Raw genomic sequence first — 121,896 nt, 5'->3', positions numbered from 1 at the left:
TGGTCAGTTTGGAGTATCATTGTATTTAGCACAATATTTGATTATTTTACACCCTTCAAAGTATGTAACTGGTCGTATACAGGTGTTTTCTCTGAATACTGTCTGTGTGCCTCAGTTTCCCCAATGCATTTCTTAAGGCTCTAGATGGTGGGATAAGGGGGTGTGATTGTTGTAAAGCCCTAGAGGGCCAGTGTGATGCTGTCTGCACAGAGAATGGCTGACACCCTGTCTCCAGGCAACTGATGGCCTGGGCCACTCTCCTGCAAGGTGCCAACTGAAGGTGTTTGGAGTATCATTGTATTTAGCACAATATTTGATTACTTTACACCCTTCAAAGTATGTAACTGGTCGTATACAGGTGTTTTCTCTGAATACTGTCTGTGTGCCTCAGTTTCCCCAATGCATTTCTTAAGGCTCTAGATGGTGGGATAAGGGGGTGTGATTGTTGTAAAGCCCTAGAGGGCCAGTGTGATGCTGTCTGCACAGAGAATGGCTGACACCCTGTCTCCAGGCAACTGATGGCCTGGGCCACTCTCCTGCAAGGTGCCAACTGAAGGTGTTGGAGAACAAAGAGATCAGGTGGCCTCCTAATGCTTGGAAAAGAGACAAAGGCCAGAGGAGAGAGTGTCAGTGCCTGTGCAGACTTCCGGGAAGCGCATGGTGTGGAAGGGGATGCTGGGATGCTTTGGAACAACTCCATACAAAGCCAGTCAGGACTCTGGGGGAGCCTCCTCTCTGAGCATACTGTCTCCAGGGCAAGAAGCTTACACCTTCCTGGGTCTGACCTCGGAGCATTCAGCATGCCCTTCCACACTGTGCACTTTCCGCAGCGAGTCTGCCCAGGCAGGTCCTGGGGCAACCAGAGGTCCCTGCACCCCAACTCCGCAGTCAGATGTGACTCTCAGCCAGACAGTAAAACAGAAGGTTTATTAGATGACAGGGATACAGTCTAAAACAGAGCTTGTAAGTACAGAAAACAGGACCCCTCAGTCAGGTCCATCTTGGGGGGTGGGGAGCCCAGACCCAAGTTCTGGGCCTCTCCCGATTTCGCCAGCCAGCTCCAAACTGACACTCCCTCATCTGGCCTTTGTGTCTCTTCTGGACAAGGAGGCCACCTGATCTCTTTGTCCCCAACACCGTCAGTTGGCACTTTGCAGGGGAAACTGAGGCACCCACACAGTATTCAGAGAAAACATTAAGAACATTCCCACTTTGTCACAACAGGTGCAACAAAATTTAATACCGTATATTAGGTATTAATAGGCAAGTGCTGCTTCTGACTTTCCACTTTTAATTGACCGTTGTAATCTTGTGGTGCTGACGCATTGTAGCTTCATTTTATATCAGCTTACAGGGTGAGAGCGGGGGGAGGGGGAGCAACCACCATTTTGGGCCCCACCAAAAATTATATGAACCTGCCGCCTATGCCTGGGAGGTCCTATTCTTGCTGCACCTCCTGGAACCTTAGGTGCTCCCCACTACTGCTATTCATAAACCTATTATTATTGCAAATGCTCCTGTTGCGACTGTCCCTGCTGCTGCTCTGGGCCGCTCCACTTGCGGATGTGTTATTTGCCCCCTAAAGGCCGGAGTCGGGACCCCAGTGTATATTGTACAAACACAGCACAAACTCCCTGCGCTTGAAGAACTTTACAATGTAAGTAGACAAGAGAGACACCGGGTGGGGAAACTGAGGCACAGGGGGCGCCGTCACGCCCACGGTCACCCAGGAGCTCAGCTCAGTGTCAGAGCCGGGAATAGCATCCTGACCCCCAAGCCAGCGCCAGGCGCACGGGGCCCGGCTGCCCGTGTGGCGCGGCTCCTGGCGGGGCTGTTGCGGGACCTGCCCTGGCTGGCACCGCGGTCTCCGGCCGAGCTGTGGCGGCTGCTGCAGTTCCCGCGGCTGCCCCAGCAGGGGGCGCTGCTGCGGCGGCCGTTCCGGGCCGTGCCCAGGCTCCTCTGGCGGCTCCAACCCTGCGCCCGCCGCTGCCGCGCGCCCGCCCGCCCCGCCGCCGCACTCCATTTCCCGGCGTGCAGCGGGCCCGCGCGCGCTGCCGGAAGTCCCGTGTCGGAGGCCGGGCGCTGCTGCTGCCATGGCGCTGGAGACCCTCTCCCCGGACTGGGAGTTCGACCGCTTCGACGACGGCTCCCAGAGTAAGCGCGGGCGGGGGGAGGGGCGGGAGCCGGGCCCCTCCCGTCAGCAGCGGGGCGCGGGCAGGAGCCAACGGGCCAGCGCGCGGTGGGGGCCGGTCGCACCCGGGGCTCCAGCGGCTCCCTGGCTCGCGCGTGCCCTGCCCGGCCGGCGGGGCCGGGGAGCGAGCGAGCGACCGGCCGGCCCAGCCCCGGGCCTCCCCCCTGGGGGGCTCAGTGTCGCTGCTGTGTCCGGCCGCCTGGGCAGAGGGTGGGGTTGCGATCGTGGCAAGGTCCGGCCTGGAGAGGTCACCGCCTCCAGCCCCCTGCGCTGCGGCAGGGCCAGGTAACCTGTCCTCGCCCAGCCCTGGCTGGCGTCTGCCCCACCTGCTCCTACAACCCGCCCGCGAGGGGGATTCCCCCGCCTCCCTGGGAAGCCCGTTCCAGAGCTTCGCTTCTCTTACACTCCGAAAGTTGTTCCTGGTATGTAACCTGGATCTCCCCCGCTGCAGTGTAAGGCAATTTACTCCTTATCCTGGCTTCAGTGGCTATGGAGGGCAATTGATCAACTTCCTCTGAACAACCTCCCTTAACGTATTTTAAAATGATCAGTCCCCCCCCGCCCCCTCCGTGGTCTGTTTTTCAAGATTAAACATGACCTTTCCTCATGGGTCAGGTTTTTTAAACCTTTTATCATTTTTGTGGCTTTAGTCTGGACTCTCCAATTGTCTACATCTTTCCTAAACCGTGGCACCCAGAATTAGACACAGTCCTCCAGCTGAGGCATCACCAGTCCTAAGTAATGCAAGACAAGTAGCTCCTTTGTGTTACATACAACATTCCTGATAATACCCCTCAGAATATTAGCTTTCTTCACAATTGCATCACATTGACTCATATTCAATTTGTTGTTCAAAGGTTCATCTTCCTTTTGTTTCTCCTCCCTCCACATCCCCTACAGCTATTTGAGGTTTTAGCAAATATGCCAAACACTAAGGTGGGAATCAAACATGGGGAGACACTGATTTTTGTCTGGTGTACTTGCATGAATTGGGGATTTTTCCCTGCCGAAACAGTGAAGCCTCTTTCATTGCAGTTGCTGTCTTGATTAGCTGGATAAGTCATGCTGAAATAAATTAGTTCCGTGATGTGTTTTTGCTGTGGCTCAAAGGGAACTAAGTAGGGCATTCACTTGCAATTTCACTTCAACTTTTTTTAAAATGATGCTTAACTCTTTGTCAGCCTGCTTGTGTGCCTGTCAAAACTCCATTCTTTCTCGGTCCTTGTAGACAACTTACTTGCTAAACAGAGTGCATGTGTTGTAAAATGAACGGTCAAGCTGAATTAATTACACCAGTTATTACTGAGCAAATATGTCTGTCATGAGCTGCTGTTTCACATATACAGTATAAGTTTCCCAAGTGGTTGTCTATTCATGCCATATATATTTTATTTACTTTCAGTGAAAACTGACGACTTATTTATGATTTGTAACAATTGTATGCACTGAAAAAGGAAACTTTAAAGTATAGCTTTTCATAAAATGGTGCCTACTCATTGTTCGCCAAGCATTAGCAGGTGTGTGAAGCTGAGAAGCTCTGACATGAGGTACTTCTTTCACACCAGCTTGATAGAGGACAAGCAGCTTACTTGTCAATGAGCAAAATGATAGGAAAACAAAATGGGTATGCCTGTTTTTTAAAAGGAAGTTTCTTGTATTCCAAGCAAGCTGGATAAAAATCCACAATATGAAAGATTTTTTTTTAAAGTTAGTCTCATTTAACTTTACAACTAAATCTTATATCTAACTAATTATTAGATTTGCTTAAACAGAGGAAACGGGGAGGAGGGGGCAGGTCAGTCTGGTTTGGAATCATAGATTCATAGAAGTGTAGGACTGGAAAGGACCTCGAGAGGTCTTGTCCTGTCCTCTGCACTCAAGGCAGGACTAAATATTATCTAGACCACCCCTGAAAGGTGTTTGTCTAACCTGCTCTTAATGTTGCATTAATGTCACGTATATAACTAGGCTTGGCAGAATTCTGCTTTTATTTTCTTATAATTTTGACAGATAATATTGATGTTTATTTTTAAGCATTTTTTCTGTTTAAATTTTCACTGTTGCAGGAAATTGTGCGAGGGTCAGACAGTAATTATTTAATGACAGTAGATGTTGAGATTCAAAAGGTTAAGGCTGGATAACCATTAAAACAGAAATTGTCAACCTCACACATCAAATAAACAAAGTAAATATCCTTATATCAAATGCTAAGAAGTTCTCAAGAAGTTCTCAAATGCTAAGAAGTACTTGGCCTATCTGTGAATTTTGGTTATCGATGGAAATATTTTTTGTTGGTTTGTGTGTGTACGGTGAAATTCATGTTTACCAACATATTACCAATAAAATCTAATCTTTCCATGCCTATATATAACAATGCAGTTATCGTTCATGAATCCTCATGGGATGATGTATACCCAGTATAGAACTACTGCCTGTCTTATTAAAGAATAGAAATTTTATAATCTTCACTATTGAGTAAGGTTTTGCATTCCCCAAATCTTAGTGGTTTCATTTTTAATGGCTGAGAAGAAATTGAATCAATCAAATCTGAGTACAGTTTATAAAGTGTTGTCTCTGCACTGACTTCCTATCCTTCTGTATAATATCTATATCTTCTGAATTATGATTTTTGTTCATTGCGTGGAAATGACAAAATAAGATTTACTGCGTTCTCTGCTGTATTTCCAATTAGTTTCTCAAATGAGTGAACTTGTCCAAGTGAAGAAAATATTATCTTTGAACCTACATGAGCGGTTACAAACAAAAGCTGCCTTATTACTTCAAACTCTTTCTATAACTGGCTGGCAAACAGCTTCTACCAGTTCACTGGTTGAACATTTCTCTAAATTTGGCAGCCAACGACAGGTACTTCTAAATTGTTCTGGCCTGGATGTTGGCGTGATTGAGAGCTGATTAGTAGATACCATTGTAACACACCAGCTGCTTCAGGGGTAAGCATATAGCCTGGCATTTTAACTTTTGCCCTTTGGATGGTTACCTTCACAATCATAAGAGCTAGAAATGTTTATATTCAGTTAAAGCTTACATCCTATAGAAACCAATGGGTATCTGCCCCACTACCAGGAAGTGGTAAGCTTCCTACTTGCCTCTTTTGAATGATTTTTTTCAAATACTGAGGTAGCTACAGAATTCCTTCTGTATCCAATTGAAACTACTCTGGTCCTGATCCTGAAAACATCTATTTATGTGCTTAAATTTATTCTCATGAGTAGCCCCATTGAAATCAACGGGACTGCTTATATGCTTAATGCTTTTGTATGTGTGTTGGCTGCATCAAAGTGTATATTTTTGTCTACTTAATTGTTTTTTATGGGGACAAGATAGAACAGCTATTTTTCTGTTTTACAGGAGGTTGCACATCAGTGGTGGAACAGTATAAATGGTATTAACACCAGTTACAAAGTATTTTCTCTGCACTGGCTCCCGGGGGAAAAAAATTACTACACATTTTACCCACAGCAATGAATAACTAGAAAAAGTGATTCTTTCAGACATATCAGGTCCTCATATGTCACTGTGCATTTTGATGGATTTTTTAAAGCTTGCATAGTATTACACAACGTTGTTGCCATCTGTACATTAATCCGTTTGCTATGATTCGGTGTGCACATTTAATTGTAAGCATCAATCACAATTGCAGTTTTGCTTTTGCTGTTATTGCAATGGATCGTTGGCTCTCTTTGAATCGATGCCATACTGTTTTTAATAGTGAGAGTTGCATGTTGATTTTTTTTATTGGTATATGTATTTGTGTGGTGGGAGTCGGGGCATAAACTACTACAGACAGAAAAAAGGCGGGTACAGTCAAGTAAGTTCGAGAACCACTGATCTAGGCTGTAAACTCTTTGGGACACGCATTCCGTTTCTTTGGGGGCATTTTAACTATAGTAGAACCTTCAAGTTATGAACACCAGCGTTATGAACTGACCAGTCAACCATGCACTTTATTTGGAGCCAGAAGTACGCAATCAGGCAGCAGCACTTATAAAGATCAGTGACCTTCATACTTAATTTACCAACTAACACGAATATTCTTGATATTTGCCCAGTGGAATGTTGCTTGAATGTATCACCACTTTTGGCAGTGAGTGGGCTGCCATGCTTCATTTGGCCATCCAATTTCTGAGTGGTGGTAGAGCAGAATGCTCTGACAGAGGGAGAGTTAGCTTGAAGATGGTTAGAATTCTGGGTGGTGACTTAAGCCAACATAATCCTGCAATCAAAGTAGAAGGTAGTGGTGGGAACAGCTATTTTTAATACAGTTACCAGTGAGTTATAAGAAGTGATAAAACACTCATTCCCTCAAGGGTATAATATTACCATAGATGTTTGGTTAGGGATCGCTCTTTCAACTAATGTGCAATATTAAGTGACAGATGTCATAATTTGTGTTGTCTATATATGCTGTCTACTTAGTATTTTCATGTTGTAAAGTTGACATCTCTGGTAATTTAGCTTGTTTAAGATCAGTCTTGAAAATACGCATAAACTAAAAAATGACATAACTGTTTTGCTGCTCCTGGCAAATAACATAACTTCCCTTTAAATTGATACATTTGAGTTTAAAATCTCATTATAAGCCAAGGGGAAAACTTGCATCTTCTTGGTGTCAACCTTGTTAACTGAAAGTGATTTAAGGAGACAATGTTGTAAACTAAATAACGGATTAAACTAGATTTTACTTTAAATAATCTGTAGGATATTGCAGTTCAGTGAGTATCCTGTAAAATACTTTAACTTTATGATACTACATAAATATTACTATTTACTCTTAGAAATTCATGCTGAAGTACAGTTGAAGAATTATGGGAAATTTCTTGAGGAATACACGTCTCAGCTGAGGAGAATAGAAGATGCATTGGATGACTCAGTTGGAGATGTTTGGGACTTCAATCTTGATCCTATAGCATTAAAGGTCTGTATATATTTAATGCATATTGGAATTATCTATGTCTTCTACAAATTAGAATAATGCATTTCAGAGGAATTCAGTTGTGATTTCACTAATGAATCTCTGGAATGATTAGATTTATTGGGCAAATGTTTTCGTATTCAATCAATACAAAACTGTCAAATTAAATGGAGAAATTTAATTGTCTAGTGGCTTATAGCTCTGTTACCAAGCATCTGTGAAAAGCCTTCAGAGACTGAGCCCTCATTTCAGAATACAATACTTATTCTCTGCTGGACTGCATGAGAACCATAAGGCTGAACTGTTGGTATCATGGTGTGCCAATCTGGAAGCCAAAAAAACTCTCACTTGCAAATTAGTTGTATAGTTGGAAGAGAGTTTGAAGGCATTGCAAGGTCTCTACCACTGAACTCTACTAGTCAGATTTCTGAGCTGCATTTATGAGAGAGTAGAGTCACCCTGAGGATATGGTCTTGGCCTAATGGCCTCTTTATCTCTGATTAGTGGAATGCCGTTGTCAGCCAAGCTTTGCCTGCATATTTCAGGCTTTAGAGTATTCTTCCCCAAATGACCTAGGGCAGGTTGTTTTCTGATAATGTTAGAGTGTTGGGGTGCTATGAGTCCTGTCCCTCCATCATTGATAATTAGGCTTTTTGGAGCCTAGATAGCGATTGTGTTGGTCAGACACAAACTCTTGGGAAAAGGGTGCTTGCAGGGTGTCTAATTTGGCATTCTACAGCTGCTGGAAAAAGTGTACACCATCTCTTTCTTGTACCCTGTTCAAACCTTTTAGAAGAGTTAGTAACCACTGTCTGTAGAGTCTAGGATGTTCATGACACTTCTATGGGCCAGCAGCTATTGTGCCTTTTGTCTGGAGTGGACCTGAAGCCTTTTTTAGTTGTGATTTATTTAAAGTGATGCTTCTGTTGGTAGACCTAATAGAACTATACACTTTTTTGAATCTTACAAGTTACAGAAAACTGTTTCAAATATCTTTCTAGTAAAGTTACCTTCAGGTAAAATATTTAAAAGTACATTAGCATTAAGATATTTAAAAAAAGCGAAAACAAAAATATTTTTGAGGCTAAGCTTGCACTGTAATCAAACGGTCACTAATATATATTTTCCCTGTACCCTGGAAGGGTAAAGGTCCATGCAATTGTGCCCTTATATTCAGTTTTTTAGTTTTGCCAAAAAAAAATGTCCCTAACCCATTTTAACCATAAAATAGCAAATCATTGTTGATTGTCGGATAATATCATTTCACATTATTATTTTTTCTCTGTCCTTTGGAGCTTAGTGAAACTTAAAAGAATCCTACATTCTGAGCAGTTCAGGGAACCAAATTCTTGCATACAATTCTTGTTCCGTACAGCAGAACAGAATATTTGAGTACAGTGGTGTAAACTAAGCCATGCATAGGTATACTTGCAACTAAAGTACAAGTTAGGTTACGTTTTGGCTCACTAGCCTCAGTGATTGCATTTTAAAGGAGGGCAAAAAACCCACACAATAGTCCTCCTCTCTCTAAAGCCAGTTATTTCCCTGGTCACAAACTTCCTGTCCTTCATGAAGTACAAAATGTTAGTTCTTTTTTTATGTTGAATTTACAGGCATTATTTAAAAACAGAACTTAACTTTTATCCCCTTCTGGAACATGCCTGCTCAGAAGTCTTAGAGGGCTAAACTTTGAACTTGTGCATCCAGACTCAGTGTTAGTGTGCACAAATGGGGTAAAAAATCTCTTGGCTGATTTTCAAATCCAAAATAAGTGTTTATCTATGCAAATACATGTCCTGCCTGCGCAAATAGGTATGCACACATTTTTGTGATTACAAAATTGGAAGCCATTTAAAAATTGGGCCCAGTAGATGTGTCTTATAGCAGTCATAACCTTTTTGCTTTAATATTTCTATAATTGTTATAAATTTCACATAGTTCATTTTGTCTTTTATCCTTACATACCTTCACGAAACAGGACTTGATGAGTCCATGTAATATGAGAACTGGATATTTTCTCCACGGTAGCCTGCCAGTAGCATACACTTAGTGTCTTTTTGGTACTGAGTGCATTTGGAACTAGATTGAAAAAATTAAGTTGCTTAGCATAATCATATAAGTGGTGATTCCTTTTAGTAATTAAACATATGCTTTTTAAAAGAAAGTCTTCTAATATTTCTATTTTTAATTAATGTTTAGCTTTTGCCCTATGAACAGTCTTCCCTGCTGGAGCTCATAAATACAGAAAACAAGGTAAAATGCTTTAAATCTAGAATTTTTTAATTACAAGATCTCTGTAGAAAAATCTGTAAATGTTTTTTTTCTGTAGAGTGCTTTGAACATGAAAAATGTGCCAAATATGTTTATTACACTTTTATACTACACGTGTAATTCTGTGTGTTTTCCTTGATGAGTCTAGGTTCTGAACAAAGTAATAACTGTGTATGCTGCCCTTTGCTGTGAAATCAAGAAGTTAAAATATGAGGTAATTCCTACACCCTGTCTTTATTACTGTTATAAAAATGTTTACAGCTTGACAAACTGAAATATAGCTTTTACATCGTGGCTTTTTTTAGCTTTTAATCCTGCAAACATAAGCCATGTATTTTTGTAAATTGAGTATTTATATCTTTTTAATTTGGAAAAAAATCTCTCCTTTTGTTGGTAGGCGGAAACTAAATTTTACAATGGCCTCTTGTTTTATGGAGAAGGAGGTAAGTAGTTCCCTTTATAGTGTCAGTTAGTGTTTTCTTATGCTGTTGCTTCTTATATTAAAATAATTGCAATCTCATGTTCTAAGCTTAGAAATGTACTTTTACAACATTTTGTCTATTGATGAAAACCACAAACTCCTGGTCTCTATTACAATACAAGCCCTGCATATCAGTGTCTTGTAACGACTCTGAATTAACATCAAACATCATTAAGATTTTAGCTAGAAATAGCCATTATCTGCGGTGAAGCATTGGTATAATAGTGGGAACTTCCTTGATATTTTGTCTCTGCTTTATGTATGTGTTGACTGATTATGTGAGAGGCAGGAAATGGGGACTGGTGACAAGAGTGTTTGAACACTTTTGGCTTTTAAGGAAGGATTTGGAGAGAGGGCAAGGCACTAGGCATACAAAGACAGGGAGACTGTTTCTTTCAGAAAGTGCAGCATGAGACTTTTAAAAAAATATATTTCATCTTCCCTTTAAATGCTGACACCTTTAATGTAGGTTCACACTGTCTTGTATTTTAAAAAACTACTCTGTGAGCACACATACTAGTGCAGTTATTTTTCAAGGTTTATATATTGAATATAAGTAATTAGTCCTAAAACTCTTATCCAGCTCCTCCCTAGTGCATAGATTTTTTGCAAGGTGTCTTCAGACAACATGTAGCAATATATACCATGGACCAAATCCTGCTTGCCTTACTCATGAAGAGCAATATTGGCTTCAGTACTTCATGAGTAAAGTGAGCAGGGTTTGACACTGCTTGTGCTGTCAAAACACAGGCATATTAGTGTTGGTTAATCACTTGAGTCATCATCTTGGCATGAAAACCACTAGTGGCAATGGATTTAAGGCCATGATAATACTGAAGGATGGAGGCCTATACTTAATTCTCAGTTTCTGCATTTTAAGATAGTGTAAGCCAAATTGTAACACTTTAACACAGACACTTTTTTTAAAGTAGTAAGGAGTGGGTTACAGTGTCTCATGCCTGTGTGTATATTATATTGACATAACACAGGACTCTGCTTATATAAACATGATCATAGGCTTTTTTCCAATTGGTAGGTCATAAGATCTCACTCTGGGTGAAAGTTATTTATTTATTTATTTTCTAAACAGCATAAAACTGATAACTCATACATGAAGGGGTTACTAGTGACATCTTGCTTTTAAGCACGGTATTTGGGGTTAAAGCACAGGACTTAGGAGATCTGAACTCTCCTCCTGACTGTGCTATTGACTTCCTGTGTGACCTCAGGGCTACTCACTAAACTTCGGTTTTTCTCATCAGAAAGATGGGGAAGATAATGCCTCTTTTACAGTAGCCTTGAGAAGCTCAGTTCATTATAGTTTTGTAAAGCCTTTTGAAGTCCTTGGATAGATGGGGCTATAGAACTGTGTAAACTCTTTAAGGTTCAGACCGTGTCTAGCACATTCTAGGTGCTATGTAAAATATGACTGTCTTGGTTCTTTTGATGAATCATTTCTCTAACTGCAGATAACTTTTTAAAGCAGACTTCTATCAGACATGTGTTTAAAGCCTTTTGAATCATAGTGACATACTGCCAAACTGTAACAAAGGTCTCCCTCAAAAATGTTCTGCCTCATTGGTAGGGAGAAAAGAGGGCTGCAGCAGCTGTAAGCTTCTTATTCTGTGACAGCAGTTTAGTCCTGCTGTTTCTCCTCTTCCTCCTGGAGAAGCCAGCAACAGGGAATGGATGGAAATACAGTCCTCCAACCAACACCTCTAGATGCATGAGAGCCAGCTGTTCCTCTTGTAGCAGCTGCCATAGCAATTGTAGGCTTACCTAGGTGAGCAGCAGCTAGCTAAGTCCCTGTCTTGGTAGGGTCTGAAAATAGGAGGCAGAGCATTTTTGAGTTGGCCTCTCAGGGGGAAAAAGAATTCTGTCCTCCTCTCCTGATGTGACAAATTCCTGTCCTCCACCATCACATCACTATGCATGGGGCTGGCCAAGGGGTGGTGTCAGTAAGATGTTTATTTGGGGTACACATCAAATTTAAGAGTGACTTGTACATTAAAAAGTGTGTGGTGGGGAAAGATACAATCTTTAGGAATCTCAGAGCCTCCTACTACAGAAGAGTGGAGCCTAGCTGCCTGTGCCTTTCATCTCCATTGATTGGTTTATATTGACGTAGATTTTCAAGGCTATCTTCTTAAAGCAAAGGGGGTAGAACTTAAAAAGGCTGAGATTTTTCTTTCGCTGGACCTGAAGTCAGCTCTTTTAACAAAGGACTTGCACAAGCCCCCTCCAGACTGCCATTAGAAAAGCAATTATTGTGCATACTATAGTAAGGTTTCAGATTAAATCCACAATACCACAGGGGCTTAATCCCTATTGTGGATTAACTTCTTACCCAATTTAATTTTTAAAATTAAAGCTATTGTTATTCATAGTGGTCTGGTATAAAAGTCTTACACGTTAAGTTTTTAATAACTCCCAGGTTGATGCATTTTAAGACCCTGTATGCCAGATTTTGTCAGATGAAATTTTATGGCCAATTATAATTGCTAGAATGTGTTTACAAACATAAATGCTGATACAATGTTAAACTGGTGCTCCAGGAAGCTTGGTACTTTGTAACATCCTATTATTTATGTTGAGGCTAGTGCTCTGGAGCCCCAGTCATGGACCAGGACCCCATGGTACTAGGTCCTGTAGAAATACAGAAAGAGAAGATGTTCTCTGTTTAGCAAAGCACAGTCAAGTCTTTGTTAAGGATTCATTGGAAATACATTGCCTTATAGCAGTGTGCTTTAATTAAAGGTCAAACAAAATTGGCTTGTCATCCAGGCTTCAGTGTAATGAATAGGTTTGTCTGATATTCCTAAAGTCAGTGAAGCTTTTGTTTATCTTTCAAGCCACAGATTCCAGCATGGTGGAAGGTGATTCCCAAATACAGATGGGAAGATTTATTTCATTTTTACAGGTAAAGAGAGTAACTTGGCTTTGGAGCAGTTGTAATCTGTTTTTTTCCCTCTACTTGTCAAGTGGACTCATCAGTTACAGTATCGTATTTACATCCCATTCAAAGGTTTTGGGAGTCGCTTTTGTATGCAGATTACAACTTCTTGCCTGCACAGCTATCACAACCAACCTCCTTCACTCATCCTTTCAAATAGAGAGCTGTTAGGTGCAGTTTGTTCACTATTGTGTTTCTGCACTTGAAGCTGTTTCAAGCACTGTAAGCCCAGTGTGAGAAGTCTAAAAGATTTTCAGATTCAGTGCCCAAATAAACTAGTTTTCCTAAACAGACTTCAACAGGAAAAAAATTAGTGGGACTCTGTCATTTTATGTTAAAGGTCTAGCATTCTGTTGCATGTTTCTGATGGTAAATTTTAGTTTGCCATTGAATAATATAAAAAGTGGTAGTGCTAGCATGGAATAAACCATTTGTTTGTTCATCTTCCTTTACCTCATAGAGTGAGGTAAGATTAAAACAAGTGATTTTAAAAAAAATTGTTGATGCCTCAAAAAAAAAAATTCTGGGGAATAACATGCCTTTTAGGAACAATTGTGCTTATTACCAAGGACATTTGAATGAAAACAGGATGTTTGTTTCTGAGGATTTCCTTTGTTCTTGGTGTTCATTCTACACTAGAAGTTATAAATCTTTTTCTGGCATGATGTCCATAGCAAGTGATTGTGCAATCACAAACAGGATCTTGTTATGAAAAATGTACTTGTAGTAAAAAATGAAAAATATATACTGTTTAAGCAAAACCGTGTCTAGAAAATGTAATTTCAGTCTTCATTAAACAGGACTTTATTTACTGTCTTGTAAATAACGTGTAGCAGATTCTTAGTGGTCCCCTTTAGTAGACCAAATACCAGAGGAAAATACTTGCTAAGCTCTCCTGCATGCAGTTGCTAATATCTCTGCCTTTTCTTGTCCACTTTCTGTCTCTTGATCTTTCTCTCCAACCCAGCCATCAACTTTCTCTTTCACTTTTCACCTCCCAATTTCTCCTAATCGTCTGTTCAGAGGAGGAGATTTGTTGATGGCTCTGTGGGCCCATGCTACATGTGCTCCTGTGTCTCAGTTGAGAGTTCTGGGAGCCAGGAGGAGAGAGTGGCTGAGCAGGTGTTTGCTTACACTCCTGTATGTAAGATATCACCCCAGGACCATAGAGGGAAGGCTGAGGAGCTTTCAAATAACTGTATCTAATTCCTGCTTTATGAGAATCTCTCCTTACTGAGCCTGTCCTGTTTCCACTCTGTGCTCCACTTTCTATTCCCCAGTAGGAATGGGCTGGTGGCAGTGTCTGTCATCTGAGAAACACTGACATAGTCAATGATGTGCAGAGCTGGCAGAGGAATCAGAAAATGCTGTTTTCGTATAGCTGCTACATAAACATATTGGCTATTTGTTGTGGATTTGACAGTTCTTGGTATCCAGAGATTGTTTTCAACAGATGTAACAGCTAAATATTTACTGAGGTGATATTAAAGAGACAAACTATGATACTAATTTAGGAATACCTGCCAATGTTTCACTACCCTCTGCAGGATTAAACCACATAATGTTTAATATACTTAAAAGATTTTCAAAATCTGTCAGTTTGCAGCATAGTCTGTTGCTGACAGTTGGATATGTGCCATGAAATTGGACTTTCTGCATTAAGGGTTTAAAGGGGCAATGTTAACTGGTTCTAGGCCTGAAATTTAGGTTCTGTTTTTAAAAACCTAGAAACCTGAAAGCCAAATACAGAAAGAATGTTTAAATGAAAATGAAGTTAAAACCCAAGCAACGTTTTTAAGCAAAGGAAAAGCAGAAAGTGAAACTGACCAGGCTGTTTGCATGTCCAACTGTAAACCAACTGCATTTATGATAAAAATGTAAACCAACTGCATTTATGATAAAAAGCCAATTTAGATTTTTTTAACTCTTCCGTAGATTGATATAGTTTAAAGCCAGAAAGTACCAATAGGTCATCTAGTTTGACCTGAATACAATAGGCCATTACGTTTCACCCAGTTATCCATGTATTGAGCCCAGTAACTTGTGTTTTAGCCAAACACATCTTCCAAAATGGCATCTAGTCTTGAGCTGAAAACTATCCACCGCTTCCCTTGGTAATTTGTTCTAATTGTTAATTACCTGCATTTTGAATCCCCCTCCCCCCATATTTCTAACTTGAATTTGTCTGGCTTCAGCCTCCAGCCATTGGTTCTTGTTATACCTGTCTCCATTAGATTAAAGAGCACTTTAGTTCCTGGTATTTTCTCCACGTGAAGGTACTTATGCACTGTAATCAAGTCACCTCTCAATCTCCTTTTGACAAGCAAAACAGATTGAGCTGTTTAAATCTCACTGTAAAGCATTTTCTCCAGCCCTAGAGTCACTTTTGTGACTCTTTTCTGCCCGCTCTTCAGTTTTTCAACATCCTTTTAAAAATGTGGATATTTGAACTGGACACAGTATTCCAGTATTGGTCTCACCCATGCTGTATTAAAAAGGTAACAATCACCTCCTACTCCCAACTCCCCTGTTTATGCACCCAAGGATCACATTAGCCCTTTTTGCCACAGTATCACACTGTTCATTTGCTTGTGCACTAGGACCCCAGATCATTTCAAAGTCACTGCTTTCCAGGATACAGTCCTCATTTTATAGCCATGGCCTGCATTCCTTGTACCTAGATGTATTTACTTTTGGCTGTATTGAAATGAACTGTGTTTGTATGGGGCCAGCTTACCAAGTGATTCAGATCGCTCTGTATGACTGTTCTGTCCTGATTATTTACCACTCCACCATTGATTCCAGTGTGTATCATCACTAGTGGAGATGTGCCAGATGACTTCATAATCCTATCCAGTCTTGCTGTTGCATTTCAAATGTTCACTCCTGTTCTTGTGTCCCTTGCTGAATTCTCTGTCCTCTCCACTTTCAGTTTTAAATCCAGCATGTCTGTAACTGTAGCTGTTTATCTGTAATCTGTCTGATTGGTGGCTTAAGCTTGGCATGGCTTCAAAGAGAGCAGTGGTTTTCAAACTTTAGGCTGCGTACCTCTTTCCAAATAATGTAGTCTACTACACATCCCCATCTGAGATAGACAGAGGCGACGCATGGAGGGACATGCGGAGTCACGTGCCCCCCCCAGATTTCTGCTTTCCATTTAGCAACAGCTTCTAGAGGTTTTTAAACTGTGGGGGTGCGCCTCCCTAGGTGGACATGGAGGAATGTTTGGGGTGGGGGTAAGTGGCGACGCTAGGTGGCTCAGGCCAGCTCTGCATGGCGGGGCTCAGGGAGGGAGCACCACCTCCACCCTCTAACTCACCTCAGTGGGCCACCCAGCCTGTTACAACCAAAAATTCTAATTCAAAGGGTGGCCTCAGTGCTGAGTAACAATTTTGGGTCCCCCCCCGGCCAATCCAGACTGGCTGGGTGGCCCTGCTGAGGTGAGTAGGGAGTGGAGGTGACACTCTCTCCCCGAGTACCCCTAGGGGAGTGCACCCCAGAGTTTGAAAACCCCTGTACTAAATAAAATGCATTGTCTGCCATTACAGGATTTTTCTCGCGTACCCCTTGACAAGAGCTCGCGTACCTTTAGGGATACACGTAACTCAGTTTGAAAACCACTGGGCTAGAGCATGCTTTTGTCATGGAGTTCATAGAAAGCAGTGGTGCTTACACACACTGCCTGAGGGAGGGTTGTAGGGGGGCCTTGTGCCTTAGAATCATAATGCCTTCTAGGGCTCTTTGTTTGGGGTGGGGTGTAACTTATTACATCCCTTTTAAAGGTGTACTATACTCCCCCAAGCAACCAGCCAGCTCTTGGCCATTGCATGGGTGAGGTGGAGCAAAGCCGTGCCCAGTGTCTGCATATTTGTTCCGGGAGGAAGCATCTGAGTGAAGCTCCCCTGAGGGAGGACTGTGGTTCTAGCTAGCCCTATTGCTGGCCACTCAATAAGGAGAAGGATTCTTACTCCCTCTTATGCCTCTGTGTAGCTTCATTAACCCTAAATCCTAAAGAAACATGCTTCAGGAAATGTGCCTGACTTCCTGTCCAGGCTGCAGTTGTGAGCAGCCTCAGACTGGAATTAGGAAGTTAAACTTGGGGTTCTGGTTGCATGATTGTTGTTCACAGTCTTGGAAATAATACCAACGTATGCAAAATTTGTCATTTCAGGAGCTGTCTTGTTTTGTTACACGGTGCGATGAAGTGGTGATGAATGTAATTCATCAGCTGGCTGTTCTCTATACCAGCAACAAGTAATTATTGGCAGAAATGCTATATCCCCTTTTTATTATTAAACAAAGTGCAAGATGTTATGATCTCCCTAAAGCATGGTAAACATTGTAATACTCTGGTCAGAAAATGTGGAGAGTAGTTTTTAATGCAGCCTTATGTGCCCACATAAGCTACTTTTTAAAAGGATTTTATTTATTAAAAGAATCATCGTCTGCTTTAAGTGCTTTTTTGTGATGAGATGCAAGAATGTCTTTTAAACTAAAAGGCATATTTCAGGAGAGCTGTCTCTTTTCAGAAGGAACAAATCTTGGTGCTAATGTGGCTGACCTTTATATCCTCTAATTATTGGACTTAGTCCCTGCCCTACTGGCAGGAGGAATGGATGTCTTATGTTAGCTGAGAGATGCTGTGGAGATACCAGTCTAACATTTTGAAGAAATGGTAAAATCAAATAGCTTAAGAAGCTTAAAAATATTAGGTCACATTATTTAATTTTAATATTATAAATGTGTGATCATAATGTGTACTTGAGCAAACTTGATCAGATTTTTATTTAAACATTAGTATCATAGGTATTGTCTTGAGTATGGCTTTATTGCTTTGTATGCCAATTTGACAGTAATGATGTCTTGGTATATGGGAGGCAGTGTCTTACATCAGAGGGTCTTGGGTATTTACTTTGTCTTTGGTTTCATCTGTAGGATTTAGAACTTATGTTTTCAGGTGGAGATGCTATAATTGCTAATTAGTCTTAGTTATTCATTTTTATATTGTCAATTTTAGTGTACATCACTTGAGAGACTAAGGGCATGGTTTTCAGACATGAAACTCCAGTTGAAGTGAGTGGGAGCTGTGGATGCTTGACACCTCTGAAACTCAAGTCAATTTGTATATCTGGTCTCAACATACTAGCAACACTCCTAGGCTAAAGTCACATGGAAAGCATATTTAGACTGAATTTTTGCAGTTTATAAATTTTTGAAAAATCACACAGTTTATAAAATGGCTGAAAAAAGTATACATACAACACACGCTATTGAAGGGGACATGCACTCTTCATGATATGTGCATAACTTCTATTGTGAGTCAGTACTATAAATGAGTTGGTACTAAATCAGTGCAATGTTACTATGGTAGGGGCCACTGTACTACTGGAGCTGTTGTCTTACAAATCAGATATAAAATAAAAGAATGGGACTTGGTCGTTGAAAGACCTCATGATGTCTTAGAGTTAGGGATGTGAATGCTAGAGCTTTGGCCATATTCTAAATAGGTTAATTCATTCTGCCTAAGTTTCCTCTGCTGTTTTAATTGGTTATGGTATTCTTCTACCAAGGCTGCTATTTAACAGAACTTTGCATCTCTACACAGCTGCTCTGTTTCAGTGGTGAATGAAGTGAAGCTGGGTGTCTAGCTTGCTTATCAGTTGGTTAAGTTTGTAAAGTGTTTTGGGACCTTTGGGATGAGACATTATAAAAATGCTAATTATTAATGTCACTGGGACTTAATACACATGTGCAACAGACTAGACCTACAATTTAACAAACCGATGTTTCATTATGATTTGGAAAATGTTATCAACCTGATTTAGTTGGGGATTGGTCCTGCTTTGAGCAGGGACTAGATGGACCTCCTGAGGTCCCTTCCAACCCTGATATTCTATGATTCTATGATATTGTTACATTGGTTGTCAAAACCAATTTTTAATATGCATTTTTATTATGTGTTGGACTATATTTTTCATTACTGATAACAATTACCACAATGACTTTCTTGAAGTAAAATATGCAAGAAAAACTGTTAAGGGACTGATACCTCTAACAACAATTAAAATGTGCAAAATAAATAAGTTCTAGCTAATAATGAAAAAATAAGATATTGTTTTGTTTCCTTATCTATTGCAGGAATGCACCTAAAATTATAGAGACATCAGGAGTTCATTTTCAGGTGAGATGATTTAAAGCAACACTGGTTTAGAGGATTTTAATTTTTTTTTAGTTTTATAAACAAATCTGAAAGATTTCTAAGTTTTCTTGTGAGAGCGAGGAGAAAAATGAATTAAAGCATCATTTTCAATGTGTGTTGGAATCCTACTCTCAGGACAGAGTTGTCTAGTCACTGTTTCTTATTATATGGAAATGGTCATTACATCCAGATATATGCTAACTTTCTTAGATCAAAAGTGGATGGGACTTGTGTTTCTGTGTCACAAACACTTTTTGAGAATCCTACCTTCATTGTCAAGACAGGTCAGCTAGTTTGAGTGGCACCTCCATGTTAACTGTAACATTCCTTCTCTGTAGTGAAAGAACACTAAAAATAAATCTTTGTTTGCATTGCATGAAACCATTGAGTAACTACTAGAACTTCTTTACCAGACTATGTATGAGCATCTAGGGGAGCTGCTGACAGTCTTACTCACGCTGGATGAAATAGTTGACAATCATGCCACTCTGAAAGACCACTGGACCATGTACAAAAGGTATGCAAGTGGAGCCTTACACATATTCCCACAGTGTAAATATTAAAAACAGGTGGATAAATTTTGGTCTAAAGAAAATGAATTTGAAAGCCCTAGTATTTGCTAAAATTCTAGGGCTTGAGCCTGTGTCAATGAGAGTTGCCACTGACTTCAGTGGGAGCAGAGTTGGGTCTTCATTGTGTCATCTTACTGGCGCAAGAAAAAAAATGTACAGTGCCAGATTGAAATTCCTACAAACTTAGCCTGTTACTTGGGCTGCTGATACAACCTTGAGTAGAAGGGTAATGGCTGCTGATGTTTGAGAGAGAATGTATTTGATAAGAAATCTTATCTTAAAGGGAAGTGTGAACTGTGGCTAAAACTACAGTATCCTGTCACCCTTACAGGGCTACTCTCAAGTGGACTTGAATAGAAATATTTGCTTAAGTAAGGGTTGCAGGATCAAGTGCTGTGCGATATTACTGTAGTGCAAAATCAGTTGAGATCATAGAAATCTTCCAGTAGGGATGGATTATTCTTCTGCAATTTGCCTTTGCTGACACAGTGACCTTTAAATTATTAGTTTGTGAAGGGCAGACACGGATTCTGTTAGGGATATGTTAGTGCTGGGGCCTACATGACTCTGGGGCCTGCGACTCCAGACAGCAACAAGGCAACACAAGGAGTCCAAGGAATTTACACATTAAGTATGTTTTCTAATGCTCTCTACTGGATAACACAGTGTGACACAGCAGGCATTAAGGCCTTTCTTCACTCTTGACCAAAACACTGGTGAAGCCAAAATCAGAGACCCTCATTATATTTGCAAGCAGGTTTCTCAGACACTTCTTTTCCATTAATAACTGCATTACTAGACTTGTTGCTGGAGGTTGAAGCAGCTACTCTGTGTAAAAATGAATGCATTGTGCCTCTTATCACAAATAAGAAAGAGGAATTCACTGTTAAGCAAATGAGGCCACGACTTAGGAAGGCCCTCTGTGCTGATACTAGGGCAGCATGGAGACAGTGACTTACTATGATTCTTTATCCTTGAATGCCAACAGGGTACTCAAGGTGGCATAAAAGAAGATATGGGCGCTGCCTTAAGGAGCTTACAAGCCACTGCAGATTCGCATCTCAGAAAAGGCTACCACAGGCTCTTATCAGCTCGAGCAGAGAGGATGCTCTGTTGATGAGGCTGTTGATAAGGATCTTCTGCATTCAAGTCCCTCAGCTGGGTGCTTACGCAGCTGGATGGTGCAAATGGCCAAATTGGCATCTGCACAGCCACCTCCACATGGCCAATATCTCTGGACCTGCTCCACAAATGGTGCACCAGGAGGCAGCTGTTTTGATCTACAGAATGGCACCCTCTGCACATGCTGTACATGTGAGGTTGTGCTGTGCAGACGGTGCCATTCTGTAGATCAAAAGGGCGGCTTCCTGGTGCAGCATTTGTGGAGCAGGTCTGGACAGGTTTAGGGGCAGACAGCATCGTCTCGCAGGCTGAATCTGGCCTGTTGGACCCGGAACCCCATCCGCTGATGGCGCGACCCATTTGGGCTCACGACTCACAGTTTGCAACCTATGTGTTAGTGACTCTAGACTCTTAGGATACATCTATACTGCAGCTGGGAGTGTGCTTCCCAGTGCAGGTAGGCAGACATGCTAGCATGCTAGCTTTAATGGAGTTAACAATAGCAGTGCAGCCCGGGGTAGCATGGTTGGCGGCTCGGGGGTAGTCACCCAAGTATATACTCAGGGAGTCGGGGCAGGTTTGAACTCAGGTGGCTAGCCCAAGCTTCCCCGGGCTACACTGCAATTTGTAGCACGCCAGCTTGAGCAGAGCTAACTCGTGTCTGCCTACCTGTGCTGGGAAGCACTCTCTGCTGCAGTGTAGATATTCCCTTAGAATGGAGGACTCCTTGAAACAAGTATAAGATGCGATACAAACGGTGTTGTTTTGTTTTAATTGGATTGTGTATGTTCTTTCTCAAGACTACTGAAATCTGTCCATCACAACCCTTCAAAGTTTGGTATTCAGGAAGATAAACTGAAGCCATTTGAGAAGTTGTTATTGAAACTGGAAGGCCAGTTACTCGATGGGATGATATTCCAGGTAAATAAATTTAGATTAACACACATTCCATGGTACTGTGGGGAAACTGTTTCCTAGGAACTTAATTTTTAAAATGTTGTATAATAGGATATTGATCTTCTGTAAGTGCTTTGATTTTCTTTAAACTGGATATGATTTAACTTTAGATATTTTCCTTACAGCTACAACATTTCTGATTTTGAAAGTATTTGTTAAAACATGAATCATACCCCTTAATCATCACCAGGCTTGTACATATGACAAAATAACTTGTGGCTAAAAGGTAATTGCACCTTTCTTGTTCAGCCCAGAAATGTGCAAGTCCATAGCTTGCCATGGAGAAAAACCTGAAACATGTTTGAAAATACATATTGTTTACAAGCCTGCTGGTATCTGTCTTACTGAAAAGTGATTACATTTGTGACAATGATTTATGCTTTTAGCCATATTTATGGTATTGACAGAGCATAGGGAAAATTGTGTGTTGATCAAACTAGTTGGCGCACTGAACAGTAAATTATGAAGTCACAAAACAGTGCCAATAAAGAGCCCAGACCTGCACTTCTGTTGTAGTCACCGGGAGTTTTTTCTGAGTAAGAAATGCCATACTGCAATCAGGTTTGTAACAAGAATTTCATTGATGTGGACACAGTGGAAAAATGAAAACAGACACATGCATGGAATTAAGCGACAGGTCGCAACTTTTATTAAACTTTAACACAAGTTTGGGGTGCTACCTGCCCATCACCTACACTCTCCTATACCAGGCATTTAATTGGTTCCAGTGTGGGAGTTACAGGGCTTCTAATCATATAACCCATTATGCTGGGTAACACTCTTGAGTCTATCCCCCAGGATTCTGCTCTCAGTCCAAGCACCCTCCCCCTTTCAGGTGCACCAGGATGGGGACCATGAAGACCACAAGGTCTCCATTTATCACATGAGCCTAAGGCCCATCACCAAAATCCCAGGTCTGTTACCTCTGGGAACCATTCATTGTATTCTCTCAACTGTACTGGAAACCAGCTTCAAGTTGCAACAAGTAAACAGCACCACCCAGTACCTCAGTTAGGTATCATGCGCATTCCTACTTAACCCCCTGTGGCTTGCAGGTGCGGCGAGCCAGGCACAAAACACCCTGGTCCTCCACCAATTGGCCCCTGGGAGGAAAAGTTCCTTCCTTTCCTCCTAAACAGGCAGTTTGCTAAACCTACAGCATCAATCCGGCTGAGTTCCCATCCCTCGTTTGGGTGGGTAGGGTGGGCTGCTGGCATGGAGATCTTTGTTTTAAGTAAAATCTCTCGTAAACTTTAAATATGGAAATTAAAGGGGCTCAGATGGTGGGAATCAGTGTAGCTGCATTGTCTCAGTGGAACTATGCTGAAATACACTATACTGAGGCTCTGGCCCTTAATACTTAAATTTGAAATTTGAAATTGTAAACAAGCATTGAAACAAGACAGACATTTTACGTTATGTTACGTTTAGGTCTTTTCTAATTGTTATATCCTAATTAATGTCAGTCCTCTCCTCCTATGAATAACCTCCTAGATGCTAATTATGAGTACACTTTATTGTCAAACATAGTGCAGTTTATTCAGCAAGAAATGCTTCTTACTTCACGGAATCGTATTGCCAGCTATCTAAGAAGAATTTTCCATTATAATTCTCTCCGATGTCACATTTACACAAAGACTTTATTGTATGTTTAATTTAGATGGCTCAATGGGAATTTGTCTGGTATGCAAGCAAGACAGCTTTCTTCCTCCTTGATCAGAACAAAGAACGTGAAGAAAATATTAAAACAAAATTATAAAACTAGTAAATATTTTCCAATATATCCACCAACATACTTTTACTCTTTCCTTACTAAGGTTACATGTCTGTCTTGTTGTTGAACATTTCAGCTTCATGATTCACATCCTAAAAACAAATGAGGCAATACCCTTGATCAGCCAAGAGCTTTTTAGTAATGTATTTTATTCTGGAAATGCATATAGTCTCCCATAACTGAGTTGTCTGAGTGCCTTACATAAGCAAAACCAATCAATAACAAAACATAAAGCCCACATTCTTGCTAAAAAAAAAATTCTTATCCCCTAATACTAAAATTCATTCAGTGTAATGAACCAGACAAAACACATTTGAACATTGACTTCAGCTGTGTTTTAAATTGAAACTGTGACTTTACAGATTCATGCTATGAGACAACCTATTTCCAATAACAATATTCATTGGATGCCCAGACTTCATGGATTTAGCATTGTAAATGAGTCTTGTTTTCTTTCAGGCCTGTATAGAACAACAGTTTGACTCTCTCAATGGAGGAGTGGCTGTCTCGAAGAATAGCACTTTTGCCGAAGAGTTTGCACATAGTATTCGCACAATTTTTGCAAATGTTGAAGCTAAACTTGGTAATTCAAGATGTGCTTTTTTTCATGCAGACTTCATTGTTTGTAAACGTTTTTATATTGTTTGTCTAGAAACAGATTTCAAAAATATTTTCTTCTGTATGTATTTATACAAGGTGAACCGTCAGAAATTGACCAGAGAGATAAGTACGTAGGAATTTGTGGTCTCTTTGTACTGCATTTTCAGATTTTTCGGACAGTAGACAAGAAATTTTACAAATCGTTACTGGACATTGGCAAAAAGGTGAAGATTTTGCTGTTTCCTTTAATAATTTTAAAAATATATTAAAAGCAAAATGAAATTAAATATATTTTAGTTTTTATTAAAATGCAGTATGGTTAGGGTTTTCAAAAGTAAAACACAATTATTCTGAGTACAAAAGGAGGTTGTATTTATCTCATCTCTATTTCTTTGCTATCAGTATTTGATGTATCAACTTTAATTTTATTCTAACTTTTTAAAAGCGTAATTTTGGATAAGTTAATTTATTTACTCTCTATGGTTTTAGATTGGGTTACAAGCTTGGCTAAGTTAGAAAAGTGAAAAGTTTTGATTTTATTAAAGATAGTTAATGTTCTTGAGAGAAAATATTTTTTATTGTGGTTTCTGTATGTGTATTTTTTCTAGTACATTAGGGGATTGAGGAATGACTTTGTACCTTAACACTTTGGCCGTAAGATGTTACCATTTCCTGGCATTAGTGGAAAATGAAAAATCTTGACTACAGTAGCATTTATTGTAGCTCATTCAAAATACATGAACACATGAGCAGTGCGTGGCTTAATACACCTGAGAAACATTTACAATAATAATTCTGCATATTGATGTAAATATATGCTTTTCAGGGCAGGACCTTTTTTTTCCCCACATAGCACTTGTGCTGCATACAAGGAATATTTGATTAATACTTTTAAAGTTTTGCACGCTTTCTGACATATAACAAATAGTTCAAGTAAAAAGGTTCTGAGCTCGTGGGAGGTGGTATAATGTTGATTTTTAGATTTTTGTAACTGGAATTAATTTCATTTCAATCATAATTATTAGGAATTGCTACCCCGTTTGATTTTAATTTTTCTTCTCTTTTGATGCTCTAGGTGCCAGCCATCACATTAACTGCTAATATTATTTGGTTTGCTGATAACTTTCTGATCCAGAAAATGCCAGCTGCTGCCAAACTTCTGGATAGGAGAAGCCATCATGCGATTAAAACTCAAAGGGAGAATTTTCTACAGCAGAAGGCTCAGTTACTTACCAAGTAGGTTTTATAAAGGACTGCACCTTTTGAGATACTGCTTATTATCATTAACAAACTTAGAAGAACATAGATGAACATGATATATTGGGGAAAAGTCAACATGCCTTTTTCAAAGGGAAATCATGCCTCAATCTGTTAGAATTCTTTGAGGGTTTCAACAAGCAGGTGGGCAGGGAGATCCACTTGATAATAGTGTACTTGGACTTTCAGAAAGCCTTTTACAAGGTCCCACATCAAACACTCTTAAGCAAAGTAAGCAGTCATGGGATAGGAGGGAAGGTCCTCTCATGGATCCGTAACTAGTTAAAGGTTAGGAAACAAAGTATAGGAATAAACAGTCAATTTTCCCAATGGAGAGAGGTGAAATAGCAGGGTCCCCCAAGGATCTGTACTGGGACCAATGCTATACAACATATTCATAAAAGAGCTGGAAAAGGGGGTAAACAAGTGGCAAAGTTTTCAGACAATACAAAACGACTCAATAGTTAAGTCCAAAGCTGTCTGTGAAGAGTTGCAATGGGATCTCACAAAACTAGGTGACTGGGCAACAAAATGGCAGATGAAATTCAATGTTGATAAATGCAAAATGTAATGCACTTTGGAAAAATTAATTCCAGTGATACATACAAAATGATGGGCTCCAAATTAGCTGTTACTACGCAAGAAAGATCTTCGAGTCACTGTGGATACTTCTCTGAAAATATCTGCTCAATGGTCAGCACCAGTCAAAAAAAAAGTTAACAGAATTTTAGGAACTATTAGGAAAGGAATTAGATAATATCATAATGCCACTGTATAAATCCATTGTACGTTCGCACCTTGAATGCGGTGTCCAGTTCTGGTCACTCCATCTCAAAAAAGGTATATTAATATTGAGAATGGTACGGAGAAGGGCAACAAAACTGATTAGGGGTATGGAACAGCTTCTGTATGAGGAGAAGTGATTAAAAAGACTGGGACTGTTCAGTTTAGAAAAGAGATAATTAAGGGGGGAATATGATAGAGGTCTATAAAATTATGAATGGCATGGAGGAAGTGAATAGGGAAAGTAATATATATTTTTTTTTTATTGGACCCACTGCTGTTGGTGAGAGAGACAAGCTTTTGAGCCTACACAGAGCTCTTCTTCAGGTCTGGGAAACTTACTCAGTGTGTCCACTCAGTTGTGATGCACTGAGTACATTTCCCAGACCTGAAGAAGAGCTCTGTGTAAGCTCAAAAGCTTGAGTCTCTCCCCTACAGAAGTTGGTCCAATAAAATATATTACCTCACCCACCTTGTTTCTCTAATACCCTGGGACCAACATGGCTACACCACCACTGGATACATAGGGGAAGTGTTACTTAATCCTTCACATAATGCAAGAACCACGGTCACCCAGTGAAATTAATAGGCAGCAGGTTTAAAACAAACATAAGGATGTACTTCATACAATGCACAGTCAACCTGTGGAACTCCTTGCCTGTGGATGTTGTGAAGGCCAAAAGTGTAACTGGGTTCAAAAAAGAACTAAATCATGGAGGACATGTCCATCAATGACTATTAACCAAGATGGTCAGAGATGCAACCGCATACTCTGGGTGTTCTTAAACCTCTGACTGCCAGAAGCTGGGAGTGGATGAAAGGAGATGGGTCATTTGATAATTGTCCTGTTCTGATCATTCCCCCTTAAGCATCTGGCACTGGCTACTGTTGGAAGATAGGATGCTGGGCCAGTTGGACCATCGGTCTGACCCAGTGTAGCCATTCTTATGTTCTTAACTTTTAATGAATTTTTAATAATACCCAGTGTAATCAGTATATCCATCCTCTACAACTACAGTATTTAAAACAAATTGTACAATACTGAGTCAGACATTAATATGGTAACAGATGATATAGAGTCTTTGTTTTATGGTTTAAACTTGGTAAAGCTTTTTACCCTGAAATAACTTAATTTTTTTTTGCACAGTTTATTTTTGCAGATTTATTCACTACTTTAATTTAAAAAAAAAATGTAGTGCATCTGAGTGGGCTGTTCATTCAAGGTATTAACAATGAGATCTTATGCAACATGGCCTTCTGTTAAGAAAATTGGAGGACTGAAATACCAGGAGATCTAAGTTTTAATTCTGACTCTGACTTGGATTCATTGTTCGAGCTTGTGCAAGTCTCTTAACTTCTGTTTCTTAGTTACCCCACTTGTCACATGCCGGCTAATACTTACCTTACAGAGCATTTAAGGTTGTGTTTGAGGCACTCTAGTACCCATTGCAAAGGGAGCAAAGTATTGCATTTGGAGACTGAATATTCCTATGCATTTTCCTTGAGAGGGACTAGCCATCGATGCTTGGTATGGAAAAGGGGAAATGGCATTCAGCTGCTCTCTGGAGTGAGTAACGTATTTTTCTTTTTCCAGAGAGATGCAGTCATATTATGTCTTTGTGAGCTCATGGATGACAAAAATGGAATCTATCTTGTCTAAGGAACAGCGGATGGATAAGTTTTCTGAAGACCTTTCTAACAGATGTAATGTCTTTATACAGGTGGGTTATTTCTTACTATGCTGCTAGCTGAATTATATGTAGTGTATTTGTGCTGCTTTTTGCACTAGGGACTGGGTGATTAGAAGGAAGCAAGTGAGTATTGAAAACTAATCATAGAAGTTATGTGGTCGTCTCGGCATTCCCTTGCAAATGCAGGGTTTTTCCCTGCAATATGTTCTCAAATGTGTTGTCCAGTCTAGTTCTTAATAGAACTAGAATGGTATAGAATAGAATGGTAGAAATGGGGCTTTCTGGGAAGTGAAAAAGTAATGTCTGACTGGATCTTCATGGGCTGAAGCTGGAATCTTTCCAATGAAGCTTCAGTGATTTCCCAAGGTAGTTCCCATTTCCCATTCAAATAGTCTTTCTCAAGTATACTGTCAATGCTGAGATGCTTACATTGGGGCGGGGATTGGGGTCTAATTTAGTTGTATTTATCGTATTCTTATTTCTGGCAACAAGTTCCAGGCTATTGCCTAATTGTGTTGCACTCAACGACAGTGTTTTGGGATAATCTCTTTAGCATCTGATGCAGTTAATTTTCTTTTCTGGTGAGAGTGCATAGTTTTGCTGTATGTGTACATGATTTCTGCATTTATTTCTTGCACATTTTGTATGCAGCTTCCTGACAAAACATTGATTGAAAATAAATGCAAGTTTAATAGAGAATGTACAATAGACACACAACACTAGTGTCTTCCCCATTAATTTGTAGCAGCTCTGTCCTCACTTCTGCCTTTGTTGATGGATACTGCTAGTTCCAGGCTTCAGTATCAACTGAATTTTTTCCTTCTGAGCTCATAGTATACATGAAAAGTTTATTTTTTTATATTTAAACTCTCCTTAAAATGAGAATAAATAAAGAATTAAGAATCTGAAGGTATCCCAATGAGAGAATCTATTCTTCTAATTTTGAGTAGTTACTTTTAATATGCTGTGATATTTTTCTCTATACCAAATTGAAAATTTCACCTTTAACTTGCTATATTTCTCCAAGTTTTTGCTGTATTCCATTTGAAAGTTGTGTTTTGAATACTTGGATGCTGTTCTGGACTTTCTGGATATAGCCTAAATTGATGTAAAGAGTTTGGCACATTTTAATGTCTATGTTAGTGATATTCTTTGGGTTTTTTTCAGTTTTCCCTTTCTTTGTTTGTTATGAAATTGGATTTTTAAAGAAGTTGTAGAGCTTTACAATGACTTCATATCTTACTGATTTCACTTATCTCTTGGGGACTTTGCAACTGTTTTTGACTCATCCTAGTTCAGTTTCTCCATCTTGATGCCTCTCTTGGTTGGGTTTAGTGTGACCAGATAGCAAGTGTGAAAAATCGGTACACTTTTTGTGGGGGTGGGGGTGGCAGGGCGATATAGTTGCGTATATAAGACAAAGCCTCTAATATCGGGACATCTGGTGACCCTAGTTGGGTTACAGTGAACTTGAACTGTGATTAGTCTGTCTGAATGCTTAGTTCATTGGCTTGTGATTTAATTTGTTGATTGTTTCTGTAGCTGTCTTAATGACTTGCAGATTCCTTTGCAGCTTCATAATTACAAACTCACTGATAGATCTTCACTTCCACTTTCATGTTACTACAGAACTCATGTTCTGTCCATGAGAGAGCTGCATATGCTCTGGAGGGCTAGTGAAAAGGCAGGAATTTATGTTCTGTATGGTAATAAAAAAATAGAGAATATTTACTTGTCTGGAATTACTGTGGAGATTCTTTTTTTCCCCCCCAATTTGTTTCTAGGGTTTTCTTTATGCTTACAGCCTTAGCACCATCATTAAAACCACAATGAATCTCTACATGTCAATGCAAAAACCTATGACCAAAACCTCAGTGAAAGCATTATGCAGACTTGTGGAACTTCTCAAGGTAGGTTATAGGATTGGTTTTATGATTTCATCTAAGCATCATCATACAGCTGCTGAGAGACACCACATGCAAAGAACGTAGTGATAGAATGTGTCAGTGACTTCTAAAATATTGGATGGAATGGAGGAGAGAAAGGGAAAGTATATTTATGTAATTTCTAAACACCTCCACAGTTTGCTTTTTATCTCAATCCTATTTTTTTGCAGGGAAAGATGTTCACTGTTTTGAAGAGTATCTTTTGAAAGTTGAGCTGAAATAGCGAAAACACACAGGGCTAAGATTTTTAAAGAGAAATGGTTACCTCTAGTTAGAGTCTGAAAACCATATATGGACGCCTTAATAAGTGGCCTGATATTTTGCAAAAGTTTTGGGTGTTCAGCATCTCCAGTTAATATAAAATACAAGGGTGGTGAAGGGAAATCCTATATTGCCAGGTGGACAGTGTGGTTAGTATAGAAAGAAATTACTTAGATTGTCACTTCATAATTAATATGAACCACTGTGTTTTGGAACTGACTGCAGGCAATAGAACATACATTTTATAGAAGAAGTATGGTTGTGGCAGATTCTGTGACACACATAACTCAGCATCTCCAGCATCAGGCTCTTAACTCTATTTCTGTAGCCAAGGTATGTATTCCAAGTTTCAAGGTATGGAATCCTATGTCACCCTCAATAGTTTTATTTAATCTCTCATTCCAAGTCAAAATTATTCGCCTGATTTGAAACTGTCTGTGGTCTCGCTCCACCCTATCTATTATGATTTCTATTGCTGCTATTATTATTATAGCATTTAAGAACCCCAATCAAGAATCGGGACCCCATTGTTTTAGGCACTGTACTGACATGCAACAAAGATGATAATCTGGTTATGTCGCTCCTCTTTCTTCCTCCAGTGGCGCGCACACGCTCTACATTCTTCTATTCACTTGCTCCTCTTATTTTGGCCTTGTTCTGATCTTTTCCTGTGACTAGGGCTATCAAGCCATTAAAAAAATTAATCGCGATTAATTGCGCTGTTAAACAATAATAGAATACCATTTATTTAAAGATTTTTGGATGTTTCCTACATTTTCAAATATATTGATTTCAATTACAACACAAAATACAAAAATGTACAGTGCTCACTTTTTATTTATTCTTTATGACAAGTATTTGCACTATAAAAAAACAAAATAGTATTTTTCAATTCACCTAATACAAATACTGTAATAAAATCTCTTTATCATGAAAGTTGAACTTACAAATGTAGAATTATGTACAAAAAAACCTGCATTCAAAAACGAAACAATGTAACATTTTAGAGCCTGCAAGTCCACTCAGTCCTACTTCTTGTTCAGCCAGTCGCTTAGACAGACAAGTTTGTTTACATTTGCAGGAGATAATGCTGCCCACTTCTTGTAGGCTCTGAAGCCTTACATTATTTTGTTACATAACTGCATTCAAAAACAAAACAAAGAAATCTACTTTTGTAAGTTGCATTTTCACAACAGAGATTGCACTACAGTACTTGTATAAGGTGAATTGAAAAATACTATTTCTTTTGTTTGCCATTTGTACAGTGCAAATATTGGTAATCAAAAATATGTACACTTGGATTTCAGTTACAACACAGAATACAGTATATATGAAAACGTAGAAAAACATCCAAAATATTTAATACATTTCAATTGCTATTCTATTGTTTAACAGTGTGATTAAAATTGCGATTAATCGCGATTAATTTTTTTAGTTAATCACATGGTGCTGTTTGTTCATTTAGCCTACCTATTCTTTGCTACTTTATTACGTTACTGTTACTTTATTAAAGTGATTTGTGATGGTATGTATAAGCATGCAGACTATTACAGTTTTAGGGCTTCACATATACAGTACTTTCAATGATTACTATATAATGTTAAACTTCTTTGAAAGGAAAGGGTAGGACAAATGTAATGCTTATGGAAGTGCCAGTTGCCTGATATAAAATGTACACAGGTGTTGTGCAAGCTTCCCCAGAAGTGGGACTAATGCACCTCACTTGGAACACTTGCTGTCCTTGGATTTCTGAATTACGTTATGTGGGCAAAGGGAAAAATGGGATTTCACCTTAGCTCTCTGATGTGAAATGCTAGTATATATGTTCTCTTGCAGCTGAACTCCAAAGGAAGATACATGCATGATGTAAATGGTGCTATTGGATTTTCCATTTCTCCTGTTTGTGTGCATAATTCTGCTCAGTGTTAAATACATTACATATTTAAACAGTAGATGTGCATATTTTTCAGATTCTTACTTAATATATGCAACAGAAATTTAGCTATAATCTAGCGCATCTCCTCTATCACATTTTGAGTATAAACAAAACGTTTGTTTTAGTTTAATAAACAGATCGAACACATTTCAAGGGTATCACTGTTGAACAGAGAACCAGCAAACCTGTCTGAAACAATAAAGCTGCTATGAAAATTACACATGCTTTAAAAATGGGCAGTACCCATATGATCAGATAATTGTTCTATAGTTTTTTTTACAGCTTTAAATAAATTACAAGCTTAAAAAATAGCAATATGATCCAAGCGCACTAAAAGATTTGTATGTCAAACAGATACCTGGAGATTACCACCCCCCCTCTTGAATGACTAGATTGATGTTTGTTGTTTACCTTTTAAAAAGGTAAACAAAAGGCTCATATCAGTAAACAACAGCATAAAGCACTTACTGCAGGCCCTCTGTGGTACCTGCTAATCTGTTAATGTGCTTTTCCAAATTAATGCAGCATTAGGGTGTACCCTAATGTATTCCACAACACAGCAGTTGTTTTGCTGCATGTACCTAGAGCATCTGACAGCACTGAAGGGGAAGAGTTTCAAGCTGAGGATATATCCTTATAACCAGAGAAGGAATTCTCTCCTATTGCAGCAAACCTTGCAGGGAGTCATACCTCTTCTGAGTCAAATCCATACTCCTAAATATGAGCCTAGCTTCCTAACCAGTCACTGATCACGTTCCCACTGAAGTCCATTGCAAAAAATTCCACATACTGCAGTGGGAGCTCACTTTTGCAGTTGGTCCTTGCTATGTTTTTTCCACTTACACAATATCATAGAAAAGTGCAGGTTGTCTTGGGGACTTTCTTCACATGTGCACTTACAGATTTGTGGTTTTTCAGCCCATAAAGTTGGGCATTGCTGAATTTCTTCCTAGTGAAAGAAAGCGCTCCTACAGGAACACTCGGGATGGTGTATACAACAGAAGTGATGTGAACATGCAAAGCTATGTGCACGCTTGCACAATGCCTGTTTACTGTATACCTGTCTTATGCCTGTGCTGAGTTATGTATATTTACCAGCACTTACAATAGAGAATCCAATTAAATTTGGGAGAGGAAGTATCTGGATTCACTTAGCTTGGTTCAAAAAGCCTAATTTATAAAATATTACTGGAAATGGTGTGACAAGTGCCCAGATTTTCAAATAAAAGATCAGGCTGCTGCTTTTGATCTCTGATAAATTTTCCATGAATATGAAATGTGAGCTGCTATTTTTGTTTCTCCCATCAAGAAAAGAGTAATTTCCGACAAAAAATACAGTGAGCAGCGCCTGGATGTGCTCTCTGCTCTGGTATTGGCTGAGAATACCCTCAACGGGCCAAGTACAAAACAGAGGCGCCTTATTGTTTCCCTTGCACTGAGTGTGGGCACACAGATGGTAAGTGCAACTATTGCTCAAACCCTCACTACTGTGTGTTACCTTGTTAGCTGTAATAAACAGCTTTATCACTCAACTGTTGTGACAACTTTAAAAGTAGTTGTTATTTTCCAGTTAAGTAATAAATGACTCTGCCCATTTTCCTCTGCTGTTTTTTTTTCTTAACAGAAAACATTTAAAGATGAAGAGCTGCTTCCCCTCCAAGTAGTTATGAAGAAACTGGACTTAATCAGTGAACTTAAGGAGCGGTAAGCAGCACAAAAGGATGGGTGGGAGGGGAGAAAGCAGTGTCAGCTCGTGTGTTGAGATTTCATGATGCAGTTTATGAAATCTTGCAGGATGTTCTGTGTTCTACACTTAGCTACATATAATTGATTGTTTTCATGTACATTGAAGACCAGGGTTGGCCAGCATGTGGGCCACAGAATTCTATAATGAAGTCTGTGGCCTCCCTAATCTTTAATAAGGAGTAGCAGCTTGCAGAAATGCAGGTCTTGTTGACTGGTGCACCATGCTTTTTGTTTGATTTGACAGGGACCATCACTTTTGGAACCTATGACCTCCTTGGTTTTTATACCTCCATATTAAATATTAGGTTTCCTGCAGTATGTTGCATTTTACATAAACACCTCCCTCCTAAGCTGCTATAAAGTGTAACTGGATGTGAAATGTTTAGCAATGATTTTGTGCAAACATTGCTATACACAAATTTTATTCATAGAACCTTGATGGTCTGTGGACCTACCCATATACTTTCGACATGTCATGTAAACTCCAGTAATGTAAATAAATTTGTACCATGACACTGTACCTTCCTAATGCTTTATAAATTGTCAGCATTTTCTAGTTCAGTATCTACTACTAGCATCAGTGAGGAAGATGCTTGTCTGTATGTGGCTCAGCATTTTGGCACTGGTGTACAGAGCCGGCTCCAGGCACCAGCGAAGGAAGCAGGTGCTTGGAGTGGCCAATGGAAAGGGGCGGCACGTCCAGGTCTTCAGCAGCAGGCCCCTCGGTTCCTCTCTTCCTCTTTGAGCTGCCGCCGAAGAGGAAGAGAGGGAGCGAAGGACCCGCTGCTGAATTGCCGCCGAAGAACGAAGCGATGTGATTTAGCTGCTGCTGAAGTGCCACCAATTGGCTTTCTTTTTTTTTTTTTTCCCCCTCACTTCGCTGCTTGGGGAGGAGCCAGCCCTGCTGGTGTACATCATATGATCAGAGACAAGAATAATTCCTTTACTATAATGTTGCTGTAGGAAGCATAAAGATATCATTACAGAGGCTAGGTATTTCAGTACTGAAACAGCATTTCAGTAGCTTGATATGGTGCTTACAGATATGATAGTGAAAATGGGCATCCATTTATCAAAGAGCTTACATTTTCTTTTGAAGGCCAGTGGAAAAATAATAAATACCATGTACATGTGTATCTTGAGCATTAGTGCTATGAAATAACCTGTGGCGTAGATGATTGTAAAAAACAAAAAAGGGGGCAGTGCTGCAAAAATATGGTCTTGCTGACGTGCAGTTCACCATCCTTTACATGTTCTTTAGCGCTGCTTCGGGTTTTGTTTAATAACTAATATCTTGCATTTTAGCATCCGAACACAGTGTGATTGTTGCTTCTTGTACTGGCATCGAGCAGTCTTCCCAATTTATTTAGATGATGTGTATGAAAATGCAGTTGATGCATCTAGATTGCAGGTAAATACAAAATACCCCTAATTGTTCAGTTAGAGTGGCTTACTGAACTGGGGAGGCGGGGAAAGAAAACCCCTAAAATTGTAAAACAGTTAAAAATCACAAGTCCAGTGTTAGTTACAAATAACTGTGGCTGAGATTTTTCAGAGCATTAAAGGGATTTAGATAAGTTTATCTTCCTTTTAAAATTAACGAAAGGCATGTCTGATAAACTGCTCTGTAAATCTCAACCAGTACTTTAAATAGTAGGCATCACTTACAACGGTTTGTCTCTCTCTTCTTACCCTGCCCTTCAGTCATTTCATTTTTAAATTAAGGTCTTTGGCAGATTTAAAACAAAAATTGGAAAAATCTTAGTAATCTTTTGGTTCAGTGTGCATCTATTTTTATACTTAGGTATTTATAAGGTACTTATTACCTGGGTTCCAAAGGATTGCTGCAGGGGCCATACTGGAGTTTTATCCTCTCCTTGTGCAATATTGCATAACTAGATAATTGCATTATAACTTTTTTTAAAACTGACTCACAAGCATCCGATACTGGCTTTTACTGGGATGAACCACTGGTCCAGGATGTTAAACTTGATGAATCACTTGTGTGATCCACTCTGACTAATTTATGTTTAATCGCTGTTTTAAGTAATGGACTTGCAAAAGGCTAGAACTGAATACTGGTTAGTTAATCTAATGATTGGGGGTGGGGATGATAACAGATAGTCAATTCAAATTGGCTTACGGTACTTAACATTATTTCCTTCATTGTTTTAGGATAACTGAATCCATCAGTCTTCCAGTCACATAGATTATTTTTAAAAAGCTTAAAGCTACAGTCTGTTAGGTTTTACATTATTGTAGTGACTATTCATATGAAATCAACTAGAAAGTGATCCTTGTTCTTTGGATTTGAGATTTTAAACTGTTTAAATTGGGCGGATTTTAGCCTTTACATTGTAAATATTTTGAGATGTTTGTTGACATATCTGTCTTATGGTTTGCATATTAGTTACTTTCTGGTTTTTTAGTACATGTTTAGTGCATTACGGGACTGTGTTCCTGCTATGATGCATTCAAGACACTTGGAGTCCTATGAGGTACTTCTGGAGTGCTATGACAAAGAAATCATGGAAGTTTTAAATGAGGTAATTGTACAAGTTCGGGGTTTACTGTGAGTGGGGTCTAATGGTGACAGTTTATTTGGATTGTGTATTAAAGTCAGCTTTTATTGACTGAAATTTAGGATTTTCTATAAAACCTATATAGAAGTCTTTGAGACTGCTGTGACGTATGGTGATAAATGAGAAAATGAACATTTTCTCAATCTCATGTTCTTACCTGGCCTTGTTACCATAGTATCAGGAGGGATAGCTCAGTGGTTTGAGCATTGGCCTGCTAAACCCAGGGTTGTGAGTTCAGTCCTTGAGGGGGCCACTTTAGAGATCTGGGGCAAAAATCAGTACTTGGTCCTGCTAGTAAAGGCACGGGGCTGGACTCGACCTTTCAAGGTCCCTTCCAGTTCTAGGAGATTGGTATATATCCAATTATTATTATCTGAGTACTTTAGTCTTTAATATATCAATCCTCACAGTATCCCTGAGAGTTAGAGAAGGGATATTACCCCCATTTTACAGATGCTGACACACAGAGAGACTAACTTTCTCAGGGTCACATAGGAAGAGCAGGGAATTGAACCCAGATCTCCCAAGTCCTTAGCTAGTGATTTAACCACTGGACCACTCTTACTCTCTGTTCAGTCCCACAGCAAATGTAATCTATTCTATTCTGGGATTCTAGAGAAATCTCAGACAAAATAATATATTGAAGGTTTTTCTAAACTGTATGAAGTCTTATTGGAAATGAACCACACCTTTCTTAGTAAGTCACATCTGTTGTAGACTCATTATATAAACCAGGGGTTCTCAACCTAGGATTGCAAACAGGCACTGCTGGCTTGCAACCACCCCTGTCCATCACATATTATTGGTCCCATCTGAGCTGTTGTAACAAACATGGTTTGAATTTAGTTGAAGCCAAATGGTTTTTTTAATTAGTTTGAATGGTCACAGTGATGGGTGTGTGTGTTTGCAGGGAATGGATGGGCCTCTGCTTAAATCTAGGTAGGAACCACACTGGTGTAAAAAATTGTAGAAGTCTCACTTGGCCACAAAAACATTCTAAATCCTCCTGATTAGTCAATGTAAATGGGTGTCCTAGAACTGACACTGTTCATTTAGAACCTTTTAGAAGTGGTGTGCCGAGTCTTCATATAGTCACTCTAATTTAAGGTTTTACGTGCCAGTAATACATTTTAACATTTTTAGAAGGGCTCTTTCTATAAGTCTATAATATATAACTAAAATATTGTTGTATGTAAAGTAACTAAGGTTTTTAAAATGTTTAAGAAGCTTCATTTAAAATTAAATTAAAATGCAGAGCCCCCCTGGACTGGTGGCCAGGACCTGGGCAGTGTGAGTGCCACTGAAAATCAGCTCGCATGCCACCTTTGGCACACGTGCCATAGGTTGCCTACCCCTGATTTAGAAGCTGGGCATCTCATATTATCCCTAATAACAGGTAGTTATCCATCTAGTTTCTGAATTATTCCTCAGTTTAACTACTAGGGCATCAACATGGTTTCGTTTGCTAGTGCTAGTTTCAGTCCCTGAAACTCTCTGAAATTTTCAAACAAGGACTTTATGCGGCAGGTTCACTTATTTTTAAGATGTAGTCAGTCACTAGTGTCATCAGCCTTCTTGCTCTGTAGGCAAATTTCATCTCTACTAAAATAGGATTTTGAATGGACTCTTAGCATCATTTTTGTCACTCCCTTAAATAGCACTTGCTGGACAAATTGTGTAAAGAAATAGAAAAGGATCTACGCCTTTCTGTGCACACACACTTAAAGCTCGATGACAGAAATCCTTACAGAGTTGGGATGAAGGATCTGGCCCACTTTTTCTCTCTGAACCCAATTCGATTTTTCAATCGATTCATTGACATCAAAGGTAGGTTGCATTTAATATACCTTTTTTTCCCTCAGCACTTCACATCTCTTTAGTTTCTCTGATAATCCTTCTGGTATTCCATCATTTTCTTTTTGCTTAACTATTTCCTTTACGGATTTCTGTGATCTCAGTTGCTCCCTAATAATAGCTTAGATATACAAAAGTGGCATTGCAAGCGTAATCCATAGTTAATAATGTTGTGGCTCTTTACCCACCTCTAGTGGCTAGCTTACATAGAGAAGTTTAGGAGTTTGTTGCCTCTGAGCTAGTGGGCTTGGTCCTTCAGCTTATGTTAGTAAAGGCTCATGGCTTTTAGATCCAGAGGTCCTGGGTTCAGTCCCCACAAATGACCCCACTAGGGCTATTGTTACAGTCTTTTCTTCGAGAGAACCCAGTTTTAAGTGCCAATGCAAGAATTTATGGATTTTCCTTTTTTGTTTCTTTGCTATTCCCCAGCAATTTAAGAGCTGCAGTTAATAGTTTAATGCATACTTTATTATTCTTGATTTTTACAGTTTATGTAACACACTACCTAGACAAGACCTTCTACAACCTAACAACTGTAGCTCTTCATGACTGGGCCACATACAGTGAAATGAGGAATTTAGCAACTCAGCGCTATGGCTTAATTATGACAGAAGCACATCTTCCCAGTCAGACTTTAGAACAGGTGAGGTATATGTGTGGGTATTATATGTGCCACTTTATTCCGGAAGTCCTAGATAATTATTCAAGACATTAACAAAGTACAGAAACCGAGGAACCCAAAATTAGCGGCCATTTTCTAAAATTTTGGCCTAGACGATTTACCCAAGACTAACAAGTCTGTGGCATAACCAAGGTAAAACTCCTGATTCCCAGATCCATACTTCTTCATTTTGAGCAGTGAAACGGTGTAATTAACAGTAAATAAATGATTTTTTAAAAAAAAAGTAGCTATTTGTGAACCTTGAATATGGAGGCTTTTACATTTTTATTTGGAAGCTGAGAAAATGGTCCAATTTTTCCCTTTTTGCTTTGCACTTATTAGATATGACTAAAGAACCTTGACTGTCAAAAATGTTAAAAGATACAAGCAAAAAACCTGAATTTTAATGTGACACTGACTATAAAATTTAAAACAAAACAAACCATAAAATAAATCTAGGCCCTGAAGTAGCCCAGAACAAATTGAAAAGATATTTTCACAAAATTGAAAGGAAAAGTGATGATTTTCATACATAACTAATTACTTTGCTTCCAAAAGACTTTCAAGTGATTCATTTGCACTATTAGCAGTTACTTTGAATACATTTGAGTGACTCCCAGGAAGCTGTTCTGATCGATTAAGGATTTTTGCCATATTGTTTCAGGGTTTGGATGTTTTGGAAATCATGAGAAATATTCATGTTTTTGTATCACGCTACCTCTACAATCTCAATAATCAGGTGAGGTGTATTCTGTACTTCTATGGGTAGTTCGTATCTGATTTTTTTAAGGTTGGTTTTGATATGGGGTATATGATGACCTTTTCTTTGCAGATCTTCATTGAGAGAACTAGTAATAATAAGCATTTGAACACTATCAATATCCGACACATTGCTAATTCAATTCGAACTCATGGCACAGGAATCATGAACACAACAGTAAGTATCTTCTGGACTGTTTCTTTTTAATATGTACAGAACAGCATCGGAACTCCAGCATTTCCTGACCTTTGAGTTTTTAACTGTGCAGTTTTTAATATTGCACAAACATAGCTTTTTGTATTATATATAACAAAGTAGTCCTCAAACACCAAGCAGTCAACATCAAAAGTCTCTTATGAGTTATATTACTGGTAGTTACTATATAAAGTCAGATCTTTGTGCAAATGCCACAGCTGACAAGATGTTTAGAAATGTCCCGGAAGACCTCTGAATTGCCCTAAAGATGAAAATAAATGTTATCAAACAGAGGTATTCTGTTTACAACACTTTAATTTCTAAATAATGGCCCTTATAATTAGAGTGCCATATATCGCTACTTGTTAAAGTTTGGTAGGATGGGGTTTTGATAGCATTTCATTTAAGCAGATCAGGAGAAATGTGATGCTGATGTCTACTAAATCAACTTAGACTGCCATTTTAGAATTTGGGAAATGCAAGGTCATTTTTTTAAGTGGCTTCTATGAAATATGTATTTCACTTTACTTTGGCTAAGATTTGTCGTTGACTTTTACTACTTCCTTTCTTTAAATCTAGATGCTGTTCTATGGTATGAGTTATTACAGTAGTCCCCAACGCAGTGCCCGCGGGCGCCATGGCGCCCGCTGGGGCATCTATCTGCGTCCGTGTACTGGCCCGCAGACAAGCATCCGCTGAAATGCCGCCGAAAAGCAGCGTCATCAAGCGGCGTCGCCGCCAAAATGCCGCTGATTTTCGGCAGCATTTCAGCGGCGACGCCTCTTGACGTTGCCGCTTCTCGGCAGCATTTCGGCGGATGCTTGTCCGCCGACCACAGTCCTCGGTGGCTCGCCGTCTGGTGCCCGCCAGACGAAAAAGGTTGGGGACCACTGGGTTATTATATAGCTTAGGATTTCTGAATAGAATGAATGTAATGATCTTTGGCATAAGGACGGCAGTGTGTCTGGTAAAGATGAACACCATCTATACACCATAAATAACAGTACTGTGTTTATTTAGCCTAGTAAAGCTTTGCAGATGTTTGTTACAACTGAAATTTAATCTGTTTGCATGTTGCATATTCATAGTAATTGAAGTAATTAAAAAACCTGGTGTGGTGCCAAAGCTTGACTGGAAAATCCAACTAACCCAAAAACGATCAAATTTTGGACTGCCACTCAATTTCTCACTCTGTCTTTCTGTCCCATTCTTCCTACCAAGCCAGCACAAGATAAGAACTTGATGAGCACTATGCACTGAAGGACAAGCACTTTCTCTAAGGCACTGTGTACAAAATGAAAAGGTTTAGAAATGAGGGTTCTTACTCTTTTTGGCAATGCAGGAAAGTGCTTGCTTTTACAAGCATGATGCTAATAATATGTTTCTCTCGTATTGGAGTTGTTTGTCTCAGAGATATCAGCAACTGAGAGAGTTGTCTTGCACGTCACAATGCTTCCTGGCCAGGTGGACGCCTCCTGCCTTATTTGCTTTTGACTGTGGTCTAGATGGGGGTGGGCCCGTGGGACTGCCCCCTGTGGTGCCGTGGACCCCACGCCACTCTCAGAAGCAGCCGACAGCACTTCCCTGTGGGGGTGGGGCAGAGGGCTCTGTGTGTTGCCTTTGCCTCCAGGCACCGCCCCCCCACAGCATCCATTGGCCGGGAATGGGGAACCATGGCCAATGGGAAGCTTCAGGGGAGGTACCTGGAGGCGTGGCAAGGGCAGCACATGTGGAGCCCTCCGCCCCTCCTCCTTCAGGGGCCACAGCGCTTCCTGAAGCGGCGCGGGGCTGGGGACAGGGCAGGCATGCAGGGAGCCTGCCCTGGCCCCAGTGCGCACCGCTGCCACACTGGAGCCGCTTTAGGTAAGCGGTGCCGGGCTGGAGCCTGAACCCTGCCTGCACCCCGCCCCCCAACTCCCTGCCCTGAGCCCCCGCCTGCACCTTGCACCCCTCCTGCACCCCAACTCCATGCCCTGAGCCCCCTTATACCCCCGCACCCCTCCTGCACCCCAACTCCATGCCCTGAGCCCCCTTATACCCCCGCACCCCTCCTGCACCCCAACTCCATGCCCTGAGCCCCCTTATACCCCCTGCACCCCTCCTGCACCCCAACTCCCTGCTCTGAGCCCCTGCCGCCCCCTGCACCCGTCCTGCACCCCAACCTTGTGCCGTGAGCCCTTTCCTGCACCCCGCACCCTCCTGCACCCCAGCCCTCTTCCCTGAGCACCCTCATACACCCCGCACTCCCTCCCACACCCCAGCCCCCTGTCCCGGCCCTGCATACAATTTCCCTATCCAGATGTGGCCCTTGGCCCAAAAAGTTTGCCCACCCCTGGTCTAAATTGTCCACGCAGACCAGGGAATGAACTGTGACTTGGGGAAAAAAAAGGAGGGGGCGGTTAATTCCAAGGGACAATATTTTAGAAAATTTTGAGCAAGTGAAAAGAAGGTGGGAAGGTTATAATGGAACTTTGCATGTAATCTTAGCTATAGAATTTACTACAATGAAAGCAGACATTCAGTGAGCTTCACTATTGCCCCACTGTTATGAATCCTAGTCATGAACCACCTGAGGCATGTTGCCCATATGCTAAGAAGAGGGACAGCAACTGGATACTCCAGAACTAGTTCCTAACTAGTCGTGGGCTTTAAAAGATCAGCCTATTACCCTCTTATTGGCCTTTCTAAAGGAAATTAAACCTTCCAACAAAAGATTTACCTTTCTTTAGGAAGGAAGTTGCTCAGGCTGAGTCTCTTTGAGATCCACAAAATGGGACAGGCTGTGTTGAACTTTCCACCTACAAAAAATATGTCATAATATGGAATAAAAGCTTCAAGAAGCTACTGAATGATAGTCACTAGAGAGTCATGTTAATTTGAAAGGGTTTTTCTAATTCTGAATTTTTAATTTTACTCCAGGTTAATTTCACTTACCAGTTTCTGAGGAAAAAGTTCTATATCTTTAGCCAGTTCATGTATGACGAACATATCAAATCCAGATTAATCAAAGATATCCGATTCTTCAGGGAAGTCAAGGATCAAAATGATCATAAGGTACACTACATGTGGTGTTCTTGGATAAACAATAACTTGATTAAAAACTGTGCTGCCTTTGCACTGAAAAGCTGATATGCACTGAACTACAAATGTCAGTTTTTAAATAAAAGGAAAATATGTTTATAGACAAGTGGAACCTTCTGGTCTATCAAAATACAGTGTTGCAGTGTATACAAATTCCTGCATTGAGACTGGTTGATCTGATTCTAATTGCTTACTGAACACTAGATGGTACTCATCAGCAGACACAACATGGCACTCCTTTGTATTATAGGATGGGGTACGGTTATTCTCTCATCAACCTGATAATGATGCTCAGTGCAGATTTAGTCTAGTGTTGTTCTAAACCTCCAGTCCAAATCAAGTTTACCAAAGTTACAATAAATATTCGTATTTTGTAATAGAGGTCACTGTTGACATTAATGCACAAACTTGGTATATGAGTACAGTAGCTATCCCTTTCTCAAGGCCTTGTGCGTAATTCTCATCTTCCACCATTGCATGTCTAATTTTGAAAAAATTGAGGTTTAATGTTTGGAATAAAAATGTACTGGAATGTTCTTTGTATGTAGTTTGTTCTTATAAGAAGAGTGCTTTCTTATTTATATATAGCAGTAACAGATCTCGTCTTTGCAAATGGCCTGGTCAAATGACACTTTCACAAACTACTACGCACAGACAGGGTTACACTTTCAAAGATTGAACAAGGAATGTGTGTGAATGTTTGTGGGGTGGTAGTAGAAGGTAAAATGATGTTTAACATGAAAAGTCAAGTAGATTCTTCAAAGATCAGTATTCTCACAAACTGCAAAAATTGTTTCTGTAGTATCCCTTTGAGAGAGCAGAGAAGTTCAACCGGGGCATCAGAAAGCTTGGAATGACGCCTGATGGACAAAGTTACCTTGACCAATTCAGGCAGCTCATAAGTCAGATAGGTATGCATCACTGTATCTAAAAATATGGTACAAACATTTTAATGGCAGAGGTCTTTGTAATCCTGTAACTACACTGCTTATTTTACCTATATTTTAAGGTTGAATCCCAAATTCAAGCCTGATATAAGCAGATGCATTTCCATTGAAGTAATTGGAGTTTTACCTAATTACACAAGAATGGGTCCTAAATGTTTTAATATAAGATGTATCTAGAGCTTGTATGAATGTTTTTTTTATTCGCTTTGGGTTCAATTTTTATTTGTTTGACTGAGGCAACATTCATCCAGGTTGAGTATCTTTTTCCCACTAAATGAGAAGTACAGTTCTGTTAGACTCAGATACTTCAAAAGGTGTTTTGAATCAAATACAAATGTGTGCATATATTATAATAGTTAAATTTGATTTACTAGTTGTAGTAATACTTTTGGCACACTGATGCCACCAGTGGTGTAGGCATCTAAAGCCTGATCTTACGACCATTTCCTGTATCTTACTGCAGCATTTGGACCTTAATTAAGGAGTTTAAAAATGTAGCGCGTGTGAGCACAATCTCCTTAGATGAAGCCATTCATGGCTCATGTTTTGTTCCTCTAGTTGGACTTTGTGCCATTAAACTCTAAAGTATCTGCATTTTTTTTCTCCGTGTAATTAGTTTCAGAATATTTCTCTTGTAAAACCATTCTGGCTACCTCAAGGCATCAGAATATCAGAGTTAACAGGGATTTTGAAATGTGTACATGTAAATATCTAACTTAGGTATGTTCCTGTTTTTCTTGTTTTTAAAGGCAATGCAATGGGCTATGTGCGAATGATAAGATCTGGTGGACTTCACTGCTGTAGTAGTGCAATTAGGTACCTATATGAATATATTTCATGCTGCTACTAATATTTTATATCCCTGTGCTACCCATTCATACTGATATTCCCTTAGGAAGGTCTCTTTTTTTCCCCACATATTCATCATTTGACTCAGAAGTGCAAAGAGTATTAAGAATAAGTGTGGCATTTTCCAGGATACCAGCTCTGTATTTTATATTAATCTTTTTAAGAGGAGAAGTCCTACAGAAAAGTCCAGCTAGCACATTATTTAGCACTGAACTTGCGAGGCCCTAAGTGCCCTTGGGTCCCATTCATGTCAATGGGAGCTAAGGAGCCCAGCACCATGAAGGATTGTGGAATAACGTTATGGAATAATAAAATAGTTCAAGCAATATTCTAGGCACTGTACAAATGAGACAGTCGCTGCCCCTAACAGCAAAAGACACACCCGCAGGACTTGAAGGGAGCGAACTTCGTTTATATGTATTGTATATGTTTTAGTCCTATGTATTGAACATTTTTGAACCTCCATAAGAGTGTTGTACATTCTGAGGACACAAGTAGACATTCTCCCTGCCCTTAAGAGTTTACAAACACAGTTAACCCATTCCTTTCTGTTTAGATAACAATTGAGTTTGGAAAAGTGTCTGATACCATGTGTTAAGGACACTGTATAAGGCTACAAAGGAATTGCATCTCTTGTCCTGCAAACTAGTTCAGAATCCCTTACATTGCAAAATTGACTAATTGGAGTTCCTTTAACTACAAAACCATAACCTTTTGTATAGTATAGCACATTACATAGGTGAGCTCTTACAGACCAAAATGATTATTTATCATTGCATATAGTGCCATAGTGTACATAACATTTTACAGAGAGAACAGGGTACAGTTTGTACTCTGCAAAGTTTACAAGCTAGGTGTTGTACCATATGGTATATGGCAGAAAAAGAGATGGCATCAGGTGAGGGGAGTGGGTCGTTTATGAGCAGTATTATGAGGCTGGCTGTTTTCTCAAGGTGTTCATCATGTTTCCTCGTTTGTTAGCTATGATTTTATTTGGATGGTGTGGAAGTGCGGGTCATGGTTGAAAGATGCTTTTGGAGGAGTGGGAGCTTGTGTATCATATGGGATTGAGGAGGACACTGCAGGCATAGCAGGGCAGCATGGGAGAGAGCGCAGAGATTCTTGTGGAAGAAAGATAGGAAGGGAACAAGGCTGGTAGTGGAATTAACAGACCCTGGGTGAGAAAGAGAGAGAAGATGTACGCAGAGCAGTGTCAGAGTCTTGAAGGCAAGGGTGGTTCATTGTGTAATTTATTTATGATTTAACTTAATTGATGCATCAGTGAGTAAACCACAGTTAAATGTAAACCTAACACACAATAATTGTGTAGGTTTGTTCCTGACCTTGAAGATATTGTTAATTTTGAGGAACTAGTGAAAGAAGAAGGACTCTCAGAAGAAACACAAAAAGCAGCCAGGTAACCCGACATTGTGTTTTGAGATGTGGGGAGGCAAGCGTCTTTGTTTTTAAACTTGTTTCTCGTGCCTTTCTTATTTAAAAAATTCAAATGCTTTACAAAAGATAAAATGAAATTAAAATGTCTTTGTTTAATCAGAAACAATAGGCACTATTGCTTTAAAGATGCTAAACTGAAAATGACATTTGTACCAGTTGGATCCATTTGGAACTCAGCTGCTCTGTAAAATTGTCATTTGGTGAGGAAAGTTCTTTAGCTTGTAAATGTCTTAAGTTTTAGAAATCTCCTTTCTGGTTACAGAGACTTTAAAAACAAACCCGCTTCACTAATCCTATTCCAAGCCCTGTTCAGATATCATTGAGGACTCTGGGGAAAGCACCACCTGGCTACCTTAGCTTGTGTAGTGGAAGGAATGAGCATTTTCCATTTGGAACACACTGGTGAAATGTGTAGGAGGAAACCATTGCTTTCAACTGTATTGGGCTCTTCTCAAAAGCATTCTCTCATCCAGAGAATAGCAATAGCTGGTGGTGGCCTATCTGAACCACACTTGCTAAAATGTGTTCTGAACACTGATGTATTTTAAGTGATTCAAGCTTAGATTTCTGTTGGTCCTCTTTCCTTGTTTAGAGGCATCAGAGTATGACCAACAATGGGTACAGGGAATATCTCAATTGGCAAAACGTTCTGATAGTCGTCTTTCAAAGCCTGTCTTAAAACTGAACCTTAAACTGCCCTTTTGGGGCTATGGATGGGAAAGAAGCAAATCTTCTGCTTTATAGCCAGTACACTGTACTTGCTGCTAAAATAAGCCCCTTCTTGTTCTAAGTCTATGGATATAACTGTATTCTGCTCACCTATTAGCTGGCTATAGATCCATTTAACAAAACATGAGCTTTCTTTATCATTTCTGCTGTGAGCAAATACTAGATTTGTTGTCACTTCATCCAGGTGGACATTGTGAGTTAGAGCGGTGTTTTGAGGAGGTCGAGGAAAGTTTTACCATGTCGCCATAGAGTTCCACAACCTTTAGTGCAGTCAAACTTGCTATACAGATCTGGCTTAATTCCTTACTATATGCTTTCTGATTTGAGATGTAAACTAATACAACTTGGCACTCTTTTTCTCCCTACATCTTTGTCATTGAAGGGAGCCGTCTTTGCTTGGAGTGAATCGCTAGAAAATGTATTCCAATAATTCTGAACGTTTTAAGAATGTACATGTATAATTTTCTGTTGCATAGCTTCTTTCTGCATTCACCAGGAATGGTTAATACCCCACACCTATGGAATCTGGAGGCAGTCCAGTGTTGCTGCTGGAGGCCCCGGGACTAAGCCTAGCCCTCCAGCTCAGGCCTCTAGATTTTCTGTCTCCAGCAACGGAACAAGTTGGTGGTTCGGTTTCCTCTTACCTTCTTTCTTTGTTCATGCGTCAGCAATTTATCTTTCTTCTCTTCCTCTTCTTCCCCCGGATTGAGTATTTAACAGTGAGATGGTTTCAACCACCGAGCTCCACCAATGAAGCACCCTCCTCTCCAGGACACCTCTGCCCCATTCAGGCATGGCAGCTATCCTGAAAACTGCAGACTAAATCTAAGCAGTGTTTTCCATGCGAGGCACCATTTATAGGCTCTTCAGAGGGCAAATTATGCCCTGTCTGTTCTCTGTCAGGGCATGGGGCTCAGACTGGACCAGTATGTCAGGTCCCCCCATCCCAAGAGCTGCAACTCTAATGCAGAGTCTAAGGATGAGTAGGATGCTATCCAGCCATCTTGGGGTAAGTCCTCCAACAGACGGGAGGGAAGGAGAAGAACTGCCTGTCCACCCCACCTTCCCCCAAATGATCCCAAAGTCCCATCCTCCAGATACTGAAGTGGGTCCTCTGCTCCCTGGGGAAAGAAGTGGGGCTCCTACACAATTCCCCTTCCTTTCCCTAGGAATTGGGGCATTCTCCTGGTACTCAGGAGTAGATCTAGCAAACCTTGAGATTCTGGAATTCCAAAAATCAAAAGCTAGCATCAGCAATGCTAGACAGCAATTAGTATTACTAATGAGCAAGTGGGGTGAAAATCCGGGGTCAAATCCCCTCTCCTTTGACTTCACCACCCTGTTCCCTCGAGGGAGTGTTTGCTGGTGCTTTTCTCCTACACAGTCTCTCTCAGTGTTCTGTATCAAGTTCACTGCCCCTTTCCCACCCGACAGCATGTCTGGCTCTGCAGAAAAGCCTGTCGTTCCCAGGAAGCCCTCCCTCAGATTGCTGCATAGTGGAAATTTCAGTCCAAGGACCCTCACTCTCAGCCAGGGAAAGGGGTGCAGATTTCTGGCAGCAGCAGAATGGGAATTGTGCCTGCTTATCATAGTAATAAAACCTTACTCTGCCAGGGAAAGGGTTTTCTCTCTCCCTCTCTTGCTCCCTGTCCCCCTCCGCTGGCTGGCTGCTCATTAGAGTGTAAGGAGCACTTCAAGCAGCCTGTGACCAGAACTGAGGCTTCTGAGGCTTCTGCTCCCCATGAAGTTGCACCATCATGGGATTACAGAGGGGTAAGTGAGAAATTCCTTCCCATGTTCAAAATGATCCTGTTACTGAGTAAAGCCCTGAGTGGTATGGGGCTGCTCCTACAGTACTTATGTGGGAGCTAGCCAGCATTGGGGAGCAGGCAGGCAACCTTTCATGCGGACATCTAAAAAGTGACTTCTACAATCAAGGTATTTGTGCTGGCACTCCTCATTGGTTGAGTGGTCCTCAGACCAGGATAAATAGCATGCTGTCTTCCACCTGTAAACTGACAGGGGAAGTACACCTCTACCTGATATAATGCGGTCCTCAGGAGCCAAAAAATCTCACCATGTTATAGGTGAGACAGTGTTATATCAGGGTAGGGAGAGGAACCACTCCCCAGCCCAGCTCACCTCCGCCTTCCTCCCTGAGCGCGCCACCGCTGCTCCGCTTCTTCCTCCCTCCTCTCTTCCAGGTTTGCTGTGCCAATCAGCTGTTTGGCCCGGCAAGCCTGGAAGTGGGAGGGGCGGACCAGAGGTGGTGGCGTGCTCCGGGGAGGAGGTGGAGATGAGCTGGAGCGGAGAGCGGTTCCTCTGTGCCCCCTGTTACTTGCTGCGTCCCTCCCCAGGGCACCTCGCCCCAGCTCACCTCCGTTCCGCCGCCTCCTCCCACGAGCGCGCCGCAGGTCCGCTTCTCCCCACTCCTTCAGCTGTTTGGCGCGGCAAGCCTGGGAGGGAGGAGAAGCGGAGCTGAGCGGCGTGCTCGTGGGAGGAGGTGGTGGTAGAGCGGAGTTGAGCTAGGGTGGGGAGCGGTTCTTCTGCACCCCCGCTTACTTGCAGCCCTCCTGCCCTAGCTCACCTCTGCTCTGCCTCTGCCTCCTCCCACGAGCGCACCACAGCTCCGCTTCTCCTCCCTGGCTTGGCATGCCAAACAGCTGATTGGCGCAGCAGGCCTGGGAGGGAGGAGAGTTGGAGCTGCGGCGTGCTTGTGGGAGGAGGCGGAGTGGAGGTGAGCTTGGGCGGGGGTCCGCAGGGAGGGTCGCAGCAAGTAACAGGCGGGTGCAGAGGAACCACTTGCGGTAACACACATTCGGATATAACGCTGTAAAGCTGCCCCATCTGCCAGACCGCTGTTTTACCGTGTTATATCCGAATTCGCGTTACATTGGGGTAGAGGTGTACCACACGCACTACCGAAAAACATACAAAACCAAAATTTAAAAAAAGCCCAGCCAGACAAAACCAATCCGCAGGATTTTTCCAGGCCAGGATGCCAGTGGCTTGCAAGGTACTCTACAATATCTTCCCTTTCAAGCATTATTAAATAGATTTTCTGTAGATGTCTCCTTTGAGGCCATCATAAGATCCAAATGAGGACAGACTACTGATTTGAAACCAAATGTTAAGCTAAAATTTTGTTCTAACCCATAGCCATCCCTTTGGAAGTTTGTGGCATACATGGACATTCCTAGTACTCTAAAGATATATCTCAAGCATATGGAGTACAAAAGCCAAGGGTACCCTGTTCAGCTCACTCTGTCCAAAATGCCAAGGCTCTAGGGTCTCAAAGTTGCGGCAGGCAAGATGTTAGACTCCTGCACCAGTTGGCAGGCTAGGAATCTGGGAAACTATTCACATAGAATCATAGAATATCAGGGTTGGAAGGGACCTCAGGAGGTCATCTAGTCCAACCCCCTGCTCAAAGCAGGACCAATCCCCAAGTAATCCCTAAATGGCCCCCTCAAGGACTGAGCTCACAACCCTGGGTTTAGCAGGCCAATGCTCAAACCACTGAGCTGTCCCTCCCCCACAGAAGTGTCTAGGAGTATTGCGGAAAACGTGTATGAGCCTCATCTGAAGAGTTGCAAAGTAAGTTTCCATTTGTCTGCAGAGGAGAGCCTTTGGTAGGAGGGTGCTTCTGGTTTGGTTTCTACCTTACTCCTTGCCTTGTATGTGGGGAAATCTTTCCCTTCCTGCCTTTTATTCTAATGTAATAATAATAATAATAATAAACTTTGGATATTCCTCACCCCCCACTTCTAAGATTCACTGCTGGCTACTTCCCATTAGTGATGAATTAGGAGAGAAGTTGTGCAACAGAATGAGAAATTTCTTACCTAATTTTCTTTCTGTTAGCAGTTTCTCTCCTCATTCAGCCACCCTGGCAATCTGATAAATTCCATTTTGTATTTTGGTAATTTTTCTCTTAAGGGAGATTTAGACATACAATTGTTTTAGGTTATTTAATACATTATACCCAGTTGTCTTAATACTAATAATCAGTTGCTGGAGTGTTTCTACAACTGTAGAACAGCTTCTGGTTGCCTGGACTGAAGGGCTGGGTCTACTCCTGGAGCCTCCAGCAACAAACATTGGACTGCCTCCAAATCCCATAGGTGGGTACTAACTATTAGTGATGAACGAGGAGAAGAGCTGTGCAACAGAAACTGATCAGATAAGAAATGTTCTCATTCTTTGCAGGCAGTTGGATTCTGTCCTCACTGATCTCACACGTAATTCTGCAGAAGGGACAGAGTACTTCAAAATGCTTGTCGACGTTTTTGCTCCCGAATTCCGCAGTCCAAAGAATATGCACTTGCGCAACTTTTACATTATTGTTCCCCCACTGGTTAGTATTTTTGCCACATATATTGATGTGAATTTTTTTTTTGATTTATGATGCATAACATTAAACCACAAGTACATGTGTAGTAGGCTGTTCAAGCCGACTTAGGCACCAACTCCCAACAGTGCACAGATGGGACCTCTTTACTGAAAGAGTAACTTTAAAAAATCTTTCCATCCATTAAATTAAGTCAGTGGAGGAATCTTAATGGGGGAGAGAGGCATCTGGGATAGCATGTGATGAAAGGAGAAAAAGCAATGATATTAAATGCCTCTTCCCCAAAAGTGTCCTTTCAGCAGCAGCTTGGGGACCTCCAACCATTTTTAACTCCAAATTCTAGTGTATAAACTCTAAGGCCCTCATCCTGCAGTTGGATCTGGTCAGGAAGATCCTTGCCTCCATGCAGAGCCCCACCGACTTCAGCAGGGTTCTGCCCACTTGGATCGATTGCATGATCAAGGCCAAAATTGGGAACTGTTCACTATTCCAAAACTAGCTTTTATAATAGAAAATTAGCTGAAGGTGGCTGAGCCTCCAGCTGTGATTGTGAAAGATGAGGTGGCATCATGGGTGATGTAAATGAGGAAAAGGGGGCAACATAATCGAAGGAAAGTCTAGAAAAATAATGAATGAATATATGCAAACAAGTAGGGGGAACATTTCTCTCCTTCTCCCTACATCTTTCAGCTGTTTTTCAGAGATGGCTGCATTTCAGAAAGCTTCATTAAATATCTTTTTGAACATTTAACTATATTGAGCTACACTCTAATGAATGCACCACTCTGGTGTGTGTATTAATAAACTATTGGTTTGCCCACTAGGCCTTTCGCCTAAAACACGACCATTGTGTGGTAGTGTTACAATGATCTGAAAGAGTAGCTCCATCTAAACAGTAATAAAACGGCATGAGACTCTCCTGTGTGAGTAATTCAATACTAATTTAAAATACTGTCTTTAGTGAGCTTTCAAAAAACATCTTAGCTCTTTGGGTTAGGTTTAAGAAAAGTCATTTATTTTGTTCATATTTAGCTTCATTTAAACCTCTATTGGACACCTGTTCTATGCTCCTATTCTGTGTCCCTTATATTAATGTAAATCACTTGACATCACCAGCAAATATAATGAAAATTATACCGTACATTATTAATTATATTATGCAAACTCAGAACCCTCCAATCCTCAGTTGATCATCTCCCCCAAAGCCTAGGAAACAGATGGGCTGTCCATCCAAAACTCTTACAAATCAGGGACTTGGATTTTAGCTTGCGTTTTTGGATGTAATTATTTTTTATAACTGACAAAATTGCAAATGACCACCTTTTATTTTGCCAAATCTTCCTCTCAGGTTATGTCTACACTACAGATCCTGCAGCTGTACCACTGCAGCTGCACTGCTGTAAGGTCTCCCTGTAGCCATTCTATGCCGGCGGGGGAGAGCTCTCCTGTGGACTTATCGCTGTCCACACTGGAGCTTTTGTTGGTGAAACTTACGTCGGTAAGAGGTGTGTTTTTTTACACCCCTGACACAAGTTTTGCCAACAAAAGTGCTAGTGTAGACCAAATCTGAAATGACATTCTTTGGGACAACTACCTTTCCTTCGTTTCAGACTCTCAACTTTGTAGAACATTCAATTAGCTGTAAAGAGAAGCTGAATAAAAAGAACAAAGGTGGAGCAGCTTTCACGGATGATGGTTTTGCCATGGGTAAGTTTGAGCATACTGTCTAGTCGTCCAGTCAATTGGCGTGATCAAGACTTTACAAAATAATAATTTGCCATAACTTTTATGTTTAGCATTGCCCACTATTTGTGATTTTAAAATTTGAGTTGTCCTTACTTCAGCATGACGGACTTGTGTAGATTATTGCTTTCCAGTTTCAATGTTGTGTACTTAGTTCTCTTACTTCTCTGTGCGCACTACTAGGGCAGACAACACTTCACCACAGGAAAATGGAATTTTACACAAGTCTGTTTCATCATTTGTTGGGTGTTTTAGTGATTTTATTTATTTCAACATTTTTATTTTCAGGGGCGCATGCATAAAAGCACGTCTAGCTGTGATGTTTTATAAAGTAAAACTTGCTCTTTATTGTAGCTTCATAGTTAAGACTTAATTGTAATGTAGCATGTAAAGTGAATAGTCCCAATACTAATATTAAAGGATATTCAAGGGGGTATATATAGAATATGTGCCTGCATTTGTTCAATTTGACTTTGGTAAATGGTTTGTTAATGACTGCAGGTGTGGCTTACATTCTAAAGCTTTTGAATCAGTACCAGGAGTTTGATTCACTTCACTGGTTCCAGTCAGTCAGGGAGAAGTATGTGAAGGAGATAAGAGCAGTAGCTAAGCAACAGAATGTGCAATCAACTAGTCAAGATGAAAAGCTACTACAGACTATGAACCTTACCCACAAGCGACTGGAAGTTTGTTTACAGGTACATTATGGTTCCAGTTCTATGACTTGTATTGAACTCCACATTTGCTTGTCTTGGTTCAGTTGGTTATTAGCGCTATAGAAAGCACCATCAAGGATTTGTAGAGACCATTAAACTATTCACTGCTGCCTAGCACAAAAAAAATGCCCCCCTCCAAAAGAAGAGATGAGCTGGGTGGTATTAATTATATATTTAATGCTGTAAGCTTGGTGCTTTAAGATGTGCTAGAAGAGAAATACCTTGCTCCTAAGAGCTGAAATCTACAATAGATGGCTAACTTGAGAGAGAATGACTGACCATGGAATTAGGAGGTAGGTAGCAATAAATAATATGATGTATGTTTGTGTATAGAGAGTCAAAGGAGCTTGGTTCATAGCATTGGATATTATGACTTCTGTGAATTGTGAAGATGAATAATGTCTCAGCTATCAAACCAAGGAAAGGCAAGCCTTATTCAGTATCTTGAAATATAGTAGTTTTAACTTCAAGGCACAAAAAATTACAATTCTTTCTGCCTTATGTAGGTAATACCATCCCTTATTTCTGTAAGGTAACATGGAAAATCAGTAATTCAAATGTATAGAAGTAACACATGTGACCCAAGACTTTAATCTATTTTAATACACTAATATAAAGTTCTTTTGGCCAGTCTAAGTGCTTTGTAAAACACATGTGAACAAGGTATAAAGTAGGATTTCCAAAAGCACCTAAGTGACTTAAAAGCACAAACCCCATTGACTTTCACTTAAGTGCTTCTGCAGATCCCATTCACATATGCTGTAGATAATAATTCTTTGATATACTACTGCTTACTGAAAGTCTCTTTCTTGTCTCAATATTTTTAATTAGGAGTTTGAACTGCTTTATTTCTCGCTAAGCAGTGCAAGAATATTTTTTAGAGCAGACAAAACTGCAGCAGAAGAAAACCAGGAAAAGAAAGAGAGAGAAGGTTAGTGAATGTTGTAGAACTTTTTTAGAACTTGACATTCTTGTGTCTTCAGAGATACCCTGATTAGGATTTTGTGGTTTCCTGTGCAATACGACTCAGACTTGCGCTCTCCTTGTCCTGTGTAACTACATTCTTCTTCCTGTCAGCTGATTCAGCAGAACTCCAGATGTTGTCAGAACCTAATAGTGATTCAGGACTCAAGGACAGCTGATGGTGATGATATCTGGAGTGGAGTGAATTTTAAGATGGATTATTGAGCCCAAAAGCCAGTGATAGGGGAGGAAGGCGAATAACAGTAATATCACTTAATGGGCTAAATGCATTATCATTCTCACCATCACCAGTTTGATAATGTTATACTCCTTCCCTCCACTGTCTTTGTGATAAACTCTTTGAAAGAATTCCATTTGAATTATTCATCATTGCTACTTGCTACAGTTCAGTGGCAGTGATTAGGGCTCCATGTCTGTCACAGAGGTCGCAGAAGTCCCAGATTCTGTGACTTCAGCAGCGGCCATAGTGGCTGACCCCAGGGCTACCCAAGCAGCTGGCCCCAAGGACAGCTGCTCTGGCTGCCTGGGGACAGCCACACTGGTCGCTGCTGGAGCAGCCCCACAGCTAAGATTTAGTCATGGGTATTTATAGTACAATCAGGGACAGGTCACAGGCTATGAATTTTTGTTTATTGCCCGTTACCTGTCCATGATTTATACTAAAAATACCCATGACTAAATTGTAGCCTTAGCTGTGATTAAGGAACTATTTTTTAACTCATACCGAGATCATTGGCAACATGTAGGGAGATAAAAGCTTGAACATACTATACTTCTAACATGCAGATGCTCACAATGTATTTTGTCTTGGCAAATGAACTGCTAATATAGGAATTAGGGAGTATATTGTCAATTCATGGTTTAGGTGAAGTGCCCAATTAACATTAATAGGCGTGTTATATATTCAGTGTCAGGAGAATAATCCTACCACAAAAATTTCTCTAGTCTCTCTTGGGCAGGGAGAGTTAGCATGTGTGGTTGAAAGCCTGTCTCTTTAAAAAAATGAAAAGTGCTCACAAGGATTGTGAGGTAGATATATGGTTGTCCCAAGGGATTTAGGAAAATTGCTATAGCTAATCCCACACAGGTGAATGTAGTGAAGTTGAAAACAGAATTAGTAGCATTTGGCCAGAAATGCCTCTTTTAAAGGTAATACAACATAAACTTCTTGTCTGTAGTTCTGGTAGGTTATCATCACAGATGTTGAGAGTTTTTGGCTAAAAACGCACACAATTTTTCATTTAAAAAATGTACATAAAATGTGCCACTGTAAGTCTGCCAGAAACATAAAGGGAGTAAACAGATCAAGGGGACTGTCCTGAAAAGGATCTGTTGTTTTTTCTACCAAGGGAAGCTGGCAAGTTCACTAAGGAAACTTTTTTTAGGATGAAATAGCATTAGTTTTTCATGTACATTTTAAAATTTCTATTCACTCTGAGCGGAGATGCTCAAATTACTATTCAGACTTAAAAGGGGAAAAAAAAAGTTAATGGAACAGGACAAATACTGTGGTAACTTTAAGTTAACCAGCCACAATTATATAGAGTATTCCTCTGAATAAGTATTCATACCAGGGGCGGCTCCAGGCCCCAGCACGCCAAGCGCATGCTTGGGGCGGCACTCTGCCAGTTGCCCCGAGGGCGGCAGGCAGGCTGCCTTCGGCAGCATGCCTGTGGAGGGTCCGCTGGTCCCGTGGCTTCGGCGGACCTCCCGCAGGCGTGAAGCCGCGGGACCAGTGGACCCTCCACAGGCAAGCCGCCGAAGGCAGCCTGCCTGCTGTGCTTGGGGCAGCAAAATGCATAGAGCCGCCCGATTCATAGTCATGGTAAACTTGCCAATCGTGTGCAAAGCGTGTTCTGCAGTAGTCAAGGCTTGAAAGTTTAGCTGTGAGAAGCAATATCGTAGGCTTCAGTGTTTAGACCTTAATTCTGCAAAGCATTCCAACTTTGCTCATGTGAGTAGTCCTATTGACGGGGACTAACCACAGGAGCAAAGTTGTGCCTGTAAGTGCTTTGCAGAGTCAGTTAGGATATCTCAGCCAAGAGAATAGAACTGGAACGTTCCTGGCATACAGCAAGCTTACTTATTATTATGTCTGGTTAAAACAAATTATTGTTTTAAATATAACATATCTATTAGTTTTAACTTTTTTTCTCTTTTTTTTCCATCTGTAGAAGAATCTGTTAAAACAAGCATTGGAGACCTCTCCACTGCTGCACCTGCAGATCCTGTTGTGAAATGATATTGCTGGTACGCATTATTTGTATGAGCTATCAGACTTATTAATTATTCTGTTCTTGCCAATAACTTTTTGTAGGGATAAAATCCTAGATTTGATTTACCTCTTGTGTTAAAATGGACAGAAAATGGTACAATACTGTAGCAGTACCCAGCGGGCTACTATAGCTGAGTTTGTGTCCGTATTTCCTTTGGAAAACCCTATTTTTCAGGAATTGATTACATTATTTACAAAATTTTGGTCTGAGCTGAAACGTAGCATGTAAAACCTTGACTTAGGAACAACCGTTATCTTAAGTTACAGAAGTGCAGATCAAAATTAGTAATTCACTAATTTCAGATGTTTTCTTGCGTCCCTAACTTTAAAACATCACTTAAAAACCTCGTAGGCCGTTGTTCCATGGTTTGCACTAGGGCATTTTGATCTTTTTAACCAGGAAAAACAATTAAAGACAGACATGTGCATTTCTGGTATCTATTGTCTGAAAAATAATTTGGGTGCTGGGAATGTATCATATTCAGAGTATATGTGGCACCTAATACCATAGTTACATACCACACTATAATAATGCTCGGCCTACCTTGTGAATGTAAATGGAGACTGATACATAGTTCAGAAACCCTTATTAATGTTAGCGTATCTCACAAAGCCTGTATTCTTCACTGATATTGCTCCACTGGCATATCAGCTGACCTAAGGGGATTTAGGGCCCCTTCAGTAGCTCACTTTCCCTGCCTTTTTTTCTTTCATACCAAAGAAGGTGGGGTCGGGGGTGGAGAGACGACGCTAATGAAACTGCTTTAGGTTTACGCTGAAGGCCTGACTTTCATCTACAAAAGAAGGAAATTCAGAGAAGAGAAAACCAGAGTTAGCGCTTCCTCTTATGACCAGGCACTGTATGAATGAGTGTCTGTGAATATTAAGTAAACTTACATTTCATGAATGCTGTAGTACCTAAGCACAAGTTTCAGCCTCAAGTCTGTATCTCCTTACCTTTGTAGGTCTGTTACACCCTTTGTGATGTCCAAATGTAGTCTGACATGCTTTATGATCAACAATAATTGCACTGCAGGCTCTAAAAGCTGCTGTACACTGTGAGAATTCCATACAACTTAAACATGTGCTTGCTACAGTTTTGCAGATTGTGCAAGAGTTAGACAGTAGTTATCCAGATTCCTGACTCAAGCAAATGGCTAGTCTTACCTTAAAATTAAGTGCTAGTTACCACTAACTATGAAAAGGTACTGTTATGTTTTAATCACCCAGAACATAAAACAATATCTTGCTAGCTAAATAACACATCAGTTAGTTTAACTGTGACTTGCAGTTTTTTGGCACATATGGTATATTTTATTGGACCACAGTTGCCAGCCTCATCTCCTAATTACAGTGCAAGATGCTGTTTTATAAATATTTCATAATTACTCCAAAGCTGGTCACTGATTATGTATATATGACTAATATAAGGTGTGACACACCTGATATTTGCCCCCATCAGTCACTGATTCATGTAGAAATCTAGGACAAATGATGTTTTGTTGAAACTGAAGGGACCAGACTGGCATGGAATTTTTTTCCCTAATGCTGAAAATATGACGCAGAAGCATCACAAACCGTTTACTTGGCTGCACTCATTAAATCCTTTATTTGCAATTCGTCATAATTGCCGAGATGGCCCTAAAGAGTGCTGCATACCCTAACTTGTATTTGTTTGAAGTGCTGTTTTATTTCAATGAGACTTTCATACTTAATTTGTAATTATTTTTAATTGTGGCTCTAGTTTGACCTCTTTGGGCCTGTAGCAAACATTTTCAGCAGTGCTGCTGCTAACTTCCCTGCTCCTGTATGTGCATATACATATGTCCCTGTTCTAGACCAATCTTCAGTCGTATAGTTCATAGGTTCTTGGGGGTCTGAAGAATCTATGGCTAGTCTCTCACTTCTCCTGTAGATTGACTATGTAAACACGTACATTCATGGCACACCTATGCTGTAATAAAGTCTGCACTTTTCCCTTTTGCCCTGTAATTTGGAAGAATGCTATTACAAACCCTTAATACTTTGCAGTTAATCTTGGATAGTGTATATGCCAGATCTGTACAGTGCTAACAGATTAATGTGGTTTTGATGACTGAAATTCCACAGAAAGGACTAAAGGCTATTTTTAGTACCCTGTTTAGAGGTAGCATCTGTGGATGTGTAATGTATGTGTGAATATATACATATGTACAATGATAGAGCTGCTCTTGCTAATATAGGATTGTAGTTAGTGTATTTGGAACATCTCTCTATGCAGTAGAATCTCACTAATGGGGGGGGAACCATTCTATGGATTCATTCAGTTTCAAGCTGGAGTACTGGGGCACACTCCCACATGTGCCAGTGGGGGAGAGCTCCATATTAAACTCGTCCATTTCACTAGGGATTACAACTGCATGTGGTGCTACTACAGTGAGAACCTGGTCCAGCACTCTTGCAGCTTGGACACAATCGTGGAAATGAGGCTCTGGGTTGGAGAAGGGAGAATCTTAGGAAAACTACTGTTGCCACTTCACTCAAAAAAGCCATTGGTAGCAAGAGAACAAGGATGGCCACAGCTGGCTTCATTTTGCTGAGGACTGATAGACCAGCTTCTTAGCTCCCCTTTTCCTTTGTCAGGAACGGGGGGGCATTGCTGAAAGTTGTCTGTCTAGCAAGAAAGCAGCAGCTGCCATCTTTCACTTGTGGCTGGGCTGAGTGTTACAGGGAACAGGTGTGTAGCAACAGCCTTTTTAAAAGCTCATGCCCCTCTCCTGGTTGGCTGTCATTCTTCAATCAAGCAGCAGCAAGAGCCCAGCCTTACAAGTACCTCTCTCCCCCACTTTTCCTTCCCCTACACCACCAGTACTGGGGGAGGAATCTAGTATGTGCTCTAGTCTGATTTCAGGGACTTACTGAATGCCAGGACTAATGTGCCCTTTCCATTGGCCCAATTGTGGGGGTTGGGGGAAGAGATTCCACTGTGATGGCTCCACTAACAGCTGACCCATCTACACTTAAGTGAGCAGATAATATGCTTCCAGTGTATAGCTGTAGGCTGGTGGGTTGCTGAAGTGCAGATTCCTGAGATCCTACTGCATTCTGTAAGCTGGAGGGAAATTTGAACTTTTCATCGGATGGCCATTGATGACAACCATTTTCAATTTCTCAGGTATGAAGGACCAAATGTAACATGTATTATCTAACTCATTTTACAAAAAGGGTATTTTGTTACCTCAGTCTTTTTTTTGGTTCTGTGAGTAGAGTACATTATGTACAGAAAGTTAATAAATGTAATTTTGAGAACATCATTCTTTGATTTGTCTTCAGTAACAGGTGTCCTCTGAACTATAAGCAGGTTTCAGTTCTCCATTAGTAAAAATTTAAATAAATAGGTATACTGTATCTCCATATATTTATCTCATAGAACAGGAAGGGACTCTGAAAGGTCATTGAGTCCAGGACCAAGTACTGATTTTGCCCCAGATCCTTAAGTAGCCCCTCAAGGATTGAACTCACAGCCCTGGGTTTAGCAGGCCAATGCTCACACCAACAGTGTGACTGTTCTTACAGAACAGTGCTTGTGTGTCAGTAGTAACGTGAGCAAATAAATACAGAGGGTTGGAGAACTAATACTTCATTCTAATTATAATTAACTTGCATGGTGCTCACATTCAAACATTCAGTGATGACTGATGGGTGTCTGGCCTTCTGCCATACTGATTCCAGGCAAAATGGGCATCTGCAAAGATTTTGGAAGATTATCCTCCTTGTCTTGTTCTAGTTAACCTTAAGCTCCTCTAGTACAGGGACTAGCAACCTTTGGCACGCACCCTGCCAGGGTAAGCACCCGAGCGTGCCAGTTTGGTTATCTGCCGCATCCGCAGGGTTGGCCGATTGCGGCTCCGACTGGCCGCGATTCACTGCTCCAGGCCAATGGGGGCTGTGGGAAGCTGCAGCCAGCACATCCCTCCCCATAGCCTCTGAGTGAGAAGCCGCGATCAGCTGCACCTGCAGACGCGTCAGGTAAAACCAACTGGCCTGGCCCACCACTTGTCAAAGGTGGCCGATCCCTGCACTAGTATCAGAAAAGCTAATTTCTTAAGTGCCCCAAAAGAAATTGATTTAATTCAATCAGTTCTACTCAATCAGCTGTTCCAGCTAAGTTTTTTAAATGAAACTAGATATAGAGAACAGCATGAACCAATGCTGTATGGGTTTTCCTGAGATGTCTGTCTTTAAAGTATTTGCCACTACATACAGTCTTCAGTAATCCGACTGACCAGCTGCTTCTTGACTACGCAACACAAAATGGCAAAACCTCCATAAGCAAGTCCTGTATAACTTATTGCAGATGAAACTGGAGAAAACTCCCTAGCCAGTGCACAAAGTGCCTCAGTTCAGGCAAGCTACCAGTTACTAACACACAGACTTATAATCTAGCATTTTATTGGTAAACTTTTTTTTAATTGAAGACTTTTGCAGACTGTCAAACTTTATATTTCACCATAAAATTAATGTTAAACTTACAACCATACTTAACGCTATAAACATACTGACTTATGACCGTTATCCCTGGCTGCTACTTTCAAAAAGCTTAACCGTATAAAAACCACACACGAACAACATGCAAATTCCTTGACTATTTCTGGATTCTGTTTGCATTTTGGTTGTATTTAAAACTAACAAATCCAGGAGTTGTTATATCCAGGATTTATACATTCTATAATTGAGTAAGTGTGGTCCCTATGAAGATGAATAGGCACTTAAATTTATTTTGTAAGCTTATTCTAGGTGCAATACAAAAATAGATTAATAGGAAAAAATTAGTTTATCAAATAGTTTTGTAAATAGACTAGCACAAAAGATAAATTCTTGTAACACAAAGTACACTAGAAACTAAAAAACTTCATTTGAAAATAAAGTAAATAGTGCATTTTTCTTAACCTTCAGTCAGATACACTATATCATGCAAACTATGGAAATTACTGATCACTACAAGTACACATTTTTTTACAGTGGCCTGATTTTCAGAGAGACTGAGCATCCACAACTCCAACTGAAGTCAATGATAAAGTGATCAGCATCCCCAAACTAACCAAAAGTGTATTAATCTGAAGAATGTGGCATTACCCCTTCGCTTCGAACAGTCAGCATCAAGGAGCTAACATTGAAACACTCCACAAAAGATTGTCAGCTATTCCAAACAAACCCAGAAGGCAAAATTCTGCTCTCACTCCATTGTAAGTCAAGAGAAACTACACTCAGTTACTCCTTATTCTCATTACTATAAGAGAAAACAGAATCTGGCCCACGGTGTGCACAAACATTGGAAAACCAGAGATCTTTGCAAAAAAGACTCCTTGCTTTCCCCCTTCCCAACCAACATACAAGGAATGAAAAGTTTATGCTTCTGACTCCTCCCCCCTCTCTTCAGGTATGGCTCCATCCTCTTCTGACTGGTCATTCAGTAATTTGAATTTGCCATCATTTGTTAGTGGCATGGACATCATTAACTGCGCTAGTGCTTCTGGATCCTGAAATGAAGATGTTAATGAACATTAAGTTCAACAAGCTGTGGTATCTTTCTTTTTTTAGCATAGAGAGCTTCTCTGCATGACATTTTAAAATATAGCTATATATGTAAATGAGATTTTGGCACCAACTTTGCAGTACAGTGAGACTACTTGTGCAAAATTAGACACATGCATGACTGTTTTCAGGATTAGAGCTTTTATTTGCTGCTAGAATTACTACTCCAGCCCTTGAAATATTTTGGTGAAAATTGGAGGTAACTTGTCAACTATTGAAGAAATAATGAGTTTACCCTGTTCTGGGAGAAAGGGTACTTTGCTTATTGTGTAAACTATTGATACATCTAACTTGCTTTGGAACTCCAGTGACACCAGAAAGGTGTAGGAAAATTTTGGTAAATCATGAGATTTTGATATGAATCTTCACAATTGTAACTTTCATTTATTTTTGGGTGGAAAAAACACATCCTAACTTTTCAGCCCCAAGGAGAAGAGTTGGGGATAGTTACTGTGAAGTATTAGTGCAGAAATCTCAATTTTTCATTTTTAGGTGCTTTTTTTCCCACTGACTCAGACGGCTTATTTTTAAACTCGTCCCTGCAGTGGACAATTGCATATATATTTAAATTTGATTTAGGTTGGTGCAGAATCAGTGTAAAAGTCATCAGCTAAACAGTGCAAGTTTACAAAGTTAAATGCATGTCTGTGTTCAATATGCAGTAGCAGCAGTAGTCTTCAGTTTGTATTGTACTGTGTTTTATATACACTGTAAGATAGACAAACAGTGCAGTCAAATTTACAGGACATAAATGAGCATTACAATGAGAGATGGGTGAGAGGACATCAAAACAAGTATACTTCACCTTTTGAGCCTCAATAATTTCCTTTCCCAAGCTTATTGCATAACAAATCTGCAAAAAAAAAAGTGGACTTTATAAAAATCTATGCTAACGATGGATGTTCATTGATGATGCTTCATACATCTCAGACTGTTCATATAGCTAGAGTCTCTCTCTTAAAGCCTATTATCATAGGAATGCATGTCTAAATATGTCTGTTTTACAAAGCTAGCATCTGCTCCAATGCACACTGAAGTCAATGGAAAGACTAGTGGCTTCAATGGACCCTTTGTGACCCAAAGCATTATGACACTCAGCTTTTTAGATGCTTGGGAAATCACAGGAACAACACTCAGCTCCACAAAGCCTGAGTCAGGCATCTAGACTCTCTGTACAAAGAATGGGGAGAGCCACAAAAAACCAGCACGCTAGGCGGGGAGGTGCCAACAAGAGGGGTGTATCTTAAGAACCGCTCCCTCATGGAGATAGACACCTAATTCCAGGCTGTAGGGAGGTGCCTAGCTTTGCTTACGATTCACAAGCAGGCACCTGGAATCAGGCACCTAACTTGTTTCCTGGGCGAAGGGATTAAGCACTGCCTCACTCTGCCCAAAACAGCTGGAGGATGGGGTGGTGGTAACCACCTCAACTTCTAGCCCAATGGTTAGAGCACTCGCATGAGACCCAGGTTCAATCTGCCCCCTCAGGCAGATGGGAAGAGGATCTCCCATCTCACCAGAGCTCTAACTACTGAGTTGTGGGTTATTCTGATGTGGGCTCCCTAATTTCTCCTGTTGAAGCTGTTCCATTGTGGATAAATACTTAGTCATTGGGCAAGACAGAATGATGCTGTAGTTCAGTGGTTAGGCTACGTACCTGGGAAGTGGGAGACTAAGCTCGAGTCTCCCTGCTTCCATGACTAATTATTCATACGCAGCTGAACAACTTCAGTAGGAGAGTGAGAGAAACACCCACATCAACCAGGAGGCAGGGGCCTTAGTTACTAATGAAAAAGTTCTTCCACATCAGTAGTGGTCTTAAGAATGCAAAACAAAATGGTGGGCTTGGTGTCTCCCATCTTTACTACTTGTTTTTGCACAGCCTTCTGTTACCTCATGGGCAGCTGTATCCAACAGTATCAAACCAGAGACATATTCTGCATTGTCTTCTCTATAAGAAGCTGTAAAGTCTGGGAGATTAGGAAATGAGTTAACACTCCCACTCCCCTGTCAGTCTATTTCAACTATCCCACAATTCATGTTTTCTTAAAGGTAGTTAGAAAATATGGGTGACGGAAGATCTTCTATTGGCCCAAAGCTGGTTAGGGAGAGAGACAAGCTTTCAAGCCACACAGTGCTTTTCAGAGCTTGAACGGTCCCTTAGAATGTGTGTTAATTACTTATGCTAAACAATCTGTTCCACCTTGCGTGACACTGGATGTACCTTTCCCAGACCGGAAGAAGAGCTCTGTGCAGCTCAAAAGCTTGTCTCTCACCAATACATATTGGTCCAATAAAAGAAATTACCTTATGCAACTTCTCTCTCCAATAGCCTGGGACTGACACAGCTACAACTATACTGCATACAACAACTTAAAGGTAGCTGTCACAATACAGGTGACAACCTTGCTTTTGCCAGCATTGGTGCTGGACACTGACTCCTAAGACCTTAGATAGAAAGGAACGTATATGAATGCTGATCCTACTATGTGCTGTCTTATGCCATCACATGTCCCTCAATCATTAGATTAAGAATAAAGGAAACCATCTGACTCTGTTTCTGTAACATTCCCCCTATAGGAGGCTTCCAAAAGGCAAACTGACACTACGATTCATTTTTTTTTTAAACTGTATAAAAATACAATATAAAACAATCACAAGACCTTTTCGCCTTCTGTGTTGCTCTCAAAAATATTCGCACTCATGGATTCTTCCCCCAGCGACTCGGTGACACGGACCACAAACCCAAGCAGTCTCTTGTTATCCTGATGGGCAGCAAACTGCGTCACACTGGCAAGTTCAAACTGGAAAAGCATATTACAGAACTTTAAAACTAGCAAAAGCTCAACTAGGTTAGGAGACCAATCCTCTCTGGGATTAAATGTTAGCAGTGCAGAGGGAAACAATAAAAAAGATGATGCAATTATTTAAACTTTACTATCAACACGAAGAATTACTTACAGTTGTTCGTGTAACTTGGGTTTGAGGATCTATTAACCTGCAATTATAAGAAGTTTTAAGTAAGAATACTGAGCACTTTTGTAATGACTTCAGCCATATAGCTTAACCCAGGGGTTCTCAAACTGGGGGGTGGGAACCCTCAGGGGGTTGTGAAGTTATTACATGGGGGGTCACGAGCTGTCAACCTCCACCCCAAACCCTGCTTTGCCTCCAGCATTTATAATTGTGTTAAATATATAAAAAAGTTTTTTTAATTTATAAAAGGGGAGTCACATTCAGAGGCTTGCTATGTGAAAGGGGTCACCAGTACAAAAGTGAGAGCTACTGGCTTAAACCTTTTATAAAAGAAAGAGGATCGTTATACCTATTTAACACATGGGAAAACCGAGGCACACACTTGAATTGATTTGCCTAAAGTCTTGCAGTAGGTCAGTAGCAAAGCCAGGAATGGAATTCAGCTCCCCTGACTCCCAGCCCAGTTCCCTTTGCCCTGGGCCATGCTGCCTTTCTGATGGCACAGGAAACTTGGATAGTCTATGTGCCATGAACTAGTACTACACAGGTTTGTACTTGTACATTATCAAATTAACAAAAACACCCAAAATAAAGTTTTTTTTTCTCCCCAAGTGTGTGCGCGCGAGCCCTGACTTGTGCACTGGCTCACCTATCTGAAAGTTTTGATGGGGAGGCAGCTTTGACACTTATTTTAAAGCAATAAAACTGGACAAGTGATCTATTTTGCAGTATTGTTTCAAATTCAAAGTGAAATAGGAGTGTCTGCACAGAGGCGATCTTTCTAGACCTCTCCGCTACTGTTCTTGAACTAACATGAAGCCTTACTGCATCCTGAAAGTTTGGATGGGATGATTTCTAACTTGTGAGAGACAAGAAAGGACCCACTTTAATGTTAGTTGGAGTCCTCTACAACAGCAAGTCCCAGAAGCTGCGGCCCACCCAGGTAAGGAGAAACACCCAATTTCAAACTTTTAGATGATACTGGAGCAACTTTTGGATTTGTTTATTGCTAGAATTTATAGTCCCACTCTAAAGAGATCTGAGTGGGAGGCCCAGTCATTGGTCTGTTACAAAAGGCAATGGTTACAGTGTGGATGCTAGAACCCCTTCCACTGTAGTGACACAATTGGCTTTATAATTAAAAAAAATATGCCTGTAACAATGGGGATTTTGCTGTTCTGTCTGTAGAGATCCATATGTGCAAATCTCCTACCCTTTGGCAAAACAAAGGTGGTGTATTTAAAAACACCCTGTCGCCTATAGATACCTCAGATGGAAAACAGAACAGTAGGGTTGAGTGTGTTAAGAATTTTACTCTACCTGAGACTCTTGGTGGTGACCATTAGATGGGATTCAGTTGTACGGAAGATGTTATGGATGGCACGAGCAGCCAACACTTGCCTCATAGCTTCATAAATCACCTCATTTGTATCATCTGATTGAACAGCCATAGATCCTAAAAAACGAACTACAAACATCTGCTGCAAGAGTGAATCTGGAAAACAAAGGAATGGTCTCCTGTACTACATTGATTCATGCCTGTGTTCAGAGTTATCAAATACCTAATTCTACCAGAACTGTTCTGAAAAACTGTGGTCAATTACCGGGTCCTAACTTGGGATAACTGTGCCTTTCACATCATTTCCTCTTCAATCATATTCCCTATTAGCCAGGTTTTAGTCTGACTCAGCTTTACCAAACACTTGGATTGTGTGCAAGTGTAACAAATAAGAATTACAAAAATTTCAAAATATATTTTTCTGCTGTAACTGATTAAAATTTTTTCTTTTTGTCTTCTTGTAATAATACCCTTGGTCTTTCTCTCACTGCTGCTCCAGCTCTATTAAGTAGTTGGACTGACTATTTATCACTCTTAAAAATTGTACAATAATTTTGCATAAAGCCTCAGGTTCTAATCTCGTGATAAAATTTCTGTTTTCCAATTTGTTCTATTCTTGATGGTTTGCTCTGTGGGGTGGCAGGAGCAAGAGAGCATGGTGAGTTTCTCCTTTCTCTGTGGTCCTCTCAGACTTCAATGGCTGCTTTCCTGTTCTAATGAGGCCCTCGTAAGCCTTCCGTACTTAACTGCATACTAACCTAAGTGCCCATCTCCATCACAAACTCTTATTTACTATCTATTATACAGCAGCACCCAGAACTGTAGGGCCCTACCAAATGCATGGTCCATTTTGGTTAATTCCAGTGGTAGGAGTGTAAAATTACTCCATTTCATGGTGTCAGATGTTTACATCTGAAATGTCACCATGTTGTAACTGGGGGCAGGGGGTGTCATTGGGAGGAGTCGCAAAGCTGTTGTAAAGGGGTCCTGGGACTGCTACTCTTGCTTCTGTACTACCTTCAGACCTGGGCTCTGAAGGCAGCAGCCACAGAGCTTGCTGCAGGCAGCAGAGGTACCTGGAGGTGGGTCTGATCTCTCCCCCAAATAGTAGCTATACAGGGGAAGAGGAAGTTCCATCCCTCCCCAGCCCTGCCAGGACTAGCAGCTGGAGCCTGGTAGGAGCCCCCAGCTGGGGAATCCCAGCCCTGTCCCTTCCCCCCCTCCAACAGCTAGATTTCAGGGTCTGATGTGTTTTTGGCCTCTGACCGCCCTACCCATAAGCCTCAGTCGGGATCAGAGGCCCCTTATATTAGGTCAGCGTTTCTCAAACTGGGGGGGTCTCAACCCAAAAGGGGGTTGCAAGACTATTGTAGGGGAGGGTTCGTGAGAACAGCAGCTGCTGGTCGGGCACCCAGCACTGGGCTGAAAAAACCATCTATAAAGCCGTTAATACCACTGTTGGTGTCACTAGGCCTGAGTAAACCAAAGTTGTGACTTTGGGCCTGAAGTGAACCAGAGTTCTTACATGCTGTGAACTTTAACCAGCCTAAGATGCTAACAGACTGCAAGCAAAATGTGTAACTGTCAGCAATTTCAGCTTGCAGATGCAGGGGAGGAGGGGGAGAGAGGGGGAGAAAAGTCTACATGCATCTGTTCTGTGAAGGCCAGAGATAAGCTTGCGGATGAGAACTTTTCTTACACGCTGAAATGTAATGCCTAAAGTAACTGCTGTTGGGAAGGGAGGGGTGAAGGGGAAAACCGAACAAAAGGCTTACACAAACAACGGGGGTATAAATGCTGGGACCCCGCCTGCGCGCGGGTGTGCAGGATTTGAGAATGCTTTTTCTCCCTGGCACCTTTTTGGGCTCAAATAAACCTGGTTTTTGCTTCTCCACCCTGGTGTGATAATTAGTGCGACGCACACCGGGCAACGAACCTGCTGTTGCTCCGCCTCGGGCTCTTTGAGCCGGCAACACCACTATACATACACTTGGGAATACTGCCCCATTATAAAGAGCCAAAAAAGTGTTTACCTTCCTCATCGTTCTTGCTGTCTTCAGATTCTCCAAATGGGTTTGTGCGCCTGAAAAATATTTAAGAAAATCTAATCACATATGTGCTCAAAGCAGCCGACTGATTTTATGAAAATTCTCATCGGTTTGAATGATCACACACAAACGTCGGAAAGGGAATAGCCCTTTCCTCTCAAACCGTCTGGTCAAAGTTGTTGAATGTTAGCTGGCTGTACCTGCCACCTCTGTTTTGATCCAGGAATTCAGTTGCAGGAAGTACCATGTCAAACTGAATTGGTGTTCCAGGTGCAATTAACTCTGTGCAATCGGGTTTGGTGGACAGTTCTTTAGGGATAATCTTGTCGCTCTCCATCTCCATATTCTTCACATTCTGGCTACATGGAAAATGGAGAAAGGTTTTGAATGAAAATGTAATGTCATAATGTTGGAAGGAAGACAGGTTTACACCAAATCCCAGTGTTCATTGCCCCCAGTAAGCAAACTGCAATATTAACACATCACTGAGGCTACTAACTGAATTTCTCTTCCTCTTCGTCGTCATAAATAAAATCACGTACTAGTGAAAAGAAATGTTGCTACATCCGAAAAGAAGGAACAAATTCCAAATGAGAGCCAGTGCCTGCTCTTGGTTACACGTTACCATGGTGAATGATGTGTGCACCACTGCCCTCTATTGGTTATAATCAGAACTGCGCCAGTCTATCTGCTCAAGTATACCTCCACCCAGTGATGAGCTGACTACCTCGCACCGCCCCATCCAACCCCCCCTCCTTCCTGACTGCTCCCCCAAGAGCCTTGCCCCCATTCAACCCCCCTTTTCCCCACCCTCTGACCGCCCACTCTACTCTAATTTGCTCTACTTTATTTAGTGCTCTGCTTTTAGGGTCATGCATTCAGAGCATGAATACAGTCAGTCTCTGGAGCTGGCTTTGGAGCCGTCACAGAGACTGAGGAGTTCTTGCTGGTCAAGAGGCTGGATTTCTCAAGAAAAGTTCAATGGAAAACGTTTGTTTGTTACATCCAGGTGCACACAGCTTCATTACCAACCTCTATTTGAGGTAGAGGCTTTAACACCTGACTTGAATGGGTCCAGGATCAGACCCAGCAAAGACTGCAAGACGACTCCTTGTGCTGGTTTCAGAGTACAGACAGGAATAGGGAAAGGCAGTCTACATCGAATTTGTATGGTGACAGCCCCCAATTAGCAATCAGGACCCCATTGTGCTGGGCACTATACAAGCATAACACAAAATTGTCCCTGCCTCGAAGAGTTTACAATCTAAGTACTGGGTCTGTTTCATAACAAATGAATAGGAGAAACCCGACCTGTATGTTAAAACTGGAAGTGGCTGGGGCCCTGATCCTGCAAGCTGGACTGTATGCAGCAGAGCCCTGAACTCATATGGGATCCCATTGCCTTCACTGGGATTCCACACAGGCACAGGGATCTGCTGGGATGGACAGAGTTGCAGGGTCAAGGCTTCCCACATCTCTCTTGCCCCACAAGCAGAGTCTGACTGACTGCACAACAGCAAAAATCACTCCTACGGAAAAGCGAGTGTTACCTGGGACGCAAACTTTCATGTTTTTTTCCAAAGCTTGTGATGGGGGTCACTGCCTGAAGGGCCGTCTGATTTAACTTGATTGCAACAGCCTACAAAACAAAATGACATTTCACCCTTACAGCAACGCTATGAGTCCTGTGCTACACCAACAAAGCAAGTTGGAAAGAACAGATGAAAACAAACAAGCTCTCACCTCTGGATTGTCGGTGAGATAGATCTGCCTGGAGATGTTGTTGATTGCACATATCCACTGTAAGGAGAAAAGAAACTGAACACTCCAAACTATTTAAGGGATAAGAAAGTAAAAACGTTAATCAGTGAAGTATTTTACCTCCTCGTATTCTTTTTTACTTTCTGCTTGAAGGGTTATCCCCCTAAAACACAAATATATTAGCTTCATGTTTTTCTTGTATCATTGTTATATTACATGCTCTCACTCTCCCTGCACACAGAGACAGTTTCAAGGGGGGAGACTCAATAATCTCAAGTATCAGAGGGGTAGCCGTGTTTGTCATTTTTTACAGATCCAGACTAAGAGTCCTGCGGCACCTTATAGACTAACAGACATATTGGAGCATGACCTTTCGTGGGTGAATACCCACTTCGTCAGACGCAAGTGGGTATTCACCCACAAAAGCTCATGCTCCAATACTTCCCTTAGTCTATAAGGTGCCACAGGACTCTGTTGCTTTTTTCAATAATCTCATAAATTGATCTTTAACTACTGCGATTCTATATCATAGATAAGACTAAGAAAATCACAAGCCGTGATTTCGCTGGGGAAACCGCATCTTTTAAACACACACCACAACTTTCTATAGTTGCCGTGAATTTGAGTGGTGTTGCGACCCAGTGCGCTAGGTTGCAATACCACTCGCTCAGCTTTGCGAGCTGCTGTGCAGGGTTGCAATGCCACTCAAACCTGGCCCAGCTGCCCTTCCATCATGCTGGCTTTGAGAGCCAGGCAGGACACACGGTGTCCCTTCTGTGCTGCTGCCCTGCTCGGGAAGGCAGGCTGCGTACCTTGGCAGAAGGTGCTGCAGCTTACATGGGGGTATACCTGTTTCTATTTTTGTGTGCGGTTATTTGTTTTATGGTACCTGAACTGACCACACCAAAACCACAGCTTAGCTTTAACAAGCCACGGCTGCAACTTTTGCACCAAAAAAATGACTCTGTTACAGCCTTAATCCATAGGGTTATACTGGACACCTGGCTCTGTACTCATGTTGATGGTACTCACAAGTACTTCAGCTAATGAAGCTTTCACAGCACTCTGAGGTAGGCAAGTCGGTATTCACATTTTGCACATAGAGAACTGAGCTATCATAAATCTACAGAGGCAGCGAATGTCAGAGCTGGCATTCTGGAGTACATGACTCCAAAGTCCTACACTCAGGCTACTAGACTGTGCCTCTCTGTGAGCAGCCAGCAACCTGAGTTGTGTGAATACCCTATTCCTAAAGGACACAACATTCATCATTTATGCAACGTGCACACTTGATTTAAATGTGCAAAAATACTTTTATTTTCTGTAGGTCAGCGTTATGATGGCAATCCAGCTCAGTTAAAATGGCTGTCACTAGGGAACTGTGTTAACACAACAATTAGGCATTCTGAAACCCCATCTGGTACACCGGACATGACTGGTTGCTCTCTAACAGAAAACTTGTGACCCATACGATTTTCCTGTAGGAGTGGTGATTTGAAAGCAATATCGTCGGTCTTCACAGTCCACTGCCATTACAGAGCAGTTATCCAAGTCCTGAATCAGTCCTCCAGCTACTGCTCCCCTGGGCTGGCACATCAGGTTTCCTCCTTGAGTGAAGAAATAGAGTCTGTCCCAGGTTGTAGTCACCAGGCCTGTTTTACTATAGGGAACACACCGAATTAAGACCAGTTAGCAGTATTTCTAGTTAGAAATAACCCCCAATTCAATTCCTGGATCAGAAACCACCCTCGCCAAACTCTGAGCAGGTCCTGCTGCAGACGCAGGGCTGATCCTTATTGTCAAACATGAATCTTTGTAACTTGTAAACTAAATTTCAACAAACATGTCAAAAGACACCCAACCACAATGGAGACTCATCCCCAGGGCAAGCTGGTTAAGGAGCTGCTGGTTTTGAGTGATCCAAGTTTAAAATGAACAATCATTTGCAGTATTTCCTAGCTGCGAACAGCAGAAGGTTTAGGGCAAACAACTGAGATGAGGCTGCATGGAATTTTATTGTACTCTATTAAAAAAAAGATGCAGTAGAACCTCAGAGTTATGAACACTTTAGGATTGGAGGTTGTTTATAACTCTGAACAAAATGTTATGGTTGTTCTTTCAAAAATTTACAATGAATATTGACTTAATAGCTTGAAACTTTACCCTGCAGAAGTAAAATGCTGCTTTTAACCATAGTAATTTAAATGAAACAAGTACAGAAACATTTTCCTTACCTTGTCAAATCTTTTTATTTTTTCATTTAACAGTACTATAGTGGCTTTTTTTTAGTCCTTGCTGCTGCCTGATTGCAAACTTCCAGTTCCAAATGAGGTTCTACTGTACTTTTGAGTGATCAGGAGCAGCAGAAATTTCAACACAAATGGGCATAAATTTTGAAAAATTACACTTTTACAAGTAGAATCTTATATTGAAAGTACATTCTTCTATGGAGTCATTTACACGATGCTGTAACCCATCTCTTACACTGCTGTTAAACTGTTACATTTGTAATCCAGTTAACTATCAAAAATTGTTCAAATGTCAGTTTGCATTTAAGTTAAGTTATTTCAAAAACACAATAATGAGACCCCATCCACCTCTGCTTTTCTTCCATATACATAACTCCTGCTGAAGTCAATGGGAGGGTTAGTAAAAGAAACTCTGCAGGACTGAGCTCTAGTGGGGTATATGTTCAATGCTATGGACCTGGTTTCTCTGTACAACTCCAGTTGGTGTAAAGGGAAATTTGTGATGAAAGCCCTAAAATCAAAAATCTAGCTCCTCTTTGTAAGCAGTATTGCATTTTCATTAGCCCATAAAAGAGAGAACATCCTGATCCCAGTCTCAGAGGCCCCAATGAGTTGCAGACCTCAATCCAACATGACATTTTATTTTTAGACACTCAAATGCATGAATTCAGGCCTTGTAGTTGAATTCAGCTAGAGGGAAAACCAGTTAGTCACAAAGGGGAAGACTTTCAAAAGCCCCTAAAATGTCTTAGGCTCCTAAATCCCATTTTCTAAGGTGATTTAGGAACTGAAAGGTAAAATTTTCAAAAGTGCCTAAATGATTTAGGAGTCTTAATCCTACTGATTTTCAATGAGACTTGGCCCTGAAATCACTTAAGCGCTTTTGAAAATTTTACTCAAAGAATCTTCATGGTAGAAATAATGCAGAAATCAGCTGCCAGTCACACAGACAAACAAGGTGGACTATCCTTCTTACTTTCTAAGATTAAGGTAGCCAGCCTTCTGAATAAGGTTTCTGTTGATTGCTGGTGAGGTGACATCAGAATCCGGGGTGTAAACAGACTCATTAACTGAAAGCAAGTCCTGCTGGGATACTCTCATGGCGTCAGCTTCAGCATCCAACTCTCCCTGTATGCTGGAAAAAAATCAGTCGTTTTACTGTCAGTCAGTTAACCCAGGAAAGCATCTAACATGTATGTAATCCTGCAAGAACAAAAATATTTATGTTAAATACATTGTATGCTACTTGGCACAGCTGGATTAAATGCACAAAAGGTATTTACACACAGTTCCCTGCTGGTTTGGAGTAGGGGAAAGAGAAAGTGGATTTTTACATGGATTTAAGAGGAAAAATAGTTACGAGAATACACATGAAAGGATCTCTATGAGCCCTTGGTCAATGAATACAGGAAGGAAGGAAGGAATGGAGAAAAGAGATGAAGATTAAGGAATTACTCCCAGTAAATTACTCTGGGATTACAGAAACAAGATGCACCTGCAAAAGAGACATTGAAAATTTGTGTAACACAGGTAAGGCTGTGGTTTTAATTTGGTAGCAACAGTATCACCAGGTTCTTCACTTGGTGTTTGTCCTGAAATTCTGGTGTTTAAGAACACGTGTGCTTGGCAGCTAGTTTACTGTAGACACGCTGTACAAACATATTTACTGCATTTCTACGAAAACAGCATTTACTGTGAACGTATTTCAAACAGTACTGTGTTTTTTCTTGGACTGAGTACTGTTTGCACCAACGATAGCGGTTTTCTTCCCCGAACATTATAAAGGAGAGTGATAAGGAGAGAGGAGATATGAAAATGACCAAAAACCATGAAATGATGGCAGGATTATATTCTGTTTGTCACAGCAATGCCCAAGGAACAGCCAAGAAAGGGGACCCATTGTGGTAGGCACAAACATAGCGTAGTACACAGTCCGGGCCTGAAAGAAGTTACCGTCTAAATAGAAATGATGGTCACAGGGTGGGGGAAGGAGTGGAATACACAAGCAGACCGAGCATTGTGACAGCAATGGAGGCCGGGGGTGAGTGAGCAGTTTAGTTAGAAGGGCATAAGCTACATGGAAAGAAAAGGTAAGGGGCTGAAGGGGACAAGGCAGGATATTGGAGTGAAGCTGAGGTGAAGAGACTGTGAGGAATGCGAAATGCTAAACATTAACTGTGAAAATCAGGCTGGGTTGATTTGGTTTTTTGAGACACAAACAAAGCTTCAAGCAACCAAACAGCATTGTGCATATGCGTTGTGATTGAAGCTGAGCAAACAGATGCAGTGATTAATACTAAATCGGTATGTTCCTAGTAATGTTCCTGCTGGAATTTATAATAATGTGTCTTGGCTTTCGTAGAACTGGCTTGGTTATTTCTGAGAACTGCATGATTAACTGGAGTTCCTGTCACTGAACCACTGATTAGTTGATCAGAGCCTTTCAAAAGCGCTACCCACTTTCAGAAATGCTCTGGTGGCAGCTGTCAGCCTACAGAAGGGCAGCAGAGTCCTCCATCAGTCACACAGGCCTGGACTCAAAGGGCCAGATTTTTCACCCTTATTCACACTAAGTTGACTTCCATGATTTACTCACCTTAGTGTTATTCCATGTGAGTATGGTTTGCAGAATCTGACCCAATCTGAAGCTGCCACAACTGTCTTGTCTACAGAGGTCTTGGAGGAACAATACAAGGAATTGCTACTTAAGGAAAAACAAGTGATTTGGGGCTAAAACTTAGGTTCACTCTTTCAGTAGGGGCTCACAAAACCTCTTACAAATAGACTTTTTTTAAAAAATCACTGTAAACAGGAGGGGCAGAGTGGGTTCAAACATTCCCCTGCATTACTGGAAACCCTAACCCCGCCGTACTGGTTAGTGCATGAAAACCAGAAAGTGACACAGACTAAACAAAAGTCTGACCATTCTAGATTCATTGTTCAATATTAAAGAAATGGAAAAAGGGAAGCATGTTAGATTTTAAAAATTCTTTCCATTGTAACACTGTTATTGGAAACATCAATAAGATTTTTTTTTAATTTCTATTTTCCTCTTGACAGTGTCCCTTCCAGTGCAGTGAAGTCAAGTCTTTCACATTTGTAACAACTTTAAAATAATAAAATCTTCCACCTAGACATGATTTAGAAAACAGACATGGTTAGAATTAAACAAGCAGAACCCAAATCTGTCTTCACATCCCTACGTAACTCCCATTGTGGTGAATGGTAACTGCAAAAGGGTCTCAAAGTACCAAATTCAACCTAGAGGAAAAAACAAACAAACACACAGATGCAGCAACAGACACACTACAGTGCTGTACAAACGTGGATCCACAGTCTCACTACTATGCATTTTCAGCTTCAGAGTAAAGTCACATTAACTGATGCTGCCTATACTAATGTGAAAAGAGAGCTAAGAGGTCTGTGTCATTAAACACTAGCAGACTACCTCTATACTGTCTTTTTAGTCCTAGTGCTTGAGCCAATCAGAAGGCAACATTTTGACTGATTTCCATGACCTGATGGACCAATCAGACATACGATTAGTCTAAAAGTCCTGCCTCTGCAATGCCTCCATTAGAAGCTCATATTTGGCCAGACATCCCTCCTGCCCAAAGAGCCATTCTGGGCTCAGTCAGGAAGCGACTGTGGGTCTGTATGCCCTTCTGCGTGCGGCTGGCCATTCTGAAAAAGCCTTAAATCCCGACAGGATAAGTTTGATGATATTCTTCCCCGGTTATAAAAATGGTGGTTAGCTAAAAGTGAGACACAATGGGCTCGATCCCCAGGTGCACCGCAACAGCGTTTGGCTCCCCTGGGGAGAAGGGGACCATAGGTGACTTTACACCACCTTCCTGCACCCTCTGGTTCCTGATCCTGGGGTCTGCCAGCCCTATTCCGCTGAGAATTCCCCTAGGACAGGCTAATCCTCCGAGGATCAAAGCAGCAGCTGGGGATGATGTTCTAACCAGTGTCGTTCTAAAATAATGAACAAGGAAGGTCACTGTTTTCAGAATAGGAAAGAAGAAAGCAGTTTATATTAAGACCAATGTATATTATGGAGCACTATTAATAACATTCAGGGTCAAAAATGATACCTATTTAAGGCTGTCTTCTAAGAAAAATGAACAAAGAGGATCCCTTATAATAGAGTTTGTTGCTAAAATGGGACTTTCAATCCTTTGTGGCCTTCTGATGTTTTGGTAGCTGTTGCTGGAGACGTGGGAATCTGTAAACACCAAGCAGCCTTCTGATCTGCAGAGGTCTTCAAATGGAAAAAGGAGGTATAGCTATACCTGACCTATGCAGCTGTTACTCTGATTGTCCTAACAAGTAAAGGGATGAGAGCAGGTTCTGCAGCTAATAGAATGATGAACCTGGAATTACAGAGGAGGGTCCCAATACTTGTGTCATTTCACTCCCCCTAGAGCAAGACTCTGGCTAGATGGAATGAAGAAAAAGTTCTTCCCTTTTTCAGCTATGGAAAGCGGTTTTCAAAACATAGGCTGAAGATATTAGACCGAATAGTCAGCCTTCTGTATCCGGGTAGGCGCCTTGCAAGGACAATATGCTAGAAGACATTCCCTCCTTTCAGAAAAACTAACAGCATGAAACATCGGATTTTTCTACTCGGTTTTCCAAGCCCTCCAGGAGTTGCTTCTCCTTGCCATCTATTGGGTGCAGTCAGTAAGAGAAGGAGGTATCAAATAGTTGTCACTTAGCTTACAAAAAGAAAATCATCTGGACCTGCACATATAATTTATGCTTATTGGAATGTCTGGACTTCTGCTGGCTGGGATTCCCTCACAGCTTGTGTGTGATACCTCTGAATGCGTGAGGCAGCAGGAGCTCCTTTAATGCCTCAAAGACGTAACAAATACTCAAAGTAACCCTACAGCCCATATGAAATATGGCACCCATAGAGCTGGCGACTGCCCACCTGAGCCAGACAGCAAGCTGCTTCAACTGCATTTGGGGCCAGTTCTTCCATTACTGAGACCACAACCCTACACTTGACCTGCTGCTTGGGAGACTAAACGTTATAGCTCCTGTAGTTGCTGCTGTTCTTTTGGGGGTCATAGCAGTGATAGTAACCTGGATGAAGAACATTGCATTTTAGTCCAGGTTATGCAGGATCTGACTGACTAAAGGCATATTCATTCTTACGCAGTATTATAGCTCTGATTTGCAATGGCTCATTTCCAGGACTTCCAAACTTTGAAAAGCCCTACTCCCAGAAAAATAAAACCAACTGTGTTCCCTTCAATCCCACGATGCAAGGTTAAAGGCTGATCAATAGATCTGAATTTTAACTAAGTTAGATTGTATTTTAAAATGTGTCAGCTTTTTAGTGTAAAGAACGAAAGTAAATATTGGATATGAGATGCTTGAATACATTATTTAAATTATATTTAAACATGAAACAGAACATTACTTTCTATGTTTAGAACAGTGTTGCTTAGTGATTTTTTTTTTTTTTAACAGTAGTGATTGAGGCAACACTAATATTTTTCCTCTAATAAATCACCTCTCCTATATGGAGTTTATGTGGGGCCTCAGGCTGGGCTTCCATTCAGTGGGGCTCTGCTGGGCTCCTGGGGCTTGTCTCCTCCCTAATTGCAGGGTGGTTGGGAGGGAAAGGCTGGCATCTCCTAAGCCCACCCACTTGTGGCACCAAAAATATGGATCACTCGGAGGATGTATGATGATTCCTTTCTTTTCTTATAGGCTTTGATCACTCAAATAGTTAACAGTATTGCTATTTAAAAGTATCATCATCTGCATCTTGGTAACTCATTGAGATGAATAGTGCTATTCATGCCTCTTCAAGATATTGTTTCAGTCTTTCTGCAAACTCAGGCAGACACCACTGTACTGGTTATGCTTGGGTTGTGTTTTCAAGCTTCTATTCTAATCACAACAGCTAGAGACTTTGTTTTTAAATGAAAGCTGAGACTCTGGAGCACAAGTGAGAGTCCCATCTGCCTCTCTGCCTCAGCCAGTCCTTTGTGCTTCCTCACAGGAGTGTCCCCTGGCAGTAGTGTAGCTGGGGGGGGGGGGAGCAGGAGAGCAGCTGCTCCCCTAAGCACTCACTCGGCGCTTCCCAGCACGTCCAGGTCTTCGGCGGCACTCACTTCGGGCTCCGCTGCATGCATCTTGTGGCGGCAGCTCCTGCGGCTGGCGCTTCTCCTGCTCCTCCCGCCCTTGCTTTGTGGTGGCCTGGTGACGCTCCTCCCTATGCCCGCTGGGGGGCACCTGCTACCTTGCGGCTCCAGCTGTGCTTGGCTGAGGACTAATCCAGTGCAGGTGTCTCTCAGGCAGCTCTGGGTCTTCGGTGGTCGGTAATTCGGGGCGGCAGGTTCTTTAAAAACAAAGTCTCTAGCTGTTGTGATTAGTATAGATGCTAAAATAGAAGCTTGAAAACACAACCCAAGTGTAACCAGTTCAGTGGTGTCTGCCTGAGTTTGCAGAAAGACTGAAATAATATCTTGAAGAGGCATGAATAGCACTATTCATCTCAATGAGTTACCAAGATGCAGATGATGATACTTTTAAGTCTTTGGCAGCAAGACATGGGTTTTTCTTTTTTTTTTTTCCCCTTCGCTGCTTTGCAGCAGGTGGCGCCTTTTGTTGTGTGTTCACTCCCCCTGCTCTTAGAACCTGGCTACGCCACTGTCCACTGGACTTTGGGAAACCCAGGCTTACTCTATAACATGTTTCTATGGTCTAAACTAGAGTGGGAAAAGTGCCCTGTATAAACAGATCTACTGTATATAGACAAAACATTGTGGCAGCTCAGAAATAGAAGGTACATGCTATCTCTGGGGAGTTTAAAAAATGAACGTTAGCCTACATGAATGATTTGAGCCATAGGGAGGGATCTTTGTAAGGACTGTTTAATGTGGAAAGGATAAAAGTAAGTCAAAGTAGGAAAAAAGGTATATAAAATAAGGAACAGTTTAGTGAAAGCCAGTCACATGCTTTTATATGTCTTTTCGAACAGTCCAGAAACAAGACAGGCGCTCGTTGGAAGTTAGAAGGCAGCAAAATTGAAGCTGAAAAAGAAAATACTTTTGTGCAAACTGTAAAGAGAACTCACTATTGCGGGATTTTATTAAAGAGAATGGCTTAGTGAAACTGAAAAATAATTAGACACTTCTATGAACAAGAATGACAGCTGCAGTTATGTGACTGCAGATAAAATTATGACTATCAAACTTATGTCCTGAAGCATGAGGATTGTCTGCCAGCTGGGATCAGGAACAAATTTTCCAATCTTGGTATAGTATAAAACAGTTGGGCAAGTGCATTGGAGGGGGTTTATCCCTTCCTTTGAACCAGCTGGCATTAGTCACTATCACATTCAAGATACCAGAGTACATGAACCATTGATCAGTTCTGTTACGGCAACTCCTTTCTAGTACATATTCCAGGTTATTTATGACCTTTGCTCTCACATGAATTTATACTTAGAAGGCCACCAAGCCCAGAAGAGGCAGGGATTTGGATATGCCTTTGTTAAAAAACTGGAACCCTTATTTGCTTTTTACAATTTAGTGTCCCACCTAAAAGTCTGTTTAGTGCTTTATCTAATCTGTCCCAGTTAGAATGTAAGATTTAAAATGTTTTCAGGACTGTCTATAAATTTGGAGATAAATTTGAATTTCACTGTCAAGTTCTGGTCTAATGAGCATTAATAATAAGGAAATAAATTTCCATCGCCATTAGAAATGCAAGGAAAAACAAATGTTTGCCAAATGCATAAGGACAAAATTGGGAAAATATTCAGTAAGGGCCTGATCCAAATCACACTGAACTCAACAGAAAGACGCCCATCAATTTCAATGTAGATTCTAAGCTAGCTAGGGCAAGGATTGTCTTTCTTCTATGTTTGTTCAGTACCCAGCATAATGGGGCCCCAATCCTGAGTTTGGGCACTACCATAATATTAATATTCATTAATACTAAATAGGCTTTACATCAGGCCCTAAACTATTAGAAAACAGAAATCAAACAATACAGATGATATAAAACAATGTTATTAAAATGGGTGGGGGGGTTGTTTTTTTTGGCTTACACTACACTTTTCCCCATTTAAAAGTTTTTAAGTGACATCACATACAGGACATCCTTTTCCAACACAGGTGCTCAACTCTCGAATTTCTGTGCTCATGAAGGGAATTAGGTGTTTATTTACCCTCTTTATGCTCCGAAATGATCATCTGTGTGTCCAAAGATGGGGTTTTGGATGTCCTTTAAAGGTACCCAGATTTAAAAAATTGGGCTTATGGTCTTGTTTAATGTACAGTATTTGGGCTTTATTCCAAAGATCCTCAACTGCCACTGAAAAAAAATCTCTGGCTCTGCTATGCACGTATTCTCTGCAATGCAGATAGTATATTCCTTTTATACACACACACAAACACACCCCTCCCTACCCATCTGTTCTTTCACACAGTGAAGTGCAAATGAGAAAAAAAAATCAATAAACTCTGTTAGTCTGAGCCCAACCCTGCAGCCGTCTGGTGGAACTCCTCTCCTGAGTAAGGACTGCAGGACTGGGCCCTGTCTGGGGCAAGCCCCATCTAGGCACGGAAGGATGTTAGTAATCTTGCTTGAATTTAACACAAATAAATACAGAAAACCAAACTGAAGCCTAGGTGTTGTGTTACCTTTGAACCATGTTTGAAACTGATGATAAAAAGCTGTCCATTCTTTTGGAAAACATCTCTGCTCCCTTCTTAAAAAAGTTAATCTGAAAAATATAATAAGGGTATTCTGGAAATTATCTAAGAAAGGTTTGTCAATCAAATAATGGATGGTGGGGCAGGTGCTGAACATGATCCTGTGGTGACTGATGTCTCAGACTGCCATTCGCATCTAAGGCATTATTTAAACACCAACCTCTCCTTTCCCACCTCTTCCTCTCTGCCCCCCAAACATGAAGGTTAATGACCACTGACAGTCAAATTACTAATATTAACGCTATTAACTAGCCTACAGAACCATGTCACCCCTCTTCCATCCTCCAGATTTGTCAGCATTGTGCAGAACCCAGTTATGTGGCAGTATGCACTACTGTGCCCCATTCTGCTGCATAAGCTGGGGCCAGGATTTTCCCCCTTAATTATGTAGACATGGCCTAATAAACATTAGAGACATCTGCTGGCATAGCTATGTCAGTCAGGGGTGTAAAGATGTGTATCCATGACCAACATAGCTGTGGCAGCAAAAGCCCCTACTGAACCTGCAGTTATACCAATAAACCTGTGCTTTTACTGGTATAGCCGGGGGGAGGGAGCGAGGGAGGGCTGGCAGTTTTGCTGGTATAAGCTGTGTCTATACTAGGAGTGCTTTGCTGGTATAAGATACCCATGTAGCTACACCACCAAAGTACTCCTAGTGTTGACCTGGCCTGAGATGATCCTCCCTAGCATCTGTGCTCTTAATCAGCGTAACCAGATGACTGCTATGGAAGAAATGGATAGAGGGTGAGGAAAACAAACCCTACTCATTCTGACCAAGAAGAGTTCAGTGAAACTATTTTAGTTAGTGGCTCTTGAGTTAGATGGAAACTTATAAAATCAAGTGTTAATTCATTATTAAAGAATCAAACACTATTCATGCATTAACTATTGGTTCATACTAGATCCCATATCTTATCTTACTCTCATCTCCATGCACAGGATGAAGCAGCTACAGCATATAGACACTAACAGTTGCTCCTCCCACCAAATTATTTCCAATATGCTAAGCCTCATACTCATCCTCTCTTTGGAAACATGAAACACAAGGTGTGCACATTTTAGCTGATCAATTAATATGGACAACTTACAGTAGAAAGACAGATAGGCACTTTACAGTTTCTTAGGTCTGAATATGAGTTGGCTTCAGGCTGGCCTGACACTTTGCATTCTCACAGTAACAAGGCATTACCATATAGGGCATCCAAAGTCCACAATTCCAGCTTGGCACTTTGTTTCCATACAAGCAGATAAATGGGAATGCCTTGTGTTACTCTGCAGAGAGGCCCCAGTGGTTAAAGTAGATTGAAACAGGAAGGGAAGTGCTTGCTGCACCAGCCCAGGAGGGGGAACTGTGAGAAAACACTACTCACGCTAGACAGGAAGAGGGAACATCATTTGATTTCAGCTGGGGAAAATCAGTGCAGTCTTTCCCTGCTGTGATTGACACCTGTGCCAAGAGGGAGTAAACTCCCTCTACTGGTGTAAGTGGACAGAGAATTCTTATGTGTCACACCTTTTGCACAGGTGGAGATGATTATGCAAAGTACAGAAGAGTTAAGAAACAGACCCACTCTATTTTTGTCCCAAGTGGAAGTATGAAGCATCAGAAATCTCATGCAAAGGCCTGTTCTCATGAGACTTCCAGCAGTTTTGCAGACTAAAGCAGTGTGGATAATTTGCAGAGAAGGCCCTGAACTACTTGACTGTTGAGTTTTTTATGGTTTCCCCCTCACTAGATAATACTGCATAGACCAGTGGTTCCCAAACTTTTTACCTCGTGACCCCCCCTTACTCCTGTCCACACCCCCACCCCCTCTGGAGCCAGGGCCAGGAGCAGATATGTGGCTCCAGGAGGGAGGGAGGGATGCAGACACGGGTAAGGGGGCTGAGGCTGGGGCCATAGCTGGGGGCAGGGGTGGAGCCTCAGCCACAGGCCAAGGCCAGCAGCCGGGGCCCCAGGCGCGGGGCTGGCAGCCGGGGCCAGGAGCGGAGATGGGTGGCGCTCCCTCCCCACCCCGTGGGGGCTGGCCCAGGCCCCAGCCATGCCTCCTCCCGCCCAATGTTCCTCCCTGTCCTAAGGGGGTGTGCCCTACAGTTTGGGAACCTCTGGCATAGACTTATTATTTACACTCAGTTTCAGGTCCTGGTTCTCATTTACATTAAGGACCTTTTACATCATTCTGGCAGTGTAAATGGACCTTAAAATAGAGTGCTCAAAGTGCTGTACAAATATTAATCAATGAATCCTCCCAACACTCCTGGGCAGTAGGTTTTTAGTCTTACTGCCACATTTTATGGACTTGGAAACCAAGACAGAGACTTGGCCAAAGCCACACAGCAAATCATTGGCTGCGCAAGGATTAGGATATAGGATTTCCAGTGCTCAACCCACTTGACTACACTCTCTCTCCTATTCTCTAACACATGCTCCAGTTCCTGTTCACACTAGACTCCTTATCAGCATGCTGAATATCTCATGCTGTGAAGTAAACTGTTACACAGGTGAGCTTATAAAAGCACAAAGTGAACAATGACATTGGAGTAAATTTTGTTGTGATGACAGTTTAGTGTCCATACCATTCAGCCAACAACGTGCTGATTTTGCTTTTGTGTGTGTGTTTTTTTTTTAAAGTAGTATCTTTAGGAATAGCTAAATGTCCAACTATCTGACCATACATAAAGAACAATTTGAGTAAGGCATTGCAAAATTTGGCTCAATGTGCACGTTGTTTGACTAGAGAGAGGAAATATACAGGTTCACACAGAAAGAATAAAAATGGCAGCACAACATTTTAACAGAAAACATTTTGAATAAGGTTTTCCCTATTTTCATATGTCAGCTGCCACAACTCCTTCTATGCCAAAATGTCTTTCATATCCCAGAGACAAGTTCCTTTAAGTGACATTTCCACTATCCTGGCTTTGCTGTACATACCTGTCCTTGTGTGTATCCTAGCATAGGTTCCATCATTGCAATTCTCTTCCTGTACTGCAGAGCATTCAGGGCACAGTAATACTGTAATGATGAAAGATGCTGCTTCCTCCTTGCATTTGCCACCTCCTTTACTACTTCTGTCTTTAGCTGAATAAAAATTTGTGCAGAATGTTAAAACTGACAGTCACGCAACGCACAATCATGTTCTGGATATATCCAGATCACTTACTGATTATTTTAATGTCATAATTAAATATTTATTTTTCATTATGGGAAACAATATCTCCATGACAAGATAAAAACAAGCATTAGAAGTAAAACAATTAATATAGGCTCTACCTGGCAACATATTTAACTGCCTCTCTAACTTTAACTGATTTATGCAGTGTAGTTATAGCTGTGTCGATCTCAGGGTTTTAGGGAGACAAGGGAGTTGTGGTAATATATGTTATTGGACTGACTTCTGTTGGTGAGAGAGAAACTTTCGAGGACCTGAAGAAGAGCTCTGTGTGGCTCGAAAGCTTGTCTCTCTCACCAACAGAAGTTTCACCTCGTCTCTCTTCAAGCATATGAGCAGCTCTCTGGGCTATAAATAGCACAACTACTACATATTTTAAATTGTAAGCATCAGGTTATGACTTCAGTTACATCAGCGTAAGTCTGGAGGAATTTCACTGTAGCGGAGATCAGAACCTGGTCCTATGTGTGTGTAATTCATAGAACTAATAATTCTGGGGACAAGTCACAATCTGCTGCATCTCCAAGCACATACATCCGATACAGGAGCTAAACACTGCATTCTGATCTGCAATGTAGATCCCTTAAATGATCTTCTGATCTTTCTAAAAGTGTAAAGCCGCCTACTGGCCCAATCTTACATTCTTTGCACACTTCGTACTGAGTGGGAGGCTTGGGTGTGCAAAGAATGCAGGATCAGTCCCACTGACATCACATTCATTTGCTGTAGGTGGAATGAGAATCAATATCCAAAGACCTGCCAGGCACACTGAAGAGGAGAATGTAGTCCTATAAGCACAGCAGATATATGGCATTATTACATCACTTCAGGTACAAACATCCTGCATCAATAATCCTCTAGTACAGCATCCTCCCTTTAGAAGATTGTTAAACAGATGGGTTTTACAGCAAGAGGCCTATAAAAATCTTTGTGGTCATTTTGGATTTCTTCTGTTGTGAAGAAGTCATCCTTCAGCTCCCCTTGCTGCCTTATGGCCTCAAATTCAATAAAACACTTAAGCACACACGTGTGACACTGAGGCTGACTCATAGTCCTGGGTGCTCCGAGAAGCAGCACAACATGCCTTACTTGAAGCATGTAAATAGTTCCTTCAAGTTAGGCACATGCTTCTGTACCTCTCTCAACTGAGGCCTAAAAGCTTTGTTGCTGACTCAAAAGGCAATCACTGAGAGTCTTGAGCTACTGTGGATTCAATCCACAAAACCCAGAAGTTTGTACATTTGCCAATGTTGTAGTTAAAAATGAATATGTAGGCAGAGCCGCTGATTAAAAACTTTCCTTACATTAAGAACCAAACTATAAGACTTTTTTACCTTTTCATTTTCTCTTCTTTTCGGTAATCGGCTATACTTTGCCATGGAGAGATCATGTTCTAAAAACAAGAAGCATTTTCAGCATCATGGTGTGGGAATACACACAACATGTCTCCTGTTACATAATTAGTGCATGCCATTAGAAACAAACAAAAATATGAAACATACCATTGCTAGCAAGGCCGAAAAGATCCTTTAAAGTGCTTACTTCTGAAATAAAAAAAAAAGTCAACACTTCAGAATGGAGAGAGCTATATACATTGCTTATTCAAGCAGAATCACAACGAAACTAACTCCCTTTATAGATACTTGAAGGACAGTTGCCTACGTCATTTTACTCCTACAAACAGAAATGTGTAATTTATGTTCATGTCTTGAAAATAATAAATGAAGAGCAGCACTTACAAAATATTTGCAATGAGCCGCTGGCATCTCCTATGCCCCCTGTTTGTTTCATCCATTTGGGGCTTGTCTTAAATTATAAACACCTCAAGGCAAGCACAAATGAGTTCCCAATCCTAACAGGGCCTTTGGGGGGTCAACTGCAATATAAATAATTCCCACCCTCATGCTCTGCTGTGCTTTACTATTCACTTTACTGATCCACTTCCCTCCTTACTGCAAGAAACAAACACTTCTTTTCCTCCAATGTACCCCTTGGTCACATGATGCTCCATGGCCAGTCCCTTGCTAGGACCTCCAGAAAGGAAGCATGGAAGGAAGCACCTGTACACGCAGGTAGGTAAGATTTAGCTAAACTTGCTTTACTGGACAAGCTCTGACAATGGGAAAAGATCCCATATGTACAGGTGTAATTTATACAAGGAACCTGCAGATTCCTTTGTCCATTACCAAAGAAAAGCTGTCCTTTGCCTAAAAAATCTGTTTTGAACAACATATTGCCAGTGCTTAAATGACACACAGAAGCTGTGTGCCCACCAGTGACTGCCACAGCATATGAACTAGGGCCCTGATCCTGTAACTGGATCAGACCTATTCGGGCAGACCTTTGTGCCTTTGCAGAGCCACAGTAACATCAATGTGGATGTGACTGCTGGGTTGGGGCCAATATTAAGGATGTTGGGCAAAATGTTTTGATTGGGGTGAGGAAAGGTAGCTAAGTAAATAAGCTGATTTTCAAAAGGTGCTGCTATCACTGCCCCCTCCCTGTGCACCGTAACTTGCATTAATCTCTTCAGTAAGAATACCCAGTAGGAAATTGTGAAAAGCTTAGAGAGAAATTGCAGGATTTGTGTTCCTCACCAAGGTACCATGTGCTCTTGGATGAGCTAGACCAAAACTGTGCTGTAGCTCAAGGCCCCCCCATTGTCTGCATTCCTCTAGTGCAAGAGAGTGGGAATTCTGAGGCAGCTTCAAATAAACTAGTACATGGAAGTTTTTATTGCATCAAATATGAAAAAGAAGGCTGTAGGTAGAGAATTGCTTGTCCTATTATTATTAGTTAATTTTTTTCCTACACCAAATTTTCAGTGGGCAACAGATTTCTGTACTGAAAATGCATAGCTGCTCTCAGGAAGCTCTTGGGGAAGCAAGAGATTTTGGCAGCTGGACACGTAATAGATGGGACTTTGGCATCCACAGAATTGGGAGACAGTTTGGGTTCTTGACACATCTGGGGCTTTATATAGTAGGGATGAGATATATCTCCTTGTCCTCTCTCCTCCTATGAACAAGGGCAGAGGTGATTTGAAATTTTGGGTGCAAATTATACACACACACAAAAGGAAGGCCACCGGTATGAAGAGAGAGAGGAGCTTTCTGAGGGGCTGGCCCAAGACTATGGAATGAACTCCCCCAGGAACTAAAGACCATCTTCCACTCCAAGTGCAAGGTGCCTTTCTTCTACCTTCCCTTCTCTGACTCACACACAATGCTAAATGTTTGTATGTGTTAATTAAAAACAAGACACACTGCTGTGCATACATACTTTCCCCCTGGGAAAAGGATAAGAACAAACATGTGACAGATATTAGTCATGTTGCCTAATGCACTACTGAAAGGCACTCAGATACTATGATGAATACAGTAACTCCTCACTTAACATTGCAGCTATGTTCCTGAAAAATTCGACGTTAAGTGAAATGATGTTAAGCGAATCCAATTTCCCCATAAGAATTAATGTAAAGGGTGGGGGGGGGGGATGTAGGTTCCAGGGAAATTTTTTTTTACCAGACAAAAAACTATATATATAGTTCATAGGAGGGGAGAGGACAAGGAGATATACACACACACATACACACACACACACACACACACACAGTATACGTTTTAAACAAACAATTTAATACTGTTTACAGCTATGATGATTGTGAAGCTTGGTTGAGGTGGTGAAGTCAGAGGGTGGGCTATTTCCCAGGGAATGCCTTGCTGCTAAATCAGTGGTTCTCAAACTTTTGTACTGGTGACCCCTTTCACATAGCAACCCCCTCCCCATATAAATTAAAGTTATTTTTTTTATATTTTTAACACCATTATAAATGCTGGAGGCAAAGCAGGGTTTGGGGTGGAGGTTGACAGCTCGTGACCCCCTCCCCACGTAATAACCTCATTACCCCTTGAGGGGTCCTGACCCCCAGTTTGAGAACCCCTGTGCTAAATGATGAACTAGCACTTGGCTGAGCCCTCAAGGGTTAACACATTGTTGTTGATGTAGCCTCTCACCTCTACAAAGCAGCAAGAATGGAGGGGAGGGGAGATAGATTAACAGACAGAGACAGACACACACCTTGTGTGGGGAGAGAGAGAAATGCACACTGCCCCTTTAAGTAAGCTGACCCACTCTTAAGTGCATTGTCTTTTAAAGTGGATCAGGAAGTTGAGACAGCAGCTGCTGCCCCAGGCTCTCTCCGTCTCTCTCCCTCCATGTCCCCACCCTGCTCTATATGGAGAAGAAGGGGTAAGTGGGGTGTAGGAGCATATTTGAGGGGGACACCCTGACATTAGCACCCACCTCTACTCCCCCCCCCCCCCGCACAGCAAGCAGGAGACTCAGGGAGAGCAGCTCCAAGGTACAGGCAGGAGCAGCACGTGGCAGTGCGGGGAGGGACAGCTGCAATTGCTAGCCTGCTGGCAGCTGCTGCACAGGGAACTTAGGGGAGCTGATAGGGGGGCTGCTGGTCCACCCTGATGCCAAGCCCCCACCAGCTAGCTGCAACAGGCTGCTCTTCCAGCTGCAGTGGACAAAGCAGGCAGCTGCCAAACAGTTAGAAGGGAGCATTGCACAACTTTAAACGAGCATGTTCTCTAATTGATCAGCAAGGTAACAACCGGGAGGACTTTAAGTGAGGAGTTACTGTACATATAAGAGTAGAATAGTAAAATGTAACCCCTTAAGCTCCAGCCCTGCAAACGTACGTACATGTTTAAACTGTAAGCATCTGAGTGGTCTCACTGAAGTCAAGTGAGGAAAGTTAGGCAGATATGAAAGCATCTGCAGGACAAAGATCTTGGTATTTGGACATTATGTGCCTTTTGTCTTGACACTTACCACAGAACTATTATAAACAACATGCATTTGTGACAGGCCCATTCATGTCATCATAGTCTTAACTGCTCTATAGTGATGTATGGAAATGAAACAAGCTGAAAATCATAATTTCTCCAAAGCATATTTTCTTTCACAATTATACTGCAGTTGTTTTCTCTTCCAATAAAACCAGTTCAAACAAATGTAGGCACCTAAATGCCTTCTGAGGTGAGCTGAGCATGGGAACTATTTATTATTATTGAAAGTTGAGATACAGTCAATAAAATCTTATGCTTCTCTTGCACGTGCTGGTTAGACTCTCTCTGAACTTGCACAGCAAACTGCTTTCAAAATTATTCCAAATATTTGCACTGTTATTTTCCTTTGTGAGCAAGGAAGTTCCAATTTTGTGCCATCCTGCCATCTGGATCTTTTCATGGGTGGCACAGAGTTAAAAAGGCTGATTTGCCTAAAAAGGGGGGAAATAGGTATGCTTTGTAGTCAGAAAAATCCTGCCCCTGTTTTTCAAACCCAGTTTTCTCGCAGTAGGGTTAATATTACCTCTCCTTTCAGATGTTCACAAGCCTGTGCACCACTGCATTCCACCAACTTTATGTAAGTATGACACCACCAAATTCAATTAAGTCACATTAGTATAAAAATAGATCATACGGTGGAGAATGTGGCCTTGTATTTTAAAACAGGTACCACGTGTGCTGGACCTCTACAAATTTATGTCTGCTCAAAAATGCTCAGTCTAGCAGCAAGTACGAAAATATCAGATTTTTCTGGCAATTAATACAAAACCAAGTTTCTTAATGACAAATTGATAAATAGTCAACAGCTTACAACGAAATATGTCGGGCATCAAAAGTTATGAGTTGATAGCAATTTGGAATCTAACCAAAACTTACCTGTAAGATCTTTTTCTCGAAATTGTATGATCGGGAGAACCATTGTGTCCGCAAGCTGTTTTGCCAGCTCAGAATGGAGAATGTTAAGCTGAAAGGGAGAGAAATGATCTAAAATACTGTATTGTGCACAGAGTACTACAGACACACTGTCGTCAGCCCGTGAGCCATACAGGCCTCTGTCTGTAGTGTAGTTATAACTGTGCCGGTCCAAGGATCTGAGAGAGACAAGGTGGGTGAGGTAAATAAATATTTTTTTATTATTATTATTACTACAACTACATTGCATACAACAATGGAAGGTATCAAATTTAGCCATCTGAAATGGAAACTCCACAACAAGAAGAAAAAGCATCCCCAGAGGTCCCACATTCTACAACTGTGTGACCACTACATATAACTGCAAATACATTGAACAGCTCTGCAGACAGACTTCAGAGAAACTGAGGCACCATTTACTGCACTTCACATGCCCCAGAAGGGACCACTTCAAACAAGAAATCATCATAGGCTCCCACACACTGGAGTTTAAAAAAAAAGTACAGACGCCCCCTGGGTTACGCAAAGCCGACTTAGGCAAATCTGCACTTATGGAAAAAGTTCCATAAGCTAGAAATAGGAGCGTTGGGGTTTTTTGTGTGTGTTTGGTGGGTTTTTTTTTGGGGGGGGGGGGAAGGACACGTAATTGTCAGGAATACATTTCCAACTTACGCAAAATTCGAGTTACACAAGGCGTTCCGGAACGGAACACTTGCGTAAGTTGGGGAGCGTCTGTAAAGTTACTTGGAAATCATGCAAGAAATCCAAAACAACTATAAAAAACAAACAAACAAACAAACAGATAGCCACCCAACACAACAACAACAAGTGGAACCAACTACAAGTACTCCACAACCACAGACCACCACCTTTGGGATAAACCATGGCACCAGTACCCACCAAGTAGACACTGCACGACACCCAAACATCATCAGTTTATCAAGACTAACCCTCACTGGAGCTGCATTATTTGTGCTCTAAGGGACTGAACTTGTGCCCTACCTCAGAACCTGATACCATACTAACTTGTGGAGAACTAGAAGAGTTCTTCCACCTGTCTCCACCTCAAATAATTCTTTCACTAGAATGATGACACCACTCACAATTACCATGTTCCCAAGACAGAAGTTGGTCCAATAAAAGGTATTACCTCACCCACCTTCTCTCTCCAAGTGTATTCCAAGTATTTGTGTTTAGATTTCTCTTGGGATTTAAAAATTTCTCAGGGAACTAGTTACTGGGCCAAATAATGCCAGGCTTGGTGGTTGTATGGTATTTCTGATCCCAGATGGAGAGAAAGACCAGGTATAATTAATTTATTATTATTAATTATTAATAATAATAATTAATAATAATAATTTTGACCTTACACCTGGTTACCTGGAGTATTAAGAACCCACCAAAAACAAATACTGAGTCAACCCAAATAGTGTTTGGTTTTAAGCATTTTCCTCTGGAAAGGGAATGCACAGCACTACTGAATATAATGCAAAATCAGTTGCCACTGAAGTCAGTGGAAAGCTTGCCACTGACTGTACTAGGAACTGGATCAGATCTGTAGTCATCAACAGTTTTAACAGCTTCAACAAAAATGACAGTGGTAAATGTCCAACAGTTCCCCAGGACCCCATAAATTAAGCTTGCTCAAGGAGAGGCTTTGAAGCAAAAAGGTTACTGCCACACTATTTACTGTCTAAATATTGGTTTCTCACTTGGGCTGCACCTGGCAGAGGAAACCCACCTTACACAAACAAAAAGGAAAAAATCCTTGAACATTAACTCAATTTAGTCTCAGTTCCCAATTAAATTGTAAACAAGTGCTGTTCTTTATACTTCTAATGTTTTAATTTTAAAAAACTTCACATTTTATCAATATTTTCTTATTTATTTGGATTGATTTTTCCCCTTTTTTGGTGCAGGGGAGGGAAACAGATTAAGGCCAATATTTTATAAAAAAGCAGCAGCATCAAGTTAGACTTCTAAAAGCCACATTTAGGCACCTCCTGATTTTAATAAGTGCTGAGCTCCTATTAAGATCAATGGATCCTACACTCTTGATTCGTGCAACTCTCTATTGAAGGCAATGGGAGTTTTGCCTGAGTATGGACTGCAAGACCAAGGAGAGAGTGATTTAATCACTGCTTAAATGAACACTGATTCTATACAATATGTCTTTCCCCCACTGTCATTTGGAGTGACTCCCAATGAAACGCAAAATGGTTGGGTAGCATGTGTGTTGGTCATATGGTTCATAATCATCTCACTGTTACCTTGTGTTTCCCGTCTGTTGCACTTATCTGTTGTCTCATCTTATACTTAAGGGTTTGTCTTCACAGCAAAGATTTTTCAGTGTACCTTTCGTTTTCTCGGCACAAACTGCCTTGCACCCACACATAAAAGTTCTTTTTTTGATTCATTCAGTAGCTATATTTAACCTTTATTGGAAAAACTTTCCCCTGTAGACAAACTTTTAGTCTATCAGCTCTTAGAAGCAGGGACTGTCTTTTTAATTCTGTGTTTGTACAGTGCCTAGCACAGTGGGGCCATGATGTGTAACTGAAACCGCTAGGCTGCTACTACAGTGCAAATTAAAAATTCATCGTCATCTTCTTTAATGCATGGAACAGGGTGTAGGGGCGGACTATGGAGGAGATAAGTAGAGCCATTCAACCAGTGCAAGTCCCTGAGCAGTGATCCAGGGAAAAGCCACATAGGTAGGGAGGAGTGTCACAGTGAGTTACAGCTGCTACCACAACCCACACACCATAGCAGTGGTCACAGCTTCTGCACTCCAATCCCCAAAGCTTGTTTACTCAAGATGTGCATGGTTGATGAGGATTTCAGCCTAAATGCTTAATTTAATCCTTGCCTGATCTTTGGATTCAAAGAGCATTTCAGTTCCTTCACACTTGAGCCTTTGAAAAGATTTCATTAGTAATTAGCCTCTATTAGCCATGTTCTTTGTTAATGCTTCTACACAACCGAGTCAGGACCATTTCCCACTGCTAGAGCTTCTCTTTCCTTTCATTCTTGTAAACTGAAATGTATTCACAATAGGAACCATTACAAATAAAGGACCCTATTCATAAATGCTTTACTCTCATGGCAAGTCTCTCCCTCCCTGCCCCAATTTCTGTAGGTGTCTCTTTAAAATCCAGGCCAGAATGTGATCCAGCACATAAAGACATGTTTTGTGGCATGTTGTTATATATGGATAGGGAGGTCCCTTTTTCCGTGTCGAAAGCAGCAGGGAGAAAGAGTCAGACTGGGCTCAGCTAGGATACCCATGATCATGCTGGGGCTTGGCAAAAGGTTCCATAGATGAGACCAAAGATGTGATGTTCTATATACTGTCAGGGAGCACTGAGACCCAGGATGCTACTTGTCTGGATCCCTAGACGTGGCTGCCCGGTAAGGCCAAGTTCTGCAAACGTGTACTTTCTGTCATGTCTGCAGAGGCAGGGAACCAGATTGGAGGGGTTAAGTGGCTGTAGAGTAGCCATAACTGGGATTCAGTAAACTCCAGGGGCACAGCTGACATGCCTAGCAGGAGGCTGAGGAAAGGAAAGAGTGGGCAACTTAAGAGGAAAAAGCCTAGATTCAACAAAATGGATTCTGTGCTCACAGCCAGCACAGAGGAGGGCTTTGTTTGTACCTTGGAAGGGAGAAAACATTGATGTTTGACCTGTTTATACTGCAGTAAGAGGGGGCAATGCTTTGTGTGTGTTCTGAGACAGCCTGTTGTGTGACATTAACCATCGGTCCTTTTAAAGATCACCAGAAAGAAATGGGATGGCAGGAAGCATGTAAGGGCTAAATTACTCTTTGGGGTAACTTTGATTAAGTCAATGGAGTTACCTCAAGCTAATATTTTAGCTTATTTACCAAGTTTTGTTATTCTGTCTAAATTAGGCCGCAATACAACCCTTTGCCTTTTTACATTAACGGCAAACAAAAGTTTAAAGTAAGCAAACAGGTAGCAGTGTATTTCTGATTATACAAGCACAGACCCCATGGAACCCAGAAGGGATGAGGTAAGACCAAAAAAAACACTCCTACAGTAAGGTCATACAAGTACCTAGATACTCAGACCACCCGGGAAACACTATTTCATGCCCACTGAGGCCATATGTAGAAATACTCCCATTCCTTAGAAGTGACATGCACTGCCTGGCGAGAACAAAAGCATTGTGTACTCAACTCTGCAGCCTGATTTAAACCAATCCTCTTGCCATCAAACTCCTGCTCAATCCTACAGCATAAAATTTGGTCATCTTGTGATGACTATTTGAAACTTCATTAACTGTTGCTTGTGCTGCTCCTTTCCCCGGAAAATCTGGGCACCGATTGCAGAATTTAATGCTTAATAATGTAAAGGCCTTTTCTATCAGAAGATCATAAACTAGCCCAATCCGGTTGATGCTTGATCTATTTTGGGAATCTCCCTTAATTCCCATGCCTGTTTGGCACAGCCTTTCATTAAGCATGATGCAGGGGAAGGGGGCTCAAAGAGGTTGAATGGCCCAGATTCACACCAGGACTTTCAATAGAAGTTATGAGTCTAAATACCTTTGTGGATCTGAGCCAATATTCCCAGCACTCTCCTAGTAATACAAATTGGCACACCTTTTAAGGGATGCAATCTACACCCCCTCACATATATGGAAGTGGGGTGCAGAGCTGGGGCATTGTTCTCCCACTTGGAGCAGTATGCTTCCACTTGGGAGCAGTATGCTTCCACTTGGGAGCATCCCAGTAGCAGCTCTACACTCCCCTGAGCACTGGGGTTGCAACTCTGCCCAATCCTCACCTGGTGTAGGATAAGTATCGAATTAAAGAAGGAAAGTTACCTTATTGGTTAAGGAAGCACATAGGTGTTGTAAAAACGGACCTCAACAGCACGTAGAAGGAAGGCCTTAAAAATAATGAATTATAAGGCCAATTGGAATGAAGTAGGCAGGATGTCTGGTTCAAAGAATAACTAATGAAATAAGGAGAAGTTTCTAAAAGGAAGGCCTCTGACTGATAGGGATGACTACAGGCAATAAGAGAAAAAGAATTTCTCTTAAGAGGAGCCAACATGGACCTTCCCACCCACCTACCAGTGTTATGTCCTATGTGACCCAAGGTGCAACGAAAAAGCTGTTGGTCAGCAGGAAGTAGGGAAGGAAATAAGATCTACAACCTCCTTTTTTCCCTAGGCCGTTCCTTCTTATCTGGATTAAGACTGGAAATAAGGGTGAACTGTCTCAATTTGGTTTTTAGCTGCAGCCCATAACTGGCAATGACATCACTTGTTTGTTAAAGGGTATAAAAAGTGAACTCTTTAAGGGTTCATTGCTAATTCCTGACCATGCTGGAGCCAGCCAATATGAGTCTGAGCACTGCTGGGATTAGCCTGTTTGTAAGTATCTTGATCAAATGCTTATAAATGTTTTGTTACTGTTTGGCTGCAGTAAATTGCATACTATTTAGGCTTTTAAAGCATGTTTAGAGCAATTGTATCAGTACCGTTTGGCCTTTGGATTTAATAAAGGAATTTATGGTTAAATTAGTGTTTGGTGGTTTCCCTTATTAATATTTTCAAATACTATTATTAATTCCAACACAAGGGTTATATAAAGGGAGTGGGATTTATTACTCCTTCCCCTCCATTACATGGTTGCACAAAGGCCAGGCAGAATTTAGCTTTTAGTAGTAGTCAGAGGCAAATGGATAAAGACACAGAGAACACGATGATACTGCTATAGGCCATTTAAATTACCTCATCCACTACTTTTGAAAAGTAATGAAGGGTGGATATCACTTCTTCATCTCCTTTACCCAGGGCAAAATTCTGAAAATAAAAATATATATTGATACTGTAAGTCAACAAGGTTATTATACAGACAATATGTCGTACTACACCTCTACCTCGATATAACGCTGTCCTCGGGAGCCAAAAAATCTTACCGCATTATAGGTGAAACCGCATTATATTGAAGTTGCTTTGATCCGCCAGAGTGCGCAGCCTCCCCCCACCCCAGCGCTGCTTTACCACGTTATATCCGAATTCGTGTTGTATCGGGTCGTGTTATTTCAGGGTAGAGGTGTACATACATGTATAAATCATATACTACTTTCATACATGCACTTTATATTTTAATTTCTTTGTCTAAAGGAATGAAGTTTATCCGATTTATTTAAAAGGAACAGTTGTACCAAGAACAGGCTGCTTTGCATCTTCATTACTTTACTAACTTAAACATTTTGGATGGGATTTTCAAAAATACTCAGTGCTGCTCCCACTGAAGTCAACATGGTGTCAGTGGGACCTGAGTTAGGCCAACGATGAGCTGTTTTAAAAATCCTACCCTTTGAATAGATTTTTCATAAGCACCGTCTAATCAGCTGAATGTTGAGACTGTTACCCTTGCAAACATGGAATTTTAGATGTACCTGTTTTTCATATGCAAGAAGCTGCTTGGAAAGCTGTTGTGTGGCTAGACACATTTCATTCTACAAAATAAAAAGGAGAGTTTAGTAGAGGTAACCAAAAATATTTAGGATTACTGTTGTTACTACTTTATTATTTGGATAGTGGTAGTGCTTATAGGCCACAAACAGGACCAGGACCCGGACCCTGGGGGATATACACACACTGCAAGTGACATTCCCTGCCTCAAAGATCTCACGGTCTATGGGTCTGTCTACACTGTGATAAAAAAAAATGGCACCAAGTCTTAGAGCCCAGGTCAGCTGTCTCAACTGTGGGGCTACAAATAGCAGCGTAGATGTCTGGGCTCGGGCAAAGCCCAAGCTCTGAGATCCTATCACCTGTGGTGTCTCAGAGCCCAGGCTCCAACCTGAGCCCAAATATCTACACTGAAATTTTATAACCCTGCAGCCTGAGCCCCGCAAGCCCAAGTCAGCTGACCTGGGCCAGCCGTGGCCATGCTGTGGGTCTTTTATTGCAGTGTGGATGTGCCATATGGCTCTGATTCTGCAATTACTCAAGCACCTGCTTAACTCTGTGTGCATAAGTCCCAAAGCACTACACCGGGGTAGGCAATCTATGGCACGCATGTTGAAGGCGGCACGCGAGCTGATTTTCAGTGGCACTCACACTGCCCAGGTCCTGGCCACTGGTCCGGGGGCTCTGCATTTTAACTGAATTTTAAATGAAGCTTCTTAAACATTTTAAAACCCTTATTTACTTTACATACAACAATAGTTTAGTTATATTATAGACTTATAGAAAGAGACCTTCTAAAAATGTTAAAATGTATTACTGGCACATGAAACCTTAAATTAGAGTAAATAAATGAAGACTCGGCACACCACTCCTTAAAAATTGCCGATCCCTGCATTACACCAATTCATACAACCCAGGGCCAGTTGGTGTGAATGAGGCTTGGTCTAAATTCAATTTAGTATGAATTTAACTGTTTGGTTAGAAGTATGATTTTTTTTTACTGAAATAATTACACTGGTACATGGATGCGGTTATACTAGTTTAAAAGGTGCCTTATACTAGTATAGCTTATTTGCCTAAATTCACCAGAATAAGCTGTGCCAATATACAGGCTATACCAGTTATACAGGTATCACTGCATCCACACTAGGGGGTTGAACTGGTATAACTATTCAAACTGTGGTACCCGTACAAAGTTGTGTGTACAGCAATGCTTAGAGCAACCCCAAACGAGCCAGTAGAACTATTAACTTGCATCTATTTAAGTATATTCATAATGGATGGATTGCAGGACTGAGCCCAAATTCAAGAATAAAAAGAACAGGCGGTTTGCTGACACGTGGCTAGTACAGGAGTAACTTTGCGACAAGGTACATTGAAAAGGTCACAAACTATGCCTGATCCTCCCACAGAATGCATTAAACAGCAGCTTCTAAAGAAGTCATAAGTTATAACTTCCCATTTAAAATCTGCAATCCAGAGGAAGAACTAGTGGAAAGAACGAGGAGGAATAATGAGAAGGGGTGGGAAAGTAGCCACAGAACAGGTGAAATCAATCAATCTAAACCAAAGAGGGGAACTCGTTTAGCCACTGAACCCTAAGGCCAATTTAAAGCACCACCATTATTTTGGTGCTGCTAGCAATTTCTGGTCTGCAGTGCTCATGTTGCAGACTGAAGACAGGCACTTAAACTGAACCCCAGTCTCAAGGATTTCTCTCCGTTACTCCTTCTCACTCAGAGATTGTGTATGTCTTTAGGTGGCAGGCCCGTCAACGGGGTGGGGGGGGTGATTTACAAGGGCCCAAGGGCCCCCAGCCGCAGTGCAGCAGGGCTAAGGCAGGCTTCCTGCCCACCTTCGCTCCATGCCACTCCTGGAAGTGGCCAGCACGTCCCTGTGGCCCCTGGGGAGGGGTCTCCACGTGCTCCCCCCTCCCCAAGCGCCGACCCCACAGCTGCCATTCGCTGGGAACTGTGGCCAATGGGAGCTGCGGGGGCGGTGTCTGTGGGCAGCGGCACGCTGAGACCCCTTGGCCCCTCACCTTGGAGTCGCTGCCAGAGGGGTGCGCTGGTTGCTTTCGGAAGCAGCCCGAGGTAAGCACAGACACTCTGACCTCCTCCTGCACCCCAACTCCCTGCCCCAACCCTGAGCCCCCTCTCACACCCAAACTCCCACCCAGAGCCTGCACCCCAAACCTCCTCCCACACCCCAACCCCCTGCCCCTGCCCTGAGCCCCCCCCACACCCAAACTCCCTCCCACAGCCTGCATCCCACACCCAAACTTCCCGCCCCAGCCTGGTGAAGTAGTGGGGCTGTTCTCACATAGAAGATTTCAACAACAAATAGTATTTAAATAGTACTAAGAAAACAATGGAAAGCTCCCGCAACCCCATGTTGCTATTAGTATTGTGACAGCACCAACAGGTAAATGTGAAGATGCTGGGCTTGAAACACCCTCACACCTCTGCTATTTGCCCTCAGTGTCTTCCTTTGTGTATCAGAAACCCAGCGAGTGGGGGAACGCAGGCAGGCATAGGAAAGGAAGCAAGTTCTACTCTCAGCTAAAGCAGTAGAGTTAACCTACATTTATATCTCTGTAAATGAGAGCAGAATTTGGCTTGGGACATGTAAGAGGGAGACTAAAGATTCCAACAGCAGAAGCTTTGTCACTAGCCAGATAGGTCTGGTTTGTTTCACTGCCATAAAACTGGTGTAAAAAAACTGAGGAATCAGGTCCTATATATTTGCCCTGGCTAGGTCCCTCCTTTCTCCAATTATTAGTCCTCTGAATTATTTCTATTTTAGAGTTCAGATTTTTAAAAAAGAAAAGAAAAAAAATAAAACCATAGCTTGTTTGTGTAAGTCAGAGCAGCCTCTAAGCTGCTCTAATTTACACCAATGGGCCAGAGCTAGAGCAGACGCACCATCAGAATCAGGGAGGCAGAACCTGCTCCCTGATGCCTTCCTCTGCCCTTCTGTGCAAGCACATCTTGGTATAGGACAGAATCTGGGTGAAAGACTCTAGAAACAGTCTTTGCATGGGCCTCTGCAGCCTCTTAACACCTTGATATACATCTTAACTCCTCAGCAGAGTCACTGTTTGCAGGGGATGAGGAGTGGTAAAGTCATGTTCAGCCATGAAAAACACAAAGGCCATATTTTATCAGGGTATCTACATGAATGGCTGCAATACAAGCACAAGGCAGACGTTGGCTCTCCTAGTTCTGGCCCCCTTAGAACATCATGAAGATTGTTTTTCAAGGCCCTAAGCGATTGAAGCAATGAGCACAGAGAGCTGTTCTAGGGCATAACCAGGGGCTCGGGGCCTGGTACCTGTGTTAAATGGTGTCTATTACATGACCAGGCAATGGCCGCCATATGCAGACCCCATAGAGAGTACTCATACTCTCGGCAGGAATAGCAAGAACAGGTGGAGAGGGCTGAAAGTTACCCTGGCAGACAGCAATCACAAGGCTTCCATACACTGAAATACCACTGAAGCCAATAGACGGTGCTTTCAGTGATGCATAGGCCTTAGGGCTGGCTATGTGCACCAAGGTGAGTGTCATCCTGTCAGAATACAGTGAACACTACTAACACATACATGTGAATCCATTTGGGGTTGCTAATGCTTAGTTTCTCACACACACACCCCCCTCCCTACCTGCCAGATTGTGACCCTATTCTAGGTATAAAATTTTAATTGTGTCATTTCCAAACAAAGAAACAAAACATTAGCACACAAATCAAGTTAATCAGACAGGTATAAATACCGCCATATTACCCAGGGACAAGACGCTCTGCTCAGCCTGTGGTAACACTGCTTAGTTAAAAACACTTTTTTGGGGCAACTCCAGCTTAACCCTCCTCCAATTTGTTCTCAGTCAGGCTTCTCTCTGGCACTGTCTTGTGCCCCCTTCCTCTCTTGCCACCATTAATCAGCTGAAGGGTTTAAAAGTTGTTTGCATTGCTTGTATTTACAGATCCATGAAGCCCTTGGAATCCATTCTAGCAGTTAATTCAATTCCATATATTTCCCCCTGGAATACAGCAACATGCTATTATCCGGAACTGGCTGAAAATAATGTGTTGATCAAGTTGAAGAACAAACATTATTTGTATGTAAATGTACTTTTCCCATTAAATAATTAAACACAACATTAGAAAAATCTCTTGGAAAATGGTGGAGCAAAGCAAAATAAAGACTATAATAAAATGTTTTCCAACTGTTCAAATTACTCTCTGTCACAATACCCCACAGCTCCTTTTGAAATTTCAGAGTTAATCAAACGCTTCTGTAGTGGGAAAGTCAGTAAGGACAGATTACCAACTAGAAAACATATTGAAAGCCCGAGCAGCCTGATAAATTTAAGTGAGGGCAAAATTCATTTTTGTTAGTGCTATAAACACAAAAACACATGTATTTTCATTAGCTGATTTTATAGAGGGAAAAAAATCCCCAGGGAAATCATGTACAAATGTTTATTGGGAGGAAGAGAGGACTAGACAGAAAGCCGTTCTAATTAAGCAGTGATGACTCTGGATGAATTATTTCATTTAGTTTTGAGCCTAGCTTCCAAGTGCTCAGAGCTGTAACAGAAAACCTTTTCAAAGATCTACCAGCATCAGATTACAATGGATGTGATAAAGAAGACAACGTAATGCATCTAAATCCTCTCTTTACCATACTTAAGTGAAAAAGGGCCTGTACTTGAAATGCGCTATTTCAACACTTTAGTCAACTCTGGGTCTGATCCCGCTTTCATTCAAGTCAATGGCAAAATTCCCATTTATTAATTTTTGGATCTGAACTTCCCCGAAGTGTCAAAGTGTTCATATCTGGGCTTCTGGTGTGACTCTACCTTTTATCATCATCTGTCATGCACACAGCTAGTTACCTGATGCAAGAATAGGCTCTTCCTCCCTCCAGTTGATAATGAAAACTCAGCTGCACTTACATACAATTTATTTGTGAGATAGTCCATCATTTGTCAACACCTTTTCTTTCTAAATAAGTTCTGTGGTAAAAACATCAGCCAGATTTAATTAAAATTGGAATTAACCCTAATTATTTTATAGTGGATAGTTACATATAATTGTCTACAAGATTCCAGATAAGAGAACCTGTAAAAGGATTCAACTGAGCTATACAGGCATTGAGCCATCTCGTTCAACCCCAGTATGATTAATCTTTCAGCATATCTACTTCTCTGTGCTGAGGACGGCATTTTCAAAACTTTGCATGTAAACGAGCGTGGAGTAATACAAAACTACTTTGCATAGCAATGGCAAATACAGAGGGGAAATATAAACACACACACACCCTGTATACACAATGGTGTGCAATAAAGATTTAATTGGTATGCTTTTGGGATACCTAATTGCTCACAGATAGGAAGAGGAGGGGTGGGTGGCTAGGGGAGAATGTCCACAAAGGATTTATGGATTTTCCTTCTTCTGGGATCATGGGAAGTATCCAACCTTAAACCCAGGCTCAGTTCAAATGGAGCTGAGGCTTGAGATGAATGTGTTGCCCAGCTCTGTCTATATGCACATATCTCCTCCTTCTGAAGCACTCAGCTGTCTGGCAATTGGGAAAATGCTACCATTGTAATGATTTAACTTTGCAGAGAGAATGCTTTAGAAATTAAGATCCCAATGCTGGGAGATGCTGAGATCCCCTAGTGTTGAGAGTGATCAGTAGCTCACAGGATCAGGCTATTTTATAGCATTCCCTGTTTAAGCTGATTCACAATGGCGTGTTCAGTCCTCACAAGTAATGAATGGCTTGATGAAGGATCATCGGATAGGAAGAGAAAAGATACAAGTCATGGCTCTGCTGTAAAACAGTGTCAGCAGCTACAGCAGGATTTTAGGTCTGGAGAGAAAAAAAATCTTTAGTTTCCCTGCAAACCAGCTATCAGCTGAACGGTTATGATGTGTTCTCCTCTCTGTAACACTCAGATCTCCAAATTCTGCTCCGCAGACCATGGGCATAAACTTGCTTCTAGGCCTGGTGACAATTCCAAAGCTGACCAGCAACAATGAAATGGAATTCCATGGCATTGTAAATACAATATTCATCCTCCTATCATAGACTATCAGGGTTGGAAGGGACCTCAGGAAGTCATCTAGTCCACCCCCCTGCTCAAAGCAGGAACAATCCCCAGGCAAATTTTTGCCACAGATCCCTAAATGGCCCCCTCAAGGATTGAGCTCATAACCCTGGGTGTAGCAGGCCAATGCTAAAACCACTGAGCTATCCCTCCCCTTAAATCCTGTTTACCTTTAACTGTCTTCTTATTTAAATGTGGAGAATACATCACAGGAAGTGCCCCTCATATAAATAATGCACACTTGTGATCAATACGGCATCATAAATGTACATGGTGCTTTACAAAATCAGTGTTGCCAACTCCACTGATTTTATTGCAAGTCTTGTGTTCTATGATATCTGACTTAAAGGCACACATGGTTACGTGAGAATCTCAACTTTCACTGAAAACAAAAGCCCTTATGGTTGCAGAGAAAAGCTTGAAAAGATGACTAGAGTGCAGCCACAAAGCTTAAAAACCAGAAGGCAAATAAAAGGAACACGTTTACTATTATTATAATACTATTATTATTAATAATAAATACCCATGATTTTAAACCATTCTCATGATTTTGTAGAGCCTGACTCACAATGTTTGGATGTTTCAGATTGCAATACTGCAAAAATAATAAGTAACAAAGTCTATGTTCCCAGAGAGCTGGAAACTCATTCATGGATCCAAAACCTTATGAAATCAATGAAAAGACTCCCATGGACTCCAAAGGGCTTTAAATCGGGATTTCTGAGCCCCAGGAGTGGTCTTAGAGCCAAAAAGAGGCATCACTGAGAGGGGGTAAAAATAAGGATTCATGAATTAAATATGGGGGATGGTGGAATGAAACTAGTTTGAAGAACAAACTAAAAGAATACTAGGCAGCTCCAAATTACATAACTCATGCTCCCTGCTGTCACTTTACTTGGTAGCACCTACCTAATCCCCAGGACATTTTCTCCAGTGTCTCTCTGCACAAAAATATTTCCTTTCTGCACTGCTAAAGGCAGCATTAGTTTGCTTCTAGTTCTCTCCCCCCTTGCTCCCCAGCAGCTACAAACACTGTTAGTATACAAATATATTTATTGGAACTGCTAAAGAAAATGCCACAGTACTGACAATGTTCAGCACCTTATTGTACTATAACTTGTTTCCAGGATTCCCCTTCAGGTGCCTGGTAGATACACTTTAGTCAACTGTGGAATGAAATGGAATTACCTATTTTAAAAAAAAAAGTCATGTTTATTTTGTGGTGCCTTCTTTTCTTTATTCTTGGCATATGAAGGTCTCCACTGGGCCATTACTGGCATTGATGAGTGGAACTGGAGAATGACCTTCAGATTTCAGGAGGGACTTAATTCAGTGTGGCACAGCACCTGGTGATTAGAAATGCAAGCTGGGGCACAGGCTGGTTGTGTTTAACTCTACAGCCTTATCATGTAAACACTGGCTTCACTTAAGAAAGATCTCTTTCCTACAATTCAGCCTGTCTGACACATCACTATTGCTAATGGCACAGTCACTTCTGTGAGTTCAACCCATCAATAGAAATGAAGAAGCAGTGTTGCCAACTCTCATGATTTTGTCATAAGTCTCATGATAAATGCTGTTTTCCTTAAAGCCCCAGGTCCTGCAGTCAAATGGATGTGTGATCATTTCAGCCTTCATCCTTAAAGAAAAAGTAAGCTTGCAGCCCTTGTGGCTGTGGAGAAAGCTTCAAAATGTGACCCCAGTGCACCCTAAAGGCTCAAAAAGCAGAAGGCAAATAAAAAGAACAAATCTATTACTTTTACATAATCGCATGATTTTAAAACCAATCTCATTTTTGGTGAGCCTGACTCATGATTTTTGAACATCTGGGATTGGCAATATTGGCAACCCTTAAATAGGCAGCTAGGATAGACTCTATTGGGAAGCTTTCTTCAATCAGAACATCACAAAGCTAAATTGCTTCTGGCTACAATGCACAGGCAGCAGCGTACAAATAAAGCAGGAAGTATAATCTGAACTCATAGTGATGTTATTTATTTATCTTATATGACCAAAATCAGGTGCTTCTCTGTATTTGTATCCATGTGCTAGTGCATGTTTACTGAACACCTAACCAGATATTAAACAGTTTCGAGTGCTTGCAACTAGAAATAGCATTAACAAACATGATTAAGTTGGTTGACACAAGAGGCACCAAAAATAGACATGTACAATTCAAATAATTAGGCCCCACTACTGCCTAACAGGATCCTGTAGCTTAAAAAAAACCCAACAAAAACCACAAATTGCGCACCCTTCTAGTTATGATAAAACTGTTACCTTAAAAAGAAAAAAGCCATCCAGACTGGGGAAATACTTCCAGTTTCTCCTTACATGACTTTCAAGCCATCTGATAAATCTTTAAATAAAACTGTGACTGGCAGTTTATAAGATAGCAGCCAATTAAATGAATGCTTTGCACATACAGCAGTATTTCTGGGCAACTACAAACATGTTTCTGGATGGATAACAGCTTGCATTTGGTGCTGATTGCTACCCACAGGAAGCAATACAGTACAGGTGGGGTGAGATCACCACTCTAACAAGGTCAGTGTTGGCTGGCTTCACAAAAGAACCAGGTTTTAAGTATGACAAGTGGAGAGCAGATAGTTCTCATATATCCATTCTCCTGAGAGGCAGTCCCAAATAGAGGAGGTAGCATGAGAGGTGTGACTCAGAGGACACAAAGGGGCAGTAAAGAGTAAGATGGTTTGGAGGAGGCAATGTGGGCATATATAAACTCAAGCTCTGGGGCCTCCTACTACTTCCTGATGCCTCAGTTGGCTTTTCTAGAGACAATGATTCTTGCCTGTGGTCAGGGCGGCTTTAGCAGAGACTTATGGGCTCAGTTGCACACACAGAAACCCCAGTGGTGGCTTTTGTCCTCCAGGGCTAGGCCTGGTTCCTCGCTCTAGGCATTGTGGCCTGGGATAAGTGACCACCTGCAGCAGCAGCATCCTCCACCCCTACACCTCTTCTCAGGGAGCCAGGCCCAGCTCCCTGGGGCAGGAGCCGTTGCTGTGGCATGGGTTAGCTCTCTAGGCACCCGCCCATTCCCAAGCCCCCGCTCCACACCGGGCCAGGATTTCAGTTGCGGTACCAGGATACACTATGTGGTTGGTGCCCCTTTGGTTGGGCGAGGAGGAAGAGGCAGAACAGCTGAGTACACCCATTGAACTGGGAGGCTCCATCCATCACTGACTGTGACTCATGAAACTTGCTGTCTCTGGTGAGATACATTCCTTTGTTAGTCTTTTCTCTTCAGTCTCTGTTTTCTGTCTTCTCTATTTCTTGCTTCCCCATAAGCTTTCCTCTTCTCACTACACTCTACCCATGCTTTGCTATATTACTGAGTCTCCTACTCCTTGACAGACCTATTTCCCCCTTCCTCCTTGGCCACTCTCCTCCAAAGCACTTCTTGCATTGGCTGCTTTGGGCTCTAAATTTTTGCCAGTGACTACTGATTTTGAGTGCCTGACTTGAGAAATCTCATTTTCAGGGGGCAGGTGCTTAATCATTTTGCAAATCAGGCTCCCTTAAGGCAGTGGTTCTCTGCCTTTCCAGACTACTGTACCACTTTCGGGAGTCATATTTGTCTTGCATACCCCCAAGTATCACATCATTTAAAAACTACTTGTTTACAAAATCAGACATAAAAATACAGAAGTGTCACAGCCACTATTACTGAAACACTGCTTACTTTCTCATTTTGTCTTTATGAAATTTTAGTTTGTACTGACTTCACTGGGGCTTTTTATGTAGCCTGTTATAAAACTAGGCAAATATCTAGGTGAGCTGATGTACCCCCTGGAAGATCTCTCTGTACTCCAAGGGGTACACATACCCCTGGTTGAGAACCACTGCTTTAAGTCATCTAAAGTTGGGAATGCAAAATCAGTCACTTGTGAAAAGTCAGGTCCTAGTGGCTAATGTTGGAAGCACTGTCAATGATAATGTCTTACTGCTAGCTGCTTTCAGTATTGCTTCTTGCATCTAATCTGAGCAGCATTGCTAATGATCTCTTAGTGGACAGTGTGCTGTCCTGAGTAATAAATATCCTATGGCATCAGATTGGGTTTGAGTGCCCAGGACCCATAAATGCAGTTTGAAATGAACCCTGGATCAGCAGCAAGAAAATACTAATGTTCAGAGTATCATATTGTCTGTGAGAGAGACAACCCCAGTAATATAGCTTGTTTTGCACAGTTTTGCTGTAAATCTTTTTACCCAGGTCCTTATATTCTTTGCATGTAATCTTAAAGAATATGTGATGGTTTATATAGATCCTGATTCTTTTTTTTTAATTAAAGGTAACGTAGCATGGCTGAGAATTTCAGAGCTGCACAGAACATCTGGAAACCAGGTCCGATTCATTATAATGGCAACTGAGCATTGAAAATATCATACTAGACTTTTAAGGCAGCTCATTTGAGCCATACACCTCTTGTAGCAAAATGAATTATGTTTGCTTGCCTTGATGGGGAGGGGAATAGTGACGTGTAAGAGTATTTATTTTGGTTCCAAAGAGAACGTCCTGAAAATAATCTCTGTGTGGATTGCTAATATGTAGTGGACTCTGTCAGTGATATCTGTTGTATGTTCACGTTTTATTACGAATTCCTCAGTTGTGAATAATCTAAATAAATCAGGTTCATAATATTAATTGCTAATTGCTATCTGTGTGGGGGGCCAAACACACTTTAGCAGTTGTTTCATTAGAAAACATCATGGTTGGCCTCACTGATAGCCCACCAGGAAGTCCTAGCAGTCCTGTTCCTTTTTAAGAGGGAATATGATTTGAAGAATAAGCACAAAAGTAGGGAGACTTGAGTTCTGAACCCAGCTTTTCTACTGACTTGCCTAAGGCAAGTCAGTTCCCTTTGCTTTAGTTTTCTTATCTGTAAAATAAGGGTTATATTTACCTGCTTCCCAAGAATACTGTAAATCAATGTTTACACAGCTATTAAAGTCACTTACCTCTGAGCTGTGGAAGTCAAAGACAAGGGCAGTGGGTTTTGCGAACCACAACTATTGAAAAATCAGGGGTTAGGCCCACCAAAAATCACAAAATTTAAAAAAACCCTACTGATTTTTAAAACCTAAGTAAGAAATCTTGTTTTCTTTGGCCCCAATACATAAAGGTATTTTGGCTTCTAATTTCCATTGAAATCAATGGAAGTTAGGAGCCTGAAAATCTTTGTGGATCTGGGTATTTTATTTGCATTGTGGGATTTGAGCTTTTAAGGTGCACTTGGGTCACAATTTCTGTCTTTTCTCCACAAGTATGAGGGCTAGAAATTTACTTTTTAATGAAAGCTGAGATTTTCTTTTCGTCACTTGTCTGTTGGAGCTGGGACTTTAAGTAAAACATCAAATATCTCAAATATGACTTGCAATCAAATTGGGAGAGCTGGCAACACTGGACCCTTTTTTTTTCCTCCTATAAAGATTCTGAGCATTCATTTGAATACAAAGTCACTTAAGTTTAAGGGAAAAAAAATAGAATAAGATGTCTGATTCTGCAAACCCTTACTCATTCAAGCCTTACTCACCTGCATAGTCCCATTATGGTCAAAGGGACTTCTTGTGAGAGTGGAGTGGTGCAGGTTTGGGCCCAAGATGTGGATTCTGTTTCCTGTTCAGAACATTAGGGCAGGGATTTTTAAATGTGATTGCTTAAAATTAGGCATCTAAATCTATATTTAGGGTCCTAATAAAGGTACCTAAAAAAGGATCAAGGGGGTAAATTTGAGGGTGCCGAAGTGATTTGGAAGTTTGGGTGTCATTTTCAAAAGGAAAATATGGCCATCTTTTCAAAGGTATTTAGTCTGCCTAAAGATGCAGAAAGAGGTCTAGTGGGATTTTCAAAAACATCTAAATTAGTTAGGTACCTAGGGACTTTTGAAAATCCCACTGTCTATCTGCACCTTTAGGTGCCTAAATACCTTTAAAAAACTGTCCCTTAAGCACTCAAGAGCCTAAAGGTTTGTCTGGATACAAAAATTAATCTGGAATAAGGTAGGATATTACGGTAATTTAAATTAGATTAACGATTCCTGATTAATTCCATGTGTGGACACTCTTATTCTGGAATAAGAGTGCCTTATTCCAAATTAGTTTATTTCAGTGGATCAAACTAATCCAAGGAATCCAGTGGAATTAGCTAATTCAGAAGAAAATACTCTTATTCTGAATTAAGACTGTCCACACATTGAGTTAATCAGAAATAGATATTCCAGAATAGCTCCCTGTGCAGAAAAGCCTTAAATTTCACTACAATTCAGTGGGATTTAGGGTAAATTTTTCAAAAGCGTATGAACAACACACATGCCTAAACCCAATTTTCAAAGGGCATATGGGCATCTAAGTGAAAATTTAACCCTAACTTTAGTCAGCTAAGTTTGAAAATGTTGACCTTGCAGTATACACAAGAGTAAGTGTGTGCCACGATTCTTATTTTATTTTATTTCAGTTTTCTGAATAAGTGGAGGAACACCAAGACAGGAAGGAGTGACAATATCATTGAGACTGATTTTCAAAAGAGCAGAGCAACCACACAACTTCTGCACAGATCAAAAGGAGCTGCAGATGTTCTGCACCTTTGCAAATCAGTGCATCTGTTAGGAGCAGATTAATAAGGTTGCCTCTACGGCTTGCCAAACAAAGTCAACACAAATGAAAGATTACCTGAGCCCCATAGACCCGCTGCATTGCTTGAAGCAACTGGTTTGTATAGTCTGTAAGGGTTCCTGCATCTTCTTCAAATACACTAAGCAAGGAGCGAGTCTTTAATAAAAGAAAAAGCAAAAGGTTTTACTCCCAAATGGAAATATTAAAAAAAAATTAAATAAACTGTAGCAAAACAAATCAGTCAGCATAATAAGACTTTGAATATACAGTGTACAGCTTCTTTTATCCAACAATGTAAAAAACACAACAATTGATCACTAGAATGAGATGGGTAAACTGACGCACAAATAAATGTGACTAGAAGTTTACACTGCAAAGCAATGGCAGAGTCCTCCTGACAAACACCTTCTTGCTCTAATTGGTAGACACTCCTTCCAGCATAGTCAGGAATGTAACAAATCCTGAAATTCCTCTTGCTGATTACAGTAATCAAAGCCATGCCAAGGTCTTGTAGTCAAAACACCATCGCTAGTTTTATTTCTCTACTCTTAGAATGAATTAAAAGCACCCCTTGGTAACAGAACAAATTATCTTCCATTATGCCATCTCAGGAGGCTTCTGTGTTGAACTTTTAAAAGAACGCTGCCAAAACTGGTAGACTTAAAATTAGACCCAACAGCAGTATGTTGGTTTGTGACAACAATCATACATATACACTTAGTGCTGCGTGTCCGTAAGCATGGTTTCTTCTCTCTGCCATTCTGTTTTGTTCTTGTGAGCGGAGGAGCAGCAGAGAGGAAAACATAACTTGTGTTATCTTGGAGAAATGCATCCACTTGGCTTGTTTCAGTGGAAGTGCCAGGGACAGCAAATTACATTGTTGCAGTGCTACATGCAAAGGAAGAAACCAAGGCCAGGGATTAGTGCTGGGCAAGTGAATTTAATAGATCAGGACAATACAAGTAAAGGGGAGGTAAAAAGTTGGGCTGGCAGTGCAACTTTGACAGTGTCTCTCTTTCAGAAAGTCATTCTGCATCTTGGTAATTCAAAGTGTCCTAACTGGTCAATCCAGTCTGTTTGATACTAAATGAAAAGGTCTTCCCTATCTGCACAGCTAAATTACTCTGCATTAGTTCCATCTGTCTACCATAAACTCTAGTACTTTAATAACCATATTAGACCTGATACCTAGTCAGTGTTTTATCTGTCCTATCTTAGTCATCTCTAATGTGCCTGAAGTATCTAGATGCTAATCATGGGAATTTATTTTACAGTATTAGGAAAGCTATAAGAAGCATCACTATTTGGGAGGATGCAACCTTGCTTCTCCAGGACATTTACTTTTCTTTGCAAATCTCCTTGCAGAGATTTTACATTGCTTCTGAGAGATTCAAACCACCTCTGCTGAGATTTTTGGACTAAGACAATGTCTGATTTCATCTGTGCTGAGAAGTGTCTATTTACGGTGTGAAGTAGTGTTGTCTAGTACAGGGGTAGGCAACCTATGGCATGTGTGCCGAAGGCCACACGTGAGCTGATTTTCAGTGGCACGCACACTGCCTGGGTCCTGGCCACCAGTCCGGGGGGCTCTGCATTTTAATTTAATTTTAAATGAAGCTTCTTAAACATTTTAAAAACCTTATTTACTTTGTATACAACAATAGTTTAGTTATATATTACAGACTTATAGAAAGAGACCTTCTAAAAACATTAAAATGTATTACTGGCACACGAAACCTTAAATTAGAGTGACTAAATGAAGACTCGGCACACCACTTCTGAAAGGTTGCCAAGGCCTGATCTAGTAATTAAAACAGGTGACTGGAGGTCTTATTTTAGATTCTGCATGGCTGTACTTGCTTACTTCGGGTAAATCATTTAATCTCACAACACCTTAGTTTATTAATGTTAAATGGGTATATTACTACCTATCTTAGAAACATCGTGGGGGATAATTGATACTTGGAAAGAACTTTAAGATGGTAGGATAAAAAGGAGCATTAGAAGCGCAAAATATTGTTTTCATTAAAACAACAGCACATACAGATCAAAGAGGGAAAGAATTCAAAACACACCAATAGAAAGCTACATAGGGCCTGATCCTGCAAGCCCTTGGCATGCAGCACTTCCTTTCAATGGGAGCTCCATGTTCTGAGAGTTTCCAGAACAGGGCCCTAGCCTGGATTTTAATAATTGAAACACATACTGATTTGCAAAAATACCTAGATTTGAGTTGTTGCAATCACTGACTATAGTTTTGCTAATTTAAAACTTCTATTCTCTATAACCCCATCTTTTCCTTTATCTAACACTGAATATCATTATACTGTGCTGTGACAAAAGACTGATTCACCAGACACAAACAAAGGATTGTGGTTACAGGATAAAGCAACAGAATTATGGGAAATGTTAAGCAAGAAAATTCTCAGGCCAAGATTTTCAAAAAAATAGATGCCTAAAGTTAGGCTCCTAAGTATATATTTTTATAATATGGGGCACAGATGGCTGTTAGAAGCCTATATCCTACTGAAATTAGCACAGGCGCCTTGAAAAATCCCAGCTTTACTTATTCAGATGCCTAAATATGCGACTTAATTTTATATACCCATTTATTTATTCATTAAATCTTGACCTCAATTAGCACTTTTGTTCAAAAATAATAAACCCTATAAATGATTCAAATAGTTTGGATGTTAAGGTTCAAAATCTTTATGATGTTTCTTTTTAAAATCACCATTTGTTAATTACACTGGTTTAAAACAGATGTATAATTTACTTGTTGCTGTTTTGTCAAATTCTTACATAATAGATAATGCTGCACCAGTGAACCATGGTAATCCAAACATAACCTTTTAACATTTCTCTGGAGGCTTCATTAATCATGCCACCACCCTTGCTGCTGGAAACATGGGGCCAAATCCAGTCTTCACATGAGTAACTGTTGAATTCAGCATGGCTATTTGGGTCAGTCTGTCTCCTAATTTGCAGTCAAACACTTAAAATGGAATACATTCAGGCAGGGGCTTTTTTGTATTGTGCTTGGGGACAATGAAGAGATAATTACATGACTCTTAGAGAGAAAGTGAGTTTTGCAAACCTTATTAATAAATAACTTACGTCTAATTCTCCACTGCCTGGCACTTTGTTGGAAAATAATTGTTTTATATCCATTTTGTTCTCCCCTTGCCTTTCTGAAAATGATTATACAAGGTACAGCCCAAAAGAGGATCAGGCCCACTTTGTTCAGGAGTAAATTACTATACAAAGTGCTAGACAGTATGCTCTTTGGGGGCAGAGACAGTCTTTTTGTTGTGTTTGTACAGCCTCTAGCAACATGGGGTCCTGGTCCATGACAGGTTCCTAGGTGTTACCGTAACACAAATTAATAAGACAGCGGAGAATCAGGCCTCTTGCATGCAAAAAGTTACTATATTGAAAAATGTAATTAATTTTGTGAATTAAAAATTCATATGAATGAATTAATTTATGATTTAAAAAAATCAGGACCATATGGCAATTATGCAAAAGTGAAATCATTTTTCCAGAAACGTAGAACAAACAACAAATGATGAAGAAATCAAGCGAAAAAATGTCCTCCAAAAGCTAGGTTTATATAGTCTTTACTCTTCCAGTATTTCTACCCATTGTAAAGGAAGAGTTAAGCTCCTTTGTTTCAGGCCATGAAAGACTGGGGAGACTTATAAACCCTAATCTGTGCTTTCTTTGGTTGCTTTCAGTTTTTGTTAAATTTTTAATCATGTGAGATGGTGTTGATGGAGCAGAAAAATGAGTTTACTTAGTGGCTGTATAAAGTTCTTCAAAATTAATATTTGTATTGAGCCTTGGAGCTGTAAACACCATAACTAAACTATTAAGTAATATTAATAATAAATCTACTCTAGTTCAGTAAATTGGGGGGTGCCCCTGTATCAAAAGGAAGGAGGCTGTGATTCCTCCAAACACTGATTTCCTTCCTCCTGCTGGTCAAGGACCAGCTGATTTGGGGTGGTAGTAGAATGGGGGTCGCAGAGCCTCAGTAGGTCCATCCTGGGGAGACTACTGCTTCTCCTTGCCATGGATCTAGGACTTTACTTCTCTCTCAATTACCACTCACCCTGTCCTCCTTTCTTTCCTCCCTATACTGCCACTTCCTTTTGTTTCTCTTTCTTCATCATGCCTTACACACACACACCCCTTCCCACAAGTGCCCCTCTTCCCATCCCTTGGTGAAGTCCTCTCTCTTCCCCATCCATAAACCCCACTCTCTGACTTCTGTTTCCCCAGACCTTTCCCTCTTCCTCCCCGGGCCCCCGTAGAATCTCCCTGCCTTCCCCAATTTTCCCCTCCCCACTCTTTTTGCCCCAACTCTCAGGGCTCCTCCTTCTCTCCCTCTCACCATCAATACAGGCCACCTGCTAGCCTCTCCTCTGTGTACAGCATTCCCCAGGTCCATGGTTTGCTTTTCCAATAGGGATGCAGCACTGGCTGCCGCTGGCCTAGCATGGAGGTCACTGTGTGGTCTAGAGCAGAGGTGGGCAAACTAAGGCCTGCAGGACACATCCGGCCCGCAGGACCCTCCTGCCTGGCCCCCGAGCTCCTGCCCTGGGAGGCTAGCCCCCAGCCCCTCCCCTTCTGTTCCCCCTCCACCGCAGCCTCAGCTTGCTCTGGTGCTGGCACAATGCTCTGGGCAGCGGGGCTGTGAGCTCCTGGGGCAGTGCAGCTGCAGAGCCGGGGCCTGACCCGGTGCTATGAGCTGTGCGGTGGCGCGGCTGGCTCCAGCCAGGTGGCACAGCTGCCTGTCCTGGTGCTCTGGGCGGCGCAGCTGTAGCGCTGCCATCCACCGGTGCTCCAGGCAGTGCAGTAGGGCGGCAGGAGCGGGGGGGTTGGATAGAAGGCAGGGGAGTTCAGGGTGGTGGTCAGGGGGCGGGGGTGTGGATAGCAGTCAGAGGGCAGGGAACAGGGGGGTTGAATGGGGGCAGGCATCCCCAGGGGGCAATCAGGAAAGAGAGGAGGGGTTGGATGGAGTGGTGGGGGACAGTCAGGGGCAGGGGTTCTGGGGGCAATCAGGGGACAGGGAGAAGGGGTGGTTGAATGGGGCAGGGATCCCCAGGGGGCAGTCAGGAATGAGAGGAGGAGTTGGATGGGGTGGCAGGGGTTCCGGGGGCTGTCAAGGGACAGGGGTAGTTGGATGGGGCCGGAGTCCTTGGGGTGCCGTCAGGGGGCAAGAAGCAGGAGGGGTCGGATAGGGGGCAGGGCCGGGCCACACCATGCCTGGCTGTTTGGGGAGGCACAGCCTCCACTAACCGGTCCTCCATACAATTTTGGAAACCCAATGTGGTCCCCAGGCCACAAATTTTGCCCGTCCCTGGTGTAGAGCATGCTAGACAGAAGGGAAAGGACCTAGTCTAATACAAGGAAATTCTTCTCCAGCCCCCGGGGGTGGAAGTGGAGAGGGCAGTAAGAGTCTGGATCTAGTGCTATGAATCCACTCAGCGACTGTGTCCCTAAAACCCAGAATCATCCCTGTTTTCAGCACTGCCCTGGTGTGTCTCTCAGTTTTATAACAAACAATATTTTGTCCCAGTTTTATAAACCCTGAAGTTTCTCACCACCCTGGTCAGAGGAGCTAGGGAAACCAACAGCAGGCTGGCTAAGTGTACATGCACCTCAAGCACCATTGCCTGTAAGACATGTCACAGGCTGACACCTTATTTTCCCCTCACAGGTCCCTCTGCTGGTAAAACCTTGGAGCCTGCATCCAACCAGTGACAGGGAGGGGGTAGTTTGACAGAGAAGAGAGGGCAGGGCACCCTTTTCTCATCCCAGGTGCCAACCCCTCCCAGACGGTCTATGAAACCCTCCCCTGCAGTCCTGCCCTCTGTGACAGGTGACCTAATTTCTCCACTTTGAGAATCTGCTCAGCCTACTCCTGGGTGGCTACTTCCCCGCCCCCACAGCAAAAAGATGATGTTCACCTAGGTCGCTGTAAACCACTTAACCCCCGCCGTGCCTCAGTTTCCCCAACCTGTAAAATGGTGGCATGGCCCCACCCACCTTTTCCCATGCGCACTGTGGGCTGCAGCTGAAAAGCGCTGCAGAAGCACAACGTGGTATAACATTAACTCCTGTTGTTACCATTTGTTATTCTTGCTCCGCGTTTCACCACCACCCAAACCCACCGGCCGGGACTGGAGGTTTAACACACACCCCCCCCTCTGCTCGGGCCTGCTGAATCCGGTGTGGCCTCCGCTCCGCTGTAAATGCAGGTGCGTCACGGGCATCGGCGCTGCACGGCCCGAGCAGGGCTGGCCCCAGAGCAGCCCCAGAGCACGGCGGGATTAGTGACCCCCCCGCCCCCGCTCCGAACCGGCCTGTGAAACGCCGCGCGGGGCACCCACAGCAGAGGCGCCTCCCGCCAGCCTGGGACCGGCTCGGGCTGGGGGGCGCCCCGGAGGGAAAGGGCGAGAGCGGCGGCGGCGGGGGGCGGGTACCTGCGGGCTGTCTTGCAAAGCCTCTTCCAGGAGGAGTTTGTCCACGGCGGGCATGGCGGCTCTCCGCGGAGCGGGAGCGACTGAGCCGGATGAACCCCGCGGCCGCAGAGCCTCCCGGCGCTGACACGTATCGCTCGGCCGGCTGCAGCGGGGCGCCTGCCCCCTCCCCGCGGCTGCTTTCTGCGGGAGTCGAGTCAACACAGCCGGGCGCCGAGGCGGGAGCGCTCCTCCCCCTTCCGAAAGGCAGCGAGTCACGAGGAAGAGTGACAGCTGGGGAGCTCCCCTGGCAGGAAGTGCGGCTGCCGAGCGCTTCCTGCCTGGGTTAACTCTTTGCAGAGCCACAGACGCGAAACTCCCTCCCACGCCCGGGTGGGTGACTCAGTGCGTGACCAAGACATAAAATGAGGGACCCGGGGAAATTATTCACGCACAGGACACCTAAAATGCCGCGGGGGGGGGGTTCCTAATATTTTTCACTTTCGTGTGTCTCTGTATCCGGTGGGAAGCCCAAGAAAAGTGAAAGCAGCAAAGAGTCTTGTGGCACCTTATAGACTAACAGACGTTTGGGAGCATGAGCTTTCGTGGGTGAATAGCCACTTCATCCGACGCAGTGGGTATTCACCCACGAAAGCTCATGCTCCCAAACGTCTGTTAGTCTATAAGGTGCCACAAGACTCTTTGCTGCTTTTACAGATCCAGACTAACACGGCTACCCCTCTGATACTTGACAGCAAGAAAAGTGAGGGGATGCTACTTTTGAGTGGAACTTGGGGACTAAACTGAGAGATGTGCCTGGAAATGAGGGATGGTTGCTAGCTATGCACAGACACTTTGAGTTGCTGGTCTCACTTCCCAACTGAATTAAATGCGACAATAAAATTAGTTTAACGGCGAATCCAGTGGTCAGCCTTTAGAGCAGTGCCAAACCACCATCTGCCTTTTGTCATGATGGAGGGGTGGCCAGGAGTGGGTCACAATGCACAGCGCGCGAAGACAGGCCCAAGCCTCTGGGATGAGTGCAGGGGATTTGCTCTGCAACACTCTAATCCACCCCTGGACCTCCCCCTGCACCAGGCCAGTGACCTGTCTACAACTTTCCCATGGAACACTGCTTCAGATAGGGTGACCAGATAGCAAGTGTAAAACATCGGGTCAGGGGTAATACGTGCCTATATAAGAAAAAGTCCCTACAATCGGGACTGTCCCTATAAAATCGGGACATCTGGTCACCCTAGCTTCAGAGGACTTCTTAGAACATACATCTGACAGTCACTCTCCTGAGGTTTCAGTGACCTGTTCTCCCCACTCTCGCATCTGCAGCTCTGTCCACTGGCACAAGCAGTAAGGGGCATGAGGAGACGTTTCCCCTCCCCCTCCAACTTTTTAATTCTCCTAGGGTTGTCCCCCTTGGTGATGTTGTGGAACTCGTACACTTTGTGTTTAGACATCTTGTTGTCTGTCTTGTGTGGGCCAGATTCTGTGCTCTGCTTTTCAAGCAGTGCAGCACAGAAGTCACAGCCCAAGAGTGGAATTGAAGGGGGCTCCCAGATTCTGTGGGTTACTCTGTAGGGCCAGTGCAGTCCCTCGTGTAAGTTAGAGCAGCCTTACTTGTCTGTCTACTTGGCAGCCCAAAATTACAGAAGCAGAGTGCTCCTGGCTCGCTTCTACACTGAGGGAATGTGCTGAGTGCTTCATCCCTTACTAACGAGGGCAAATTTTTAACCTGGCGTATCTTAGTTGTGTGGGGTGTCTAAATTCCACATTTGGACATGCCAAGAAGCATTTTGTGACCAAGGCTAATGACTTTTCTGATTTTTCAAAGGTGCAGAAGAGCTGACTCTCTCATTGGTCCAAGGTGTCTGAAGACCAGTAATTGAGGCAACCAAAATCAGCAGCCCCTTTAAAAAGAATGGCCTTAGGTGTCTAGAGGAACTACACATTGATCAAACAGGAAACATTAAGGGAGGTAAAATTTTGGGTCTAAAATGATATGACACTAGCCCCACAGAGAAGCTTCCACTCTCTTCATATAGTTACGATGTTGCTCTCGCCTTTTTCTTTTTCAAGTACATACATGGTGGAAATTTCAAAACTGCTCAGCATTGGCCTAACTCTGCTCCCATTAATCTCAGTGCCCATCTGTTGTATCTAAATCTCTGTTAATTTTTCTGCTTTTGTGTTTCTTAAAACATTATAAATACCTTAAAATGCAAACAAGGTGACTGCTAAAGCAGTCTGTCCTCCTGACTGCAGAAAGTACATAAGCGGTGGGGCATAAGGAAAATTTTGCAAATCAACTGAAAGATGGTTAACGTTAATTAAGTTTGACAAAGAGTCATTAGGCACTGTACTTCTGGCTAAGTTATAGTGCTTCAGAATTTATGTTGGTCTGATGTTGAATGGTATTGCTTCTGAAGCTTCTGATATGACCCTTTAACCCAATGTGCCAAGTCTGCCTTGGCATGGCTTTGCTCTGACAGCGCTGAAGTTGGACTCTCTGTTCCAGTCCCTTAATTAAAATCAGCAAACTGGATTGTCACATTGACTTCACTTTGCCTCCCTCAGGAAAGAGACCGCATAGCAACAAAGATAATCAGCTAGTATTTCACATGTATCAAGTATAAGAGACGGAATCAATACATTCATGTCTGGAGAAAACAGAAATAAAGTTTTAAATATTAATTGTGTTACAGAGGTCTTTAAGATGGTGTGGTAACCTGTGAAGAAAACTTCTTTACAGAAGACCCTTTTGAACCTGTCATGCTAGCATGTGATAGAGTCTGTCTCCATTTGTCTTGGAGTCCTGGCATTTTTTTGTTAACATTTTTTTAAAACCCCATTTGAATCTCAGACTCCATGCTATGGCCAGAGGGTATTCATGCCTCTTAAATTAGCTTCAGGACATTTGTGGATGATTTCTTAACTGTGTCTAGCAGGCCACTTCCTTCCTCTGATAACTGTCCACTTCTTTTTCCTCATGGTTTGCATATGGAGGAGTAGTTCAACAACAAAGTACTCTGAAATACTTCCCAAACCAAGGTAACATCCGTGACTTTGCTACATGTCTTAGACACTCTCGAGAACACAACCTTTGAGAGCTCACCTGTTTTTCTTGGTGGCTTTGTTTAGTTAATGATTCAAGTTCGGAAGCCTATAATTATCTTTCCAGTGCTGCACCATACTTACTTGGTATGACTGGTTCTGCTAGTTCTGTACAAACAGGACTCAAAGGTATTTAGTGTGCGCATGATCACTGGAGAGAGAACTAATTTTTTCATAATTGTGTGTAACAGGGATTATTCAGCTTCATGAATGGAGTAACTTTGCCTTCAGTTCTAGTGAAGGGTAGTGTAACTATTTTAATATAAAAAATAAAAACTGCAAAATCATAGAGAAAGTAGACCTTTTTAAAGAAACGCCTAAATTGTCATAAGTGACTAGCAATTTTTTGTGTCTTAATTTTTGGGTGCCCAATTCGAGTCACTTTAAATACTCCTGTCTTTCTGAGGATGCTCAGCACTTCTGAAAATCAGGCCCCTCTATTTTATTTAAATTTTAAAACCAATATTTAAGCTCTAGAGCTCTGAGCATGCTTGACATAAACTTAAAAGCACAATAAAGAAAAGTTACACAATCAGTCAAAGCAGCAGTACCAGTGGGCAGACTTGCTATAAATTACATTTAATGTGTCAAGTTGAGCCCCCCACCCCCAATCAATGCATCCAAATTCAACAGTCTCTTTTGAAATTGGTAACCAAAACCCTTTTAAAAATAGAGGCATAGGAATTGTTACTTTGTATTCTCAAACGACATAGGAGCGCCAGTCATGGGCCAGGACCCCATTGTGCTAGTCATTATACAAATACAGAACAAAAAGGCAGACTCTGCCCCAAAGAGCATAAATTGTCCTAATGGATCATACCAGCGGTTCATCTGGTCCGGTATCCTGTCTCTGACAGAGGCTATTACCATTTGGAGGAAGGTGTAAGAATCTAAATAACGGCTAGTTAGTGAGTAGTGTATCCATAGGGGAAGTTAGGCAGTTAGTAGTTGGCTTGGTCCCTAAAGCATGAGAGTTTGTACCTTTTAATATTATCTTTTATCAAACAGGTGGCGTTTATTTTATCCATATAAATGTCTAATCCTTTTTTGAATCCTGCTAAACTCTTGCAATCAATGGCATACTGTTTCAACGAGTTCCATAGCTTAACAATATGTTGTATAAAAACAGAATTCCTTGTATTATTTTTATTTTGAAGCCTTTCAACTTAATTGAAAGTTTCCTTGTGCCTACTTACCTTCTCATTGTTTTGTGTACAGGCGAGTCTCATCTTCTGCGGGGGTTCCGTTCCGCGGTTAGCGCGTAAAGCGAAAACCGCGTATAGTCAAAATTACATTGAGTTGAATGGTGGGCGGAATTGCCTGCACTACAAGTACAGTATTAAAATTGTTTTTCTTTTGGTTTTGTTTTTGCCGACCACATAAAGCTGAAATCGCGCATGTTAAATGCGCGTAAGATGCGACAGACCTGTACTTCTTTCATGGCACTTCTTACTTGTCTCCTCTCTGAATTTAACAGCCCTTGGGTAAATTTTTCAAAAGCACCTAAGTGACATAGGAGCCTAAGTCCCTAAAGATAGACAACTACTGCGATTTTCAAAATCACTTCAGTAGGTTAGATGCCTAACATCCATTGAAATCAATGGGATTTTGAATATCTGGCCCTTAGAAATGCAAATCTCAGTGTATCAATAAGAGTTAGGCTCCCAAGTGCCTAAGTCACATTTGAAAATGGGAATTATCTTCCTAAGTGTCACAAGCCTTTTTCAAAAGTTAATCCTTAATTTTTCCATGCCTCTCTATACATTTCATTGGCCATCTCTAGACTCCTTCCATTTCTGCTGTGGCTTTTTTTGAGATAGCTTGACCAGAACTGAATATGTCATTCAATAGGTGGGTGAACTATTGACTTGTATAAGGGCATTGTAACATTGTCTATCCCATTCTTTATATATCTTAATATTTTTTGATTGCCCTTTGCACATTCATCAGAGATTTTCATTGAACTGCAGACAGTGATGTCAGGGTCCTTTTCCTGAATGGTTATAGTTAATTTAGAAATTAGCAATGCATAATAATAACCTAAATTGCTTCTTCCACAAGGTTTGTTCCCTTGTATTTGTGAACACTGAAATTAATCTTTCACTTACCTAGTTTTCTTAGATCCCCTAGGAGTCATCTCTAGTCCTGATTGTTCTAAATTGTTTTATTATATGCAAAGTCTAATCATTATAATTAGCTATAATGATACTGAACACTGCAATATTTATTTTTAAAGTACCATAGCTATTTATGGAAAGCTTGTATTAGCATTTTGTGAAATATTTATTCTGGATGTGTTGCTAAGTAGCATTATGGTTTTCATTAAATATATGCCATGCTCTTTGTATGAAACAGGGTTTTAAGTAATTTTGCAAATCTAATGATGATTTTTTCCAGCTACAGTAGTTATAGAGGAACTCATATCACTGTGTTTTCTCCTTCACATATCCCATTATAACTTTAAAGAGCAGATGGCATCATACTTCCTTTTCAGCTGCATATCTCATACTTAGCACTATGAGAAATGGCGGAGTAGTAATATACAGATCACATGTGCTAAGTTAGCCGAGTCTATTTATGTATGTAAACACAGAGTGCTTCATATTCTTG

At 41.5% G+C, this 121,896-nt stretch overlaps 2 protein-coding genes across 5 annotated transcripts; one reads left to right on the top strand and one right to left on the bottom strand.

Annotated features, from left to right (window-relative positions):
* The first annotated feature begins 2,046 nt into the window (after positions 1-2,046).
* On the top strand, positions 2,047-60,145 carry WASHC4 (WASH complex subunit 4). 2 transcript variants are annotated; one of them, XM_044987422.1, is made up of 33 exons: positions 2,047-2,154; positions 6,988-7,127; positions 9,324-9,377; positions 9,544-9,609; positions 9,793-9,838; positions 12,729-12,796; positions 17,001-17,083; positions 18,968-19,010; positions 19,442-19,545; positions 21,523-21,643; positions 23,913-24,036; positions 24,150-24,277; positions 25,129-25,289; positions 27,688-27,814; positions 29,569-29,694; positions 30,217-30,324; positions 33,237-33,383; positions 33,552-33,631; positions 34,979-35,084; positions 36,103-36,219; positions 37,914-38,082; positions 38,598-38,752; positions 39,435-39,509; positions 39,603-39,707; positions 42,645-42,779; positions 43,609-43,717; positions 44,503-44,569; positions 45,933-46,019; positions 50,996-51,143; positions 52,748-52,844; positions 53,382-53,578; positions 54,428-54,527; positions 56,755-60,145. In XM_044987422.1, the coding sequence occupies exons 1-33, from the start codon at positions 2,094-2,096 to the stop codon at positions 56,820-56,822; spliced, it is 3,522 nt and encodes a 1,173-aa protein (XP_044843357.1). In that variant the 5' UTR covers positions 2,047-2,093; the 3' UTR covers positions 56,823-60,145. The 2 variants fall into 2 exon arrangements, 1 of the variants encoding a protein (XP_044843357.1); XR_006573528.1 differs by lacking the exon at positions 56,755-60,145 and having other exon boundaries at positions 53,447-53,578.
* A 1,137-nt stretch (positions 60,146-61,282) lies between these two features.
* APPL2 (adaptor protein, phosphotyrosine interacting with PH domain and leucine zipper 2) lies at positions 61,283-116,433 on the bottom strand. Of its 3 annotated transcripts, XM_044987441.1 has the most exons (21): positions 116,185-116,433; positions 109,751-109,849; positions 96,932-96,991; positions 96,258-96,329; positions 90,458-90,545; positions 86,225-86,266; positions 86,057-86,115; positions 84,485-84,631; positions 81,475-81,557; positions 73,779-73,937; positions 72,025-72,213; positions 70,674-70,716; positions 70,536-70,592; positions 70,343-70,431; positions 68,993-69,151; positions 68,778-68,827; positions 66,726-66,900; positions 65,391-65,427; positions 65,093-65,233; positions 63,235-63,282; positions 61,283-62,374 (listed from the first exon to the last, which is right to left on the bottom strand). In XM_044987441.1, the coding sequence occupies exons 1-21, from the start codon at positions 116,236-116,238 to the stop codon at positions 62,243-62,245; spliced, it is 1,983 nt and encodes a 660-aa protein (XP_044843376.1). In that variant the 5' UTR covers positions 116,239-116,433; the 3' UTR covers positions 61,283-62,242. The 3 variants fall into 3 exon arrangements, with proteins under 3 accessions (XP_044843376.1, XP_044843387.1, XP_044843395.1); XM_044987452.1 differs by lacking the exon at positions 109,751-109,849 and having other exon boundaries at positions 116,185-116,432; XM_044987460.1 differs by lacking the exons at positions 109,751-109,849; positions 116,185-116,433 and adding an exon at positions 108,616-108,636.
* Positions 116,434-121,896: the final 5,463 nt, after the last annotated feature.

The sequence above is a fragment of the Mauremys mutica genome, chromosome 1 (assembly GCF_020497125.1).
Source record: "Mauremys mutica isolate MM-2020 ecotype Southern chromosome 1, ASM2049712v1, whole genome shotgun sequence".
In the NCBI taxonomy this organism is placed as follows: Eukaryota; Metazoa; Chordata; order Testudines; family Geoemydidae; genus Mauremys; species Mauremys mutica.
Note: the sequence above shows the minus strand (reverse complement) of the source record. Positions and strands in the feature narration are given on the sequence as shown.

Excerpts from the sequence above, each read along its gene's own strand:
- APPL2 (XM_044987441.1), bottom strand. The coding sequence starts at position 116,238 with ATGCCCGCCGTGGACAAACTCCTCCTGGAAGAGGCTTTGCAAGACAGC. Across the intron at positions 96,330-96,931 it reads TTCTTGCATATGAAAAACAG|AATTTTGCCCTGGGTAAAGG; the intron begins GTACATCTAAAA and ends TTTTATTTTCAG. Across the intron at positions 65,428-66,725 it reads GTCACCACCAAGAGTCTCAG|GTTAATAGATCCTCAAACCC; the intron begins GTAGAGTAAAAT and ends TTATAATTGCAG.
- WASHC4 (XM_044987422.1), top strand. The coding sequence starts at position 2,094 with ATGGCGCTGGAGACCCTCTCCCCGGACTGGGAGTTCGACCGCTTCGAC. Across the intron at positions 29,695-30,216 it reads GACTTGTGGAACTTCTCAAG|GCAATAGAACATACATTTTA; the intron begins GTAGGTTATAGG and ends AACTGACTGCAG. Across the intron at positions 53,579-54,427 it reads GACTGGAAGTTTGTTTACAG|GAGTTTGAACTGCTTTATTT; the intron begins GTACATTATGGT and ends ATTTTTAATTAG.